The sequence below is a fragment of the Nesoenas mayeri genome (assembly GCF_963082525.1).
Source record: "Nesoenas mayeri genome assembly, chromosome: 3".
NCBI classification, from domain to species: Eukaryota; Metazoa; Chordata; class Aves; order Columbiformes; family Columbidae; genus Nesoenas; species Nesoenas mayeri.
This window is the reverse complement of record NC_137544.1, coordinates 46,439,270-46,580,457: the sequence shown is the minus strand read 5'-3', so window position 1 is coordinate 46,580,457 and position 141,188 is coordinate 46,439,270. Positions and strand designations below refer to the sequence as shown.

Genomic DNA, 141,188 nt, shown 5'->3' with positions numbered 1-141,188 from the left:
CCTTAAAATTTTACAGTCATGGCTTCCCTCATAATCCATCATATTCAGCCCTGATATCCATCTCCAGTCTGCTATTTTTTAGAACAGTCTTCAATCTGTACACGGTAGATGGTTCTTGCATATTAATTCCCAATTTCTATCAACACTTTTACACAGGATGAGATAATGATTTTAAAAAGAGCATGTATGAGCAAGAACAACTTGATTAAAACAGAAAGATATTTTGTTTGTTTATTCAGATCCTCTGCCCAGACTCCCTCCTCCCATGCCATATCAGCAGTTAAATTTTTCCCTTCGACCAGGAAATATGAATTTGATCAGCAAAGTGTCTGTGCTAAAGACTTACTGCAAAACATAGAACAACATTAAGAGCAGTAAAGGGCTCTTCCCCGTCTCACCCACCACCTAGGTGCTCATGACGATGATGAGTGCACCTAGGTTCATCAAATAATTTACCTCCCTGGTTCATTCCCTGGTCCTGGTCCCCTTGTCAGCCATATTGCCCAGGCACCACTTTGTGCTTGGACTCTCCTCTGGAGGAAACCAACTACTTCCCTCCAAGGAGAAGCTGAGGCACAGCTCTTTGGATGGACTGCCCTACAGATGGCAGAGCAAGGATGGGACTATACCAGCTTTGGCTCCTCCTGCCCTACACTATCCCAGGAAGCCTCCTGCCCTCAGACACCCCCTGTGTGCCCCACACCCAACCCCACAGCATGCTGCATACCTTTGGCATAATGCTATAAAAACACCAGTCTTGCAGGCAGCAAAGCAGCCCTCACATTACCTCAGACACTTTGAACTGAAGCCACAGAAATATAATTACGGTCTTAGAGCCACAGGGGCATCGGGCCCAGGTCAAGTGTTAGGCAGCACAAACACAGCCAGTTCACTCCAGAGGCGTGTAATCTTGAGAGGTGTGGATGCATATATAAGGATCACTCCCTGGGGCAGATCCTTTAGCAGTGTAGACTCTTATTTTAAACAAGTTTGGTGTTTTGTTTTGTTTTTTGTTTTGTTTTGGGTTTTTGTTTTGTTTTGTTTTGGGGGGTGGTTGTTGTTGTTATTGTTGGGGTTTGTTTTGTTTTGTTTCTTATTACACATTATTTGAGATGCTGTAGCATCTTTTGAGCATTTCAAATAGCCTGTTCTGGGTTGAAGTTTTCCATACATACTTTTTCAAAGCTACTGCTTGTTATGCTTTCTGTCATGTGTTCCACATAACCAGTATGTGGACTTCCTGAACAGTCTGCAGTGTGCAACATACCACATTTACATCACCTCTTCCCACCGCCTCATCAGTCCCATTACTGCATCCTTAGTTATAGTAGAGAAGAGCTTCTTCTCCTCCCTTCATTAGAGCATTGTTCAGATCCAAACCAATTTCAGCTCCTGTACAAAGTGATTTGTCACACTGGGGTAACTAAACACCTCTTGTACCTACCTACCGACCCAGAAGTGAAAAGTCTGAGCATGCGTCCTTGAAGGGACATGTGCTTGGGACACGGCTGTTGTATGATTTTCTGCCGTGCTGGTGACGGGGGGGATGTGCGTGTGATTTTTACAGGAAATCTTCTCCGAGGCCCTGGGACTGACAGTGGCTCTGAGCTCCTCCTGGGACATGGCCCTCAGAAGTGGCCAGGAGGCACACACCCTCTTGTGCCAGAGCCTGCCATCTAATGGCCAGGCTTCGGATTCACAGGTGAATCAAGTTTTACCTTTCTGCCTCCACCTTTCTAGATCCCAGAGATATAGAAGTCTGTTTAAAGTACCTTAGGTCACATCTTGTCAGGGCAGATGTATTCCTACTGGCTTACTTCGAATTGGTTTGTCATACATCTTAATAACAGGGTTAATACCTCACCTAAAAGCACCCTTTGTTATAGTTACTCTACTCTGTCTTACTGTGTCAGCCTAAGTAATTCCTTTTGGTTTTTGGCAAATTCACACCATTTAAATATTTGCAGGCTTCAGCTGTATCTTTCACTCAGCCATTATTTAGCATAATCTTTCCTTTTGTAAATTAATTCCTGTGTTCCCCTCTGTTTCCCTCTGACATCTCTCCAGCAAAAATGTGTCCAGACCTGGACACAACGTTCCCAATTCTAGTCCCATTAACAAAATCTCAAAAAGCAGGTCTGCTGCCTTGTTGCTTTGTTCCATAATACACTTGCAAACACAACCACTGCACAGAGCTTTTTCTGAGCCACTGTAACACCACAAACTTGTCATACTTGTTGTCCACTGCCATACCTACATGTATTTGTTTTTTTCAGCCCTACTGCCTTCCCACTACAATATATTAATTTCAGGTTATTAAATGTATTTGTTTGCATTTGGCAGTTTATTGAAGCTCTGAGCAACTGCTCATGAGATGAAATGGTTTCAAGCTTCTGGCTTTCTTGCGCTTCAAACAGCATGCAATTGGAAATACTACAGTCATTAGTCCTTCAAAACATGTTTTCCCGAGTCCTAACACAGATACACAGTGTTGCTCTGTAGCCAAACCTTTAATACAGTGAATCCAAGCAGCTTCTGGCTTCTTATTCCAAAGGACCCTTTTTTGTTTTGCAAAACCAAAAAGCCCCACTGTCATAGAAATCGTTGCAATTATTCATTATGTTAAAGTTAGCTTTAGCACCTCTATTAATTGGGAAATAAATCCAATACAGACACTTCAGACTGAGAGTAGATGCATTTGAATTACAAGGTTATCTCCTGGATAATCTGGAAACTTAGTGAATAATGGTTTTAGCTGCACCAGAAGCACAGTCCTAATATAACCAGTTAAAATCTTCACGAATAGCAGTGTTGAGCTTGATCTATGCCAGGCCTGTACCAGATGCTCATCACCATTTCACTTTTTTTCCTGATAGTCTCAACTAAGGAATTTAATCACTGTAATAGATTAATTTTCGTATCTTGCTGGCATCATAAATACCTTCTGAGCAACTCCACTTTTTCCCTTTTTGTATCTATGAATCAGATTATCATTCTGTATTAATGGCACTGTGAGGAGATAAATTTCAGTTAACACATACCACAGACAATCACTTCTCTTTAGTTGTACCTCTAGCTCTTGTTTGCATAGGAAAACACACAATCTAACAAAAGCAACAAAAACAGCACCTTAGTTTGGTACAAAAACACTTGATCATATACTGATACACTTTCTAAAACCTGGTTTCAAAGGAGGAACACATTCTGTCATTTGATTACTTGGAGATTATTTGAATTAACTGAAACTTTTTCTATTCTGCAATTTGAAGACCATTAACAAACTGAGAAACTGAATCCTATGTGCTGATTATGAAGTAAGAAAAATAATAATAAAACAATTATTGTAAAATCCCTCAGTCGATTGTGCTTTTATTTTTTTTCCTTTAATTAGTCAGAAAAACTCATTCGTACCATCTGGCCACTGGGTGGCACCTCTACATAGATGCCAGATGTTCCCCAACAAACCACATTGCTTGTGATAACCAATCCATGCGTTCCACAGCCAAGTGTTGACATTACATCAGCTGCACACATGCAATCACGTTTGTGAGACAGCTAAAGTTTATTACTAAAATTGACTTTGCAGAATATTATTGAAATTTTCCAGTGTAATGTTTTTACTACAAATTTTTGAGAGAAAATGAAGCTGTATAAAATAATCCGTCAATGGAAACCTAATTCTTTGAATATGTGTAAGTACTGACAACTTCTGAGAGCATCTGACATTTAATTGGCAGATTTGACAGAAGAGAGCACAAAGAGAGCAACCTTTGTTGCTTTGTATTAATAGAAAATAAATAATGTCTGACATTGCAGTAGCATCCCTGAGCCCAAGCAAAGTAAAATTCCAGTTTGCGTGGGCAATGAACAAGTATACACCAGTAACATCCTTGCCCCCAAAGATTACCTGTAACTGTGCTGCACTGGAGTACTGCACTGACTGCAGAGCTAATCTTTACATTTATATTCTAGTTTAGCTTTAAAGCATTGTATGAACAATAGTCATCACATTGACTTAACCTAACAAAGGTAATATCTCATTTTATTCAGTAAGAAGTTTAAAGAGCCTGACGAAGCTGTTTGACTGAGGAGACGGAAAGCCAGCATCACTCATTTCTTTAAACACATGATGCTTTTCTTCCTTTGTTCATATTGACTCACCATGACTTGATGAACAGAAAAACCATGTTACCACATAATTTTGCTACTTTCTGTAGCTACATTGAGAGATATGAAAGTACTTCTGAACATACGGACTCACACTTGCAACATTTTTCCCTCTGCTCTTTTATGCCGAGTATTAGCATTAGCTTCAAAGTGATAGTCAGAAAAAAAAATAGGAAAGTTTGTGCTCACTGCTCTTTAAAGTTTGTTGTGAGCATCTAACAATCTGCCTTAGACTAAAGTTTCACTTTGAAAAAGTCCAGTTCTTTTGGGCATCTAAATACAGTGCGACTCCAGCAGCAAATAGGAAAGTCTTTAATTCTTAGAAAAAAGTTGCTGCCCACAAGAAGGGATGAAACAGGTTCACATTGCACCCAAACAGGCCTCTCAGGTTCCCACCAGCCAAATGCGAGAAAGCCCATACAGGACGGGTACAGAGGCAGCAGGGAGGACGTAGGAGCTAAACACACCTGAACATGAGCCCTCATGGCAGGGCCGCATCTTGCCATACAGAAGCAATCACAGCACCAAACTGCGGCTGGGAAACGCAGCTTCCAGCAAGGACCCGTTCAGCATGAGACCCTAGAAGATGACACAACCTTTCAGCCCAGTGCTCTGGCTGTTCCCTGCTCCAGCCTCTCCTGCACCCATCAGGACAGCGAGGAGCCCCCCAGCTGGGTCCCGGGAGCTGAGGGACACTCGGGGGAGCGAACCCACAGCAGGAATGAGGAAAGAGCCAAATCAATGAGATATGCACAGGATTTGTGAGGTTTGGCTGGTGCTGCGGGAACTCATCGATTTACCCATTCGGCAAAATCTCCATAAACCGCACTCTGCAATTACAGTAAAGGAACTCACCTAAAATGAGTTGATTTCATGAGCTGAATTAACTCACTGTCCGGAACAAAGACAAGCAACTAGTGTGGTACCAGCCATTTTACATTTGTGTCAATTACGGTAAGCCTAATTGAAAATCAGGCTTTTGGCAACAAGCACTGAGCCACCTTTTGCCTAGAAAATAATACAGTGGCTTATATTCAATGGTGATTTGTGATTACAAATTGCATTAATATAAGAGTTTATTATGTCATTTCTGAGTGTCAAAAATCTAAATACCTAGTAAACCTATAAAACAGTTCCAAACATGCTACATAAAAAAAGCAATTTTATTTTTTTTTTTAAAGTGGCATTATAGAGGCATCAGTTAAGAATGTAGATTTGGAAATTAAGTTTTGAAAATTTGCCATTAAAATTTTACTGAGCTTTAAGTAGAAAGGAAGAACAATTTATTACAACAGTTGAATAAGTGGTTTTGATGCCAGGAATGGAAAACTGAATTTCAAATACATATTCAGTAAGAAGTAATACAATAACATGAAGTTCGATAAGTCAGCTCATGTAACGTGAGACATTTTGTTGCTTCCAGACTTAATAATGGACTGTTAATTTCAGGTTTCAAATAATGATAACTTCATTGCAAAATATATTAATATGAATATTCTCATTTTCCTGAAAACACACACCTGAAGAAATTTTAATATAAATCCTAACATTTTACTATTTTGGTTTAAGAAACCACTCTTTTCTCCCATTAAAATTCTTGGCATAATTCTACATGGAACAACTGAGTGAAGTTTGGATTGTATCTTAAAGTAATAGGAGGACAATATTCAATCACAATTTATAAATGTGTTTGACAGGCCAGCAAACAATTTTCATGTTATATGTGTATTTACTGTTATATTTCTGAGAAGAAGAAAAAAAACAAACCACAAACACTAAAAATGCTTTAAACCAGACATATTTCAAGATATAACTTAGAAAAATATATTTTCCTCCTTCCTATGGCTTTTCAAGTCATGAGTCCAGCAGAAAAAATAGTTCAGGGAAATCTTGGGAATCATCGAGACAGGAGAACAATGGAGAAGATGAAAAGGCGACTCACAAGTAATGTGTATCGACTGCAGTCACCAATGCAACATAAAAAAAGGTTTTGTCACAAACTCCAGCACAGCACCACCATGAGATACCATTTCACAGTGGATCCTGTAGCCCTACAGATTATCATCAGCGCTCTTCAGTCTTATATTCTTTTGAGAGCAATTAATACAGATATTTAAATTGTCAAAAGGTACACATCAAATTAAACACATGGATGTGGATGGGCTTTCTTCATACCTCCACAGAGGACAAGCTTTCTGCCAGCTCAGACAGACATCATAGCACCAATTTACACTATGAATGGCTTCTTTGAAGTCATATTGGCTTTCCAGGAAGGACTAACTCACAGAGTGAGTAGCAGCAGACTTCAGGATTCCTCCTGGAGAGGAGCTCGCTGCAAGGCAGCCTACCTGCACCTCTGCATCTGAACTCCACGGAGCCAGAAGATCACAGGCTTCACTTTCAGAGCTCGTTTTGCTTCACCTTTTGAGGTATAACAAGTTGTCTCCTGAGAGTATTTTGGGCCTTTGTCAAGCCCATTTAGCACTTCTCTCTTTCACCTCCTTCTCTTTTCCACATTTATCAAAAGCGATCTTGCAGGCAGTGAGGGAAGGTAAAAGAAGGGATGTAACAAACAGAAGAGAGGGAGAAATTAAAAATGAAAATGGGAGGATCCTGGGAAAGGAGGTGCAGGCAAACTAGAGAGAATATTTTTTAACTGAGATGCTGACAGCCCGGTTAATTTTGTGTAAGGTCTTGTTATTTAAAATGATGAGCATTTTGTTACAATTCAGTACACTTCCTTAATATTGCATCCATTTTGCTCATTAACAGCTCTCTCCTGGATTACTAAACTACAAGGCCTTCAACTACTGCTCATGAACAGCTCACCCTCCAGCCTCAGTGCTTGATCATCCTAGGATGCTTAAATACCTCCTGAACAGGAAACACCTTCAAGTTAATTATATTAAATGTCTGGGATGGAGCCTGCCAAGCGGTTCTGAACACAGGAAAGCAGGCAGAGACTCCTTGTAATGAGTAAAACCAATGTGCTTCTGTAATGAGATAATTATATTTAAAAAAAAATCGTGAGAAAAAAACTAAGGAAGTTTCTAACTCTGAGGAAGCCAGTTAAGACAAACTCTTTATTTCTATCTCTTGCGCTGATCTGTGGCCACACCTCTATACAAGAAATACATTTATCTTGTCTCTTAGATTTGACAAACATATAGCCAGAGCAGAGGTGGCTTATCTCAATGCACATGCACTTCTGAGTGAAAACAAGTTTGGTCTGTCCACCAGAAGAATTAACTTTCGATGACTGCAGCTCTCCTGATTGGGTCAAGTCTGTTATTAATGAAAGCTCCCCCTCCATGTGACAAGCAAATTTAGATACAGCCCTCCTTATCTTTGATTAAAGATGTCATCTATAAAATTATAAGATTACTACAGTTGTGTTTGAAGTTGAATTAATAAGAAAAACTTAAGGGAGTGAACTTGCTCTTACTAGCCCGCAGCTATAGCAGCACATAGTCCCACCACGTCTACCTGACCTGGTCTATACCTTGCAGGAGTAGCCTCCATGGCGTTCGCTGAAGGAGTAATTTTCATGTCTCAGTAAGTGTCATGCTTCAGGTCTTTGTCATCAAGAAATTAATTATTTTGGTATGGCGCAAAGTGACAAACTATATTGTTCAAGCGTGCACGCATACTATTTCAGGGATTCTGAGGCTTTATGTACTTTCAGTATGTGATCTCCTAAAGCTTCTAGTTTTAAAAACATCAGGTGCCCATTAAAAAAAAGAAAAAAGAAAAAAGAAAAAAAAAGAAACAAACAAAACCACGAAGAAACAAAAGAACCACATACCAAGTTTTCTGGTGTTCCTTTGGAACCAAAAGAGTTCATACCATCCTACTATCTCAGCAGGTTAGGTGGCTCAGTTTGGATCTGCGTCTTACGCAAAATGTCTAATTGACAGTTGAATACAAAGAGTAATTAAGTAAACATCTCGAATCACACAAAATAATTCTACTACAGTTTCAATCACACTTTAATTTTAAAAGAGTTCACACATTAAACTTTATCCTAAAGCATCATTTGCTACAAATGTATTATGAGTCTTGGACTTTATACATGAAATGCAAGTCATTCTGGAGCCAGTTCAAAGACTGACTTAAGTCATCTAGGACGTCCTATTTACAATAGCTTACTACGGAGTCATCTGCCAGCAGCTCTGTAGTTACCTGCTAAAACCTTCTATTTTAATTTCTACATTTGCCTACTTTCAACCCTCTAAGGGCTTGAACCAGTTTAACAAGGCATTTGTCTTGTCATTTGTGATCCAGACAGGGCAACTCCTTCATAAGGGACAAAGCAACTAGAACCTCCCACAGATAAATCCTCAGGATTTGGGGGCAAAACACTTTTGGTACTGGGTTTTACGCTGCAGAGTATTTTGTCTTGACAATTTTTCAAAGTATATCATAAACCCCTCCTTTTGTAAAAAACCTTCTCCCAACTAAAGTAGCCACAGTTTCCTTTTCAAAACCCTAAGTAATCTCTAAAACAGAGCAAGAGTAAACAACTAAAGTAATTTATGCTCTGTTACTAGCATCAGTTATGCAAGGGAAAAGAAAGAACATGGTCCTGTTTTTGTTGCATTATATATGTCATGAAACAAGTGACAATTTCAAAATATTTGGGTTCAGGCTCCAAACCCAGACCTTCAAGCATTCTAAAAGACTCTTCCGAGCTGCTGTGTGCAGTCCACGCACATTTGAAAAGACAGTTAACCTGGCAGCAGATCTTTAGAGCTGCAAAGTTTCTTCCTGCAATGATACACTCTGAAATCTCTGTCAATCCAATATCATGCAGAATAGTATTTTTTTCTGCCTTCGTATGAGATAATACTCACCTCAACGAAGCCAAGAATCAGGAAGAGGCAACTAAGGATGACAAATAATTCCTAAAGGTTTCAAGTTTATTTTCATGATAGATCATTTTATTAGTTCAAATGCTGTAAATTGCTAAATTATAGATGTAAAACTACAATGGAATGATTTTGCTGAAGCACGATAAAGAAATGACCTTACTAAAAGACTTTATCTGAACTACGTTTCCATCAGAAGGCAGCACTGTAGCCTGGTCTGTAAGTCTGCTGATTACAAATCTTTCACGTAAAAAAGTAAATGAAACATACCCTTTCCTACCAATGTTTCCATTAATTTATGTGGGAAAACAGGAGCTACAGAAACAAGAGGACACTGAGGTCTTGGTTTCACTAATTAAAGCTAGTTCAACATAATTTTAGTAACTCGGGTCTCACTAATTAACATGTGAGATAACACTTTTAGGAACTTCAGAACAACAGTGTAACTGTGCAACAACTGTAAGCAAGACCCTATAATTGCCCAGCAATGATCTCTGGGGTAAGTCCAGTGGTATAAAATAACTTAGACAAGTATGCCTAATAGTCTTCTCCCTTAAAGATGTGTTACAAGACTCATGAAAATGAGGCAATAAAACTAATCAAGCTTTACAAATTTCAACACAAAACCCCAGAATTAATAACTTTAATTTTACACACCCATCTGAGTATGAAACCAGCTTGTTCATTAAAAATTTATTTTCTTACCACATTAAGTCGGTTTAATTTAAGTATTATCCCAAATCCCTTTTTATCCTCTCAGTATTATGTTTGATCAGAAGTCACAAAATGTGTTAAAATGCAAGGTCAGTCTCCTAAAATAAAAGGTACAGCCGAGGTATAACAAATATAGCCAAACACCTGTCTATGTTATGCATAATACAAATTAATAAAAGTAGTCTGTGTCAGTGATGCAGAAGAAAAGATGGCAGTCCTCAACTAGTAGAGAAATACAGAAAGGACCAAAACAACCTGATTATGTTGCACTCTGTACTGGTTTTAGCTTAATTCTATGTCCTTAGTCATTCTTTTTTAATGCTCTACTAAGCAAATACTCAAGAGTTGGCTCAAAAAGTAGTTTTGCTATAGAAACCTTGGCAGACACTTAGAAAACTATTTCTGTTAAAAGGCTCTGGTTGTCCCTAGTGACAAAGTGCGCAGTTTTCATTAAATGAAAGCTCCAGTTGTCCTTTGGTTTTGCAAGCTGTACACAGTGGTATGTCTGCACCTCACTCTGTACACAACTACAAGACAACAAGCACCCTGAAAATCCTGAGCAGACTGAACCATAGACCACAATAACACAAGACGCAAGATGACTGAAGGGTTTTGTTTTACAGCTAACTTCTGAAACTAGAACCACCTCTTTTCCTCAGCCCTCACCTTCATTATAAAATTGTAATTTGGGCTAGATTAAAGGACAGTGGAGTAGCATGAAAGGAGGTGTGGAAAGCTAACCAAAATAAGCACTTTTGTAAAGACACTTAGGGAGACAAAAGATTATTGAGCAGATGAAAATAATGAGACTGTTCCAGGCATATGAGACATAGAAAAATCAGAATGAAAGAAGTAAAACACTCCTGAAAATTTGAGATGAGAAGGGTACTTAAAGGAAAGGAAAAAGAAAGAAGGGTAAGGACTTTTTAAACAATTAATAAAAAGTCTCCTCAAGCCATTTTTTAAACCATGCATTTCTTACTCTTGAAGGAAATGGGAAGTAGCTTTACGAAAAGTGAATTTGCATAAACATTAAAGAATTGTTGGTACTGATTCAAGCTTTTGCAATTTATTTTCTGATGCATACATGCTATGTAGGCACTGTGTAAAAGCTCAGACCCAAATATTAAGCAATACAATGTAATCAACAGGTAAATCATATGTAAACACAAAAAAGAGGGCATAAGAAGTAAAATCTGGCATTATTGTCACTGCAATTATGCTGGGAATCTTCAGAGTATCACTGTGGTAGGTCCCACCAATAAGTGGGAAGAGAGGAGACACAATTATGCTGAAACATCTGCAATTATCATAACAGTTTCAGAATAGCAGCTGCTTCACCAGCTTTATCACCACCAAGACCCAACATCTGACAGGGAAGACTTGTGGCAGGAGGCATCAACACCGGGTAACAGCAGGTATGAACATCAAAGCCAACTGATAGGATGCGAGCAAGCTCCTGGGAGCCATCCAAGATACACAGAACATATGTACCTCTGTGGTCTTTCAAATCAAGATCATGGGACAATAGTAACAGTCGCCCAAACCTGATGGCATTTCTAGTAACCTCCAGGATAAGAGATGTATCAATGATAGCACTTCATTACTAGCTAAGTAATGAGGCAGGACAGCAGGGAATGTCAAACTGTTGTTTGTTGCCCAGAAAGGTGGTAGATGCCCCATCCCTGGAGACATTCAAGGCCAGGCTGAATGGGGCTCTGAGCAACCTGATCTAGTTGGAGATGTCCCTGCTCATTGCAGGGGTTTGGACTAGATGAGCTTTCAACGTCCCTTCCAACCCAAACTATTCAATGATTCTATGATTATGGTAAGATATGTTCAGTTCTTTACTTGGACATGGATTAACAAACTTGACTAGAAAAGTTCAACAAATCTTCCCCCCTCAAACAGAGTCTACAAGAAACAAAGAAAAATTAAACAAGAAAAAGTTAGAGAGTGAAACAATGTTAGATGTGCAAACCTGTGTTTCATTAAAGCATTAACAAGACCATGTTTAATTTATTTTGTAAATAAAGTGAGGAAAATTTTCCTCTAATTTGCAACAGAGTAAATACAGGACAAAAATAGTATTTCCTAGGCAATCTTATTAAGCTCTGAAGTCTAGGATTTATTTTTTTCTTACTGTAAGCTTACTAACTACAAATGTTTTGATATGTAAAAATTATCCAGGACTTTTCTAAACCTGAGCTGCACCATTTGACCTCATGTCCACCCCAGGCAATTCGTTTCAAGAGCTGTCAAAAGGCAATGTCATTTATTCTTCCTTTTCAAAAAATCAGCCTTAAATTTCCTTGAATAATTTGGGGATTCTTTCATTAAAGATTCTGTGTGGGTTTTAAACATATAAACCAACATTGTTTATCATGTTTATAAAGAAGAGATTCATATATTTTCACCTTTTCTTGGGTAACTTGAGTTATTTCATACAGACCTTTCTGATCTTCAGGTCACAGCTATTTTACTCTTCTCAGTATGTACGTGCATAAAACTCATCACATGTATAACTATCGCAGTTCTTCCACCACCTTTCAGTTCAGTTATGCCTTTAGTAAGACAATCCACAAACTGATGTAATAAATATCTCCGTGGGCAACAAGTAACTAACTATGGATAAGCACCTAAGAGCATGTACTGAGTTTGGTTGAGATGGAGTTGATTTTCTTCATAGCATCCTATGTGGTCCTGTGATTTAAGATTTGTGACCAAAATCAGTGCTGATAACACATCGATGCCTTAGCTACTGCTGAACAATGCTTGTACAGTGCCAAGGCTTCATCCATTTCTCACGTTGTGCCCCCAGCAAGTAGGCTGGGAGGGAACAGCTGACTCAAACTGACCAAAGAGATATTCCATACCACGTAACGTCATGACTAGGCATAAAAACTGTGTGCATGTGTGCTGGGATGTGTCTTTCCAAAGTCGTCGCTGCTCAAGGACTGGCTGGGCACTGGTCTGCTGGTGGGAGTTGGTGAGTGATTGATTGTGCATCTTTTTTTTATCCTTCTTCGCTTGTTGAACTATCCTTATCTTGACCCATGAGATTTTCTTGCTTTCGCTTTTCCAATTATCTCCCTTATCCCCCTATCTCCCTGGCAGAGAATGAGCAAGGGACTGGTGGGTCAACCCATCATGAATACTCAGACCTGGTGAGCTTTTTGTAGCTGTGCCTATGCATTTGATGTCCTTTGTATGTAGCTTAACGTTCTTGGTATCAATTTCATACAGGGCAGAGCATGCCCAAAATCTCAGTTTCCTCATGAGCATCTGAGCCCAAGCTGCCTTATCTGTAGAGAGAGTGGTCGCAGAAGGTGCTTGTGGACAATCTATCTTTAGGAAACCTAAATAACACATTAAAAAAAAAAATCCTTTCCTCTGACTGTCCACAGGCACACACATGAATAATTACAAAGGAATAATCAGTTAACTCAAAGGTGGGAAGTATTACAGAAATAAGACTTGAAGGACTGTTTGGCTGAATATACCATCAAATCTGGATGCCCTGAGAAAATGTGTAGTATTTTTTGAATGTGGAACTGTAAAACTGTCCTTTGGAATGCTTAAATTAGATAAATACAGTTTTTAACCATGTTGGAGGTGCTACTCCTGAGCCTGAGCAGCCTTGGTTAGTTTGACAAATCAGTTATCCAGATGTCACTTGTTTATAGGCACAGACACTGTTCCCAAGGCTGTTTGCTGAACTACCTTCAACAATGGCTGTCTCTTTGATGCAGTGCTATGTTGCTACTCCATCACATCTTAGACCTTAGCTCTGGGGAATCTTTTCACTTGCAGGATGCTCATCTACAGGTAATCACTTCATCTTGAGAGGATGAGCTGGGAACAGGATCTCCAACACTTGTGAATTCAGTCACTGTCTTACAAGTATCTTCTCGGCCCAGGGACTGCTCCTGGGTGGATGCAGGGCTGAAAGGTTCCTCATCAGGCCATCCAAAACACTCTGCACCTCTAGACTGTCTCAAAAATAATATTTTCTTTCCAAGACTCACACACATTGTCAAAGGCAGAGAATATTTACACCCATTACATCCTTCTAGATTCCTGCAAATGGCAAAGAGTCACAGAGAAAGGCAACACCCTTCCTCCAGAGTGATAGCCTTGGTGTCAAAGGCAGCAGGGACATCACAGGAACTGAATGCCATCAGCAACGCAGTTTCAAGTCCTGGAGCATTAGTCAGTGTCACCTGCTGCTCAGATGCTCTGACATGTCCTGGGTTCTCTGTCAAACATAAGCTGGAACCCCGGCTTGTGCCAGCACTAGTACTGGATGCCACAGTGGTAACAAGGATCAGGCGACAAAATGCCACAGGGAGGATCAGTGTCTGAACTGCTTTTTTATTGTCATTTGCCTGGGATCCAGCCCTGGGAGAGAAGTAGAAGGCACCAGCAGTACCACAGCACCCGTTCCGCACCCAGGCACTTTGGAAGCAGGTCACCAGCATTAAGAAGTTCCATGAGCACCACTGGAAAATATTCATGCTTCCAGTCTTGGGAGATGCCTGCTACTCCTCCACATGCCCCAATGACTGCTTTGTTTGTTCACATGGCCTTTGGTTCCGTGAAATCTGTGACAAGGGACGTAAACCAGTGGAACCGGGCTTATAAAAAATATTGAAAACTGAAGTTAAAAGCTCCCCAAGAACAAGAAGGTAGCACTAAGGCTGAGAAGTGACTGAAACACATGGAGACATTTAGGCCTCTATTCCTCTGATATGACGCAAAAGTGACAGCAGCATATCTACAGATGCCTACAGATACCACTAGATTAGAAAGTTCTTATGTTTGAGCACAGTAATCACACACACATTCACACCTGAACACAGATGAGGACTATTGCTCAAAATCAAACCAGTCAATTTAGAATACACATGCAGAGAAACAAAAGGTTCTGCCCAACCCTTCTTCTGAGGAGCAGGTTATGAAGACTGTTTCTTTTAGACCAGTTTCTATAATCTCCTGTAAAAACCTGATCCTAAAGTTCAAAAACCAAGATAATCAAAAGACTCTCTAAAGTTTCAGTGTTCACAGGCTAAAATTACAAGGAAAGGAGCAAGGGCAACGCAGGGAAGATATAAGAAATGCTAAATCAAGTCTGTCCACATTTCAGCAACCACTTAGATTATATTAAATTTCATAACATTCAATATCCTTTCTTTCACAACTGTTTGCCCTGACACTCTTTACATTATAAAATAAAGTTTAAGAAGTAATTCAGTGTGGGAATTTTTTAGTTTTATGAGGGGCATCCAGACCATCATATAAAGTGAGAGGTTTTTTAAAGCAACGTGATATACTAACACTACCGACAATACTACAATTTACTGAGAGAGACAAATATGCCCACAGAGAGTTCAAAAGGAAAGCTGGATGTCGTAGTGCCTCAGAAGTCTGGAAAACATGACTGAGAGGTAAAGTCAACCTCATGTGTTCTTCCCACAAACTGAGGAAGATGCTACTTGGAAGAGGTTTCAAAATTATTTTCCAAGGTAGAAATGACTCAGCCACTAGATGGAATATCTCATCATGAAACGACAAAATCTACCTTTGGAGAATCACACCCTGATTGCTTTTGAAATGAAAAAAGCAAGCACATGTATTTCACGCACACCGTGGCCTGCTGCTGTGAACATGTGGCTGGTCACGCCTGCTTCATTAGATGACATGAACATCTAATTTGTCATCAACAGCCAAATTTATTTATAATCATCTTCAAGTGTAATGGACATCCTGCTAGTAGGAAAACACATTCAATAAAGCAAAATGTATATGTTAGAATGAAAACAAGTATTATGTGTAGTATATAAAATTAATATCATTTATATCTAATCTAATTTATATCTAATAAATCTACTCTACACACCTATGCTGCAATATAGGCTGTAAATCAGTGAGTCCTCTGAAAGCAGATAAAAATATATTTCAGAATTATGAGAGAAACAGATGGACAGCCTGGCAAATATTATGTCCAGAGGAAGAACTGAAGAAATTGCACTTTGATAGAGAAATCCATCTGTCTCAGTTACAGAGAGACACAATCAGGACATAGATGTTAAACTCTATCAACTCTTACGTTCTGTGGAACAAAGTCAGAACTGATACCTCCCGCTGTGGGAAGAAATTAATACACGCTAATAGCTCATTGTTTTGGCAGCTCTCCCAGGGTAATGACTGGAGGGTTGAACTTCAACTGGAAAAGCCTATCCAATCCGTCATTAGAAGAGAAGGAATTCCATGGACCATAATAAAGAACAGTAGCAACACAGAATTTCTGGACTTTGATAAATCTTATGAACCACAAATAATCAAATTATCAAAACACGGAGTCTTCAGAGCATAAAGGACTTGCTTTAAGGTGGATTCAGGAAAAGCACTACTTCTGCAGAAAACAGCACAGGGGAGTGTGGGGAAAACATTTAACAGAATTACACCAAGGAAATATGCCAAAGGTTGGCAAATAACTCTGATCTAACTTAGAAGAGATTAGACTTGTCCAAACAGGTACAGAGAGGTTCCTTTTAAAACAAAACAAAACTGTAGAATACAGTGAGTTAGTCACAACTGTAGTGCTATTAAGGAAGGATTAGTAAAATCACCAAAAAAATGAAAACAATACCAAAGAAAACAACAGCTAAATAAACCAAGGATGACAAACTAGACAAAGTAAATAGGTGGCCACCAGTGAGAAATTATTCAGATACCTTTCCAACAGTAGTGAAAAACCTCTCATGGACTAATTGTATTTCATACTTTTAAAAGAAACTTGCCAGAATATTAAAATATAAATACCTATCACAAAAATTCAGTTTAATCAGGCCACACTATATCATCAGAAATACTGTTGTGCTCAATATTTGAACTTGCTAGAGCTCATTTAGACAAAGAATTTGTGAATTTAAAGTTGCCGAGTGTTTGCCAGATACTCCCTGTTCAATTCCTCCTCAGCTGTCACAGTGAGCACCCCTGTAACATGTAAACGTCACTCAAATACCTCTGTGTAAGCCCTGAACAATTATTATTGTTCTTCTGATGCTGCCCCACTGGTTTAGCAGCTAGTGGGACATTCTTGCAGTGCCTGATGGCTCCTGCCAGGCTCACACACAGACTCCGAGCACTGCATTCCAAAGTGGGAAGAAGATATAGCTCCTTTAAACAAGGTTCGTTTGGGATGTAGAGCATTCACATAAATACTCCAGATCTGAATTACTACACCATTTCACATACTAGTAAATATTCATAATTGTGGTAAATTTTTGCTTCTGTTTTCAAATTAGAAGTCTTAGTATCACATTGTATTTAGTATTTACAGAAAAAAGAGAGACCTTTAGCATAACAAAAAACACTGCTGCCAAAAAATCACGTAATGAAGTATGTGCTGATTTTCTAGGGGTATTTTTAATTTATAAGACATTCCTAGCACACTAGCACACACGTAAAAGTTGTTCGGAATAAGACTCTTACTTGTTTTGAACTTAAGTTTATAAAAATTAAACATTTTCTAAACTATGTTTTTATCCAAACATAGTATGCTTGTGCTAAGAAATACTTATTGAAAGTCAAGATAAGAAGTCAGGTTTCCTGACAGAAAAAGCTGCGTTTAGGCTTCAGATTTTTTTTATTCATTTTATTACGTGTATCAAGACGGCAGAGAGTACTGTTGTATATCTACTCATTTTTTTCCTTTCAGAGTGAATTGTAGTGAAAACATTAAATCCCTCCCATAGAATTTAGCTTACTCATAAATTTATCTCATATAAAACACTAAAAATCCTGCGTTAAAACTATTAGTTCTACCTTACCTCAAAGGCTGTATATAGTAAAGATTTCTATTTGTCCCAAGCAAGGAAGATACAATCTAGATTTTATTAAAGAGCTGGTTAGTTCAACTGCTGGTCGTTCGAAGCCACAGATGCGTGGCCTAAGATAGTGCAAACAATAAGACAGTCTCACAGGAATAATAGTACAACTCTGGCTGCCTTTGGATTCTTGCTCTACTAACAGAGAGGACAGAAACCTCCATAATTCAGTTTTGTTAGAACTTTGAAACATGAGCATTTTCCTGAAAACATCAGAAGATTTCATCCCAAATACAGAAGAGTCTACCTGATGCCCTGGCTATGCTCAGTTTTTCACAAATGTGACGGGAAGAGAGAATCACAGAATGTTAGGGATTGGAAGGGACCTCGAAAGATCATGAGGTCCAATCCCCCTGCTGGAGCAGGAACACCTGGATTAGGTTGCACAGGAACGTGTCCAGGTGGGTCTTCAATGTCTCCAGAGGAGACTCCACAACCCCCCTGGGCAACCTGTTCCAGTGCTCTGTTACCCTCACTGTGAAGAAGTTTCTTCTCATATTCAAGTGGACTCTCCTATGTTCCAGTCTGCACCCATTGCCCCTTGTCCTATCATTGGTTGTCACCAAGAAGAGCCTGGCTCCATCCTCCTGATGCTCACCCTTTATATATTTATAAACATTAATGAGGTCACTCCTCAGTCTCCTCCAAGCTAAAGAGACCCAGCTCCCTCAGCCCTTCCTCACATGGGAGATGCTCCACTCCCTTAATCAACAGGTATTGAGCTGTTCACTGGGAACCAGGCACGTGAATAGACTTACCACCTGCAGGACTGTCACTGATACTGTATTTAAAATACACCTCAGTGGAATGTTTACATGCCTCTCAGCCTCTTTCTTAATTCTTCACCTCATACACACCATTTAAATTACACAAGGACTATAAAGCCTGATGAGTTAAACTGAAATTGCAAATGATATGTATTCATTCAGAGCTTTTGAAAGGTGCCAACTTTTTTTTGGTCTTTAGTGCTGTTGTTTACTATTTGCATATAGAAGCCATAGTCAAAATCAGACTACATTATTCTAGACATTTGATAAACACACAATCCAAGCCACAGCAGCCTGGGAGAAATTACTCAGTAAACTAACAACATAGACAAAAGGTGTGAGAAAAAGTTTTCTTATTACCTAAACTGAAGATAGATAAGGTTGCCTCCCATTGAATAAGGAATCCAGCCTTGAATCAGAAGAATCCCACAAGATTAACTCAGAATATGTCTACAGGATGGGTTGAGGCAGATGTACGTGTTCAATGTGCCCAAGTTTAAATCAGCCAGGTAAAAAGCAGTTCTAGTTCACAAGCCATGGCACTATGTTAATTAGGTGCTGTGTCTGCACATTTGTCCTTTCAGGCTGAGTATGTGAGCTTATTCTCAGTGCTGTAAAAACCCAATCAATCAGCCCAATTGATCAATACTGTAAGCTATCTGTGTCTATGCTAGCTACACTAGCCCATCTATGGCACTTCCAAACAGAATATACCTTGCTCCTCAACAACTTCTAAGCCAGGAAGACCGAACACTCATAAATCTATACCTCTTCTCGTGACCTACTCTGCACAGGTAAGAATCCAGAGCTAACACCAAAGGCAACATGAGGGTTGCCATTTCAGCAATCCCACTAAATTATCTACAGTGTAAACTGTCAAACATATTTAGAGAAGACAAACTTGACAATTTTTTCCTCTTTGCCAAGCACACAAATATTCTTCAAATAGAAAGAACGTAAGGTAGATATCCTTTCATTTCCATTCTTATTTTCTCCCCTACTGCTTCAGCTTTTGCACATAGCTAAGGGAGGACAAAAAGGGGCTTCATCAGGGGACAACAGATGAGTTCCAGCGTATATCTACAGGTGTCATCTCTACACCATGGAGCATGAATTATTTGTACTTTATCTGCAAATTGGTAATCACGGGTGAATCATCAAAACACTCTCCTTAAAGACAGAGATGGCACTATAATGTTACAGACTCCTATTAGTAATCATACAGTTTGGGTTTATGCCAAACGTGCTTGCACTGTCCCAAAATTCTAAATATATGTTCTGCCACAAGAATTACTGGTTACTCGCTAAATGATTCATAAATGGCACAGGATCTCCAGCCAAGGGTAAGAAAACATGTCAGCACGGGTAATCACAGAGTACCTCCCAGGCTGTTGTGGAATGTCCACTGTGAAATCCCAACTGATGGTTTCAAGGAACTAAAATTATGGAAACCAAACCAAATAGATCAGTAAAGCCTCTGGAAGTTAAAGAATAAGAAACTATAGACTTCCCCTAAAAAATGCACGGGTTCACAATGGCACCTGGCATTACCTTGTACTTCTCAGTGCCAAGTCTCTGCGAGTCCTTAGTTTTCACATTATTCTACTATGAGACATCATCAGCAGTGTGCCCTTCTGACAATGAAGGCTACCTGTACATCTCCAGTACAAGAAAAGCGTACAAAATTGCACGAGCACAGAAGAGGCCCACCGAGATTGTTAGGTGCTTTGGCTACCTAAAAGGAGCCAGCCTCTCCTCAGAAGTGCACAGCGATGGACCAAGAGGAGAAGGATACAAGTTGCAGCATGAGAAATTCTGATTAGACCTGAGAACAAATTTTCAGTCTTCACAGAGAAGTTGTGGATTATCTGTCCATGTAGATATTCAACCCTTGACTAGGCAAAGACCTGAGCAACCCACTCCAAATTTGGGATGGGATCTAACATCGCATGGGATCTAACATCGCATGGAATCTAACATCACAGTTGGCTCTGCTTGAAGTGGGGAACTTGCTGAAATGAGCTCCAGAGGTTTCTTGCAACTTATTATAAATGAACCTATTTTGTAAGTATGATATATTGAGGACAGCATTCTGCTAGTTTAATGCCAGGAAAAAAACATATAATCTCCTTACTTCCTAAAAAGCAGCCTCTCCTCACAAGTCCACTGGTATTAGAGGTTCTCTTCTGCTTTCTTAGCATTAATTAGAAGTCATCTGTGACTCTACATGAGCCCTGAGAGACTGTGTTGTGGTACCTGCTCCTGGCCACAGAAGAAGGTACAAATGGAAAATGGCATCAGACAGCATTCCTGACCTACAGCCTTGCCTCAACAGCAGCACCACAGCTGCAGCACCAGCGACAGTCCAAAAGACTCAAGAGACAATATAATAGTAGCTTACAAAGATGAAACAGCAACTATAAAAAATTGGTTAAAGGATGCACTGCTTGCCTACTGTTCTTAAAGCATTTACAAAGTAAGACTAACAGCAGAAGAAGTGCTGTAGCCAACATAAGGTATTCTTAAAGAGGAAAAACAGACTTTTTTTTGTCAAAATAGCAGTTGTGCTTCTGGTGTTGGGCTCTGCCTGAAACATGGGATTTGGGGAATTTATCAAGCATGCCTGATTTCCAGAATTTAATAGTGCAGGACATTCTTTTAAAACTTAGTTTGACTGACTTTATAACTGTAATTTCTAAGTGAATAAAGAATTAATTTAGCAAAAACGACTATTTTGTCCAACTAATATTATTTCATTTTCATTTCAGAATTTCCAAGTACAGTTCCAAAGTGAGGCTGACAAAAATTACAACACTTTTGCACACATGGAAATGAAAAATATAGACAAGATGATAATTTTTCTTTAAATGAATACTGTCCTTTTTTGTAGAGCGCACCAATAGAGAGAACTAATTGATAAGTCTTTGCCCGTCTTTCCCTTCTTGTTTTCAAGGAGCACTGAACAATGAAATACTGATGATAGATTGTATCAGCTCACGGTATGTAGCTGCATAAACAATCGTGTGTGAGAAGTAAAACCGTACAGCAGAAAGTTTGCTAGGTGTAAGAAGTGACTGACGTAAGAGTAGTATATACCAAGATACACTGTTATCAGCCACATTACATGCACACAAACCACTCATGACTTTTCTGTCTGTTTTGAAAGCTGGAGAAGGGACTTCTTTTCCCTCACACAGAAACCTCTGACTATAGAACAGCTCCTTGTGTTATTATTCTGTTTTAAAATGCAAGCTGCTAAAGAAAGAATTGCCTAGTGTAAACAGTTCCCCATCTTCCCCGTTATAAGATTCCATTTCAAGCAGCCTTTAACTTTCCTAAGCATTGCCATTTTGGCAGAAGTTCTGCAAATGAGACCCTAGGTCAAGTAGTGTCCTCTCCCCTTTCTCCTGCTCCCCCTGATCTCTCTCCCTAATCATCTGTGAAAGGTTTGTTTTCCACAACCTTCCCATGACTTGCTCAGCTTTCCCTAGGAAACACAGCAGAATTAGGGATCAACCCCAGTTCCCTAATGAAACTTAAAAACTGATAACCACAATCAACTTAGTAATACAGAAATTCTGCAGAATATTAGTCTTTAAAAGCAGATTGCTCATGAACAAAGAAGGTGCCTTAAAGTTGCACATACAAAATCAGAACGTAGTTTTTGAAGCTAGTGGCTGTTTGACTTTGCACTGTAGCATCTCCTGCATGTGGATTCCCCCTTATCAGGTAAGATGGATGGAATTCAGCTGTCAAAATTCAGATGTTGGAGGCATCACCTTCAGGCGGCTTTTAAAGTCAATGGGAAAAAGCTAGCACTTCTAAGATGCAATTCATTTAGCCTGCTTTAGACACTCACCTTTGGGTGAAATGAATTGCACACTAGACATGCCTATTTGCCTTCCTTGATTATAATGTAAATAACTAGTTCAGATGTAGATATCTGAAATTAGAGGATATGGGCCCCATCTTGTATATGCAGTACATGAAACTCATTATATTCACCATTTCAACAACAGATTGAATTTATATCTAGAAGTGTAGTCCTGCCTATGCCCTAAGGCCATCACAGACACAATAACACATCCTTCTTGTGTTTGTTCCATGCAAGCAGGAACACACTAGAGAACGAAGGCTGAACTGCTTGATGCAAATCTCAAGAGGATGAAAAGTAATGGAAAGATGGGACAGAGAATTGTAGAAACAAGGGAACATGACAAGGAGAAAAGGAAGTAGGTATTCAATATTTAATATTGGTTTTAGTGCTTCATGCATTATTAAGTGCCAACTGTATGTACCTGCATTCAATTGGAATTTTTTGTTTGTTCACCTTCCTGGGTGGTTTCCACAATGGGGTTTTATTTCTCAAAAATGTCTCAGAACACTTTTATATTTGTACTTGTCTCCATTTCAAAGTGTGGGTCTGACAGACTAAAACCAAAGGTGTCAAGACTGGCACCTAGTTCGAGAAGGCTACAACCTGCTTTTTCACAACAGTCTTTGTTTTAGTAGACATTTAACTATTCAGGACAGAACTCTTATCACCTCAATGGTAGTCAGTACTACTATGGAGCAAGTTCACCTGAATACAGTAGGGTACACCATCCCTCCAAAATAAACACTCAACAAAGATGGAAGCACCCAAACAAATAAGGAAAATTGTTTGATTTGTGAATGGCAGGAGTCCATTGGTTCATTTTATTTTTCAAGATCAATGTTTCTACATTTAAGGGAAAACATATGAACAAAGAAAGTCAGTAATTCTTCTGTACCACAGAAGTCAGGAATGAGATCCCAACCAAGATCTAACCTTCCACTGACATCCAAGCAGGCTGATCAGGAAAGCACCAGCAGTCTTACCAGTTCAGATGGTTTAGACTGTCATTTGATTTTTAAAACAACAAAGTAAAAAGGAGAGAGCTCTTCTACACACTGGTGTTTCCACAGCCACCAAGCCTGTGAAATCAGCACCACAGAAACACCAGGTGATGTTAAACTCATGCAGGAGAGACAGACTACTCCTTTCACGGCACAGATGTCATTATGTAGGTTTTCACGGAACAATATTCTTTACTTCTTATGAATACAGAGTAAGTGAATGTTTTAGCATGCCATCCCTCTTACCTTACTATCTTTCTAGAAACATATTTTTTTAATAAGCACTGACTTCCTCATTAGGTCACAGTACAGATAAAAATTTGAGAAAAAAAAAAGTTCTGCATTTAATAATTTGATCATAATAGTTTAAGAGGACTTCTTTCCTCTATAAAACAAAGTTAAACTAATAAATCTTTGCTATTAAGGCACTAAGCTTACATTACAGAGTACCAAGAATTATATGGCAAACATAATTACTCTTTTTAATTTCCAGCTCTCGTGAAGTAAGTGCAACCAGGAACACCTGTAGACATCCACATTCAGTCTGACAAAGAACAGAGGTGAACGATTCCACTTTTTCTTTCAACCGGACAACTCACAAATGTAAAGTTACACATATAAAGTACACTGAGTTGAGGGCTCGTATTTTACTATTTAACACAGCTGATTGTATGATATTGTGTTCTTATCAATCAAGCTACTAATGTTCTGTGTTATTACAAGCTCTGTTATTCACAGGGTGAATCATTTGTTCTTCATCTTTGTGCAAAATGGGATGCTACATGCGGGCTGCAAAGCATGGTTTCTTCACCTCTCCTAATACAGAAGTCAAAGAGGAGTAACTCAAAGAATATCAAAGTAGGGAAGAGGTAACAGATTTTGGTCTCAACACCATGTTCTCCTCTCATAACACAACATTTCTTCACATTCAATCTATCTCCTGTACATGTGTGTTCCTCTACGAGATAAGGTCTAAGTAATACACATTCTAAGTCTCCTTGGACGTAGCCTACTAACCTTCCCTTCACTTATTTTTATGCTATTACTGAACCCTAATTCACATTTGTCTTCCTGCCAAATCATTGTACAATAACAGTCATATAGGCTTATTTTCCTTCATGTATTTAGTATGTTGGTGAAGATGACCTGAGTTAAATTTAATTAGGGAAGAGGAAAGAGTAAAAATAAGGGTGTTGCTGATGGCAGCTGCCCTAGCATTTCAACATCAAGTTCAACACCAAACTATCACTGTTTCTTGAAGCTGTAGAAGTAACATGCAGTAAAAATGTCCTACTCTTTCCAACGACACATTTTGGGCAAGAATCTAGCTACTGACATTTATGTGTTAGCCAACTCATAACCAGACTGAAGTAACTTGTCTGGTCTTGACCATCAAATACCAAAAACTCCAGACACATTGTGAGAAAGACTGCTAAACAATCACACCCCAAAGATATACAATTTGTTTTGTCCTCCTGTACCAAACTTCCTGCTTCAAAATTCAAATCCAAGTCATTATCTTCATTTTTAAATTTGCCCTTGGGTGGAAATCATTCAAGATCCAAGAGAGGACTTCCAAGAGATCAAGTAAAAATCAGTTTATTAATAGTGTGTGGTTTCCTACAGCACAGAGGCAACTATAATTCTTTTTCATTCTTCTCTTTCACTGCACCTTCTTCTGTGTAGAGTCTCCAATTTGTAGTTATTATCTTCAGGAAAGAAATTCTACAAGCTTTTGCTGGAAAAAGAGACCAGAGGAGTTCATCTGGCTTCCCTGATTTAACCCTGGACATCCATGAAGTCAAACTCCATCAAGGCATGAGAATGCACACTTGTAGCCTCAAGTCTAAAGGAGTTGGGCTGCTTGTTTGTTTTTTATGGTAAGATTTTTTCATGCCATATTGGCTACTACTCTTCAAGATAAGTAACTAACAGCAAGGAAAAGTACTGACTACCTGAAAACATAACATAAGAATAGCAAAACAGCTCATCAGATAATTTTAAAGTTGGAATCTCATATAAATAGGTGTCTTCAAACTGCCAGCTGTCATGTTAGTTATGTGAAAAAACATCTCTCTCGTAGCAAAAACCATGGTCAGTTATTAAGCATCCCAAATTTTCAAAATCATCACTGTTTAAATAAGGCTTTTATTTGGCCTATACAGCATTCTTGCAACCATGCATTACAGCCTACCATTCACGTAATAAAACTAAAATACTTCAAACAAAGTATTTTGAAAAACATAATAAAAATGCATTGAGTATATTAAAGTCTTTGTTTAGGTAATTTTTTAAAAAACGAGGGTGGTAGGAAGCTACACAAACAAGAGAAGTTTGTGCTCTCTGAAGACAACTGACTACAGTTAATGATGGTGACATACACGTTTATTTCCACATGTCACATTTCCACATTCCAACCTGTTATCAACAGTCAAAGGATTAGTTCCCTGGCCAAAAAGCAAAAAATCCAGTATTTTGTAACAGGAGTTACAAACCTATAATTTCAGAAGCCTTGCAATTATTAGACTTCATTTATAGTCACAGAACGCGATAACAACATTACGCAGCAAATAATCCTCCATTTTTTTCAGATACAACAACTGAACCCCAAATCTCACAAAGCACTTCTGTTTTGGTTTCACACTGTAGGTCTCGCAAGGTATTTGGAAGAAAAAGGACCTCACACCAAAATTAAAGACTTGTCCCACTTTTCTTGCCATTCATTTGGCCAGATCTAGATAAGGTGTTGATAAACTGAGGCAAGCATAGTCGCCCCAAGTAGTTGAGCATAGGGCCCCAAGATGCTCAGGGGCTGAAGCACTTGCCTTGAGAGGAAAGCCCAGGGGAGCAGGGCTGGTTCAGCCCAGGGAAGAGGTGACCACAGAAAGGACCCAGCATTTGCCTGCCAATACACATGCGAGGATCACCAAGAAAAGCCAAGAGGCTCTTCAGTGGTGTATGTCAGGAGCAGAAGAGGCCATAAATTGAAAGAAGAGATGTTCCAACCTTGTACAAGGAGACACTTTCTCACATAAAGGCAGTGAAGCAGTTTGCCCACAGAAGTTACGCACTTTCAGCTCTTGGAAGATTTCAAAACTCAACTCGACACAGTCCTCAGCAACCTGTGTCTGATCTCAGAGCCAGCCATGCTTGGGTCTCCTTTCCAATCTGAACTACACTACAATCCTCTTCTTTTGGAAGGCAGAAGAAGATCTGTTCCTGGTTGAGGTCACCTGCAGCACCACTCTGAGCTTGGCCGCTCAACAGCACTGTGAAGTACATAATTTCCCAGTTTGAAAGTTCTCAGAAGCAGACTTCATTATTTTTTCCTATACATATGTAAACATATGCTCACTTTTTTTTCTTTTATGAAGGATGCTGGTGTTAAAAGTTTTCAATAACACATTTCAATACCAAATGCAAGTATCATTAGCCTATAGTTAGTCAAGTCTGCATATCCACATGATGACTACTTTTAGGCAAGTACTAGCATTTTCTGTATAACTTTTTTATATATATAAACACACAGAACCCCCCCTTCTGTAACTTACAGATTACTCGGTCTGAAGCAAACACCTCAGAGTCCAATAACTTACAATATGTTTTTTTAAAATCCAGATACCACTGACATCTCCTTGCTTGGGTCTTGCTGTTCAAATATGAGCAGCATTAACCAAACCAGTTCCTGACGGAGCCCCAAGTTCACTGTACCCTGCTGTGAATTACTTTCATGTCAAAAGGCTCTACTGCTCGCCAACCCCACCAATCTCACTGAGCTTCCCCATGCTTCGGCCACAGGCTGTCAGCTGCCCCCAGGGAATGCCTGTGTCCTCAAGAACTTACAAGCCAGCGTGCATTAGACGGTCACCACTTATGGGACACCTCGAACCACGCTGGGCAGCAACAGCTACTACAGTACTACTACAGTACTGCAGAAAAGCAGTGCCAAGCCCTTCTCTCCCTCCTTTACTACGTCCAGGAAAAGCGTGCACAAAGCAAGTAAAAGCTATTCATGCACGCCAGCCACACTTCAGGAGGCTGTTTGGGGCACGAAGCCTCGCTCTGCTCCGGGCACAGGGTGACTGTTAGTTATTCGCACAGGCGCTGCTGTTTGTCAACACCGCTCAGGCGCCGCTCTCCCACAATGGGGCAAACGCTGGACCCGAAGGCGGCTGCGGGACACCCGATTCCCGCCTCGGAAGTCAAAAAAAGCCCTGGACTCCAGCCGTGCCTTGCCCGCCGGCCCCCGGCACTGCGGGTCCCCCCGGTCCCCCCGCTGCCCGCTCTCCCGCCCCCCGCAGCCGCCCCCGGGGAGGAGGCGCGGAGTCGCGCTTACCGCGGGTCCGGAGAGCCGGGGGGTGAGGCGGGCGGGGTCCGAGCGGCAGCGGCACCGCAGCCGCCCCCACGGGGGTGCTGCTCCTTCTTCTTCGGGCGCCAGTGGGGGAACGCGGAGCGCCTCTTGGGCGCGGCGGCGGAGGGGCAGCGGCGTGGAGGGGCGGCCGCCCCTTCGGGCTCCGAGTCCTCCGACTCGCTGAAGCCGAAGAAGCGCTGGAAGCGGCCGCGCCGCGCCATGCCAGGCTCCGTACCGCCGCGGTGGGCGGCGGGGTTGTGCGCGGCGGCGGTGCCCTCCCGCCGGCAGCCGGGGCAGGAGCGGCAGCGGGGTGAGGGCGGCGCGGGCGGCGGGAGCTGCTCGCAGCGCGGCGCTGCCTGCGGTTTCGGACTCTCCGCGGGCATGGAGGGGGCGGCGGTCGCAGCCGCCGGCCTCAGTGTATGCGTTTAATAAGGCGATTCCTTCCCTCCCTCCCTCCCTGCCCACCGCCGGCCGCGTCGGTCCCTCCCCGCCGAAGGAACCGCGCCGCAGCAGACTCCCCGCCGGTGGCACAGGAAGGGAGCGGCCCGCGTGTGATCCGTGCCCAGGGTGCGCATTAGGGGTCATTATCTTGTTGTTGTTTCTCCTAACCCTCAGGTGTGCCCTGCGCCTCGGACACTCGTGTAAAGTCGCGGGGAAAGGCTGCGCTCCCTCCCGCATCGCACCGCGCAGGGGCAGCATCGGGGGCTCCGCATCCGCCCCCCAGCCCGACCGTACCGGCTTCCCCGCCCGGGGAGCCGAGGGGGCTCCTCAGGATCCAGCACAGCCCAAACCCTGCAGCGCTGCTTTTTGTCCCGGTGTCCGCGACATTAATTAATTAGCTGCTTATCCCTCTCCCTGGGAATAAATTGGCTTTAACCGTCCTGCTGGTTCGTTATTCCGCCAAGTAGGGCCGGGGAAGTGATTTCGTGGGGAGCCGTTCCCGCGGCACGGCTGGGGCAGGGACGAGCCTCTCTGCCGGCTTGCGACGGGGAGGATCGAATCAGGTCATATCGTGAGCAGCTCCTGGCAGGACGTGGTGATCCCCTGCGTCCCTCACTGCTTTTAGGAATCTTCTCTTAAACGACCCCGAGGTTTTCTCCAGCTTTCTTCACGAGACTTGCTGTTCTGCACTGCAGGATACCGCCTCTCCTAAATTGTCATTTGTCTGGTATAAGGAGTTTTTTAGGGTTTTGTTTGTTCTGATTTTGCTTGCTACTGATGGGACACGGAGGTTATAATTGTCTGCTAAAAACGCTAACATGATAAAAATGTCCGTGTGCTGGAAATCTTTAAATTCACTATTAAAAAATTGTCATAATCAGCCAATAATTGACGAACCATACATCAAGATGGACATAAATTTATGCTGGGGTCTTTATGGCAGGAGGACAAGGACATGAGCAAGGCAGAGGAGGAGAAAATACAGAATAGGTTTGGCTGAGTAGGTCAGCCCTACCTATACTACTGTCTTACCCAAAGAAGTATGTATGGCGGGCAATTTGAGTTATTTCCTGAGTTGTGTATAATTTACTTGGCTAGTGATTAACTAAACAGATTAACCTATGAGGAAAGTTATTTTTTCCCAGAATTAAAATAGGTGATGAGTACTATATTAAATGTGTGATGACAAAATTGGGCAGAACCAGAAAGGTAGACAGTTGTACCCTCAGGAAGTGCATAAGGGATTAAGAAAAAAATGTCAGTTTCAGTAATTTATATAAGCATGGAAATCATAAAATCACAGAATACTTGAGGTGGGAATGGACCTCTGGAGGTTGCTTATGACAGCCTGCCTTGCTCAAGCAGGGTCAGCAAGAGTTGGTTACTCAGGACCGTGTCCAGTTGGGTTTCAAGTACTTCCAAGGACAGAGACAGGAGACCTAAAGGAGATAGGAGACCCCAAGATGAAAGGTAGTATGCTGTCCTTGATGGATGGTTAGGATGAAAGTAGGAGGTCCTGTTTCCTGTATATGGATAAGATTTTTGGACACTGACTCTATACTTTTAAGATGCAAATAGCTACACCTCTTCTCTTATTTTAGCCTAAAATTATTCCTTTCTATTTCCTTGACTAAAGATCCACAGCTGGAATAACTATGGTACTTTATGACATCCACTGTTGAAGAAGCCAGATAAATATATTACCAAGTATTTGTACTACATTTCCAGTTAGGTCTCAGTTGTAATTAGGATTCTGTTGTGCTGAAGTAAAGGTGAATATATTGGTGTTGGTGAGCCACTTCAGCTAAACCGCACTGGAGAGAAAGGAATCTGGGCCACTGCGGTCCCAGTTTCTCCTTCCTCTGCCACTGTGCCCACTGGATACCCACAGTTCTCAGCAGGCCAGATGGCCAAGGGTATGTTCAGCAGACCTGTGCTGCTTCATTCCACACCCACACAAAGACAGACGTGTATGGCCAGAAAACATACAGTTTAAATCACAGAACAGAAAAAAAAAAAGAGAAGTGCAAGGCGCACATCTCTTTAAACCCTTTTAGATTATCTCAGCAGGGTCTGAATCAGCATTGGCATCATAGACTATCTAGAAAATGCGTAGAATTAAGTACCTCTCTGGAGCAACAAATATTGGAAATAAGCATGTAGCATCAGCTTTGAGGTGTCCAACGTTTCTGCCTCAGTGCTAGTATACGCCACAATATGAAGGTAGGTAAAGGGGGTTTGGTTGGTGGAATTTGTTCCTATTTTGACCATATCAGAATAATACATGATCTTGATCCAAACAGATTTGTGGAGGCTCAGTACTTGTAGTAGTACTTGTTCCTAGGCATATTTAGAAGATTTGGACCTCTTCTTTCAGGAAAGGCATTTTTAAGACCATTAGTTAAGACAGAAATTCATAGCCATTTAGGAAAGTTTAAGTGATGGTCATGTTTACATCATCAGTCCTAACACATGTCACAGAACAAGTCAGTCTAGCTTTTATCTGAACCAACACAGTTTTGCAACTGTTCATAGTAATTCATATCATAGAAAGATATGCAACAAACTATCCTTCTCCTGTTTAGTTTCATTCCAACATGGTGAAGGTGATCGGCTGTCTAGATTAGACTTCGTCATATTCAATATCCACCTAGCCTGACTGCATACTGTATGTGAGATTTACAAAAATCGCAGAAGCATACTAATTTTGGAATTATGATGAAAATCAGACACATACAAACTCAAAATCTGCAAAGCTATTACAGAAACTAAATAACACACAAGTTGAGAAAACACGATTTATTCAAATAATTGTTCCTCCCTTTTTATTGTTTCAATACAGAAACACTGTTCTAATATAAAACTGCCAATATATGACAGACACAATATTCGTGAAAACAAAACAAAACAAACAAAAAAAACCCAACCCCACAACAATCTAAAGCCCATAAGTAAATTACAGAAAAATAGGAATGGACTATCCTCAACTTTCTTGTCAAATATTTTATATTAATTTCCAATACAATAGAGGTCTGACATTTTTTCTAGAAACAGTAAATTGAAGTTAACAATTGAGATCCAGCTAATTTACTGTCAGAGTACAGGAAAAGTGGTTTGGATTCCCACACTTTGGTGCTGGTGACAAAAGAGCAATAAAGTATTTGGGGGCCTAAATCCTGCCTGTGTCCCACATAAAACATGGAAGACCCAAACTGTGATCCTGAAATCCCGCATTCATTTGACACCTAACCCTACAGGCACCTAAATTCCAGAGGTGCCTCCCTGTTTGTCTGGAATGTGCCTCAGGTTGTTAGGGATTCACCTCTCCACATGCCCAGAACTGCCTCAGTCTTCACAGGACTGAGTGCTGGGTGCCTGGTTCTTGCCTAAGTCTGACAAGGAGCTAAAACACAGGTATTGCTTAGCCTAAATCTCCACTGGGACTCCCTGTGGTTGGCATATTTACATCCTGTTTAACACATATAATAATACCAGGCTCTGTACAAAATGCTGCTCTGGCTTCCAATTTTTTCCAGGAATTCAAAGGCATGATGTAGAAATAGGAGTGGAAATGGTGGCCTTAATTCAGGAATATCTGACCTACAAGAAGATGTTCTACCTCACAGTCATATTGCCACTAAAGCTGTTTTTTTCTGGCCCAACAAAACTAGAGGTTCCCTGGCTATGCCTGAAAGGAGGAGTGAGTCCCAATCCATGCCTTGAAATAAAAAGCATAAATACATATCCTCAGTAAATTATCAAACATGGCAGGATGTGGGTAATCATTCTTGGTGGTTAAAGACAGTCTGGAATAAAAAAGGGAAAATGCAATGAAATATGACCAGGGAAAGTCAAGGCTAAGGCTAAGTTAGTTCAAGAACATGCCAGCAAGAATTGCAGCTGCAGCAATAGGTAGGAAGCCAGAGAAGCCAAGAGACCCTTAAAACAAATACCAGGGCAAACCCCATGAAGGTCAGTGAATCTATGTCACAGGGAAGGGCTTTGGAAAAAGCATGCAGGGACCGAATGAGACTACGACTAAGGAATCTGGAAGCAAGAGCCAAGGATTTCATCTTCAACCAAGAAGTAAATTTGGAAGCCATGAAGAATTTGTGGGATTGCCTTACCTACCTGGCAGGTGGGGCAAAACATCAGTCAGGCTCAAATGGCAATCTTCACTTAGTCAATGTTACTGGCACGCCAGTTGCCATGACTTACTCTGGTCTATCAGGCAACCATATGGCTGGATTGCCTCAGGAGACACACGGGTGAGCACGCAGATGCTGAAGCTGGAGTAGATGGAGGCACTTCAGGCTCTGAGGGACATTTTGGAGTGAGGATGAATTCCCATAACCTCATGCTCTGAATTTCTTCTTACTCGTACACACTGCACATTTACTTCAGGCAGCACTTCAGCTTTGTGTGTTGGATGCTTTTGGTCTCATTTTGCGGTGTCTTGTTCTCATCATGGTCTGATTTGGGATCTTTGGCATTTAACACCATCCATGAGCTGGTACTTCTGTGGAAATCATACAATGCCCATCTCTTAGGTGCTAGTTATTGATCAGATTAAGTCAAAAATGCATATGACCCTTGTCAGGGTCAAGATTTCACCTTCATTCTTCTGATAGCTTTGGCTTGATTTCTAATCCCATTATATATGGATAGTTCTGCCGAATCCGTTGATACTCTAGGTAAGATTTTTATTGCTTAAACTGAGTAGTCCACAGCAGATAGGAGTGGATGGATTTAGTAACAGGAAATTAGCATATAAATAATTCAATTCAATATTAGTATGTTTTCTTATTGTTGCTGTAAAATGCAAACAACTTATCTGAGAGTTTGAGTAGCCTATATATTCACATAGATGGAAGGTGTCGTGTAGACCTCCCCGCTGCTACACACCTCCTGTCAGCTACTTAGAGAAAAATCCTGCAACCCATCGTTGAGCCTTTAAAGAGGCTTTAGAATTAGAATCCTACAGCTCAAGGGAAGGAAACAAAACAAGTCAGTATGTAGTTCATGGGGTTCTATAACTTCAGTGCTTACCATTAGAAGTGTCCCACAACATGGCCAAGGTGTAGCATGTGATCTTTAACTATAACATGGAGTTCTACAGTGTTATCTACAGCTATCCTATTTCTTTTAATGTAGAAGTGAACTACTTCTGTATTAGTTACTACCTCTACATAATACTCCCATTGTGATGCTCACAGAGAGAGTGCTTTATTTGAGATTAACGCCAACTAGGTGCAGCCCATGAGTACAGGCAGATAGCCAAATAGATTTCAGTTATGAAATGTTCAGGAGTTCCCAGCGTAGGACATCACTTTCATTCTTGCTTATGCAACTGTGGTAGTAGTTTTCTTTCCCTCTCCAATCAGTTTGCAGAAAAATGCTGTCCCATAGAAAACATTTCTTTCAGGGGTTTCCTTTTCTAATACCTGCTAAGCACTTTTCTCGTTCCGTTAATGACAATCCAATGTTACTTTTCTCTTAATTGTAATTACCTTTCATTGAAGTGCAGTGTCAGTACAAAACCAGGATAACACATATATCCCACTTCAGTCTTGTTCTTAGTATCCAAGTATTATGTTCTTCTGACCCCCTGTAAAAGATCCATTTTTTCTTGGTGCACTTTTCATCTCCTGGTTTCTTCAAAGCTTCCAATCATTTGACTTTTCAATCTGTGTAAAGAGTTTGCATGAAGATTCTGTGCCTGGTCTCAAGCTGAACATTCAAGTCTCTAAAACACTGTATGTATGCTATGTTTTCATATCAGCTCCTTTAATGTTAACATTTGTTCACTTTGCATTTGTTTCATGTATGAGTTTTCTCAATAAGTAGTTTTTTCCTTCCTGGAGCTGTAACAGGGGAAGATAAAACAGCTATGAGAAAACAGACTCTCTAACTAGACTGAAACAAATGCTGTGGAGGCTGCTGAGAGGAAAGAACCTTCCACATTGTGGCAAGTTTTCTTTCTCATCTCAGTGATTCTGTAGACTGAGAGAAATTGAGTGGGAGATCGTGCTGCCCTTATGCATCTGGGGCTCAGGCTCCTCTGGAGTTTGATTTAAAAAAATAAAATTAAAAAAGCGTTAGTTCTAGCACTCTCTTCTCCAGTAGTCACAGTGTCACAATTTAAAGGTGAGAACAGAAATGAATGCAATTAAAATATACCAAAATTAACATAATAATGAGGCATTAGGAATTTAATACTAACAAATTGCTTATTTACTGCTTAATTTCAAGATGTGCTTATGTTTTCCTGAGTAGGTGTAGCTCTGCTGATATGTGTATATTCCCAGGTTAATATTTCGTGGCTTTGTTTCTCTTGCTTTCTAGTGTTCCACTAGTATTGCTATAATTTTATGTAGTATTGCTATACTTTTATGGTTGCCCAGAAGCTAAGCTATAGCTCATGTTCTTATTTTGCATCCTGATCTGTATTTTAATTATTCTCTAGGTTGAAATGAATTTGGAAACCTGTCACCTTAGAGAACAATTTTTAATTTAAGTTTGACTAAATCAGCATTTCCATTCTATTCTATTTTCATCATATTCTTGTAGAAATCTGTCAGCCAGCATTGCTTGAGTTAGGATATGATCATTCTCTTTTAGTTTTTAATAAATTTAAAAGTAATTATTTAAAAGAGATTTCAATTGTATTACTAAATCAGTAGCCCTGGAAATTAAATACATAATTATCGGTTATTTATTATTATTTATACTAACAGATGAGCTGGGAAACGTACAAGCATGCAGGAAGGCAGGTCTCTGTCTTCAGCAGTTTACACCCTAAAACCATAATGCTGAAGACTGAAGCATAAGTACAGCTGATTAATTTGCTATGGGATGTGAGTGTCCTGTGACAAATCGAAGAGCTATCCAGTCTTCTGGTTAAATGCTAAAGAATCTGCAATTAAATATTAAGCTGACCAGATGTAATTAAAAGCATAACTGTTCCTGTATATCTGCAGATAACACAGGAGCGTTACTCAGAAATTGAAACTGTTCATAGTTATGTTTACCAGTCACTTCTTCCTCCTGTGTCCTGTACATTACAGAGTCCTTTCGTCTGCCTGAAGACCCTGTGAAATCCATCAGTCGGCACCACTCTGTGCAGTCATCAGCTCTGTCTGCTTCTCAGGTGGATCTAAACCTCACACTGTCCCATGAAAAGTTACCCAGAATAAGAGGTTATGAAACAGCCTGATGAAGCAAACCAGTTATCAGGAGTCCCAGGGAGTAGAAGCATGAAGTGGCAGAGCTGTTCGTCAGGATTTGCTTTTCCCATGATTGCAATCCCTGAGAATAAGGATGTAATATTTAAAACGAGCCCAAAGAGTGACTGTGAAAATGCAGGTCAGTGAATTTCTCCCATCAATAAACAATAATTAGGGAGTTATCTACTACCTGGTCTACATAAAAGTAGATGAAAGAGAATGAGTCTTCATAACCATGCCCTTCCCAAGAGGTTATCAAGGAAACAATATACTTATGAGTTGAGAGAAGAAAAGGGCTGTCATAGACCAACAGAAAGAGTAAGAATAATCAATATGAGATGAAACAAGCAATGGACTTCCTTAAACATGTCTGGTAAAATTATAAGATAAAATATTTATTGATGAGCTATGATATGTAACAAGACAGTAAAATTTATGTGGGATAGAAAGTTTTGGGGGATAGCTAAAAATAAAAGAGTTCATGGGGAATTTCAGGGGTATCGAACAAAAACCTCCAACTGGCTGGAACCAGCACCATAAGGATGAAGTAATGGGTAACAGCGGCTAAGACTCCTTTCTCCAGGGGCCAGACCACCCACCTGCAAGTCGGGCCTGCTGTCAAGAAGCTAAGCCCTGATGTGGGACACTGCAGAAGGACCGACGGCGTCTTTGGGCCATTACTATCTATTTCTGTCTTTGCATTATTACTATCTATTTCTACTTACCCATCTGGCCACAAGTGTTGCTGCCAAAAGAGACCTTGAGCAGATCAAAGACGACTGCTGTGCTCTAAGCTGTGGAAAAGGGGCCAAGGTTGTGTTCCTTTTTGATCTTACCGGTCAAGTGGCTCAGCAGGAAAGGATGTATCTTGCAGATCAAAGCCAGTGTGGCTGGTGTCACAAGCAGGGCCTTTGGCTTTTATGCTCATAGACCATCTTCTGAGAGCAAGGACTGGTGGAGAGTGATGCCACCTGCATGAGAAAGAGAGGCAAGAGCATCTTTCCCAATAGTCTTGCCAATCTATTGAGAAAGGCTTTAAAGCAGGTACATCAGGGTATGGAGATCAAAGCCTAAAAAGAAGTGGAGAAACAGGTTGAATTTAGGATGCTAATGGATGTGAGGAAAGTACATGGTAAAGACCTGGACTTCAGGACAGTGGACTTCAGCTTGGTCAGGAAACAGGTAGGCAGGAGTCTCTGGTGAGCCAAGAAAGAAAAAAAATCCCATTACAGCTGATCTTCAGATAAAATCCACTTGAAGCACAAGAATGGTCTGTTGTGGTTGTACAAGAAGATGGGCAGATATGGCAGGAGGCCAGGTTGGCTGAAGAGGAAATTTCTAGCTGAGCGCAGACACAGAAAGGACGTATGCAGCAAGTGTAAGCAGGGAATGGCTACCAAGAAATCTAGCAGCATCACCCAGGCATGCAAGAGTTGAATTAGGAAAGCCACACAGAGCGAAGGTTGAAACCTCCAAAGAATTTGGAGGGCAACATGAAGGACTCTTACAGGCAAGCAGCCTCAAAAGAAAGATGACAGAAAACGTAAGCTCGCTGCTAAATAGTGCAGGTAAGCTAGAAAGAACCCAGTGAAAAAACAATGTGGAAAAGCCTGAAGTACTTAATGCCCTCTTTGCCTTGTATTTTACTGGCAAGGCCAGGTCTTTGTACCTAGTAGCGAACTGGGGGAAAAGAGGTATTACCCATTGCACAAGAGGATCAAGTTAGGGAGAATTTAAGTAATTCTGGACATGGGACCAGATGAGGTGCATCCACAAAAGTTGAGATGGCTGATGTCTTCTTCATCTTTGAAAGGCTGTGGCAGTTGAGGGAATTTGCCAGTTGCTGGTAAAAGGCAAATGTTACATCAATATTTTAAAAAAAGAGGAAGGAAGACCTACAACCTGGGCAGCTCCTGGGAAAACTAAGGAACAAGTCCTTCCCATTTGAGGCACATGAAGGACAGAGGTTGACTGGAACCAGCCAGCAGTGATTTATCAAGGTTAAATCATCCTTGACCAACCTGATTGCCTTCTATGATGAAATGGCTGCCTCTGTGGATGAAAGGAGAGTTACAGATGTAGCTTATCTGAAGCAAGACTTTCAACATAGTCCTTTATAGTATGCTGGTACCTAAACCAAGGAGATGTGGACTGGATGAGTAGATTGAGGTGACTGAAAAACTGGTTGGACTGCTGGGCTCAGAGAGTAGTGGTTAATGGTTCAAGGTTGTATTTGGTTTGCATGGCAAGGTTTTGGTGGTGGGGGGTGCTACAGGGGTGGCTTCTGTGAGAAGCTGCTAGAAGCTTCCACCATGTCCCATAGAGGCAGTTCCAGCCAGCTCCAAGATGGACCCACCGCTAGCCAAAGCTAAGCCCTTCAGCAGTGGCGGTAGTGCCTCTGTGATAACATATTTAAGAAGCGGAAAAGAACTCGCACAACACTAGCAGCAGTCAGAAGAGAGGAGTGAGAGAGACAATATGTGAGACAAATAGCTCTGCAGACATCAAGGTCAGTGAAGGAGGAGGGGGAGAAGGTGCTTCAGGTGCCAGTGCAGAGATTACCCTGCAGCCTATGATGAAGTACGTGATGAGGCTGTCTGTTCTCTGGCAGCCCATGGAGGTCCACGATGGAGCAGATACATACCTTCAGCCTGTGGAGGACCCCATGGCAAAGCAGATGGATGCCCAAAGGAGGCTGTGACCTGGAAAGCCCATCCTGGAGCAAGCTCCTGGCAGGACCTGTGTCCCCATGGAGACAGGAGCCCAGGCTGGAGCAGGTTTACTGTCAGGACTTGTCACCTCATGGAGGACCCATGCTGGAACAGTCTGTTCCTGAAGGACTGCACCCCATGGAAGGGACCCACACTGGACCAGTTCATGAAGAGTTGCAGCCTGCGGGAAGGACTCACATTGGAGAAGTTTGTGAAGAACTGTCTCCCATGGGAGGGACAGCACACTGGAACAGGGGAAGAGTGAGAGGAATCCTCCCCCTGAGGAAGGAGAGGCAGAGACATATGATGAAGTGACTGCAACCCCCATTTTCCAACCGCCTGTGCTGCTGGGTGGGAGAAGGAATAAAGTTGAGCCTGGTAAGAAGGGAGGGGTGGTGGGAAGATGTTTTAAGATTTAGTTTTTATTTCTCATTATCCTACTCTGATTTGATTGGCAATAATTTTCCCCAAGTCTATTTTGCATGTGATGGTAATTGGTGAGTGATCTCTCCCTGTCCTTATCTTGATAAGCTTTTCGTTGTATTTTCTCTTCCCTCTCCAGCTGAGGAGGGAAGTGATAGAGCTGCTTTGGTGGGCACCTGGTGTCCAGCCAGGGTCAACCCACCACAGAAGTATAACTTGAAGCTGGTTACTAGTGGCATTCCTCTGGCATCAATACTAGGGCCAGGGCCATTTAGCATTTTTTCTCATTGACCTGGATAATGAGCTGGAACACACATTATCTGGGTTTTTGGATGACACAAACTGTGGGGTGGAGTGGTTGATATGCTGGAGGGTGGGGCTGCGATTCACATGGATCCCAGCAAACAAGAGGAATGATCCAGTGGAAAAATCACGAAGTTCAACAGGGGCCAATGCAAACTCTGGTGCAGCAATGAAGGCCAAGCACGTACAGGGCTATGTTAGACACAGTGTGGCCAGCAAGTCAAGGGAAGGGGTTGTTTTCCCCTCACTCAGCACTGGTGAGGCCACTCGTAATTATACTTATGGAATCAAGTAGACTTTAGGATTTTTACTTTTTTCCCCATCAACACTAACATCCATCTTCCTATTTTATATGCATTGCACACTTACCTTTTTCCTGAGAAATCAGAGTGATTTAACAACCAGCTCATATAACAAATGTTCTACAAATACAACGAAGAGAGAAAACAGAAGAAATCACATCCAATATTGATTTTAAATTCCCTAAAGTCTTTGTAAATTTAAGCTTCCTTAACACTTCATTAATGGAGAAACAAAGATATCTCAGAGCTTCAGAACTGGGGTTATCAAGACTTTATTACTATGAAACGATCAAATTGAATTTGGAATCACTGAGAAAAATTATTTCCCTGGATTAAATTGCTAAAGGTCATCCAGTCATACCACAAAAACATTTTTGTCTGAAATAGAGAAATGCTCTGTTTTATTACAAATTGGAAGCATTTCTTTTCAGAAAGCTAAAAAAGAAACCATGGTCTAGGTCAGATGTTAATAGATAGACAGGTTTACTGAGAATAGAAAATTACTTTTCTGAAGCCTTGGTGACGTGTGGGCAAGGAACCTGGCCTGATGTACTTACATCACACTTCACACTGGTTTATCTATAGACCCCTATGATATTTGATACGTTAGTGCAGTATTATGTCAGGTTTCAGAAGTTAGCCCATAGGTTAGGTTGTAATGAGTATCTGTGGGGACTGTGTCTAACTCAGATGCTTGAAATTATGCAACATAACATACAAATGAATTAAATTTCATTGAAAGGGTTTTAATAAAATGCTGTACAACAAGAAGGCTTCTTACCAAAGTAAAAAAGATCAGTTGTTGATAATCTGCAGTTAATGCTAGTTTCAGTTCTGGGAGTTCCTGAGTACTGGGTGACACATGCGTGCTTAGTGTCTTCTTGTACTGAGGACTGGACGGCCCTTGTCTCAAAAGCTGACATCTCAACAACATTAACAGGAAGTTTCTGTTCAGATTGAGGGTGAAACTTCGTCTTGCCTAAAAATAAACAACCTAAAGCCCGTTCCAATAGCCAAACAGCACGGGATTATTATATTATCCTCCTTGTATTTTTGTTTTACTTCCTGGCCATGTGATGATTCAGCACTAAGTTAGTGTTGATCCTCAGTCATAAATGGCTAAATTTATGTATCACACATAGATGGAGCCAATCCTGTCACATACTAAGATAGTACTGACAAAACCATTAGCCTTTCAGTATTTCCAACAGAAAAAGAAAAAAAAAAAGGAAATCATCATCATCCTGCTGCCTTTGGAATACCAGGCACTCCTCCTTGATAAGTGACAATATGTGGCAGAGTAAATATTACTTAGTTAACATGCGGAAGGATGGAAATCTAGCTAAGTGAACAAATGGGTGTTGGCACTATTAATGTATTAAAAAAGAAAGCTTATGATCTGATTTAGGTTCATAAGAAATCTCGATCCATACATACCACGTAATTCTTAAAAATTGTATTGCCCTACTCCTCCCTAAGATCAAGATATCTTAATGGGTCTATGATAAAGTAGCAAACACAAGAAATTTTGTTCAAGGTAAATAATAAGCAGCAGACTTAGAGCTAGGAGTTCCTAATGTCCAGTCTCTTGTTTTAGCAACAACAAAAAAAATCTTTTTTAGTCTGAAAGATGACTTAGGAATCTTACGTTAGAATTAGAATAGGAAATCAGCCAAGTAAAGAGAGTTTACTGTGAGTGAAAACTAGGACAGCTGTCAGTATACTTCAGTTATTTAGACAAGCAAGAGTTTAAAAACAGTATAGAATATTTCCAAACCTATTCACGTGTTATAGAAGGCAAATATTAGTAGGTGAAGAAAGCATGAAAAGAGAAATATATCCAGTTAAGAGTGATTTTTTGCTTCCACAAACATATACATTTAAATTGGATCTGGAAAACATAAAGTGCCATCAGATGTGGTACTTGTGTCTTGTAATATTTCCAGACGGGTTTCAGATGAATGAATCAGCTTCTCATGTGATTAATCAAATTAATTCTTCACTGGGAGTAGTGTACTATTTAGCTAGATATAAATAGCAGTATTATGTGTTTCATTTGCCTCTTACTCACTGTTGCATGTTAAAAGGTGTACATTAATGATTCTCACAATCTGTTTTTGCTTACATACACAATAGACAACAGCTTAAGGAATTAAAACAAAATATGTTTTGCTTTCTATTGAAAGCTGTTAGGGAAACAAAGGGAAAATATTCATAGTAATTGCTGATCAGTTCCTAATAAAGCAATACTGGAGTAAGTTAAGTTTCACATATCCTTGTGTGTTTTGCCATTGATTCACTGGAGTAAGGATTTTACATAATGAGGACCCAGGCCTGAATAAAAGGAATTTTTTGTCTACCTGCCAGGGTTCTTTGTTATACATATGAGTGAGCCTTTTTTTTATGTTTAATGTAGGTGCCATAAAATACCAGTTATATGAAAGCAGCATTAAATTCATTCCATGTGATTAAAAAAATCAATTGTCCTAGTTATAGCAAAATATACAGGGAAATACTTCAGGTAACTTTTCAGCAACCAGGTATTGACATTATTTGCCTTCATCAACATGATCTAACTTTGTAGCTACTCCTACTTTGAGAAGGAGTGTTGGCCTAGAGATCAGGAAGGGACTCCAAAGGTCCCTTCCAATCTAAATTACACGGTGATTCTGTTTACTAATCTTCATCTCCACTACCATTACACAAAAACCTAACTGCCCACAAATATGTAAACCCTCTGTTCCATTTATCTTATTTCTGTTAGAATTAATGCATCTTTAATTATAATCTTGTTCTTTACAAGCATCTTCACATTCCATATGTACTCACCAACAGGTGTTTTGATTTGGGTGCTATTAGCCAATGACGCACTGTGTGTTGTCTGATGATGGCGTTCAAGATGGGGAATATTGCTTGAGGATCTTTGGAATTAGAAATATCTTTCTTGAGCTCTTCCCCTTCCCATTTAGACTCCATTCTGCTGAGTGATGGTGCAACTTAAAGCATTAGATAACAATGTGGAAAACAATATGCCAAAGGAAGTAATTACTTTTTTATTATGACTGTTTTGACATTATTTGTAATTTCTGGATTAATTATTTATAGTAATATTAATATCAAAGTTGGTATTCACTTCAGGTTTGATTTATTTGTTCAGTCGTTACACTGTATCTCATGTGTTTACCTACAACTAAATTCATCTCACTAGTAGTAGTACCTCATTTACCTACAAAACTTTGGTTTTCATAATCTCACACAGATTTTACAATGTATTTTACTGATGGTAACCACATCAGCAGTTTGATGGGATGTTTAAATAGGAAGATACTCCAAATAGCAAGTTATCTCACTTATAACTTACTGTGTTTTATTCTCTACTTAGCATCTTGTATCTGGATTCAGCAAAAGACTTGGGCACTCAGTGGTGCTCCATTTCCAGCGTATGGAGTGGAATCTCTATGCCTGAGTCAGGTGCCTATGTTCCTTATATTATACATGAGGGAATAATGCAAAAGTAGATGTTTAATCTGTTTAGTAGTTGTCATTAGTAATCCACAGAATGCTGATTACACAGTCTAGCTGGGCAATGTTGTACTGCAAGACCTGTAGCAGTAGAGGTTAAGTAAGATCTCCAGAGGCAAGCACAGGCAGAATGGGTCACATCCTCAGTGTACACACACTGTTAGTATTATTGCTAATAGCAGTGCTGGCAGACTTCTTCCTGACCAGCAGGAAATATGAGTGCGTGCAGTTGTGCCAGTGGATGTTTCTGGGCCATTTTCTTTTCCATACAAGCTGGCATTAGTTTTAGTGATGCTGCTAAAACGATCGGTCGAACCATTCACCTTTTCCTATAGAAGTGCCCTGAGGACTCATGGGTGGAAAGGGCAAAGAATAAACATGTGGTTCTCCTTGATTTCCTGTAGCGAAATCCATATGTGCAAAGCTTTCTGAAAGCTTGTGTATCTTGTAACCAGGGCAAACTACTTATTTTTGCAGTGGTGCTGGCACCTCACAGCAGCTCCACTAGTCAATGCATCCTCACCAGACTGGTTTCAACAGACCCGTGACATCATTACAGGGGTTCCTTGCACAAATCTGTAAAGAAGCCCGTAGCAATGATCACTGCTTGTGGGATGAATGCCTTTTTAATTGTGGGATCAGTTCTGCACAGATCTCCATGGATGTGTCCTTCTGTATCCAGATGTTTCCGCCATTCCAGGCCTGCAAGACAGTAATTTCCACACCATCCATGCTGGTTAAACTGCTGTGAGTGCACAGGGAACACGTCTGCAGGAAGCCCTCTCCTTCCATCACCACAGCATTAGCATGCCCTTTAGAGGTGCTGCCCAACACGTGCACCGAACACAAGTGTGTGTTGCCTATATTTGGGAGTATAAGGGAAGCGATCACTTCAGAGTGTAAAGCCCTTGCAATAAGGCATGTGCTTTGTGCCATCTTTCCCGATGCTTTGGGGTGTATCATACCAAATGTGAAGTTTAATCCAGGTTTACACCAGTTTAGCTGGGTTATTTTTCCAAGTGAATGTGTCACAAAAGCCTTGGAGAGCAAATAGGGAAAGTTTCACTGTGTATGTCCCAAATCACAGAAGTGTCATGGCTAAACTTTTTGCATGTAGGGCATGAATAAAAAAAAAAAAAAGGTACTTTTTTCTAATAATAATAATTGGGGTCATGTTCAAAATGTTATGTTTTATTAAAAACAGGTTTTCATTACAAGTTTACTTCAACTAGAAGAAATAAAACAATTTCTTCAGACTTCTCTAATATTTCAGATGACTGAAAAAAAAACCCTAAAACTGCACAAATCATATGGCTGAGTCAGCAAGATGCATATTCATAAAAACGCTAGTCTTTGGATAAAACCCACAAAAGTCAATAATGGGAATTCTTGAATTCCTCGACACCTTCAGCAGCAGTGGCCACTGCATGACATCTGGTGGCCACAAGGGAGCACAGCAAGAACATCACACCCTTGAAACTGCAGTGTGGTGTGCCATCCATATCCGGTAAAAACACGTTTTATCGGGTTTTGTTCGAACGTATACTACCGTAATATGTGTTGTAATACACTTGCTACAGTTGTACGCCTTGCCACAGAAGAACCCAGCTTTGACACTGCTAGTGTGTGACACATACTAGCAAGGAAGATGTGACACAGATCTTCCTTGGAATGAAGTTGTTCCGTCCCACCTGAAAAGTTCTGTCCTTCTTGCTCACTCCTACAGTTGCTGGACATCGAGACTGGGAATTTGCAGAGTGACAGAATTGCAGGAGATTTTCTTTAAAATGCAGAGATGGAATTCACTGCGAACTTGCATCCATCGGCCCGATAAAAACTGATCCTGAATGATGCTTTGGTATGTAAGAGATGTCCCTGGTGGCAGCACATTCTCCTCACCCTCCTGTGATCACGGTATACAATTATCGTGTATAAAATCTACTACATAAAGAACAGGAAAAGAGAACACTGGGGTCAGAGACCGGAGAACTGCAGTGGCTGCATTGTGCTCACAACCCTCAGAAGGCCGTTTAACCCCATCAGCACCCAGAGTTTCTGCCTCCAGCTCCGCGGGCAGAGCGGGCTGTCGCAGGAGCGGGCCCGGGCCCAGCTGCAGCCCCGCGGCCCCCGCCTACCGGCCCCGGCGCTGCAGCCCAGCAGAGGCCATGGCCTTCCCGCAGGGAGACCCTGCGAAACCGGCCCCTGCCCGCCAGTGCCGGGGCAGCCACTGGTCCCAGCGGTGTCGCGGCGGGCAACGCCCCGCTCCCGGCCGCCCTTGGGCCGCGCTCCGCCCCCGCCACACCCAGAAACGCCAGACCCGCCCCTCTCCTCTCTTGGGCCGCCCCCTCTCAGCCACCACCCCCCGCCCCACTTCCGCCTTCCGGCGCCGGTTAGGGGCGGGGATGACGCCAGCGCCTGCTGGCCAGGAGCCGGGCGGAAGCCGTGCGGCGGACAGCGCGTGCGCGAAGGGGTGGGGCAGGGGCGGGGTCATGGCGAGGGCGGGGCCGTGGTTCAGTTCCTGCCTGGCGCACCGCCTCACTCCGCGCGCGGCAGGTGGCGCGGGTCGCAGCTGAGGTAATGGGGACCTTCTCTCTCGCCAACCCGTTCTCACCCCCTCCAGCCGGGGCTGCGCGGCGCGGGTCCCCCTCCCCCGGGACACCGCTCACCCCAGGCGGGTTGGGGCCGGGGTGGGGCCGCTGCGGCCCGCCCCCCGGCCTTGCCGTTGCCCGGGGAGAGCATGCCGGGGCTGCCGCTGTAGCGCTTCTCGGTCCGGCCCCGTGAGGCGGGAGTGCCGCCGCGCCGAGCGCTGCCGATTCCCCTCCGGGAGACAGACCGACCGACGGACCTCGCGGGGCCTGGCCGGGCCGCTGCTGCGGGCGCAGAGGGCGGCCGCCGCCCCGAGCCTGCTGGCCGGGCGACCCCGGGTGTCAGCGCAGCGGTGGGCGATGCCGGGGCCCGTCCTGGGGCCTCGGTGACCCCCTCGGGCCGGCCCGCGGCCCCGCCGGCGGGAGAACTGCTCGCTTCGTCGTCCCCTCCTCTGCCCGTCCTCCGGCTCGTTTGCGGCCAGCGGGTCTGCTGGCTGCCCGGGGGCGCCCGCCCGCGATGAACCCGGGGCCTCAGGGGGGTGCGGGAGCTGCGGAGTGACCGCAAGGCGGTAACGGGAAAGGTCTCTTTACCTGTACGGTTGGAGCGTGATGCAGGCTTAGAAAATGCTCATTTACTCGTCATCCACTGTGTGTTTGTAGTTGAGAAAGAGTTGACTTGGAGGCCTTAACTCATCCCATTCATTGTACAAACTGATGCATTTAAGTGTTGATCATGCTTGTGGGAGTGTATTATAGTTATGGGAGAGCCTTTAGCAAGATGTATTTTATTTGCAGTCATGCTCACTTGTTTCTTTTGGGTGGAATGGGTTACAGTTCAGGCTGAAGAAATGAAGTGATCTACATGTGCTTCCCTATCCATTGGAAGAATGACAGATGACAAAGATGTACTTCGAGATGTGTGGTTTGGACGAATACCAACGTGTTTCACTCTGTATCAGGATGAGATAACTGAAAGGGAAGCTGAACCTTACTATGTGAGTATAAAAAAGGTGGTCACAGATAGTCCAGTGCCATAGTTATGTTTGTTTCCTTCATTCTCATCATGTGTACTACTGCATGTTGTGAGAAAAAACAAAACAAAACCAAAAACAAACAACTCTTTTCTTCATATTCTTGGTACTTTCTGAAAGTAAGTGACTTATGACCATGCTGCGTCATTAGTTTCTCTTCACAGCAGGTTCAAAGCTTTACGCTTGTTTCACCAGTGAGATAAAATTATCACAGATAATTAAGAACTTTTAAAAATTATGAAAAGTAATAAGGTAAAAGGAGAAGGCTCTGTGTGTACTCATGGTGAGCTTGTATGTTATTGGATAATGACCAGAAGGAGAGCTCTTGTATGTTACCGTACTACAGAAATAACTTCAGTCAGAGCTTTGTGTAATCTTAAACACTGAGATAAATCACCCGTGTAACACAAATTCCCAATTAACACTGGTTCCAGTATTTCTACTAATTTTTCTTTCTTAAATGCTAGCAGCCACGGAAGATCTAGTTCAGATATAGGAAAAGTAGCTATAATGTCTTAACAGTACAGTGCCTGGACTGGATTGCTAGCTGATGATAAAAACAAGGGTGAGGTGGATGTATTTGACTTGTAAACTGGAAGGACCTTCTATAATAATGTGGTATTTCTTTAGTGTGCTCAGCAGTCTTTCTCCTTTCAGCACCTAATAGAAATTTGATTGATAGAGAATGTTACCTGATTCAGTAAAACTTAAATTGAAAATGTAACAAGTATGTGGGAGGAAAATCTTGTACTATGAGTTTTTGCTTGATTCTGAAATCCTTAGGTCTTGTCATATCACATTCTACTCCCTTTGATAATATTACTGGATATATATATTTTTTTTCTTCTGTGTTTAATAGCATCTTTATGTCATCAGTTTTTGATTTACATGTGTGCCCAGTGGGTTTTTGAAACCTAGTAAAGCATTAGTGCTTTTTGTTCAGGGATAGTAGTGCTTATTCTGGGCTTTAGTTTTACCACTGGTAAAGCAGAAGCACCTTTACTTCATGCAGCTGACCTGTTGCCAAATATGTTTGAGCTGTCTAGAAGTCTCAGACTTTAAATTCTGTATATTTTTAATACAAATATGATTTTAAGTATATACATATAGATTGTATGAGAGTTACATGAAAGGTCTCTGTTGACATGCGGTCTCGATCTGTTTAACATCAGCATGGAAAATCTGAAACCATGTTACCTTCTTGGTGTGGCCAACTTTCTAAGCCAAGGAGATAGATTTAAGCTGGTAGGGCTTCTTTTACTTACTCTGCTTAAAGTGCGCACAAAAAATCATGAGTCTTAGTTCTCTGGTTGTTCTATTGATCTTGTTATTCACAGAATCACGGAATGTTAGGGATTGGAAGGGACCTCTAAAGATCTAGTCCAATCCCCCTGCCAGAGCAGGAACACCTAGATGAGGTTACCCATTCATAGATCACAATTCTAAAATTTTAGCTTCTTCCTTTTTCAGGTCATGTTGCAGCTGATAATATAGCTTTGTCTCTTGAAGGGACCAAGTATTTATAATAGTAAAAGGTAGAATAGTGGCCAAGGTTTTAAATCATGGGTTAGTTCTCGTGGTTTCAGAGTTCATCTACATTAATGTTTTTTGTTTGGATGTGTGTTTTTGAAGCAAGTCTTCATCCTTTCCATTTACTGTGTCCAGGTTTGCATCACACAGCAGTCTCACAGCCCACAAGCTGAATCATTTTCATGTGAAGCTGATGCAGATGACGAGCCTCTGCTGCTAATGGGCATTTAGTTTATGGGATCAAACTAAAGCTAAATTGAAGTAAAAAAATTCAACATTCCCAAAACTGAATTTAAAAAGTTTATGTAGTGAACAGTCACAGCCCTTTACACCAGCTGTTCAGCTTTGTACCTTTCCTTTTATCACACCTCAATACTTGTTAATATAGATATTACCTCTTTATTCAAGAGTGCCTTCCACAAATGGGAGGGTTTCATAGGAATGAAATAGTGGCATTGGTATGATAAGAGGGGAATAAAGCTTCTGTTTGAAGAACTTTCTTTGTGAAGATGAGGGCATACACCTGGAGGGTGAAGGGTTAGAAAAACAACCCAGAATCTGTGTGATGGATTTCAGTTTGTTGTGAATGGTGTGGCAGGGGACCCTTGTCTGTTAGATGTATTAGCACAGCACAGGACTGATGTGTGTGTGCGTCACATTATGGCACTGCATGGGGGTAGCAGAGCTAATTTAAAATGAGTTTGTCTATCTTTTGGAAAGAGTAGTGATATCAAGACTAAGCAGCTCAGGTAAAACACTGTCCTATTTCTTCCTGTAGTCAAGCCAGATACGTTTCTGCAGAGTTAGGCTGAAGTTCCTTTGGATTGTTTCCTACAGATGCTTGTGTTTGCAGTGGAAATGTAATAAGGAACAGCTAGGTTGAACTACCTTTCTTGCTGAACAATTTGGTTTTTCCCTAGTCCTAAAATTGTCATGATTTTTATTTTAAAATGGTATACTGTCTGTCTCTTGGTGCAAAAAACGGCTAGAAATAGAATGTGTACAGGAAGCAGACTACTCATTGGCTGAGATTTGTCAGGTGTGAAGAACAAAATTATATCAGAAGGCATTCATAGAATGATACTCTCCCCAAGGGGCTAGCCTTTACTGGGCTGCTCTTCAAGCCTCCCCAATGTCAAAATGGTTGTTTTATTAAGATGTATATAATAGTGAGCAAGGTGAAGCCATTCCATGTTAAGATGCTTTGTTTCTTCACCCTGGATGCATGGGTGATCAGACCAGCCCAATTCCTGTTAAATCTAGAATTTCTCTGTTTTATAATTTGTCTTGCATGAAAAACGTTGTTTTGCTCTGCAACAAAACCCATGGAGAGGTAGCTGGAGAGGTACTGTTTTTACACAAAGGTGCATTGCAAACATTCACTTAGGCATTAGGAATTCCTTGCATTTCATTAAACCTCTACAAAAAAAGCATTCCTGCTCATCGTGCTTAAATACTGGAGCAGTACACAGTATGCAAAAGGACAGTGTTGTGGTTTGTATAGTTCTGGGGATGGCATGATCTAGCCTGCTGGGATTTATTCTGCCTGGTAATGTATTTGGAGATTTACTTTTGTTTTCTTAATTTAATGAGGCAAACGCCTAATCTTATATGTTTGCTCCTCCCTGCATCAGTTTCATATAGCTGTTTTGGTTGAAGTTGAACATATGTAAATCATATGCATATTTTTCACAATTTCTTTCAAAGCTCAGGCTAGAAATAATATCAAAAGCAGTTATTATTGTTGTGTCTCATTGTTAACCAAAGAACTAGTACCTGTTTATTCTAAAAGGATTAAATAATTACATTGGCTATGACCATTGACTTAAGAATCTAGATGTGAATATGAATTTTACGGTTTTTTAATGTTCTCAAATGGTATTTTTTTTAGTTTTTAATACTGAGTGATTATTTTCTCTTCATTACTGTTGCAATGGTCAGTCTGATCCCAACAGGCTATGAACATCTACTTGGCTTTACACCATGTACTCTGGTTACTTTGAGGGAGTTTGTGCCAATTTTTTGTTTTTATACCAAGTGGGGGAGAACTTACACAACTGGTTGCTGGAGGGGAAGGCACCCAGCCTCACATTTCAGGAATCCTGACTTGGTCTTGACACTTAAAAGCAATTCACCCACTGACTGCTTTAGACTTCTCTTGAATCTTCTTGCAAATCTGTCCTTTCCAGCTCAACTGGAAGTGAGATTTTTTTCATTTAGGTTCCTTTGTTATGCAGTATAGTGATCAGCCAGCATTATATTCCTCTGCCATTGATCAGTGGGCAGTATGGCAGTAACTGCCTGACAATTTGAATCAGAACTGGGATTCTCTTCTTTTTAATTCCTCATGTGTTATATCATGCACTTTATGTGTTGGTTTAACTGTAATTGAGTTAATTTTCTTAATTCAGTTAGAATCTATTCTCCTTCATAGCTAGTGTGGTCTTTTGTTTAGGTTTACTGTGAGAACAGTGAGATAACACTAATTTGTTGCTGAGACAGAGTTAATATTTTTTTCCAGTAGCCTTCCAGTGTTTGGGATTTGGTATGAGAAGAATGTAAAAACTCACTGATATCTTGGCTCTTGTCGGGGAAACCAAGGACTTCTTTGTCCCTCCAGCTGCACGTACAAATTGGTATGATGGGGGCACATGCAGGACAGCACTGAGACTGACATCCATGTTGATCAATGAAATATGTCTTACCATTAGTGTCATGCTCAGTATATAATGAGAGTCAGATTTTCCCCTTCCCCCCAAAAAAAAGTCAGAAGTGAGAGAGGGGCTGTCATGGTCTTAGTTGCTAGCTGGGCTTGAACCATGACACTTTCTTATTAGTTGTTTTCTCTCATACACTATTTAAATGTATAAGTATTGAATCTGTGCTAAATATGCACTCAGTTTATTTATTATAAACTTTGATACTACCTTATGTGCATGTTTGCTTGTGTGGTATTGTAGGTCGTTTCATTTATGATGGGCATTCTGTCTTTTAGCATATTATGTGGTAAGTTATCAGTCTGACATTCAGTTGTTACATTACTTAAAATGTTGGATGTGTTTGATTTTTCATAGCATATAACCTTTAGCACAAAGTCTGCTGATACCTTATTTGTCAAAAAAACCAAAAAAGGCAATTGAGCAAATCTGACTTAGTGGAATGAGTTTAACTTGGATAAATAAGTCTCGTCATATGATCATGTGGGGTTTTTTTTCTTAATTAGGTATTACAGCCCTAACGCAAGAATTAACTTTATCACTGAATCATGGCTGTTGATTCCCAGCATCCAGCAGGATTTCTGTAGGGTAACCAAAGGGTGAAAGGGTGTTGTGTCACTGGCCTGCATGGACTGGTTTAGGAGTCAGTAGCAGAAGCGTTTGTAGGGCAGGTGTCATTCTGGTGAACATGGCTTTGCCTGAAGGGAAGGCTCCTTGCCATGTGGCTGAAGTGTTGGAGAAGCTTCTGAGTGTGTAATGGTCTAGACCAGGGGTGTCAAACTCGTTTTCACTGGGAGTAACTACTCCTTCATTTATACAGTCAGAAAATTACATTTGGCCCTTTCAAGGCAACCACGAGGCTGATGTGGTCCCCAGCGAAAATGAGTTTGACACCCCTGGTCTAGAAGGTGAACTTCTGTGTAGAAGTCTGATTTTTCATATAGGGGCTGCTATGAAACAACATGATTCTGTGCTGAGTTTACCTAAAGCCCAGCATATAGTTAAATACATTAAGGTGTGTGGTGTTTTTTTGTTTGGTTGTTCTTTTTTTTTTTTTTGTCTTTTTTAAAAAATATTTTTAGTACTTTTCCTCTGAAAATAAGTAATAGCATTTTAAAATTACAGAACTTTTGGAGTAAAAATGTTTGTGTCAACCTGTATCTTTCACTGAGTGTAGACAACTGGTAGAGAAGGGATATTAAAAAGGGCAAAAAAAATGAAAATGTCTTTAAACTATGATTTTAAAGGTCTCACTTGACAGATTTAGTATATTTGTAAATCTCTGGGATAACTAAAGCTAGAATAGTGATAGAATTGGATTCTTTTGTGTCTCCCATGAAAGGGGAAGACTGTAGCAAGGTAGAATCATAGAATATCCTGAGTTGGAAGGGACCCACAAGGATCATTGAGTCCAGCTCCTGTCCCTGCATATGACAACCCCACAAGAAGAGGCAGGAAGGCTAACAAAAGAGTTCAGCAGGTGCTGCAAATGCTCAGCATCTCTGAAAAACAGACAGTCCCTTTTAACCTGATTAACTGTTAAGTTTTGTACACCAAAGAGGCCTGTTGGGAGTGCTGGCCACAGTCTGTTGAATTCAGTTAAATGTTGTTTGGTTATTATATGTGTCTTGAATTATGTTGAAATTGACAATTTGACAAATTGTCCATAAGACAAACTGAAGTAAAATACTTTACAGAGGAAGTTAGTGATGCAGTTTAAAAGGTTATGTCAAATACTGTTGCAATCAATAATGCTTTAATATATACCAGGCATGAGACTTAAAAAAAAAAAAAAGGGGGGGGGTGAGGGAGCGGGTTGCAAATAAAAATAACACAGCATTCTGTTTAAAAAAATAGATAGTATACTAGAAAGCTGTAAGAAGGTGTCATGTTTCATCTGATAAAATACTGGGGATTTTCTGTCTGATTTTATTTGCTGGGCAAAGGTTAAATAGTGGAAGAATCATCATAGTAGCCTTAACTAAGACATTGAATTGGCAAACCCAGTGCAAAGAAAACTGAAATTGCCAGCTATTAGAAATACAAAACATACTTGGAAAGCAAACCATTAACCAGCTAGATTTCACTCTTAAAAATGGAAATTCCTACAACTTTTTTTTTTAAATAAAGCTGAAACACAGTTGCTCATTATATTCAATAAGAAGTTAGAACACATTCCTATCTGCTCATGTGAAAAAGGTTAAAAACTTCATTCTTTGGCCTGCTTAAATACAGAAAAGGAGAAATTAAATTACACTCTTCTCCCTCTGACCATATTAAAAGAATCAATAACTCAATTTTAATTGTTCGGGGGTTGGGGTTTTTTCTGTGTGTGTACTAGTATATTGGATACTGCTATTCTGCATCTTCTGAGTACATAATTGTATAGCCTTTCATTGACCATTAATAAATAAATTGTCTAAAAGACATCTTACCTTAAAGTGGAGGAGGGAAGGGTGCTAATTGAATTTTCATTATGAAAATGCATGCCTTGTTACAGATTTTTACTAATTTAATACATTTTATGCATAATTAAAGCTTCTATAATTTTTTCTTTCAGTTGCTTTTGCCAAGGATAAGCTACTTGACACTAGTAACAGACAAAGTGAAGAAACACTTTCAGAAAGTTATGAGACAAGAGGAAGTTACTGAAATATGGTTTGAATATGAAGGTACACCACTGAAATGGTGAGTTTATTTATAATAACTTTGTACCTTTACTTAATTTATGCTGTAAAGAGTTAGCAAGTGTCAGTACAGAATAAAATAGAACTTGTTAATAATATTTCTTATTCTAATTATTTACTTTGCACTGTGAGGTCACAGCACTTGCAGTCAGTGCAGTTTCATGCCTGGTTGGGATGTGGTGTATCTCTTTCCACCTGCAGCTTTTCTGTTTTCCAGTGAGATTTTGGAGGAAGTATGAAACAGAGTTTTGACTTCATGGTCTGCAGCAATCAGGCGAGGCTCCTGTGGGAGGATGAAGATCTCCAGGTCTAGCGCTACAAGGACCTGGGGCCTCCCACTGAGATTGTTTGGGCAGGGGAAGATGGTCTGCTTGCCTGCGGGAGGTGTGTGCTAGGGGAAGGTCTGTGTCACCAAGTTGAGGAGCTGCAGGAAGAGTGCACCATCAGCAACTACAAAAGGAAACAGATGCAATTTTGTCCAAGACCCTGCAGCTGCAGGAGTCTAAACCTAGAACTACCTTGAAGGAGATGCAGGCAGCATCTGTAATTATTGAATTGGAAAATGGTTGAAGATATGGAAGGGCTGGGAGCTTATGGCAGCTGGCAACAGGAGGAAAGTTCCTGTTCCACCTGCAGTTCTGTAACTACAGGATAGGTTTGGTGCTCTGACTGCAGGTGAGGGACTGAATGTTCTTCCAGTGATGCATCTGAGGTGGCTGAGCCTAAACTGTGCAGGGGCACCAGGAGGAAGTGGCAAGTTAAGTCAAATGTCTGTGTTCTGCTTACTCTCCTTTATCAGCCTCTCCAGGATCTTGACCTCTGCCATTTCATGGTCACTACAGACAAAGCTGCCATTGATTATCACATACATAACTGTTTTATTAGTAATTAGCAGATTCAGCTGTGGGTCAGCTCTGGTCCATCCCAATACCTGTATGGAGGAATCTTTATTACTTGTGTTGTACCATGTTGCTTTTCCAGCAGATGTCAGAGATGAACAAGAACCAGGATCGGTGACACAGAAACTTCTTGAGTTGTTTAGGGAATACTTTTATCTACTTCCTTGCCTGGATTGCATGATCTGTAACAAACTCACCATGATCTTGCCCTTACTAGTCTCTCCTCTGATCCTGAGCCACAAGATCTCAGCCAACCTGTTGTTTGTCCTGTTAAGTTTCATACATCTGAGCTGCTCCCTCATGTGGAAGACAACCCCCTTCCCTCATCTACCCTGCCTGCCTTTTCCAAGCAACTTATGTCCGTCCATCCACAACAGCATTCTAGTTGTGCAAGCAGTGTCACCATATTTCAGGTAGCCCAGCATTGTGAGAGTTATGTTACTGCATGTGGAGCTCTAGCTTTTCCAGCTTGTTTCCCAAGCTATGTGCATTTATGTACATACACTTGTGGTAGACTCTTTTCTACCTTCTTTTATTATTTTGAGATCTCCTGTAAGGCTGTCACCTTTCCCCACTTGCTTTCCACTGATGTCCATTAATTTCTTCTTGTCTGTGGTTTGTTATTCACACCCATATTTATGGTCTAAAGCTGTCCTCACTAGGCTGGGGGACTCCATCTCTGCCTAGCAGTCCTTCATCCCCAAAGAGTGTCCTGTGGCTGTAAAGGCCAAGCCCTTGTCATGCCAGCTGCACTACTAGTTATTGACCTGCGGTTATTGACCAACGTTGACACCTCTCTGAGCCTTTCTCCTTCAGTGGCAAAATTGTGGAGATGCTGCCTTGCCCCTGGAGCTATGTAGTCAGTCTTCACACTGTCAGCAGTTAAAATTTGTGTCCATGTGGATGAACAGCAAGGGCTAATAATCCAAACACAGGACAAACCTTGCCAGTCTGTCTGCAACTTCTTAGCAAGCAGCGAACCTCTGCATGTAGCAAGTGAGTTTGGCAGATGGGGGAGGACTCTGTCCCCTGTAGGAGGGAGTCTCTTACCACTGTCACTTCTTCCCCTGGATGTGGATGGGCTATTCAGGTTGCTTTGATCCTTTCTCAGAATTTGCAGCCAACCTTGTTGGCCATTGAGGCACTGACTGTAGGTGGAGGAGCAGCCTGCTTTCTCTTCCCAGAGGTGACAAGACTCTGGTCTTCCCCGTCTTCAGAGTCTTCAGTCACCACTGCAGTGACTGCAGACACTGTCTGGACGACACCCTCTAGGTGGTTGCCATCCTCTTGGAGCACTTGCATGTGTCCTTGAGCAGAGTTTCTGTCCCCTTTCTGTGGATTGTGCTCCAGCATAGTTGCATAGGTGTCTTTATTACCAACTGGATGGATGCTTGACCTTTCCTAATCAGGAATCAGTGGAAGACAAAAGGTCAGAGCACCATTTGATCAGGCATAGCTGACATTTTATTTGAAAGTGCCAGAGATTGCTTAAAAGATCTAAGAAAAATTTTTTTCTTACTGAATACTAAAGGAAATGGTGAGACTATTTCCCAATGCAGCCACAATTTCCCTCAATGAGGCATTTGTTCATAGAAATAACTAAACACCAGATTTTGACCACTTGATACACTTAGTGCCCCAAACAGTTCTGGAGCATAGGATTTTTTTTGTCCTGGATTTATCGGTTCATGTTACATGTCCTACTGAATTACCACAGTAAATTATTCTGGTCTGAAAATGACCTACCAACTTATACTGTCCCTTTCTGTCCTGGGTCCAGAAAGAAATTGTTAGAAGAATAGTAACTAATTTTCCTTACTGTCCATCTGTCACTTTCAAAAGCATTTTAAGTACTTAATGTGGTGTTTTCCAGGACTTCTCTTGTACTCTGAAACCACCTTCTGTATAATAACAAAAGCAGTAATAAATTTACAATGGCTGGAAGTCCAGATGCTGATGCACTTCTATAGATTGAAGACTTTCCAGAACCGGTCATTATTCTAGCAGCTTGTTAAAAAAAAAAACAAAAAAACAAACAAAAAACAAACAAACAAAAAAAAAGCTTTATGGTGTCTTGGACATTTTCTCTTTGACATTTTTCCCATTAGTTCCTTTGAGAAAGTTCTGCAGAGTCTGCCTGTCCTTGGCTCCCACTGTAGTTGAGACTAGTTTGATTTCAACCACCCAATAATATTTTTCCAAAATGATACATTTCTGGCCTGGATGTTTCCCTTTGCTGTTGTTTGGTTTGTTTTGGGGGAGGGGAGGGTGAGGAGGCACAAATCTTGAAAGGATCTCTTGGATTTTTGAATTTTATTTTTTTTTAATTCCTCTGATTACTGTAGATTCTAGAGAACATTTGTGTATTTCTCTAATTGGAACGCCTATTTTTCAAATAGAAGTTCAGAAACAGCATTGCAGCAGTACCACTGGAAACAAGATCTTTAATGAGGGAATACTGGCTCATAGCACCAGGTAGATACATGCTTAAGAATGGAGTGAGGGGATGTTCATGAGGTTGGGGGTGGTTTTATGCCCTGTACAGATTAACAAGTCCTCTTCTTTTCTTCTCAACATTTTTCTTTATGTCTCCCTTAATTCTCTGTCCTACTTAAGAAACCAGGTGTTTATGTTGAAGGAAATAAATATGGTGAATAGCTTTAGTGTTGTTATATGGAGTGCTATTGTTTCCAGACTCTTAAAAATGCTTGTAACTGTATCTCAAAAAGAAGTGAAGAACAGCATTATGCACAGGCATCACTTAAGGCTTCTGTTTGCTTCAGATTAAATGTCAGTGTGTGAGAACTGGAATTTGAAACAGGACATATCTTATGTCAGAATCGGTTCACTCCTGTTATGGACTTTACTCTTAATGGAAGGCTGCACTTCTGAATAGAAAACAATTTCTCTCATGGTTGGTGGTCTTCATTAATCTGATGTGTTCTGCTATAGAACAAAATGAAGTTATGGCTGGCCTCTTTCAAAATAAAAACTATGAATCATGCAAAGCACAAGGATTTTATTTCGGAAAGCTTGAGTACACGAAATTCATTTTGTAATCTAAACTGGATAGAAAATATAGAGGTAGGCCAAGAACTGGTGCTTTTTTCTTTTTTTTTTTTTTGTAGCTATCTGCTTTACTGTATAAATTGAAAATGACTGAAAGTCATTGTTCATCTCATTATCGAAGGAAATCTGATTTTTGTTACTTGGCTCACCTGGAGAACCGCTCATTCATGGAACTCTTGCTGAATCCCTGTCGATGTGCTCAAGACACGATTAGCAGTTCATAGTAAAGTCTTGGTGCTAAAAACTTGAGCTTTAGAAATGAATTGGGATAAATCTGGATATGCCTTATCTGTTTTCTTTTTTCCCTTTGTCAGGAAAACACAGTTCTAGATACTTTCTTGATATTTCCCCCTAGTCTTTCTTTTAAGAAGTTCATAAAAATCACAGAATCACAGAATGTTAGGAATTGGAAGGGACCTTGAAAGATTATCTAGTCCAATCCCCCCACTGGAGCAGGAACACCTAGATGAAGTTACACAGGAATGTGTCCAGGTGGGTTTTGAATGTCTCCAGAGAAGGAGACTCCACAACCTCCCTGGGCAGCCTGTTCCAGTGTTCTGTCACCCTCACTGTGAAGAAGATTCTTCTCAAATTTAAGTGGAACCTCTTGTCTTCCAGTTTGAACCCATTACCTCTTGTCCTACCATTGGTTGTCACTAAGAAGAGCCTGGCTCCATCCTTGTGACATTCACCCTTTGTATATTTGTAAACATGAATAACATGTCACCCCTCAGTCTCCTCTTCTCCAAGCTAAAGAGCCCCAGCTCCCTCAGCCTTTCCTCGTAAGGGAGATGCTCCACTCCCTTAATCATATTTTTTGCCCTACGCTGGACCCTCTCCAGCAGTTCCCTGTCCTTCTGGAACTGAGGGGAACCAGAACTGGACACAACATTCCAGATGTGGTCTCACCAGGGCGGAGTAGAGGGGAAGGAGAACCTCTCTCAACCTACTGACCACCCCTGTTATAATACACCCCAGGATGCCATTGGCCTTTTTGGCCACAAGGGTACAGTGCTGGCTCATGGTCATCCTGCTGTCCACCAGGACCCCCAGATCCCTTTCCCTTACACTGCTCAAGTTACAAGTTCAAGAATTGTAGTACTATTTTGTTTTGGTTTTTGTTTTGCTGTCGTGGTGGCTTTGCCTTAGCTTTGGGGTTAGCTCATCCGTAGAGGGTGCTAAAGCACTGTGGAGTGAGCATTTAGCAGGTCAGGAAATTGGCTTAGCACAGATGCTTTTAGAGTAATGCCCTTGGTTATCGTTACCCAGACTCTCAAAACTTATATGTGTTTGGCTCTGCATCCTGTGATCAGTCCTATTTAATTCAGTGAAGCTGCTGAGTTTGCAGTTAAGTGTGTGTTCATCTGTTTGTAGGATGAAAAGCTAGTATGGCTCTTTTAGTTAAGACTTTTGAAAAATAGAAGGATAGAGCTTGGTATGCTGAATTAAAAAAAAAACAAAAAACAAACCAATCTTGCCAATGTCTGCTTGTGAGGAAAATTGCAGAAGGACTTTTTTGGAATGTTGGTGGTGGAAGTTTTATGTGTGTGATACATATTCCTTGTATTTCTGGTGCCTGTTTCTTCTAATGAATTTAAAAGCACAAAGCTATTAGAAGTGAATATTTGGAGGAAGCAGCTTTTTTGTATAACTCCTTTAATCCAGAATACTGCTGAAACACAAAACTCTTGTTAATCTTTTTCTTTTTTTTTCTCTCTTTCTATTCTTCTTAATTTAATAGTAAAGATAGAGAATTCTTTTTGATTATCCTCTTTCAGCCCTTCTACAGATGTGTTTTTGCTTTACTACTTATTGTCTGCAATGACATCAGGCATGTGGGAGAGGGAAGAGATATGAAAGCTTAATGTGGTATAAAGCCAGGGCATTTAAGTGTGAAAGCATGTTGACTTTTCTGTCAGACCAGCTAGTCCCACCATTATCAATTTTTTAACTGAAATTACCTTTTTGAATGATTCCACAGGGCTGCTGTAGACCACTTATGCTGTTGTGAAACTAGTGGTGTTTTGTGGGCACAGCTTGGAGACCACTGTTTAGATACTGAATGTGTAAATTCCAGACTTCATTGTACCAGAAATTGTCAGTCATTTATGCTTGACTCTACAGCTTTTCTGAATAAGCAATAATGGATATTAATTGGTGGGGTCAAACAGGTATCTTAACTGCTGTATGTAGAATTAAATGTACAGCTTTTATGTTCATTTAATATCTCTTAATTTTTAGGCATTACCCAATTGGTTTGCTGTTTGATCTTCATGCATCAAATACAGCCCTTCCTTGGAGCATCACAGTTCATTTCAAGGTAAAACTTAAATACACATTTGGTTAAAATCAAGCATAAAGTTACATGAAATTTGGAGGCTAGGAAGAAATTTCACAATTGTTTTATAAATAAATGGATTGTGTGACCTTTTTGAAGTGGAGAATGTTCCTTCTTCAAGGATCATCGAAAGTTTTCTGTAAATCTGCAGGTATTTTCCATGAGATTGTATGTGCTTTCAAATTACCTTCATTTGAAAATTATTCTATTATAATCTGAAAGCCCCAAATTGTTTTTCAAGATAAGTTATGAGACTGTCAGTGCAATTGGGTGGATATAATAGAAAAGCTTTCTATGTTGTTTTTAATTCGGTCAGCTTGAGTTGACTGAAGATTGGGAAGACTAAGTACTCATCCACACAAGCATGGATGTCAGATACTGCAACAATCCTTGAACTCAGGGAATGCTGTTGTACTTCAACAGCTGTTGTCCTCTTTAGAGACCTGAGTGAAATGAGTTTGGTCTTGTGACAGTTTAGTCATAGGAAAGACATTATTTTGATTACACATTGTAAAACCATTAGTTATGACTTCATAGCACTACTGATCTTTGCTCAGAAGAGTATTTGTGCAGGGTTAGCTTTGGTGCAGGGTTCTTTCATGCTCTGAAATGTGTTGAGAAGGTAATACTAGCTGTGTTTTGAAGTCAAAATCAGAAGTAAATATCAGGGTATTTAACTTTGAAATTTCAATTTCTCCATTTAAAAGAAACAGTGCAATAGGAAAACTGATGAAAAGGAACATGCTGGGTTACTATAGGCTTGACTTTAGTGTGTGATATTTGAGAAGAAATTAAAAGCAAACTGAGAAGCAGTTGTGTTGAACATTTTCATTGAAACAGTTCTTCTCTTGAAGGTCTTTTAGAAAAGGTCTTGCTAACAGAAGTAGTCTGATATTTTTTGGAGTATACACCTAACACAGCCTAAGACTGTATGATTATTTTTACATATTGAAACTTTTAAAATGACTGACTGAATTAATTTGAAAATGAGGACGTTTTTGAAACCATTATAATTGGTACACTCTGATATATGTCAGAGAGAGCTGTGGTGAAAAAATTTCGCAAGTGTTTTGAAGAAGCTGTAAGGCATCTATTTTCATAAATCATTATTTAATTGTTACACATTCTGAGCTCTGGAAGATTAGCAGTGGCAATGTGTAGATGTTGCTACCTCAAAGCAGACCCATCTTGAGAAATAAGTTGCAGCGCCACGGTGCTTTTCAATTTCATGTATGAATGTGAACTGACTTAATGTCCTTACATTGGTACTTGCCAAAGGATGAGCTATTTGAAGTTTATCTCAAAGGTGTACATTGAAGATCAGAAATAATTTACTGCTAGGGCAGTATTATTTGAAAATATGTTGTAATTTAATTTTTAAAAATACAACACCTTGAATTAAGCACCTGCTTAATCTCTTTCTGGTTTTGATGTAATCTGAAAGTTTATTTAAATAAACCCCTCTTAATCCTTAAAGTCAAAACATAACTGAAATCACAGAATGGTTGGGGTTGGAAGGGACCTTCGGAGATCATCTAGTCCAACCTACCTGCTAAAGCAGGTACACCTGCTTTATCAAAGTATGTCAAAATATTGAAGACATTTTCACGTGTTACAGTTTCTTACAGATAAATAGTCTAGGTGTGGGATTCCTACCTGGACCGTTCTTTTCATTTGCGTGTAGTTATTCTTCAAAGAGCCATAACTTTTATTTGGCTTCATTAAGCAGTATTAGATTTTTCTGGGGTTTGACTTTTGCTGTCGTGGCTTTCCTCTTTCTTTTACCAAAGCATGCAGTCAACAACAGATAGCTCTAGAACATCTGTAAAGACTGTTTGAAGTTAGAAACCTGGAAAAAAGTTTATTTGTGGTCAGCAGAAGTTTAAAAGTTGGCAGAAACTTGTGATTTACCTCCTCTGTGATTCATGCAGACCAAGTAATAAACACCATTTGCATTAAAGGAACAGTTTATTCATTTGTACTTCTGGTATGCAATAAAATAACATGCATTTATATATCTAGTAAAGCTGAAATACAGTTGCCTTAAATAGTTGTAGAAGGACAAGGTTGAGCAGAGTACTAAGGTCTGAGAATTGTGAGAAGCCGTAGTCTGGGAAGTTGCTTTTGTTACGCAGGTGTGGCCTTATGGGAAGGAGGAAACCTTTGTCCCATCCTGTCAAACTCACCTTACACAGCTCTGCAGCACGCTTAGCACTATCCATGTTCTCAGCATGGTAACCAGCTCTCCAGGTTTTGGGCAAGAGATAGGAGGTGGTGAACTGCTCTAGAAATAGTAGTAGGAAGAGGAACTAAGGTGTGCCAGGGGAAAGGCCTCTGCTTCTGCTGAAGCCCTTATCTGCTGGACCCAACCTCTCCATCCGTGACCTGCTATAGAGGAGAGACTGCATCTGTTTTTGTATAACTGTCAGCTCAAAATTGCGCCAGGCAAAGTGAAAAGGCATTGCTTTTCCTTGTAGAATATGGATATATTGTGGAACTTCTAGGAGACATTGTGGAAGCTGGAAGTATAGATGAGGGGTTTTAAAATTAATCTGTTTTGAAAAAAAGACTGCTGATAGTAACTAAACATAAATATATGGATGTTTCCCTTGCTGTTGGATGTGTTCCTTATGGTTTTTAATGCCATATAATTGATACAATGTTTGACAAACATTGCCTAATGCAATCAGACTATCACAGTATAAACTGATGTTTTGTGAACTGGAACTGATAGATAAATATGTGTGGAACGGAGTTATGAAACCAGACTGTTGAAATTACCTGTGATGTTTTTGAAACAGTTTTATGTGAGAGGGCATTTAGTGCTCGTGTTTGTACAGATGATACCTACTTCTTTATGACCAAGTGCTGCAAGTGCCTTACTGGTATGTGAAACAGAACTAGTACTACTCGAGCTTTCTAAGACGATCAGAGTGAATCTTTAATAACTTTTCTTTCAAAGATACAGAACATGGATGGAGTAAGACATCACCAATAAGAGTACTTGAATTAAAGCAGCATATGGGATCTGTTAAAACTTTCTGCAAATCTCATAGCTGTGTAACCAAGGGTGGCTACCAGCTTGTTTACAGTTGTCTCTTTCTCCAAGCAACTGAATGAAGTTATTTACCTTTCACAGAATTACAGAATGTTAGGAGTTGGAAGGGACCTTGAAAGATCATCTATTCCAATCCCCCTGCTGGAGCGGGAACGCCTAGATGAGGTTACACAGGAAGGCGTCCAGCTGGGTTTTGAATGTCTCCAGAGAACGAGACTCCACAATCCCCCTGGGCAGCCTGTTCCAATGTTCTGTTACCCTCACTGAAGTTTCTTCTCAAATTTAAGTGGAACCTCTTGTGTTCCAGTTTGAATCCATTGCCCCTTGTGTTTGCTCGCTATTTCTTCAAGTAGAAAGAAGGCAAGTAGAATTTAAAACAAATCCTGTGCATACATGTTCTATATTCAAGTAGACAACTTATTCTGTGCCCTAGCTTATAAATCAGTGGGGATGCCATACTTTCTGTTGGTAGTCTCATGTAGGTGAAACTGTTTCATATGCTTCTTGTAGGCACAGCAGTGTTGTTTTCTAGGTTATTGCTTTCATGAGTAGGTTTTGTAGCTTGTGCTCACAGTACTGCATAGATATGTGTCAGTGTTTTTCTTCTAAAGAAAAGAGTAGACAGCACTGAGGTTGTAGGAGTGCTTTCCCGTCTTCCACAGTGTTATTCCCTAGAAGCTGGGAAAATTAATCCTGTCACACCTTTGTACTAGCATGGCTAGGTTATTTCTACTAGTTTAGCTAGCTCTGACCAGTTTTGAATATCTCCTTCCTATTCTGCAGACCACGCTGTGTATGTTTTCTGAAACACATCCCCAGGGAGTAACATTCCCTATAATTTGAAGTTCATTTGAAGTTAGTCAGCAGGGAGATGCCTACCTATAGAAAGAGGAATATCCAAAAAAAGACCCTGCAGTTCAATATTTAGACATATGTGTGACAGAAGAGTTGTAACAAACTTGTTGTTTTCATGAACATAACTAAAACTTCAACTTTTATTGTGAAAATCAGTTTCTAGGTTCCCATATTACTCAGAATTAGGTACATCCCACTATTTCATCTTTTTTTTTGAGCCTTGCCAGTGTCTCGCTTTGAATTCTTGTATATAAAGAGCTTTTTTGATCTTGAAGTATGCTATTTCTGACTGCTATTTTCTTCTGGATTGATTACCAGATTTTACTTTTTTATTTGAGCAAGTAAGTGAAACTTCTAAAAGTATTTTACAAGCCTATACAGATGTCAGTTGGCAAGTAACAATCCCAGCAATGTTTTCCATTCATCTTGAGCCCAATTATACTCAGACACTCAGCTTTGTTGTAGGAGGAAAGGGAGTGAGGTCTGTCCTAGAAGGAGAACTTTCCTTTCTGTTCTGTCCTCTTTCATGTCTTTATACTTGGCCATCCTCATATGAGAAACAAGCTTTATCTCTGTCCTTAAATTTCTAGGCAGTTCTACATAGATCAGTCCTAAGTAACAATAGCACTCCCTTTGGGAGTTCAACACCAAACTGTGGATACTTCAGTGGAAAAGATCTTAGCAATCTTCTCTTCCATTTATACTCCTGTTTTTGGAAGATGCTCATCCTTGTGATCTGCAGTTTCCAGAGTGTGGCTTCACTGTCGTAAGGAGGAACCGCTGTATGAAATTCCATTATTTAATTTCCAGTTCTTTTCAACAACCTTATGAGGAGGGGACTGCCGTTCTTGTCCTCAGAATTTCCTTTAGGGAGGGCAATCCCCAGCTCCCTTTTGTGTTGCTAACTACTAGTGGTTCTTGAATATTTAGAGTTTCTCTAGTTTGAAGCAGTCTTCACTATTTTTCCTGGTTTTATGTGGAGGAGGGAAGGTATGGGTTTTTCCAGCATTGTATTGTTCTTACTGTGACATGTTAACTATGTTGTAAAACCCTTTGAAAAATATGCCATTATAGGTACTTGTATTTCCAAAATTATTTTTACAGCCCCTCACAAAAGCTTTTTTGAAAAGCCAATTTGTAATGGGTTAAGAGGAAAAATCCTCTTGTGGAATAACAGATGAGAATTAAAGTATAAAAATAAGTGGCAAGCCCATGTTAAAAAGGGCAGTACTGATGGTGCTGCTCTGGTTTGGTTCTGGGAGTTTGTGCCATTCAGCATAATCATAAGCCACTGTGAAAACAAGATGAATAAGGAGGGGATGAAACATGGCAGGTTTTTAAACTTTTGAAAACTAAAGACAACTAACTTGTGACAGTGAATGCTTGTATTGTGAAATGGCAAATGATATTAAGTGTTAGAAAAATTAGAAGAACAACCCTAACTGTATACCTCTACAGTGCTGAACTTCTAGTGAGCTGATTTCCAGATTCTTTTTTTTTTCGTACCTGGACAAGATTTACTACTATATTTCCTTAAAAAATGAGTTAGTAAATGATAGCTACCTTTCCGGAGGGGAAGAAAGTTACCCAAGGAGTGGCAATGCTGAATGCAATGCACCAGCTCCAACCAAAGAAAAGGGGGATAGAATCAAGCAAGGCCCATGAGCTAGTAGTAGGCACGTGTATTAGGTAAAGTTGGAGTTCACGAGGATTTCCAATATATTTGAGAAAAATGTTTTTAAATGGCATGTATGCTGTAGTTCATGCGTGCTATAGTGGATTATGATACTTGGAGGAAGCATTTTTGATGGCTTGCATAGAAATGGGTGCTAAGGTGCCACTGAGAGCCAGTAAGAGTTGAGTGCTTGTCACTTAATTCTCCCACTTTTCTCCCGTTCATTGCCAGAGAATTGAACATGTGCTTGAAAACATGATAAAAGTAAATTCCTGAATTTTGATTTTAAGGGCCTAAATACATCCACTGATGTATTTAAATGTATTTATTAAGTTTAGGTCGGGTGATTTGGAGTAATTTGTGGTTTTACGGAAAATTGTTCAACTTTTGTTTTTCAGTGCAAAACCTTTCTTGTCAGCAGACTGAGAGAATGGTTGTTACCTTCTTCCACAAGCAGAGGATTCCAGTGTGCCTCTTTCCTATTAATATAAGCCTAATAAAATTATCATTTCTTCATCTTCTAAGGTGTGTGATACATTTACTTCTCTTGATCTGTCTTTTTTTCTTTGTAGAATTTTCCAGAAAAGGATATTCTACACTGCCATTCTAAGGATGTGATTGAAGCTCATTTTATGGCTTGTATAAAAGAAGCAGATGCTTTAAAGCACAAAAGTCAAGTCATCAATGAGATGCAAAAAAAGGATCATAAGCAACTGTGGATGGGATTACAGAATGGTAAATCTGATGCATCAAGTATTAATTATATTTAGGTATAGCATGCTAATAAATAATTTTCTTCAAGTTTTAGTCATGTACAGGGTATAAAGTATAATTTCAGATTTTTAGTCTAATGTCATAGAAAAGATCCATTGTTTTTTAAGAAGTCACCATTGTTTTAAAAAAGTCACCTTTTATGTGATAATCCAAATGTGGCTTGAAGAAACTAAATTGGGTCATGACCCTGTTTTAGCAAACTAAACTAACAACAAAACAAAATAGGTAAATATTGTGTCCTGTACTTTTGTGCCACTAATGGTCTTTATTTAGGAAACACCTGAAGTACAAGTATTGTTCAGTATTAACTGTCTCGGACTAGTCAGTAAAAAAGGTTGTCTCCTCTAGTTTATGTTAAGGATTGTCACTGATAAACAATACAGGTAAACTTTTTAAAAGTCTCCCAGTAGAGTAATAATCTTTTCCTTCTGCCATTTTTTTTTTTATTGCTGATATTGCCATGGCTTTCACAAAGATTTCTGTATAGATAAGTGTTGACTTGAAAAAGTCAGGAAAATAATTCAGAACAGGATATTCTAAAATAATTAATATTCTTACTTTGCACAGATGGCATGACTTTGTAGTGCAGTGCAAAATATAACTTTTGGTTTTAGTGTCTCATCTTTCTTATTATGGTTCTTAGAGGCCCATAAGTCAAAAAGGTTTGGAAGTGTTTTAGAAACTGCTATGTGAAATGGGTGGTAATGCAACTTTCAATGCATCTTCCTCATCTCCTGAAGCTGTCATTATATTATTACTGGTAAATTTATTTTATGGAAGCTGTAAGAATGAGGATGTTTATTCTGTGTTGAGATACAAAATATTGAACACTTTGAATTAACATCTTCTCATAGGTTTATAGGAAAAATTAAAAGAAACAGGAGAAGCCTTGAATGCAAAAAGACCTGAGGCATGTGTTTGCTTTAGACAGTGAGGTTCCAAATTAGTTTGGGTTTAATGTGTGTGTGTAATGACTGTGTGGGTTTCCTATTTTTTTTATTTTTTAGTGGTACTGCCTTTCATATTAAAGGTATTCTTGTAATAATTTTGAAGGTTGAATGCTTATTAGAAACTCTGGTTTCTATTTTTTTAATTAGGGGAGAGTTAGAAATTGATGTATTATCTTAATTTGCCATTTGAGTGGTAAGATCTTGAGGGATGCAGTACATACCTGCAAAGTTTACGAGGTAAGAAATTGCACTTTATCTGGTTCCATTCAGAGATTCTGTTTTGTATAATATTAGTCAGCAGACTGACTGTAATATATTCACTTTTGTGAGTTAGCAGTAAAGAGTTCTGATCCACTAGAAGCCAGAATCTGTATAAATACAGATGCTTACATTGTTATTATACAACTCAGTTTAAACTGCAGTTTTAATAATTCTTTGAAAAAAAGTATTCTGCTGTAGCAGGATGTGTCTTGCAAGCAGTTTAGTTCAAGAGAAGAGGAAAATGCTGTGCCAGCGTAATTTTGATTCCTCTTTCAAGAATTATTAGCTTTATTGCAGAAAGAAGTCCTGTCCCTTAGTCCCTGTGCTCAAGTATCCCAGCAGCACACTTTATGCACTCTTTTTATTAATGTTTTCTAAAATTAAAGCAAAAATACCTCTTAACATGAGTTATCTTTGCATCATAACTCATTATACACATAATAATGGCAGAAAAGTTGACTACATAATGAAATGGCATAAGTTAAGGTTCTTTTCTTAACCAGAAGTTCTAGAACCTCGATACCCTCGATATGCAGGGTAATAGAACAGATACGTTGTGTGTTCTTTTCATGCTCATCTTAGGGTCTATTTTTAGTTGATTATTTGTTGAAGAGTATCTTCAGTAGGGAAACCAGAATTTTACTGCTTTGCTTTACAGAGTTAAGAACAGAGGTTGCCTAGCAAGGTTGATTTCAAGGAGGTTTTGCTGTACTTAATGAGAAATTGCACCTGTGGAATCTGACACCTAAATGAGAAGTTTAAACAATCTTTTGAATACTTTCAAATGCTAATTTTAATTTCTCAGCTCTTCATAAAAGAGAAACAAGAAAAGCTTGTGAAACCAAGAAAACTCTTTTTAAGCATGTTGTATCTTTCAGTGTGTTTTTATAGGCTTTCGTTTGAGATGTAATAATTTTAAACCTCTTTGTGAAACAGAATGAATGACCACAAAAAAGAAAAGAAAGTAGCATTTGTGATAACTGCCTTGTAAGTGATAATACATCTGCAGGCTTTTTTTTCTGTGAAACTTCAAACAATTTTCTTCAGTTCTTAAATATAGGAAGTGTTATTTGTTTAATGAGTGATAGCAATACTTACAGGATGTGTATTAAACTTATGATTTTGGAAAACAAAATCCAGTTTTGCTTGTTTGGAGAAATGTAACTACCAGTTGCAAGTGTGATTTATTGTCAATGTTTATGCGGAGAAGGAAGTACTTGAACAGGTAGTGTGAGAAACTTTCCAGTTGCCTGTAATGGCTTTTAGGGGAAGAGCTGTAACAGTGAATTTGTGGCAAAATCTTGTGCTGGTAACAGCTGGTAGGTGTTCATAACCACCTTTACATCCCTCCTCCCACTATTTCTGCTTTTGTGTTAATCTGCTACCAAGTCAGGAAGGTAAACATGCTTTTCTGTCTGTTGCTTGTGCTGTGGTTTTTCTTGTTCTTCAGGCTTCATTTAGCCAGCTTTTGTCCATAAACCAGATATTTCTTAGCTAGACCACTTGTTTGGAATGGGTACATTGATGTTGCCCTGATTTTGACCAGTGTTGTGGATGTCTGACTGTGGTAGGGAGGTGATACAGTCAGGCTATACAGCTATACTGACCTCTGTTCCCTTGTACAAATTGTTAAAATACTGTGATCAGAATTGATGGAAAGTGTTACTACTGTTGTTGCTTTAATAGTATTATGGCCATTTTTATCATGGGTAAAAAGGATTTTCAAGTGGGTATTTTTTTCTTCTTGCCTTTTGTATGGAAGAATAAAGACTTTCAGCTTGGAAACATTAAAACTGTGGGCCTAGTGATGACTCAGGATCAAACAAATGAAATCTCAACTGGTTTTAAGGAGAGAGCTGTATTTTTTGCATGGTTCAAAGACTTAATATCTATAACTTCAGTATATAATGGTTCTGATAAAGGAAGAGGGTTTGGATTCAATACAGCTGCTTTGCATCAGTTGTGGAGAGACATAAGCAACTATGCCATGAAATTTTCACAGGCATCCTTTATAACTGGTGAAGACTAGACTTAGTATTTCTGATATGAATGGAGGAAATAAACAGTAAAAAGCCATAGCCATTTTTAAGGCTTCTTTATGTATTATAAAATATAATGAAGTCATTATTTTACTGAAAATATTATGGAAAAAGAATGTAATGCTCATTATTATGAGAGGGCTTACCAAAAGTTCAGTGGCCATATTGAATTGTTCTTATTAAAGGAGAAAAATCCTGCAGACATTCAGAGTATGCAATGTTTTATATTTTAATGCATGTCATCTTTCTTGTCTTACTGACAGAATCAGGCCTGTGTTTTCTTGTATTTCTTTCTAAATCATATATATTCCATTTCTGGGGTTTTGAGGGTCAGAAGTAATTATTTTTTTTTTCTGGGTTATGACGTTCCTGTTTAGAAATGTTTGAACTGCCAAAAAGAAATAGTGTAACACATTATCAGCATCTCTTCTGTGCTGTGTGCACATGGCCCACTCAGGTTTGCTATGCATGTTTCCTGCTCGTTGTAGAGAACTGCTGGAAGCACCTCTGTTCTTTTCCACAATCCGAGATTATGAATGTGCTTTGGTAGCTGAACAAATCTCTGTAGTCTCAACTGGTCATTTGAAACATAAATTAGGCAATATGTACTTTAAAAAATTTCAGGAATTTAAAAGGAGAATGAATGAATGAGCCAACTTTTTTTTTTTTTAATCACAAAGCCATCTTTTTGTCTTCTTCCCTATATCCCTAACAAAATCTCTAGAGATCTGATGAAGTGTGAAGAAAGACTAAACAGTTCTTTTGAGCTTTGAAAATGTATGTAATTGGTTTAAAATTATTAGATTTAAGAAAAAAAGAAGTCATTGCCTTCCTGGAGTTAAGATAGCATGGCATACACCAGACGTTGTGGTTGCTGATAGTATGGAACCAGGGGGGTGCGGTACAGATTCAAACAGCTCCGCACAGCCAGCCCAGCACTGTTCTGTTGCTGGGCTGGGCTCAGACAGGCTGGGCCTGCAGGATGAACCAGATGCACCAGAGCAGACCTTCCCAGGGAGTGTTTTTTTGGTGGTGGTGGTGGTTTTTGTTTGGGGTTTGTTTGTGGTTTTTCTTCTGATCATGGACTGTGACCTAGACTCCAGTGCGAGTTCTGAAATGTTTACTGGCTTGTCACCCTTTCTGCACAAATGACTAAACTCATGCTCCACCCGTGTGGGTGCAGCATCATGACTCTAAACTGCTGTCCCCCCAAACTGGCTATTACCCTATTACTCTTCTGTGCTGGCCTGATGCCCACCTGCATGGCAGCCCTTTGTCACAGCGCAAAGGTGGGGCTTGGTGGCAGCCCAGATTCCCTCTGTAGCTTTCTTTTGCAGAGCTGCTGCATTGTTGAGGCCGGGGAGAATACGTGGTTCTCCCAGAAGAGCATGAACTTTGTGAAGGCAGAAAAGGGAGCAAAGCAAAAGGCAACCCAGCGCCCACAATGCTTCTTTATACTGAAGTCTCTACTGTGAGAGGATGTTGACCAGAGTTAGGCAGACAGGGACAGACAGAGCAGCTTTCTAGTGTTTTTACCATCTCATGTTAGATGTCCATGTGTCTAATGAAAACAGCTGAACACTGAGGGAGGAAGCTTGGAGGTCTCTACATCTTTGACATGGGTAATCTGCCAACCATGTAATCCATTCATATAAATTCAAACTTTCCAATATATATACCTGTTGCAGTTTCAAGAGCTTTGTGTTTTGTCTTCACTTTGACTTTCTTCCTCCTGGAATGACACCATTTCTTCAGAAATACAGCCGCCTTCCAGATTTGCTACTGAAACAGGTGTGCCTTTCATCTTCAACCCAAATCACAAATATGCTGGTTCTGTACATTCACTGCTTCTATCTTCAGAAGTTTTTTCGGATGTTTGCTAGACTTAGATTCAGATTGAGAGAATCTTTGACTGTATTTCTCTAAATGTATTTTACTTAGGTGTAAGTGATGCAGAACTTTTTTTTTTCTGCCTCCTGCTTTCCTTCCTCCCTTCCCCCTCAAAATGTCATTTCCTGAAAGACATGTAAGGTCTAACTAAATTTCAAAGTAAAAAACAGACTTAATTTTTAAGATTAACTTTCTTCAGTTGTTGAGCATTTTTTGATTTGCAGTTTGAAGTGTTTCTAAGTTGCTTTCTGCTAGTAAACTCCTGAATTTGACAGATGCATTAATATAAAGGTTCTTTAACTTTTTAGAAAAGCTGTATTTTAGAAAAAGTGTAGTACAGAGAAAGCAAAGTAGGTTAGCAAGTTATACAGATATATGCTTCTCTACTCTGTTATCATGTATATAAATGGAGCATAATGGAGCAAAGAGGGCATTAAAATATCCAGGCTTTCTAGACTTGGAGCAAAGAGCTGGAGGATGGGTAGAGTTGTCAGGTGTTCTTTTCCCTTTGACTTACCTAGGGAAGTCTGTAACAAGCCCTGCTGCTCTGTTCTTACACAACCTGTGGGTTCTGTGTTTCAAAAATGGATTACATGTTTTTGTTTAATAGTCATCAGAGCTTTCTTTGTAGCCTAAGTGACATTAGCAACAGAGATCTCCTGCTTTTAGGCTACACAGAAAGCTTATATTTGGTAGGATATATGTGTTTGCATATTTGAATACAGAAAAGTAGTCCATCTTGATGATTGCCTTCCCCTGAACCTTTTCCAGATAAATTGATGACCTAGAAATGAAGGGAGGTGGTGTTAAGGAAATAGTGTACTTAAAGTGAAACTTCGTTTTGTGATTACATTTGATAAGAGAAAAGAGTGTTGGTAAGGTATAGCTTGCTTGTGTATATTCACAGGAAACAGGGGGGAAAGGCCTTTTTGGATCTGATAATCTGAAGTATGAAATGCTGATTTGTCATACAGTTTTCACAATGTCCTGTTAACCTGCAAAATTAAAGCAATATACTTTTATTTCTTTATTGTCAAACTACTACTTTGCTATAAAAACTAATGAATAAATTACAGTGTAGAAGTAAATGTGTTGTTAATACATTGATCTCAAACCTAACTGTACAGCATAAGGAGGGGGATCCTCCACTTTTTCTTGGGTTGCATCTGTAGCTCAATTTATAGTATGGCTTATGAGTTAATACTTTTTTAACCTAGAATTTAGAGCTAACTACATAAGCAAGTTTTTCGTAATTGTCCTCTGCTCTTGGAAGTTTGTTATAGTGCATATAGGCAAGCTGAGTTGAGTTGATTTAATTAATTTACCCAGTAATAGTACTAAAAAGGGAGTGACAGACCTAGGTAGCCAACTCTGAGGCCCATACCACGTACATGACTATTGTTAGTACTTGAGCTAGTTAGCACAATGTTTACTTCTGTAGTGATTCCATGTCTTACTTAGTGTGGACAGGCCAAGTAAAGCCTATTTGGCTTTTACTTTCAAATGTTATGTTTTTTACTGCTTTCGTGTGCTATTATATAACAGCATGCCTCCTGAATGCAAATTTGGAGCGTATATAAGATCAATGGGCACATGATGCAGTCAAGATATTTCAGGTAATGACTGTTGTGTACTTACAAGGTGCAATTATGACTACTTCAGATATGTAATTTCATGTTGAATGTTGTTACTTTGTTATCTGTGACATGAAGAATATTTCCACATGTTTATGTAGCTAGCTTCTGTCACATTAAGTCAAAAGAGTTCTAAGGTCCTATCTCTCTGTATCCGATGGTTACTCTAGTCTGAAAAGACTAGTGAACTTGTCTGCCTTCTTCAGTGGTGGATTTGTATTATATGCCATGATCTGTCAAAATAACAAAGTATAACCTATGCTTCTAATAGCAAGAATATTTAAACTGTGGGTGGTGGCAATGTGTAAAATAGGAAAGAAAACAAAAATCTTAATGTTTTAATGATGCCATCCCAGTATTTCAAACTGTGTTCTCAAAAGGCTGTCACTGAGCTGTAGTAGTCAGCAGGAGTCAAATATGTATCAGAGTCTTGATAATCATAATTATCTGTGGTTTTATTGTACAAGAATAAGAACAATGAGTTTATATGACCTGAAGTCATTTAGAGACAGGTCTTTAAATAGCTAAGTGTAAGTAACCAGCTGTAAATACTGTTTCTGAACAGCATGGTACAGTTAGTTTTGAAGTGTCAACAAAGCTGCTTCATGCTTGAGGTATACTGCAAAAAATTGAACTTTTTATAAAACTGGATAAAATTACTCCCCAGTCAGCAGAACTACGTATGCTTGTAGAATCTTAGTCTTCTTGGAGACAATGTGGAAGTAGAATTGATATTTTAGGAGACTCCTTTCTGGCTCTACCAGCCAAACAAAGTGCTTGTTAAGAGCACGAGTCAGTAGAAAATATACTTGCTTTAATGTTAAGAAAATACACTTTGTGTCCTTGAGTTGCAGCCATCACTCTCTGTACAGTACAGTTTATTATGGGTATGTGATGGGTTAAACCCTTAGTGAGTTTGTTTATGATTAAAAGAAAACACTGATGGACAGGAGGGCAGATCTGCCATGCAGAGGGGTGGTGAGGAGCTGGAGCAGTTGTCAAGCAGGAGCCTCCTGGAGCTGACAGACACAAGTGCAAAGTCCTGCACCAGGGACAGGAATAACCCAACATGTTGGGGACAGGCTCAGGACTGACTGGGAAGCAGCTTTGTGGAAGTGGGTAATGGTGAACAACAAGCTGAATGGAAAGTCTGTCATGTGGTGTTGTAGAGATGAAGATTAACCAGGGGGCTGCTTGAGCCCTTGCGACCCCCAGAATCAACCAGGTGGTGAGTAATTCTTCCTTTAGCTCGGCACTCACAAAGGTGTGCTGGGAATGCTGTGTCCTCTTTGGGACCCCAGGACAAAAGGAATGTGGACAAACAGAAAAGAGTCTAGCTGAAGAGAGTGGCAAAACTGCCTCGTTTAGCCTGAACACGAGGGTGCCGAAGATGGATCTAGCAGGTGCTTTCTACCACCTAAAAAGGAAGCCTTATAGAGCAGATGGAGTCAGACTCTGCTCACACATACCTCCATTGACAGGGGAATTGGGCAATTACAAAAAACAACAACAACAAAATCCCCTCAAAAAATGGTTAAAAGTTGTGGCAGAAGGAAATTATTAGGGCAGGGGAAGTGAAAGTGTTTGAGTGGAAACCTGTGGAGAAGGTCAAAACTTGAAGGCAATGCCTTGAGCAAACTTGTTTAACTTTATGTAGACAGCTCTTTGTTTTCCAGGGCCGGAGCTTTTATTCTGAAGTTTGCTCTTCAAAGGCACATCCCATCTTATGTATCAGAACCATAGGAAGACTTCACTTGGAGAGTCTTTGGCCTCTTAGTTAATGCTATGGTTGATTCTACCCAAGTACTTCTAGCTGTGCATAGTTTCTGTGGTTCATACAGTTATTAGACAGTGGTGAACCACTGAGAGTAGACAAAAGGGTTTATTTTTTAAAATTAAGGATTGGACACATTTTTATGCAAGCTGCAAATTGGTATTGCTTCCATAGAGCTAGAGATACAATTCCATTCCAATAATTTTGTCTTTAAATTTATATAATTAGATGGCTTTAAGAAGAAACCATGAGTAGTCAAGACAAAAAAAATCTTGTGTATATGCTGCCCTGAGGGCTATACCTGTTTGTTCACTTTTTTGACTTTCTAAAAAGATATTAGAAGATAAAAACCATTAATTACTATTTCCTTTTTTAATTTAAACAATCTTGAGTTTCAAAGAATGACTGTAAGACACTAGCACAAAATAAACTAATTTTTCGGGTTGTCTGAACAGCATTGTCCCCAGGTCTCAGCCTGAGAAAGAAGCCCAGCCTTGAAAATTTCAGCCTGGACTAATCCTTAGTTGAAACTGCGTAGTATAAAAAGGTTCAGCAGTTACTGTCTATTAACAACAAGCTGCTAACAGCTAACTACAAGCTACATCTTTTTAATGTAACAGTTATAAATGTTTTAATTTCAGTGGTTGCTAAAGGATCTCCAGTCTTGCTTAATGGAGGAAACAACAATTCTTCAAGTGTTTCCCTGTAACAGTCTTTCTTTAAGCTGTTTTAAAGGACTCTTTAAAAACATGAACAAGTTCAGTGATAGGTTTCTGAACATTAAATGCATAATATGGCATGCTCTTTTTGTTAATTTATGTTTGAGGTTTAATTTGGTGCTTGCTTAATTTGTGTGCTGAGATTATTGTTACGAATGACATTGAGTCCGTGTAATTTTGCCAAGTCTTGCTATTTCTATATATTTAAATACGTGTTTTCAAAGCTGTTTTTAGATTCTGTTCATCTCTGTAGTACTGAAGGCTAATAATATCTGTCTGATGTTAGGACCTGCAGTGACTGCATTTCTAATAAATGAATATAAATATAAGTGCCTTAGCTGATAGTTATGGTGGGTTTTTTTAACTGGATTTCTCCTCCATTGTTTGGTTAGGAACTTCCTGATCTTTGACATAAAATGCAGGGAGAAAAGGTTTTATATTTCACTTTATGTAAAGTTATATAGCAACTATCCCTGCTTATTTAAGAAGTAAGTTTAATAGAGTAATCTGAAACTTTTATACTGTCACTAATCTGGCTTCTGTTTTAATCTTGTTGCCATTAATTTTAATATTGTAATTCAGATATGAACATCTGCCTTTTGCAAGCAATAGGTTTTGCTAATACAGAAACTCTTTTAACACATTGGTCAAGCACTTTCTTAAAAACAGATGGATTGTGGAAAACAAAAGTAATCAGATTTGACTGTTACGGGAGTTTAAATATCACGTAGACTGCATAAGCTTTTCACGAGGGAGGGAAATGAGCCTGTAAAGTGCTTTTGCTGATGGGTACAGAACTCTACTTACTGGCTTGATGAAAATGCAGTTTTGTTTTGATTGTCAAATTTCCGGCCAGCACCTTCTGTCTTTAAGTCCTGTCTAGCCACAGCACTAATTAGTTCTTATAGCTTGTTGTCGAATTAATAGCTTACTTAAGTCTGTTTTGCATAAATAGGAGACACTGACACACAAAAATGAGCAAATGATGAGTTCATTTGCTTATCTTTTCAGGAGGATTGGAGGGGAGTGTTGGACGATGTTCTTTTTGTTTTTGTTTTTTTCTGTTTTAAGCTTTGAGTCTTAAGGGTTCTGCAAAATTAGGTGGGATTATTTATTTATTTATTTATTTATTTAGGCGCTTTAGAATTCTGGCATGTAGCCAATGCTCCTGGTATATATACCAGTGCAAACTAGATAGCCTTTTCCTGCTACCTGCTTTTAAAAAATTGTGTTAATTTTCTTACATCCAACTCAGTTTCCTGTAGTAAAAATGTTGTATCCATGCAAAGATGCTTGGAGGACAGCAGTGTAAGATTATGAGGATGAATTAGCTTCAGGCAGTCTGTAGATGTCTTCAGACAGTGCTGTACATGTGGTGGAGATGTGTCTTAAGATGTCTGACTCCATTATGTCTGGCTAATTTACTAGAAAGTTAATTCCCAGAGGTATCAGGTGGATTGACAGAACATACTTGATTACAAAATGCAACAAGTTCATCATTCAACTGTTGCAGATTTATTGCTGTTAAATTTAGAAACTACAGAAACTATTAGAAATTTAAATGTCTTGATAGAACAATAGGTTGTCTTGAATGTTGGCTGTGTTTAGAGAATAATCTGAGAAGTATAAATCTGTAAATTTACCTGCCTTAAATAAGATTACTTATATGATTTCTGACAGGTGAGGAAGCTGGAATGTAGAACTGTATGTCACTACTGTTTAACTCTTTTTGTCCTTCAAAGGTTCACTTGTGTGCCACGTATGCCACAAGGGACAATACAATTAAGCTCCTGCCATAAGTCTGTTACTTGTTCAGAATTTCTTATTCTTCCATATATGTTGCTCATCCCTGTATAACTTTGAAGACAATAAGCTGTTTACCTAACTTTCCTAGTTACTGTAATATGAGCATTAAACAAGTAAATGAAATTAATGTTAGTTTTATTTTTGAGACAGGATGTCTCCAAATATGTAGATTCCTTATTTAAGAGTCTGCTGAAGCTCACTAGCTTAAGTAGATCTCGATTGTTTTGTTTTGTGTATCATCACCATAGTTAGTAGTTTTATCAACTGAGTTTATAGTCAGAAGTGGTAATTGAAGCATAAATTGATTAATGGCCATTATAGGTTGTATGTTCACACCATCTGTAGTGAAAACTGCAAGCTGTTCTCAACGCTGTCTTCAGGGATGAAGGAAGCACGCTAAGTCTTCACCTTCCCCTGACAGAGCTGGTGAGAAGGATGCAGCCGTTCTTCATGTCAGACATTGCAGGAGTAAACCTCTGACTCTGTAGGCTGGGCTTCCCAAATCCAGCCTTGCTGGAGTAGAGTTGACTCCAGGGTTGTCATTGTTACTGCCACCTGCTGAGCTTCCCAGCTGGTGAGCTGTGGCGTGGGTAGCACCCTACTATGGGGTAGTCCAGGCAGCTCCTTGTCTCGGACAGGTGCCTGCGTGGTGGTGCTGGCTGCAGCACAGGTAAGTGCTTGTCAAGAGGCCCTTGCTGCTAATGGGGAAACAAGGGTGTGGAAGTGCTTTCTGAGATAAGTATCAGGAAATGCTCCTGCGGAATACCTGGCAGGAGTTTATGGCTTCTTGGAAATTCCTGCCTTGTGTGACAGTCAGTCAGGACAAGCAGTGTGCTGCAAACCCTGCAATATATATTAACTATGTCTTTTAGTGCACTGACAGACATCTGTGCTGGATGCTGGAGTGAAGCAAATCTCAGACTGTTCTGCAATTGCTTTAATTGTTATCAGCAGCTTTGGAATAGGGAAGAACCTTTTTTCAGCTAATAGATTTCTGAATTTTATCTTCAGGGGGGCTGAATTCTGTCACAGTTACACCACCAGGCCTCCTGAGACTTGGCTGAATATTGTGCCGAGGAGGGAAAATTGGAGACTCTCTGTTCTTTCTGCAGAGATGTCCACTGATTTTGATGTCTTGCGGAGTTTGGGCCTACAAGGAAATTTACCCCTTGCTCGTCTTCTTGAGCTGCCTTCTCCAGTAAGGCTATAGCAGCAGCTTTATTCATCTTAGGTCTTCGTGTTCCTGTCACTTTTGGTATTATTGTTTGCTTGATTTAAATAACTGATTTGAGTTTATAAAAGCCCTTACTGCTCTAGATCTATGCTGTCCTTGATACATTTTGAGCGCAATAAACTATTCAGTTCTTGTAATGTCTAAATACGATCAAATGGTGTGCTGCCTCAGGCTACTTTACTAAACCTAGTTACTTGGATAATATTAATAAAAATATGTTTCAAACATAAACTTTTATTTTCAGGTTGTGTCATGGAACTGGAAGTGTGTTTTCTGACTATGGTCATACATTGTTGCAGGTTATTTTAAGATTTATATATCCAAATATAAACCCCTCAAGAAGTTTTTTCCACTGCTTTAGTTTCTTGGTACCTTACACCTATTGTTCATCTGTAGTTAAGAACAATTAGATGTTTATAACAAACTATGAGACAGTGTGGGCCTGTAGCAGCAGCGTGGAGAAGCAGACACTGTTGGCTGAGGTAATGAAATCCATAACTTGTGGCACAGTATTTCCCTATCAGTGGGAGATATGTTGTGAATTCAAGTTGCTTTCTCTTTCAGTTTGATAAGTTGCCACATCATTGTTTTCATAGGAGAATGCACAAGACTTACCTTTGCCTTCAGGCTGAATAGGGAGGAGAAATGTTGTGAAAATAAGTTCATACAGGTCAAACTTCTGTAAGAAAAGTTTACTTGTTGTTCCAAATCATGTCTCGTTTATCTCTTTTAGCTGAAAAAGAATATATGTTATCAATTTTAACAAAAATCTCATTTTACCTTCACAGATAAATTTGAGCAGTTTTGGGCAATAAATCGAAAACTCATGGAGTACCCTCCAGAAGACAGTGGATTCCGATACATCCCATTTAGAATTTATCAGGTAGGAGACAATGAAATAAAAACAATTTTACCAAACACGTATCATAATCTGTTTTCTGCATTATATGTTTCCTTTTCCAACATTATGGTAAAGCCTTGTACGTTCATCTTTGCTGGACCATTGAGATGTGTCAGTCAACAAAGACAAAACAGACTGTATTTATTCTTATAAGTAATTACCATTCATTATGTTGTGTGGAATACTTGAGAATGTGCTAAGGTTGGTATAGACTGGTTTTTTTTTTTTAAAAAAAAAAAAGCTAGTTCTGTCATTAAAAAAAACCCCTGCCAACTATGAAGACTGTTTTGGATGCATAATACCCTCTGAAAGGTCTAAGTCAAACATTTCAGGAACAACACTTCTCCCTCAACCACTGTGTCAGCTTCTTTTCTTGTTGGCGTTATAAGGTGAAAGTAATGGCATAGGTCTTGCATCTAGTTCTTCCTTTGTCTTCTAATTATATACTCTACAATCCAAAACTACCTTTGAATATTTTCTTTTTTAATACACCAGTGCTCTATTTTTAGTTTATCTGAAGACATATTCCTTGGAATACTTGCGTTTTTTTGACATCCCCCTAGTTATAGCATTATGGTCACAATGAAATTTGGAATTAAATATAGTTAAAAGCTTATTCAGAATTCGTTCTCTGTAAATAAAACAGTTCTGCGCAGTTTCATCTCTGAAACATATTCATCTATTTACATGTAAGTTTTACACCTGTAACTATAAAAAAATATTGAATAATCTGATGCTACTTTAGAATGGGTTTTAATGACAATACAAACCTATACAATCTCGCAATGGGATTGAAGTAACATTTAAGCTTAGATATAAGAGACATTTATTGTCATAGTGAAACCTTGGATTCAGAATGGAAGTCAGTTATTTTGTCAGAGATCATAGCAGATGGGAAGGTTTGTATAAGTATCAAAAAATACTTATCAGGAAAAGTAGTTTACTCAAAGCATTTTGTTTGATTGGTAACTAAGTTGCTTGTTTGCTGATAGGTGTCTTTTTTTAAATCTTTTTGTAGAAATCATGTAAATGGGTTTGCAAAATGGAGGTTTTGTTGTCTGAATAAGGTACGGACCTTTAGGTCATGAGGAAAACTTTGTATGATATCACATGATTTCATATTAGCAAAGGCCATTGTTGTTTTGTTTGTTATGTAAATTCAATAATACCTATCCCTTTACCCGGCAGTATTTATTTTGATTCTCATTATATTTTCCATTGGAAACCTTTACTTGCTGTAGTTCAAACCCAAAATACCTAAGAATAGAAGACCAAACACAAATAAAGATGGTACTGAGGCAGCCTTTAAGAGGGTTGGTGTATATTATTTTCAGCTCTTAATATTTCTAATTTTCAGTAATGTTCCTCTTTTCTAAAAAGTGGATGCAGGTGTTTCTGGCTTTTTTGTTTTGTTTATTGGTTTGTGTACTGATTACTGCTAATCATAAAAGTCTATGTATTTAAAAGAATTTTCAGAAAGCGTTAGGAAGGGTAAGGTGATAATTTGATTCTGAGCAAAGAGTTATTTCCTATAGTTTTATTTTATTTTTGCAGTGTTTAGTGACAGACTTGCATATACTGAAGTAACTGATTGAAAAGTATTAAGAGGCATTTAACACCACCCCAATTAGATTTAATTTCCATTAGTGCTGGTAGAAGTCAGCTTTGCATCGTAATTGGTTGCTTGAATATCCCTGCATAAGTACTTGAAAGCAAATTTAACCTGGGTTCATATTACAGTGGACTTTTATTCCCCATGTGTTTTCACACAGTGTTTCTGTAGATACTTAAGGATATACAGGTGGGTAACAGGAAATTATGAGGCATTGCCTTTGGTGGGGGAGAGTTCCTCCTCTCAGTCTTCATATCTTCCATTACCCCAAAATTATTAGAAGGAAATTCTGTGAACTGCCTAGATTGTGTTTTGGCATTATGAAGTGGATGAAATTATTTTCCTTCAAAGAAATGTGTTAGATTATTATATCAACTAAGGAAAATTAGTCTTAGCAACAATTAAATGTAACTGGGAAAAATTGCTACAGAAAAGCTGCACACAATAAAGTGATCTGGCGTGCTTTTCACTGAAGGCCGGATATTTTCAAAACTCAAAGGCTCTTTCAATGGTAAAGCTTGTCTATTAAAATACATTTCTAAAGAATAATATGAATCATACTTTGTGTGGTATCCAAATCTGATGGTGTGTGGGGGAGAAAGAGGTGGCAAAAATACGAATGTCATACTTGGGTAAGTCAGAACTAAACTAACCACAGGTAATTTTACAAGCCCTTGTCCAGCACCTCTTCTTTTAAGTGTAGCAGCTAAGATTGGACCAGAATCTTGGCATCTATTGTAGAAAATGAAGAAAAAGACTCAGTATCACTAAGGATCCACTCATTTGCAATTTTAAATGTTAGCTAAGAGATCCCGGAGATTCTGTTACCAGTGGTCATAGCCTAAACTGTGCCATATGGAACATGAACCAGATGAACTTCCACGTAGGTGGAAACTTTTTCCTACCAGAGATAGTTTAAAAATAGTGATTATACTTTTTGTGACACTTACTTGTGTCAAAAAAAGGTGCCCCACTTCATCACTTCAGAGATTTAAGCTGCTGTGTCTTCAGTTGACAGATGCATGAAAACTTTTTTGCCTTTTTGTCCTATAGTACTGTTAAATAGAGTGCTCTTTTCACTTGTTCTGTAACAGCAAGAGAGAAACAAATAGTAATGTTTTGAGTATATTATGCATTTAAGAGTGTTGCTTTTCTTGTACAGTATAGAGCTAGTTTGGTTTGATGACCTTTTCCCCCATGTTTATAAGATCAGCTGGTTTTGCACATTCTGATTAAACAAACTACGTGGCTGATAGATGGCAGGAAGTTTTCATCAGTCTTTGGCTCCAGATGCTGCGATGGGGCACGTTAGTCAGGCACCAGGGAGGAGTCTCTACGTGCTGATAGAGACCACCCTGTTGAAGTGCTGTCTGCTGTCTTAGCTGCAGATGGGAGCACCTGAGTCTCAGTTGTTCTGCACTTTAGTTTGCACTTACCCCTGAGTTTTGGTGTCTTGCCCTTTCCCCATGTCGTGCTCACCCACTTGCTCTTGCTTGCACTCGCCCTGTCAGTCTTCCTCCTTTCCTCTGCAGTCTGCCCTATAAACATATAGGGTTTAAACCTGTAAATTGCATTTTGTTCTTGAGAATAAAATTTTAAAAGTATGTGAAAGAAAATCATAGAATAGTTTGGGCTGGAAGGGACCTTTCAAGGTCATCTAGTCCAACCTCCAGGGACAGGGACATCTTCCACTAGATCAGGTTGCTCAGAGCCTTGTCCAGCCTGGCCTGGGATGTCTCCAGGGATGGGGCATCGACCACCTCTCTGGGCAACCTGGGCCAGTGTTTTACCACCCTCATTGTAAAAAACTTCTTCCTCATGTCTAGCCTGAATCTCCACTCCTTTTTTTTAAAACCATTACCCCTTGTCCTATTGTGACAGGCCATGCTAAAAAGTCTGTCCCCAAAATACATTAAAACTATTCATGACAAGTTCTGAGCTTTTCTAGAGTCTCACATGGCTCAAGGCAGGCTGGCTGTTGTGTGCTTGCCAGCCCAGGAAGGGCAGTTTGTTTGCTTATTCTTTTATTTGGGTACTGGGACGTGCCATGATACTGGAATGAGTGCTTCCTTTAGCCTCCATTTTCGAAAGATTTCAATTAGGTTATTAATTTTACTACCTAATTACAAAGTAGTCCTTAGCTTTGAACAGGTTTTTCCTATCGTAAGTCCCTGAAGATGTTGTGATTAAATCATACAGTTACAAATTATGTTTTTCTGCCTTCGTAACATGAGTGAAATGCTCCATACTTAATAATCCATCAGTTAAATCCAGCACTTTGCTCTTTCTCTTGAAGTTGCAGTACTGAGATGTTGAAATAGATTTAAATGTATACCATGACCTGTTCTCTAAAAATAGCAAGGTGGGAGGGGGAAATGAAATATTCTAAGACATTATTAATATCTGGCTTAATAAGTGAATCAGAAGCATGGCCCTTTTCCAAGCAATGGAAGACTGTTTTATTTGTATTTCTACCTTAATTGGCAGAGCTCAGATAATCAGTTGCAAAACCCACTACAAGCATGCAAATCAGCATCACAATTTGTCCTGTGTTATGACAGCTACTTAACTGATCAAAACAGATTGTTTGGAAAGATATTAGGCCTACCTATAAAGTTTTCAAGTAATAATGAATCCATCTTTTTATGCCAGTAGATTAAACTATTGTTTTGTGTGAAAAGTTGCTATTGCATTTCAAAGCTGAATTTGTCTGACTTCAAGTCCAGTTTCTAGATTTTGTTTTGCTTTATGTCACTTTAAAGTCATCTGACTTTCTAACCTCCAAGTTCACTTACTTTGTGTTTTCAGCAGCTTCAGTTTCCTTTGGTGAGCTGAATCAATTGATCTCTTTAAGTTTCTTGTCATGAGGCTTGCTCACCACTCCTGAAGTTGTTTTATTTAGTCATCTTTTCAAACACCAGCTGATATTTTTATAATCCTCAAGATTAGTATTAAAGTTAGGGAGATGCAGAGGCCAAAAGTAAAAGTCTATTTCTGTAGGATTTTTAGATCAAAAATTCTTCAAGCACTGGTGCGATAGAAGTGACATTAGCTGCTACTTGAAACTGCAAATCTGAATTTTTTTGTGGAAGAAGAAATGCAATGTGTTGTCAAGCAAAAGAATGAGAAAATATAAGTGCTGTTGGCCTGAAGAGGGCAACACAACACAGCAAGTTTCAGGATCTTGTTGGCTAGTGCAACATGCTCTTGGGTAGACCTGTGCCTAATACCTTATTTAACTTTTTTCTTGTGTATTAAAAATTACATTTTCATAAAGGACAAGTGGAAAAGAGATCAATTTATTTCTTAAAAACTTCCTTTTACAAAAAGGAATTTTGGGTGGATAGGAAAATAATGTGAAATAATGGTTGACTTGTGTAACAGAGCTGTGCTCAGCTGAATTTCTGTGGTGAAAAGAAAAAACACAGACTCTATTTCATCTTGAGTACATAAAATGACTTATTCTAATAAGTCTTCAGTAGTGAAGAAACATTAGCAAACTTTTACCAGTTTTAAATTATTTCAAAATCAAAGCTCTATGAATAAGAAAGTTTAAAAGCTTTGCTCGGTGAATATTTTTCCTTGTGCCTCATTACTGAAAACAAACAAACAAAAGCCACACAAACAAGCAAACAACCACAACCCCCCCCAATTTTTATCAAGTATTTTATATGGACAGCATGATCCTTAAGTTGCTATGAGTTCTTGTTTTCTAAACTTGATTTCTTAGTTCTGTGCTGAAATAGCAATTTGACAAGTTGTCACCTTGAGTTGAAGCTCATTGTCACCACAGTTTAGGTTCCATAATTGCATAAGCTTTTCTAGTCTATCTAAGTGCAAATTGAAACGGGCTATCACAAACCAACACTGTTAAAGATGGCTTTTTTTGTATATTTTTTTAATTAAGATATGTCTATACAGTTCTTTTAAAAGACTTAAGGAATCCACATGCAAGATCAGTGTTGTGCCTTTAAGCATCTCAGTATAGGATGGGGGCTGTCAATCAGAGTTTAAAAGAAAATTCTGAGATTATAAAATGTATTTGTTGTCAGAGATGTAATTAAGTTCACGTAAATATACCCAAGTTACCTGTAAAACTGTCAATCTGCTGAGTTCAAAGCTATTGTAAAAGTTGCGTAGTGCTCATGGAAGGAGGCACAGAAGAGATGGGACTATAAAACCTTGATCTGGGTCTCTTTGTTGAGCTGTGGTTGAACTGTTACCAAGCTTAGTAGTTTTACGCTGGCTCAGGCTTGGCAATAGGAGCTACAGTAATTCTTCCGAGTTTAACATAGATGTAGCTTGTATACAAAAAATAAAGGAGTTTTGCTTGTATGAAAAAATAGTTTAAGGTTCTGAATTACATTATAACTAGTTTAAAGCAATTTAGGCATAGACTGGATTCTGCATATTGGGAAAACTGGGAATATTTTGTTTTAAAACCTTTTCTGTCTTCTCAGATACTCTTAATCTTAGAAGGATTCTAGGTGTAGCAAAGAACAGTAGCATCTCAGTAGTTAATAAATTACCTTTGTGTAAACAGTTATATAGTGTGTGGGGGGGGGGGGGTATTAGCAAAAGATAAGTCAGAATACATTGAATTATTATGATAAAATTAACACTTTTGGTGGAAAAAAGAAATTGTCTGTTCCTAATTTGAAAATGCCTTAATCTTACCAAATGTTTTATGTACTGCCTAATCACTAAATGATATTTTTAGCAAATTATTATTGTATAAAACTCTAATTTGTATTTTTTCTGAATTGTCTTATGATAATGAACTTGGATATAAATAAGTTTATGTAAATGTTCATGCTACAAATTTGAATTTAAACCATGAGGTTTGAATTCTTGTGGCTCTATTTCCCTAAGCTGTTTTATTAAGCTAATAATCCTGTATATGTATATATTGTCCTAAATTTGTTATGAAAGTTAATGTATGCATGCAATTAAAACAAAATAATTGCACTTTTCACCTCAAACCTGAGTGTTAATTCTTGAGGATATGAACATGTTGAGACTGCTGGGATGAAGACGATGAATGGAGCAGTAATACAGTTGAATTACATCTCTGTAGGGTTACTGTTAGATCTCGTAATTTAAATGCAGCACTCTTTAGGATATCACTGCCCTTTTTTATCATTAGAGCTCTGATCACTTTACTTCTGTGTTTTACTTAGTTTAGTCAACCCAAACTGATTTGCCACTTTCACTACATACTGTGTTATGTAGTCAGACTCTTATTTTGTAGCAAGAGGGATTTTTGCTACCTGAAACTTGCAATCCAGAGCTGTATTCCTCTGAGATTGGCTCTTGTACTCTGATGGAATAGCACAAAACCCCCCTGGCTGGTGAACTGCTTTGCACTGAGAAAAAGGGGAAAAGCAGATATGGAATTTTTCTTCAGAGGGATAAGAATGTCATCTTTGAGGGCTATTTCTGTGGTTGTGCAGCATACACAGTGCCTATTGCTTAGAAATTAAACTAGAGCAAAGCATAGCCTGTGAAGGTGATGACACAAAAAGTAACTCTGTGTAGATGAGAGTCACAGTAGTATCTGTTTTGGTTTGTCCATATCAGTATGCCATTTTATTTTTCCTTTACAGTTTTTGAGGCAAATAAAGCAGGTAAACTTTTGCCCAAATTTGAAGACTAAAAAATACAGAAAGTGTTCAATTTTTTTGAAAGTAAGACGACTTTATTTGCACTTTCCAGAAGACTGAAAGCAAATTGTACACAGGTAAGTATGGAATAGAACAAACTTATGAGAAAGTGGGATATGACACCATATTCTAGGCATATATTATTAATTGATAAACAAATTTCTGAAATTTTGTTACCCTAGACTATAGGAGTTTCTTCTACTTAATCATGATTGTAGAAAACTAAGGAGCATTATTGATTTTAGTGCTTTTAAGTAGACTGAAAACATTGTATGAGGTGGTGTGCTATTCATTGCTCTTAAGCAAACAATGTGATGTTTGCTTTTGTGGATGCAAAGCCATATCTTAAGTTTCTTGCTTCATAGGTAGTCAGTACTCAATTGCTTACTTTTATGTGAAGCTTAGGTCTGCATAGGTGCCTAGGACACTGCAGCTGTGAAAAGAACTATAAATCTGTTTTCACTGACTCTTCAGATACCTTGAGATTTTACCAATTACAAATACAAAACCTTTTCTGGGAAGGAAATTTAATACTTGAAGACCATGCTTATGTTGTGGCCTCAAGTTGTGCCAGGAAAGGTTCAGATAGGATATTAGGAAAAATTTCTTCACGGAAAGGGTTGTGAAGCAGTGGAAGAGGTTGCCCAGGGAATTGGGTACCACCATCTATCCTCCACCATCCCTGAAGGTGTTTAAAAGATGTACAGATGAGGTTCTTGGGGACATGGTTTAGTGCCAGAGTTAGGTTATGGTTAGACTTCATGATCTTAAGGGTCTCTTCCAACCAAAATGATTCTAGGATTCTATTTCTGGCCTTATGACTGTTGCCTGCTGTCAGTTCTGTGTGTTGTCACTCTCAAGTGTTGACTTCCTTCTGCTTGTAGGATCTATACAATTCACTTGAGGTTAAATAATACAAATTCAGTTGTTCAGAGAATATAGCGATACTTTCCCTGCAAAAGCAAATTCAATGGATCATTTGAAAGAGCAGGCTACAAGCAGAATGTGGTTCAGCCATGCTTGTTAGGCATTTTGAAATGAAAGTGGTGGTGAGTGGTACTTCTGCAACTTTTGGGGTGGAGCTTCTGGCAATATACACACTTGCTAAAAATGTTCCACAAGGTATAATAGGACATTTGCTTTGGATGATTGTTCTAGGTTGTCCTAAAAACCTTTGATTTCTTGGTACATTCCACCTTCCGATTTCAGTGCCTAGAACTCTTATTTGTTTTCCTTAGACCCTTCCTGCTGGATCATTACCACCTTTCAAACATTTGTTCCCTTTTTTCTTGCAACACAGACACTGGGTAGCTATCACAGTATTACAGATTTACTATTTGCCTGTCAGAAATGTTGTATCACAGATGACACCCAGTAGAATGCCTATTTAGAGAAGCAGTTTGAGTTTTTTAGATTGTTATGAAGCAAAATTGCTGCCTGTAGGTAAGATATTTTTTATTACAGCATGTAACCCTTTAATTCTAAAGGTTTTTAGCTCTTTCTGACAAAGGTCACTTAGTTGGATGTATCTGGTAGATATCTGCAAATGAAGAGTTTTTTAGGGTTTTTCATTTACTTGGTTACTGGTGGGCTTCTGAGAGATCTTTATTTCTCTCTCCTTCTTTTTCTGTGAGAGATCTTATTCAACAGATTCCCAGAGTGGAGAGAGTATGTTCTTAGTGTCTTTGTGTTACTACTATATATTATTAAAGCTCCAAGCAAGTCTTTAAATCAAAAGGACTAGACTGTACAAGCTCTTACAGATGGTCTTTTTCACTGCTTATAAGAACAATACCATATTTTAGACAATCCTAAATACTTAAGGTTTTCCTAAGTCAATATTCAAGATGCTGTGTTGCCAGAGTCTTGTCCATAACTGCATGCATCCTGAACTGAAGCTTTGCTGTGTATTTTTGCTGTATTGTGGGCTTTGTCTTTTGATATTGACTGGGGAGAATCCTCTAGGAGAATTCTTTGTCTGGCGAAAGAACCCGAAGCACTGGCCACTTCAAGACAGCTTTTTTAAACCAAATATTCTGTTAAGAATTGTGTCCAATTTGGTCAGGATACAAGCAAGTATTGATTAGGGCTGAGTCTCCTTCAACTCTGGCAATATTAGTAGCCATCTTGCAGACTTAGGGAGATTCTTCGCATATTTGTTAATTTTCCTCACGTGATGGAAACCAAAATAACATGGCTTTTGTGGTGCTTGAGCCTTCCTTTAATGAGGGACTTTAGAACCATTCTCCAAGTGATCACGTTCTGTAAGGAATACTGCTTGGAGTCACAGCATAATGAGCATTTTAAGGGTATTCTTTAATATACCTTGAAGAATGGATGTAAATTCTCAACCCATCATCTGTCTAACTGTTTTCTCACAGAAACCTTGAAGAAATATGAAATTCTTGGTTGAGAACTGAGGGAAGGGTAAACTTGGTCATTGCATGGCTGATTAGACAGTCTGCAGAAGAAAGACTTTCTGTGGGCATAAACCACATTTTGAAGAAGAGGAGTTACTTTTAAATGATTCGTACTTTCTAACAGCAGTGGAATTTATCAACCAGTTGCAGACTTGCTCAGAAACAGCAGTATGAAAGTACCCTACTTTTAAAGGGATGTGGTTATGTCATGGCCTTTCTTAATTTAAAGGGTCTGCAACTACTGTTACACACAGTAGACTGAAGTGTACGCAGTGGGACTGAGGTGCTACAACAAGAACTTTTTACAAAACAGTGAAATCCACTTCAGATGAAAGAGTACGATCTCTGAACATCTCATAAAGGTGAAGATTCTCCTGGATAACCTTTGGATTCAAAGAATACAGGGAGTTCAGCAGTGGGACCTATACAAGGAAGACTGACCAGTGTCCTGGGCTGCTTTAGAAGGAGTGTTGCTAGCAGGTGGAGGCAGGTGATCCTTCCCCTCTGCTCAGCACTGGAGTGCTGGGTCCAGTTCTGGGCTACCCAGACATGGAGCATTTGGAGAGAGTCCAACGGAGGGCCACTAGGATTTTTAAGGGACTGGTCCATCTGATCTGAGGTGAAAAAAACTGTGAGAGAGCTGGAACTGTTCAGCCTAGAGAATAAAAGGCTCAGGCAGGAATCTCATCAATGTGTATAAATATTGGAAGTGAGAGTACATAGAAGAAGAAGCCAGGCACTTTCCAGTGGTGCCCAGTAACAGGACCAGAGATAATGGGCACAAAATGAAACACAGAAAGGTCCATCTGAAGGTTCGGAAGTACTTTTATACTATGAGAGTCATCAAGCCCTGCACAGATTGTCTAGAGAGATTGTGGAGTCCTCATCTTGGAGATAGTCACACGCTGCTTGCGCATTAGTATCTGTGTATAGGCAGCCCTGCTCGAGCATGGGATTTTAACCAGGTGTCCTCCAGTTGTTTCTTCTAGCCTTAGCCATTGTGATTCAGAATCAACATGCTAGCATGCCAAAAAGCCATTTGAAAAACCCAAAAGATGTTCTGTCAAGCCACAGAAGCTGAAGTTGTTCCTTAGGAACCATTGTTCTTGTTAATTCTGTGACAGGCTCCTGCTTGATACTGCAAAGTTAAAACCTAGCATTCTAAAAGGATCTGAGAGAAGTCAGTGCCTTTTTTTCTCCTTTATGCCCTTACACAGTGTGATGTGAATATTTTTGACGTGGGCACAAAATCAATGTGGGCAGCAGGATGCATCTTTAGAAATAGTTTCAGAAACTGAAGCAGTGTCTTCTATTCTGAAGTGTTACAATTAAGCCAAACCACTACATTTTTAATCACTTGAATTTGGCAAAGGATGTGTTCGAACTAGGCATATCTTATTCAGATGAGTAGAATGTGTGCTAGGACTTTAACTTTGAGATGTTTTACATTGTTGTAATAATTCATTTTTTGCTATTACATAAAGCTTTTTCTGAAAGTTTGTAAGGAAGCATGTTGCCAGTTTATGGAAAAGGGTAGTATTTAAAAAGGTTCTAAAAGGTTTAAAAGGTTCTTTAATCTTTTTAAAGATGAGGAAATAATGGCCCTCAACAACATGCATGGGAGAATTAACTGAAATAGCTGCCATATTTCTATGTAGGTGTGTAATAATGATAAATTATTGTTAATTGTGGAGGAAGTTAGGATAGAACTGCAGTTGCTTCATACAGTGTGCTCTGCTCAATGACAGGCTCCAAGGAAGACAGGAGTTTGTTGCCCAGGCACGATTAGGAGAATAGTCCTTAACCATTCATGACCAAAAATTGTTCAATATTATTGTCTAGACAATAGAATAAGCCCTACTACATAAAGTTTTAACCTTATTCCAGATGTGTTTACAATTCTAGCTGTGGCTTTAATTTGACAACAGTCTTGACTAAGATACTAGTTAATTCTGGCATTAAGTATTACTTGCATTAATTCTTGACATAACATTGACCACATAACAGACCATAACAAGTTAAAGCTTCCATCAAGGGAACCCATCATATAATTGCTCTTACTTTTAAAACGGTGATCATTAATGTTCAAAAACTAAAGGATTTCCAGCTTGTGAAATACTGTTAAGAGTGCTTTCAAGAATAACGAAATTTTTGCTTTATCAGGTATGTGTACAGGTTGTAATTCTGACCACAAGTTTGTATTTTCCTGATCATGTAAAGTATGCAAGTGTAAGAAAATCAGTTTGAGTTAATTTGATACACACTTCTATAAGAGAAAAATGACCCACTGAGTAAGATTGTGTGTCCTTCATGTTATGCAATGTATGTTAACGGTGTGTTATTTTCATATTTTATCCCTCCATGTTATTTCAAATCTTAGGAGTAAGAAGTTTTAAAGATGTATCCAAATACACATTTGTCATGACCATGTTAAAGCGTATGTACACGCATTCATAGAATTATCTTCAGCTTCAGTCTAGTGACATACTTCTGCATTACTAATTTATGTGACTGGTATTAGTGTGAAATAAATGTATAAGGCTTTGCCTCTTTGTTTCATCATTTTGTTGTTGTTGTTGCGTGACTCTTAAAAATACCAGGAAGTATAAAGTTCTTGTTTATCACCATAAAGACTTTTAACTTTATGAGGAAACCAAAGCTTCCTTCTCACCACAGAGCTACAGAAATTCTAACACAAACTCAAGAAAAAGTGAAAGGATACATTTTTTTTCTATAGGTTAATAATCATCATAATAGGTTATAATATTGTAATTTTTACATAGGTTATAATATTGTAATTTTTACAGCCACTGAAAATATGTAATTTATTAGAGCAATTTAAAATGTATTATGGGAAAAACAAGCCATTTGATATATTCTGTATCTTGATTTTCCAGGTAGTTCTGCAACCCACATCACATTCTATCAGAGAGTCAATTTTTCTGGTAATTCTAGACAGGTGTGTTGAGCATGGTTATGCTCCTTTTTGACTTACAGTTTTTAGTTATATATTGAACATATAAAACCATTACTTAGTTCTTTTATTTAAAAAAGTTCATTAGGTCTGTTTTGTAATGTGACATACCTTATTCTCTGAACAGTGTTGTGATGTTGCAGGTAAACAGTTCAAAATTCTGAATGCTAACAACAGCAGAGAAAATCATAACTGGAGCATCTGTTATGCAGAGTTGGCAGAGACTAAAGAAATAATAGAAAATAGGCTTTTAATTTTCTAGGACCGGAACAACATTCCGAACAACTTGGAGAATAAGTGAAATAGAAAAATCATCAAACATATACAATAAAGTGATGAGGTGTCTGGGTGGTTTGTGCGCAGGTACACTATACTACAACTCCGTAGCGAAAATGAAGTTACCTTGGTGTTGTGTTTTGGCATTTAAAAAATGGATTTCAAGTTATGCTGTAACTTGAATCTGTATTCGTAGAGTATACAAGTGTATTTTTTCTTAGCACATTTTGAAAATATTGTTTCAAGGTTATCCTGACAGAAGCACAAAGTGATCGCTTATAAAATAGTCAATAAAGAGAGTATAACAATGTTTTAAAATATTTTTGAAGCAAAATATAGAGACTCCGTCTGACACACAAATCTTTCAGAACTTACTTATTTAGAGGCATAACCTGGAAGATGTGCGAGGAAATAGTAGCAGTTGTGAATAGGGATTTTTTTTAAAGTTTAAAAACACAAGTTAAAAATAAGATCGGACCATAGGAGAACAGATCAATTTAGTAAGTAATGCAGTGTCTCCCAAGTTGTTTTTTTAATTTGAGATTAAAAATGAAAGTGAAAGGGAGAATTTGAAGTTTAACATAGCAAGTTTATGCCTAGACTAGTGTTTCCTTCACTGCATGCTTGACTAGCTCTTTTTGTAAGCTTTTATTAATTGAATAATGGAATAGAAATCACAAGCATCATTTAAGCAGTATTGATATTTCTAGCTGTGTGATCATCTTTACTCTGTTGTAGAGTTAATTAGGATGTATCACAGAAGATTCTTCTGTCATCCTATCATAAGCTTATGATGCCTTGATAGCTGGAACATAAATTAATAATTCCAAGTATTAAATGGGTTGTATGAGCAAGAAATATGCAGGAAAATGCAGAAAAAGACTGCCATAGATATTGGCCAGCTACTTATACAGAAATCTTTTGCAGTGTTTAATTTAACTTATAAAATTGATTTCATCTGCTTGAGTTACGTTGACCATGGCAAAAGCAAATGGTTGGGGTTTAGTTTTGCTTTTGTTAAGAAAGGGCATGATTGGAGGTAAGAAACTTAAAACAGCAGCACCGAATGGTGGGGGAAGAATCAGAAGTCTATGTGTGTACAATTTTGCTTATAAAGCATTTTATTATGTGCTATGATCACAAACTTATGCAGCCTGCAGGCATCCCAGTAATGCAGCATAATGAACATGAGTTGGATGAAACATGCTCCTAGATTTCTTCACTGTCTAATTACCTGTTTGTTTTCTAGATGATGACAGTCAATATTTGCTCTGTTATTCAAATGTTCTTCTCCTACATCACTAATGTTATTTGTTGCATAGGCTGCCTTACTGGCTTGTTTTGGCCATCTAATGTTAGCTTTTTACATATGCAAAAGCTCTCTGGTATTTTTTTATTCATTGGTGATTTTGTTTTTAAGCCAGTCAAATGTTTCTATTGGCCTTATTCTGCAGGTATCAGGATATATTAAATGAGCTTAAGAGCCAGGTAGCCCATCTTAATATGTGACTGGTTTCTCAGTGGAAGTCAAAATATGCAGCAGTTGAAGGAACTGCAGATAACATTATTAAAATCCTAAAACTTGGGACAAGAGGTAGGGCAAGTTCAGGGCGGTCAGCCTTAGACTAGGTCCTCCAGACTTGCTTTTTATACGCACCCAGAAATACTTCTTTCCCATTCTGACACAAATTCTTGTGCTTGTTGATGATTTTTTAGTCTTAGCTGCCGCTTCCATTTAATCTTTTGGTCTGATAACCTGCCTGTCTAGTTTCCAGTGAGTGGAGTCTTTTTAATTTAAAAAAAAAAAATAAAAAACCCAACATTGTTTGTGCCTTGTTCACAATGAAGTACTTGGTGATTCTAGTCTAATATTAAGCAAAAAGAAGCCAAAGATACACACCCAGAAGTATCAGCCAAAAAAACTGCATTTCAGCACCAGTGTAAGAGCAGGATTTCAGATGGGGCTTTGCAGTTTCTTGCTTTCAGACAGACGCGGTATTGTGATGGTTCCGGGACTACAGCAATTTGTCATCTTTTCAATTAGTCACTTTTTCATTGTGCATTGAGATTTTAAATTGAAAACATTTTTACAAAGCAGAAGACATGTTAGAAAATGTATGGAAAATGTACTTTTGAGCAAGTGTTTAATAAAATGTATATAATTTTATTTTCAGGGAATCGTTACTTTTCCTGTACTTTTCTTTTTATATAATAATTTAGATCATTATGCAAACTCTTATTATTACTTTTAGAGCTTCTTGGTAGAGTTTAAATCAGTTTAAACAAAATTAGAAATCTAGATCATGAGAGTTTATTTTAGTGTAAAGTGGTTCATTACAAAACAGCACAGACCACGAATTTGACAAGTTACTGAAAATATAAGGGTGTATGTAGGGAAGTCTCAAATTTTATGGGTTTAGGTTGTCACCTTATGCACATGTAAGAATTGTAAAAAAATATTGGTTTTTATTTCATGGGTTCAATGTATATGATAACTTTTTTGAATACTGTTGGAGTGGCAGCAAAGTGTTTAGGCAGAAAATCCAAGTCCCTTAGTCTGGAAGGAAATACTGGTAACTCTGTGATTTCCATCCCTGGCCCCCCACCAGGTTAAAACCCAGCAGTTCACAAGTTGTTTTTCATTTGGGGATGCATCCTGTATAAAATATCTGACTAATTAGATTGTGGATTTCATGCAGTGTTTGATGTTCCATTGATGCTGAAAAGGACCAGGCAAGCTGACTACTCTTTTTTGGCAGGATGATAGGGAAAAAAGAAGTTATAATTGCTGGCATAATATGTAACTATAGCTTGTCTCCGATCCTGTGAGACTTTATGCCGCCTTGAAGAGCCTCTTGAAACTTTTCCTCACCTATAATTCTTCTCAGTGCCAATGTACCCGAATAGGTAATTTTAATCTATTTTTTTTCTCACTGTAGTGTGTTTTTTGTTTTCCCACTGCCACTTTCCTATCACTGTGATTGTTTAAACTTCCTTTAATAAGAGTAAAGTCTTCATTTGTTCTGCAAAGCACAAGATTTCTGATGCTGTGTAGTAGTGCAGAAGGTTGAGAAATTTCAGTTGCAGTAAATAAGTCTAACTTTCTAGAAATATATTGAATTAGTTGAATTTTTGCTTTGATAAAAATTTGATTTTTGATACTAAATGGTGGACATGATCAGTGGAAACAGACTGCAGATTTTGGGCCAGGTGATGGTCTTAATATGCTTGTATACTTGAAGGCTTTTCTTTGCAGTTGGCAGATCCGTCCTCAGCTGTTACTGATTGTCTCTCACCTGTTGTATCCTGCAAATGCATCCAGCATCTTTTGAACAGCTCGCAGCTGTAATACATCTGGGCTAGACTGCAAAATAAAATAAATTTAAAAGCACTATGTTCTGCTGAAGCTAATCTTAGTAGGAAAAAAAGGATGGATACTGTACAAGTACGTGCTTTAGGCCTGATGTAGATTATTAAAATCATTGTCAGTTAACAGTTACGCAGTGAGGTCTTTGTGGGTTAGATTACAGATAGTACTGTTTTGCGTGATTGATTAAGCAAATATTGTACAAAACAACATTATGTAAGTAATTACTCATGTTGGCTATTCCTGCATATGTTATGGAGTAGAAAGCTGTAGTCAAGTTGGGCTTATATTACTAGCTACCACACTTCAAAAGGGGTGATGATAAGATTTTTCTAAAATGATTTATGCTTCTGTATGACTAAGATACTTTGAAAAGTTATGCTATAAACATTCTAGGTTGTAGAATGGGACTTTCCTTTTGACTCTTTTAATGTATAAAGTGTCTGCTGCATGGGAGGGAAGAAGTGTAAGCATGTTGGGTTAATACTCTGCCTGTAGGATTGTATTTGTGAACCACAATCTTTGTATAAACAATGTGCAGTTACTTTTATTGTTTTAACATTGATGCAGACCAGTGATTTTTATTTACATTACCACATCTGTATTGCTCAACACTTATAAAATTGAATTCATTTTCTCTGATGTTTCATGGTAGCAGCTGAGGGTACTGCTTTGTAGCAACTATGTGGGAGATTTTAGAAAATACGTCTTTGGCTTTTTCCTCTTCATGTTCAATTATGATAACTAGGAAAAGACTGGGTTGTAATTTATTAGTAATGAGAAACTGCAATATGTACTTGGACGTTCTTATCTTAAAAGTCCATTGTTGATGACCACCTTTGCCTGCATCCTTCTTCTGGTGTTTATTTCCTCTTCTGCCACTTCATAGGGTAAGCACTTGGGAGCTGTGATTAGACTTCTGAATAATTTATTATTTTTTAAAAAATAAACTCGATAGAAAACCCTTTTGGCTATAACAGTGTTTTAGGGTTTTTGTCTTCTCCAGTGGATCTGTCTGAGGGGGATCCTGCTGGCCATGTGCCTCCCATCATTTTTCAAATGTTCAGACATTTCATTAGCACTGTTTGTATCCAAATTCTGCTACCCTGAGGACACATGGAATTGACTACAGCAGCTAGTCAGCTCCTTCTGACCAGTCCTCATAAGAAAAACTGGGAAAAGACTATTTTTCCAGTTTCGGAGACTGTTGGCAAGAAGTAGCAAGTGTCTGCATCAACAGTCCTGCCCTGCCCTGGAGTCACTCTGAGGTAATGTATGTCTCTTAGGAAAAGACTCCTTACCCTGCTATTTCAGAGAGCCAAATGACAATTAACTTGTCATAGTTCATCTGCTGCTTGTGGCTTTTAATGTATGTAGGTGACAGCGACCACATTGTAACTTCCTTTCAAAATTGATTTTTAACTATCAAATTTTTTATTGCACTTGGTGTTTATTTTTTTTTCCCAAAAACCTCCACCAGGGAAAAAAAAAATAATTCCTGATGTTGAGTTGTGTTGGTTTGTTTCTGGTTTTTAATTACCATAGTAGGACAGGAACCACTCTCTGAGCAGTAGGCGACTACACTTGGAAGGGCCAATAGCTTGTATTGCTTTTTCCAATTAAGATAGGATGTGATGAAAGCGTAATTTACTGGAGCCCAGTCACCCGTAATGCAGGCCACACCAGCTGCTTTCTGGTGGTAGCTGCTAACAGAAATTTGTCAGCAACAATTCAGAGCTGGATTAAAATTTGAGGGTTGGTTGAATATGAGGGTTTTAACTTCTGCTTTCTGGCCCAGGCACCCAGTTTAGGAGATCAGGTTAAAACCTTTTTCTGTCGTTTCAGTATCAGATGCTCACTGACCCTGAGGTTGCTTATACAGATACTCAAAGAAGGGGATTTACCTTAATATAATGACAGTTCTTCAATGAGCGCATCTACAGATCCCATAAGCTACTTGCTTCTTCTGCAGCATTGGGAGTTCTATTGCCTACATTGTGGACAGTCCTTGGCAGCACTTACTGCCACTTTATTTGCTTTTTTTTTCATCTCCAGAAGAAATTATGATGATGTGTACACAAGATCTAACAGGACCTATAGTTGAAAGAATTCTGCAGCAAAGTGGGTCAAGTATGTTCTTGACATCTAATTCCTTAAGTAGGCAGAGGATTCTAGGTTACCTGTCAAAGCACACCACTTCTTTAATCAGACTCTTTCTTGCAGCTGAAACAGTTTTAATTTTCCAACATAAAATCTACTGGAAAAAAATTTGCCTGGCCTGAGCTGTAAGGGTACTTGTTTGGCATTAGGAGTGCTTAATGTGTTTCTAAAAGGAGGAAGATAGACTACTGCAGAAAGTATTGCATATTTGTTACAGTATTGCTTTGACTTGGCAAAACAGATAGGCGTATGTTGAGCTCTTAAGTTTGTGCTCACTGCTTGTTTTACTTAATTTAAGAATATATTGAAATGTTTTCTTCAAGCGGACTCATTCCCATAACAGGTTTGGGGTTTTTGTTTTTGTTTTGTTTTGTTTTCAAATTAAAAAAACCCAACACTTTTATATCCATGACACAAAAACAAAACTACCATGGAAATGCCAGACATTTCTTCTTCTTCAAGCTCTTGTTCTGTCCTATCTTCTGCCTGTATCAAGTAGTAATACTACATATTTGCATGGTCCTTAAACTTGTTGTTTTTGCTGATTTTGTTATTAAAACAGGCAACAACAGAGAGACCTTTTATACAGAAGCTATTTCGACCAATTGCTTCAGGAGGACAGTTGCATACTTTGGGAGATCTGCTAAAAGATGTGTGTCCTAGTGCAATCGCCCCTGAAGGTACTGTAGAAATAACTTCTGTCCAATAAGATAACTTTTTCTGTTGATTTATTGTTTGTTTGTCTTTTAATATGGGGATTTTGGAGGCAGAACTATGTAACAGAGGTTCAGATTTCACTCCTTCCTGCCCCTTTTGGGTGCCTGTTGTACATCACCTGCAGCATTTGGAGGGGGTAAGATTGAGTCCTTGGGCACTACTGAAAAAGTAATCTCTGAAAGTTTTATTTTAAAATTTTTGTACTCCTTTACCACCGTGCTGTTCTTAATAAAAACATTCATATGTTATTTTCTACATTTAAAAAAAATTTCTTGAAGTACAAAGAAGTTTTATTTTAAGTTACCTGTAATTTTATATTACATAAACTTTTCATATGTGAAACTCCAAAATTGATAGCAATCGAATATGTTTTCAGAACACTTTTTTCCCTGTTGAAGCCCAACCTTTTAAAAAAATACCAGAAAAGGAAGAGATTGCTCTAAATATGTGATAGTTCATGCATGATAATTTAGTAGTATTGTGTGACAAGAGACCAACTAGTTCATGTAACATTAGACTATTTTGTACAATAGTGTTTGTTGGTCAGCATTTATTCAGAAACTAAGGATTTGTGGATGTTATTTTAGTCTCAGTGGTTAGAACTATTGGAACTTGGATATACTTTTTAGACGGGATAAATATAACAGTTACATACTCTGTAAATTAAGATCAAAATTATTTCATGTGAAATGTTTTTCATCTTGTTCTTGTTGTCTTACCAGTGTATGTAAATGGATAACTTTTTTTTTCCTCCAGTCAATAAATCGCAATTTGTTTTGTGAAGTGTCTGATATTCTAGAGAAGGTGTTGGCACAGAGTTTGCTGGTGTAGTGTCAGCACCTTTTGATGGTAAAGCACTAAATTTGAAATCACTGTGAAAATCTATAAGATGATATTGTACATAGAAGTTGTGTAATTCAGAAGCAAATTGTTATCATGGATATTTTTAAGTATGGTGATACTGGAAATCAACTGAAATATCAAACAATGTTTTAACCTCTCTTTAATACTTGTTAACACATGGAACCAATTTCTAAAAATAGCAAAATGTAAGAAAAATATGGAATGTTGCTAGCCATGTGTCCATTTTTTCCTAAAGCTACTATGAATTTTAGAGCATAATTTTAGGTAATGCTTTCAAATAACTGTCCAAAAGATAAAGCAACATACAAATAGATACTTGAACGTTAGCACAAGCAAGTTTAATCCTTTTAAGTGTGAGGAGCCTACAGATGCTAGTGAAAAGGAGCAAAGTGATGCATTTTTACTTGGAAGGCAGTCAAGAGCACAAATTAAATGAAGGAAACTCAAAAATACTGTTTACTCAATGGAGGCAAAAAATTATTATTTGGAAGAAACCAAAATAGGTACTATCCTTACACTTAGGAGTGATTTGAAATTTCACAGAAGGGTTTCCTTGTGTTGGAATATACTTGTCCCTGTATAAATCTGCTTAAATTTGGCCTAGTTTTAATCCTTAAGATTCTACTGAATAACCTGCAAACTTAGTTTAATAAATTAAATAAATTTGATTCCTCACATGGGTATGAACCATCTAGGATTCAGCAGAATTTCTTCTGTAATGCAGCTTTATATTGTTATGTTGTTCAGTTGTTCTTCTTCTATTTGGAGTGTTCTCCCCTTGTGCTGGTGGGTAACAGAAGGAAAGCTGTCTGAGCTAAATGCAGAAAATAACATCATTTCTTGAGGAGGTGTGCGAGTATATTGATACATAGAGTCCATGACCAAACAAGTAATGTGGGATAAAATGGCAGATCTGAGAGTCATGAAATGGCATGGGAAGAGTGACTGTAAACAATGAGGCAGGATGAGAGAGATTGCAGCAAAAGCCAAAAACTGACATAATAAATGTGAACACCTGAACAAAGTGGGATGGAAGATTATAAAAGGATGAGAGAGAAAAAGAAGCATATTGCCTATGGATCATACACTGAGACTGTCCAAGGCATCCATGGAAGAATGGGAGTACAAGTTCTGCTGGTGAAGTATTTTGGATAGTCTGGAGACTGATTTGGAGAAACACATCCCTGGAGGTGTTTAAAAGACACGTAGAAGAGGTTCTGAGGGACATGGTTTGGAGGTGGACTTGACAATGTTAGGTTACTGGTTGGACTTAATGATCTTAGAGGTCTTTTCCAACCCGAATGATTGTATGATTCTATTATCTATATTGTTTTTCTGAACAAAGGAGAAAAGAGTAGTATATCATCAAAGACATGCTTAAAGACATAATAGACATTGATGAAGTAAGTTGTTTTCAACTTTAACTCTTGTTTTCAAAAATAATTTAGATATTTTTCCAAGATTGTTTTTTTAACCCCCCCCCTTTAGTGAATGAAGGCATCAGTGACATTAGTTGCATACTTTTGTCAGTGCAACACAATCAATATGAGCTTCTCTTTCTTTCTGTTTTTCTCCATCTGCTGAACTTTTTTCTTTTCCCTTTTTCCTCTATGATTTTTTCTTTTCCAATGACTTTTCATTCAACTGGAAGCATCATGGTAATTGTGATGATTGCTTGTCTGTGGTGACATCCGTAACCGAGCTTTGTGCCGTGGGAACACAACAAATACATGATTTTCAGACCCAGCATTTGTATCCATCGATGTGAGCTGTTCCTGCTGCCAGATACTTAGGGACCACCAGAAGGAGAGGGAGGGAAGGGTTTCAAGAACCACCCACAGTGCCTATATGCCTTTGCTTTAGGAAACATGGATATAATTAAGTCTGTCTTTTAACTGTGCTGAGAAAAAATATTTCAATGAAAAATGTATTTATATGTACGTGTATTTAATATATATGTTGATTAGTAGCTGTTTAAAACAGAATGTAAAAAATGTTGTCAGAAGTAGAACAGGTTGAATAGTGTCATTAAACTGATAGTGAAAACAGTCTTTGGAAAAATACTGTGTCAATATTACTTTGGACTGTTATGGACTGTGGGTAGCTGCTTAGATACTGTGTTTTATTTAAATTAGCTTATGAAACTATTTATTCAGGGCTTTTATTGTTTGACGTGCTTTAAAAAATAAAGAACTGAGAAGCCATTGTAGTTCCTAAAACTTGTGGCAATTACATTAATTATCTTGATTGTAAAGGATACCCTGTTCCTCTAGAACAATAAGGAGAGTGGCTACCTTTGTTAGTAGCAAACGTCTTTAAGAATAATAAAATGTTCACAGGATCATAGGATAGTTGGGGTTGGAAAGGACTTCAGAGAAGATGCTCTTTTTTCACTTTACAGTGCTCCTACTACAGTAGTGTACAGTAGTTTCTACCAGAAAACTAGGTTAGAACTGAACTAATATAACCCTCTCTAATTTTTCTGTCTAAATGAGTATTTACACAACAAATGTGTTAAATTGCTTATTTTCTCATGCACTGAGTAGTTTTTCTTTTTCCTTGGTGTGTTATTTAGCTGCTTCACAGGCAGTAGTTGTGGTTATGTGGCAACAGAAATAGCAAGACCAAGCCATCACAGAAGGTGCATCACCTTGCATTTAATATTGATGCATTTAATTTCTTTCAGGGTTTTTTTATCCTTTGTTCTGCTCCTCCTGTGTTGATGTGAAGCTTGGGAATCAGTGAAATCCTATTTGTCATGCTTAATAAATATTAAAATTAATATTCTCCATCGCAAACTAATCCAGTAATCACTTGCTGTGTATTGCAGCCTACTATGATCTCTCTTTAAGGCATGTAACTGTTTATATTTTAGTTATTGCAATAATAAATTGTAATTTATCACTTACCCAGCAGTTCATAAATGAAAGACCTCAGTCTGAAGTTTTACTATAAGTAAACCTATACTGTGTATTAGTACATTTTTTATTTACTGTATTTTGACAATTAGTGTCTATTTAAATGTCTCTGAAGGCTACATACAATTAGAATTGAACTTGGGAGTTCTATGGTTATATAGATAATGCTTAGCTTGCTGTTCATGGACTACTATTCCTGACTTCATGGGGTTATTGGGAATCCTGACTGTAATATGTGCAATTTCATTTTCAGTCTTTCAAAGAAAAGCTTTGCAAGTTCTGCAATTTGAGCACACTAAACTGTGTTTGGCTCTCAGTTGTGCTCATACCCTGTTGGGGGGCTGTGCTTGGTTTTGGTTTTGTATTTGTTTCTCCCTAGTTGTTCATACTTAAAACCAAGGCAAGCTGGTCATCTAGGTTTTGGGCAATGCTTAATTATTTCTGACCTTGATCCCAGCATCATCAAAGAGTGGCACTTCAGTTCTTTTTTCAACTTGTGTTGACCCATCTTACATTATTTCATGTCAATGGCTCTACATCTGTTTCTTTTTCCTGCCTCGTGTCCCTCTATTCTAATCATACAGAACTCTTGCTGTCCTTTGTTACTCTTTAAATATCTGGCTTTGCATCCCTTAAAATTGACTCTACTACTTCTTTGACTAAGCTCAGCACAATTTGTATAAATATTTTTGTAGTTTTTCAAACCTTAGCTGATTGCCTAGTATAAATAGATCTAGATCATAAGGGAAGTAGTTAGTCATTGTCACTTCTGCTTCCTTTCCTTTTTTGCCCCCCCTTCTTGTTCCCCCCCTACCTTGTGGTGTTCCATTGTCTATACTTCACTCTCCTTGAGTTTTCCAACAATTTTTTTACCATTGAATATGAAGATCTAAAATATTAAGATACGTAGGGACCATGTCTGTCTATCAACTTTCTTCCATTTCCCAGTTTAGATCTCTTGGTTTTCTTTCTTCTCCAAGACTAAGATCCTGGTTGCTCAAGGAGATCTGGAATTAAATTGTCCAGTGTCCCCCTTTTCACGTACACTCCTGAAATTGTGCAAAGATCCTTTCCAGCCAACAGTCTGAAGTCTGAGTTTTACTTGTCATAGACTGTGCATCATCTAGTTTTGAATCTAAGCTCATGACAGATGTCTTTTTTATTATAATATAAAACATCCATTCATGAGGACTCCATGGTTAGAATAAGATTATTCTGATTATTCATGCTACAGCTTGTAAACTCTTTGTCTGATCTTTTTTTTCCTATGCTTATGGATGCCACTTGCACAGACAAAAGTTGATCCTTTAATTGGATCGTTCTTGTGTGGTAAAGTGGAATTGTCAGCAGTAGTTCTAGTTCTGGAAAATTAGGCAGTTGTTATTCCTATTCCTCTTTGTGAGAAGATTTCTTGTATTATGGAGGAACAGACGAAGATGAAGCTTGATATTGCCTGTGGTCCCTTTACTGCATAGTTATATTTTGTATATAGGTAAGGAAGAGAAGATGTAAGACCATGTTGTTGCCTGCAAATATAGCATAACGTCATGTAGGTGATATGGTAGAACACATTACTTACGGGTATTCTTCCTGAAACTGCTGAATCACAAAATTATCTGTGCCTGAAGGAAAGGGCACTATGGCTATTTTTGCCTACTGTCTGATAACCTCTGTCTTACTGAGATTAGCTAAATTAGGCTACCTGATTACAGCAATGATGTCATTTATGACTGGTAAATAAAATTGTTATCTGTTGCTGCTAGAGGGATTATGCTACATTTCCTTGCTGTTTCATGCATCTGATGATAGGTGCTCCTGTTGCTAATTAAGGGGTCTGTGTTTCCAGCAGTAGTGATATCAGTTCTGAACTTCAGAGTTTTATCAAATTTGAAAAAAAAATGTGAATAATTCACAGCAATTAAAAAAAAAAAGCTTAGTAGACATTTATGAAGTTCCTGTAAGAGAACTTCCTAATATTGTAAACAGTTCATTTAGAAATGGTGACTCATCTTATTAGAAGGGGCTGAAAACAGTATGATCTTGCATAACTACAGATCAACAACTGCAAGAGGAAACAGTGAGTTCTACAGAATGCTTTGAAGAGGCAAAGGGTTAAAATGATAGAAAACAGAGTTATTCTGGCGGGAAGGAAAGACTTCTTTCCTCTTCTACACCAGAAATTTAAGACATTGTGCATAATGTAAAGATAAAAATTGTATAATGCAGAAGGAAATGCTTTTCTTCCACTGGTATCATGTCTAAACAGTTCTGGATACAATTTTAATTTGCCAGTGCTGTTGAAGTCTTCATAAAACTTGTTTTGATTTTTGTCTCATGCTTCCTTGAAGACCCAAATGGTAAACATTTGGACATAATGACGCAAACAGTAGGCTATCCATCAGTCCCAGTTTTCACAGCATTGTTGTTCATTCAGAAAAGCTGTGTGAACTGACCTCTTTCTACATCAGTGTCATTAGTTCTTTCAGAAATAAAACAAGGATCAAAAAGACTTCCAGGATTTTTCTCTTAAGACTCGCTGTACTGAATGATTTTGTAAAATTAGGGACCAACTGTTTTCAATTAACTCTCATCTTTTTTTAATGTATATTGTATGAGAGACTACATATTAATTGGTTTTGTTCTCCCTCAGTTTTCCAGGCACTGACTTCCAGTAAATTAGTCAAACAGAAAATTTAATTTATATTAGATTTGCAATGTAGGCATCCAATTTTGATGCAAGTGACAAATAAATAGTGCAATAGAAAGAGGTAAATGTATGCAGTGTGAATATCGTTGGATTGACATAAGATATAACTGGGTTTGCTCTGTTTGAGGTCAGAACTAGCTGGACCTGGGGTTTACCGTGGGAGCTGAGAGGAGCCAGTCTTGGCTGCTCCAGTGGTGAGCAGGCTTAGGATGCTTTTGCTCCCCGTGTCAGGCTAGTGGAATACACCTGACTGCTTGTGCTCTCGGCAGGATGGTCTCTGCTGGTCAGTGCTGTGCACGTACAGTGTTGAAATGCTTTTCCAGGCTACCTGAATTTAGAAATACAACTACCCCTCATCAGTTTTAGCCAGTTTATTAGCCACACTTTCATCCCAAATGGATATGGCAGTATTGCAAATGGTTGCACGTCTTGTAGTGTGCAGGCATACTAAAAGATGACTGAAAGCTCACCAGTGATATGATTCTGATCCACTGTCTCCTCTGCTGTAAGAGTCATCATGCAGGTTGGACCTGAACTTCACACCACTGCTTAAGCCATTCTGCCCTCCTTGTGTCCTTGACTCGATGGTGCTCTCCATGTTAGAGGAGGTCACCGTTTACGTCTCCTTTTTGGTGTGAGTCATTGTTTGTGCCTGTTATCTTTTCCTAACCAGGTCATCTGCTTGGATTGTGCTCCTGCATCTGCCTTTCATCTCTCAGACTTCCAACTTCTTTGTTTTATTTTATTTTTTTTTTACACCCACACACACCTGTCTGCCCCAGTTGCATTTTTTTAAAGTTGAAGTGGAAAGATTATTTTTTTTGTGTGTGTGTTAAAATTGCATGCCTTTTGATTTATTAGTTCTTTTTGATCAAAAGGGGTGGAAGTCCAGAGGGTGGCTTGAAACTATAGAATTAATAGTCATGACTACAGAATTAATATAGAATTAATTTGTCCTGGCTACACAGAAAGGTGCAAATAATCTGAGAGTTAGTGTGGCAGCTGTGCTGTTTATATGGCTTCTTATTAGCCTTATTTTCTAAACAAGTTCTTTGTATAATCAGAGGGGGCTTCTGTGTGTGCAGAATATTCTGGCTTACTTGCTTGCAGAAGAAAAGAAAAAAAACCTGGTGGAGATATGGGGCTGTTTGTCATCTTTCTGCATAGAATTTCTCAGGAAACAGCAAGCACAGCTTGATTTGAAGGATTGCTCCAGCTCTACCTCAATCGACTCCACAAGGATTATCTGTTTGGTAGCTTGTGAGCCCTCTGCCCCTTTCCTAGCAGCAGATGGATGAAGTGTAACGAGTCCAAATGCTGGGCCTCAGCACCTGGAGTGCCGTAATGTCAGGTGCAAGTATAAACTGGCAGCCAGGAGGGCAACCTGCATCCTGGGGTGCATCAAACACGGTATGACCAGCTGGCCCAAAGAGGTGATTATCCCACTGTATTTAGCATTAGTACTGCCTGCAGTTCTGGGCCCCACAATTTAAGAAGGATGTGAAGGTCCTTGAATGCATCCAGAGGAGGGCAATGAAGCTGTTGAAGGGGCTGGAAGGCATGGCCTGTGAGGAGCGGCTGAGAAAACTGGGTTTCTGTTGTTTGGAGAGAACGAGGCTGAGGGGCAACCTCATGGCTCTCTGCAGCTTCCTGGGGAGGGGATATGGGAAGGGAGGTGCTGAGCTCTTCTCCCTGAGAGGCAGTGACAAGGCACATCGGAATGGCTCAAAGCTGTGCCTGGGGACATTTAGACTGGACACTGGGAAGCATTTCTTTCCTAAGAGGGTGACCAAACGTTGGAACAGGCTTCCTAGAGAGGTGGTTGATGCCCCGAGCCTGTCAGTGTTTAAGAGGCATTTGGACAATCCCCTTAACAACATGCTTTAATTTTCTGTCAGCCCTGAATTGGTCAGGCAGTTGAACCAGGTGATCATTGGAGGTCCCTTCCAACTGAAATAGTCTAGTCTAGTCTTTCCTCTTCCATCCAGCAACTTTCCTAACATCACAAGAGTAATGTGCTTTTTCTTTGTGACTGGTTTCTGGGCATGCACATACATGCACATTCTGAAGGGCAAAATATAGAAAGAGGTAGAGCAAATAAGGAAATAATCCTGTTTCTCGGACAAGAAATTTGTTCAGCTTCAGCTAAAATTGTTCTGTTGGCCACCCAATAAGTTTTATTAGTATCAGACTCCAGACTATTCTCTTTAAATTTGTCAGAAGGCCAATGACTTTATTCAGGCACAACAAAGTTTAAGTCCATTATTAACAGCAGTAGTATTAAATGGAGAAAGTAAAACCTTCCATAGAGCAAAATAACTTTTTCAAAATTCAGCTTATTCTGTTTGGAAATCACAAGCGAGCACTTCTGAAGTTCTCTGCAGAGGAGAGGTGGGATTTTTCATCCTGGATCAGTCTGCTTCATGGGCTACAGTAGAGCTGCAGTTCATTGGAGCATCAGCGTCCTACCCGCAAATCCCTGATGAAATGCTATGGATCTGAAAATCGAGGCAGTCAAGAAAAGACTGTGGAAAATTACAAGAAATTGGGCAAGTTTTCTGTCAGTAGTCTACCACGCATATGAGTTTTAGGAAAACTGTTGGAATCAAAGCATCTTGATAAAACGTTTTTGTTGTGGTGAGTTTTCCGTTTTTAAAGGATTTTTTTTGTTTGTTTTTAGGAGTAAACCTCAGGTTCTTTATGCACTGTATGGACGTTGCAGTGTGTTCCCATAGAATGTACCCCTTAGACAAAAGATGGGTGAAGGGAGACAAAAAAGAAGAAGAAATTAGAGGCACAGGGTGATGTGACTTGCACCTGGTCACACTGAGGTCAGTAGCAGAGTTAAGAATTGCATTTTTTTGAATCCAGATCTAAATCGGTCTGTCTCACCCCAAAGAGTTCACAGGTGTCACTTGATGTGACTAAGCTATCAAAAACTTCACAGAAAAACAAGCAACAACAACAAAACACCACAGCACAACTTTGTTACAATTGCTCATATCCTTGCTCACAGAAACAAGTATGAGAGCAACAGATAAAGTACACGCTACATAGACCTACAGGATATTTTTTTTTATGGTTAGTTTCATAGAAGATGTGAGAATGCTCCAATTTGTTTGGTTTTTTTCATTAGGGGTCATCATCCTGTTAATGTTCATACGCTGTATAATCACTGCTGCATTTAGTGCTGTAACAGGTGCAAGTGTAACTGGAGATTTTAGTGGTTCTACCAAAGCTTTCATGTCACCACAGTAAACTTCTGTGAGGACTTGCAGTGTGAAGTTCTCAACCAGGACACTGCAGTGCGCAACCAGATTTAGACATTGTGGTGTTAGTGTTTTTATTTATACTAGTAAACAAAAGAGGGCTAGAATTGTTTGTGCTGTATGACTGTTAGCAGTTTTCTGGCATAATCTTGGTCTAGACCAATTACTACTCTCCCAGAAAACCTGAGCACTGTTCATGGCTTAACAGCCTGAGGGCTGCTCTCAGTCAGCAGTATGGAGGGTGAGATAATTTAGCTGAATAGGCATGAGCTGTTCTCTGGCACTTGCCCTGAGGTCCAGAGGGTGGCTTCTGGTCCATTTTATGAGCTCCATCTATACCTTTAAATTAGGTATATGTACTGTATCTTTACAAGGAGTCAAGAGTGCTTCTCTCTTGCACTCTTGTTCTATTCTGCCTTGGTGTGTATAGGTATAACCTAATTTTCTCAGGAAATAAACATCTTATAGGGCTACAAATAAGAGAATGTGCAAAACTAAAGGACCTACAAAAATAGTTAGGAGAAAAGCAGCAACCTTACCACTCAGGTAAAGGAGAATAATCCACTAATAAATGCTATTTGCCATGTCCTGCTCTTCTCTAAGGATTCAGCAGCACTTGTTAACATTAGTTGTGTCTTTGAATACCTCATGCTAATCAGAGACTTTCGATGACTTCACATTCAGTGGATAAATTGTACTTCCTATCTTTTTTGGCACCTGTGACAATTTGGAGGATATTTGTAGGAAAATAGAAGTAAAACTTTTCCTTATGTCAAAGCCAAAGTCTTCTGCAGTGGCTTCGCATGTGCACAGAGGTGCTGTGGTCATTGAGGATTTGAACGCCTCTTGTGCTCCTTGCCCTTCTTCCTGACGGTATCATCACCGCACTCACTGTGGCAAAACACAGCCGGTGTTTATGCTTTGGGAGATTTCACTAAGTCCAGTATCTTAACGAAAACTGTTACTCACTGGCAATTTAAGCAACAAAGTCACATGTATGGACCAGATACACAAATAGGTGCCATTCTGCCACTTGTGATGTTGGCATCGGTATCCTCAGATGGAAGAGTGGTCACAGGTCTCTTTAAAATTGCAAACAAATGCAGCAAAATTAGCTGTAACTCATTTCAGAGCTATGTGCCTGCAGCTAATGATTCCTAGTACCATTACTAACTAATTAATGATACTAACTTTGCGAATTCTGCTTGCAAATGCTATATGTACAAGTTCTAAGTTTTATGGATCTACTTTTCTGCTTTAAAGTGGGAAAATACTTCCTGAACTCTAAAATAAAAAAAAATAAAGTTAGTAGTCAAACTCTTTAAAGATTATATGATAATCTATCAGCTTTGAAGATCCCTTCATATTTTGGAATGGAAAAATGAAATTAAAGTTTGGATGAAAATTTACTTCTAATCTTAACTCTCAACAGGTAGTTGTTTTGTGGATTATTTTTTAAGTTACTGCACGGTGTAAAGCACCCTTCTGCTATTCCATTACTCCTTTATCCATCCTTCCTTGAATTTTTCAATACTAAATTCTTAAATTTTATTGTGGTAGAGATCTCTAAATACTTCTAACTACTAGCTATTCAAAGGAACTTACCATATGTGTGCAGAAACATGTATTTCATGTGTGCAAACTGTATTGCCTACTCGTTAAAGAATATATTTTTCATTGAGTAAGGGCCCGGAAGAAGGTGATGTAAGTATTTTAGCAAGGGTTTGTATTTCTCTGATAAACAGCACTCCCCTTCTGTTTGTGATCACAGGATGAAAGCTCTCTAAGCTTGTATATGTACATTTTTACTGCTACATCATGTAGTGTGCTCTTAAGATTGAGATCTCATTCCCCAGGAAGCATTTCTGTCTGAGATTAATTGCCCTTTTAAAATCGGTGTTTGATGTATTCCTTTGGCTATATCCTGACTCACTTTAACCCTCTTTGACCTGACCCCACTGACTATTACCGCCATGGCTGAAGCAGAAATCCTTCAGCTTGATGTATGTGGTACAGACCTGAGCCTGTGGTTTTTCACAGAGATGGATTCAATTAGCCCAGTTTTTGCTGATCAGCTCAGCAGAGGTTGAAGAATTTGTCAGACATGGAACAAAACTGTCTGTGCTTTGGGGGTTAATTGAATAGCTCATCTCCATTTGCATGTTTAGTTTGCTCATGGAGTTTGCTTTGTTAAGTAACACAATAACATTGCTGGAAGCAGCATTTTAAAAAGGCAAAACCAGTTTATTTTTCTCCAGTTAAACGGAGAAAGATACAAAACAAGAAATAGCAACCATTAAGCCTTTGATCTGTATATATTGCTTATCATTTTTCGGGCAAATGTTTTTAAGTTGTAGTTATGTCTGAATGTCCACTTTTGAATTTGATTTATGAAACTGGACAGATAAACTAGTGATTAGCATTATCGATGGATAAAAACAAGTAAACTTGCTGGTCTTTTCTGTTTTGACAGTGGTTTTGCAGCAACAGTAAGCTGTCTTTGTTTTGCCTTGCTAGGAATAGTTCATCATTTGATTAGCTGAAAAGTTCGTTATAAAAGATGGACGGCCATTAGAATCAAAGAATATTTGCGGGCATGATGTGAATTATAGTAACTTGAAAATGAAGTAAAGTAGAGGTTGAAAGTTCAAGAATGCCATTAAAAAACTTTAAAAGTGTATGAATGTGCATGTGCATAGGGAATATGTAATATGATTGTGTGGAGAATTTGCTATTTAATTGTTTGGCATAACAGTACTTTGAAAACAATATAAAAGTTCTCACAAACTATTAGTAACAAGAGGTCTTTTACAGCAAATTGATTTGCTTTATACCAATCTTCATAGAGAAGAACCTTTATCAAATGTTTTTATGTTTTTCAAGAACTATATTGATTACATTTAACTCCCTAGCTGTATACAGAGGTAGCCTTCATTTCTGAAAGTGTGTTTTATACAGTTTAGAGGGAAAGGAAACCTCAATTCTAATGAATAACTGATGCGTGAAAGGGTTAACTTATTGTAAGTCAAGATGCTTGCTGTTTAAAAAAGCTACACAACTCTTAAAAGTGATTTAGCTCTCTCTCAACAATGGCAAACGCATCATGGAGAGCTGGGCTCAATTTGTCATGCATTCTAGAGCTTACCTTTTAATGCACACCTTGCCTGGTCCTTGTATACAAAAGTGCATTGTCTGCTTGCTTGTTACGTGGAACAGCAGCATGATTTGCGTTGAACTTTGCTGCTTGGTTCACATGGGTGTAGCCAAACTTAAAGGTGTTGCAGAAAATTGTTTTATAAGCTTCAGTTGCTAACCCCAGTGTTTCATAAGCTAACACAGGCTTATTGCCAGTTCAGAGCTGAGACGAGGGCATTGATGCTGGGGAAGAAGGGTATAAGAATATTTCCTGGGAGTTTCACCTTATAAAATTTCTTTGTAATTCCTGCTGAAGCTGAGTGTCTGATGGGAAGCACCTCAGACTCAGTGCCTATAAGGTTGTCTTAAACCTTTTAACTGTTAAAATGTTAGATGTTTAAGAAAAGTGTTTTAGCATTCTGTCATAAATTAGTTTGGGACCTATTACAACAACCTCGTTAAAAATATTCTGTTATATATAAGAATAACAATAAAATTAAATTTTAAAAAAAAGTTTAAGTAAAGCACTCATTTCCATGCTCTGCTTTTCTGTTGAGCTGCATGAACTCTTCTACAGAAGGAAAAAAATACCCTTGATTGTCTCAGATGCCATTACTGTCAGTATCAACTGTTTTAAACTGTATGGAGAATTGTTAAAAATAGTCTGCTCAGGCAACCTGGACTTGCTGGTGTTTGAGGCAAATTTGCTTTTTCTTAAAATGTTTTCAATGGAATAGGAAAAAGTTTTCTAGTTTGTGTACATATCTTCTGGCAACTATGAGATTAGAAATGTAACCCAACTTCTCATAAACTTCTCCAAAGTGTAATAAACTTTCACTTGTGGTGATGAGTTTAATCTGCATTTTTTGTTATGTTTCAGAAATGTCGCTATCTAACCTGAGGATAGACTTGAGGTAGAAGATACCAGGAAATAATGAGAGAGAAAAAATTGCATGGAGAAGAAAAGGATGAGTAGGAGTGACGCCAAGTATTTTATTTGATCTCAAATTTAATGATACTTAATGTAGATTATAATGTTGCGTATTAGTCTGCTTCCATTTTGAGGGTAGAAAAAGCTCAGGCTCTGCTGGAATATAATCCAGGGAAGCTAATAATACTAAGAACTGTGACAGAGAAACATTTTTCCTCTCCTTAAGTCACAAATGTGTAAAAGCAGGTCGGAGATCTTTATGCCACAAAAAGATCATGTTGAGATCAAACAACTGGCCTGTGTCAGAACCACGTAAAGAAGTACAGCAGTAATTAAAGCCATATCAGTGAATATGGACTTTATGACACTGTCACAATGGAGGAATACTTGAGATATCTTGCCTGGAGTTATGCTTTGGTACTCAAGTACTCTGCAACAACAGACTTCACTGGGGTTGATATAAGTGTAGTTCTGTCATGGAATTTTTGACTAAGAAGCAGTAGCTCTTATGAAAGGCTCTGGTAAGGTGGCTGGTAAGGAGCTGTAAGGTTGAAATTAAGACATGTAATGACAAAACACTCCAGGATGGAGTGAGGCTTAGGTTTTGAACTGTTTATTTTGGAGAAGAATCTTTTTAAAAAAAATCAAAATAATGACTTATCTTTAAGGGGTCATTCAGTAAACGTGTTAAAATTAGCATTCCTTTAAAAAGATAATTTTAAGCAAAATACAAAGTTGTGGATTTTATTTACTGTTAGTTGTCTTCAAGCCCAGGAACTTGCCATAGTTAAAAGCTGTCTGGGATGTTTGCGTGGATATCAATATCCAGAGCTGAGAACATACATTTAAGAGCACTATGACCTTCAGTTTGAGCAATTGAACTCCTGTTACTACCAGCCGTTAAAAGGAGAGACGTTCCCATGTTGTTGCCAGTTAACCAGATCTACCTGTTTGTATATTTATATTTATATTTGGCAGTTAGGTTGTATCAAGGAACTGAAGTTCTTATTCTCCAAACCAAATCTTGGGTCTAGAACAGTGTTTATTCCAGATACAGAATAATTTTGAGGAACATGATGACTTGTTTTGACTGGTGTATTGACTCTATTTCCATGTGCAAGTTCTTTACCTGAAATCAGCATGAGTGGCTTTCCCAGGGCTGGCAGGTTACATGGGCAGGAATGAAAAGTCAATCCTGTGCTTTTGTGTCATGTATCAACCTCTAAAATCTTGAGGTTAGAGAAACCTTTTGTTGTGATTAGCCTATTTTGTGCTCTTGGTCAAAGGGTACTGAACAGCAGATCTTGCTGATTGCAATCCAATATATCAGAAGGGAATAAGGATTTGAGTAGTTTATTTATGATTGAAGTCAGGTGAAAACGATGTTAAGATTGCTATGGAAAATAGGTCACTTCTGGCAATGGAGCTTGCTACTGTGACTAACACGGTCCTTTTTGCAATAGGGTGGAATTCACAGAAAAGTAAGGAAAGTGTGGGCTGTAATAGTGTGAAGCTTCTGAAAACACATACTAAGAATTTATTCCTGTTTGTAAAAATTTAACTAAAAGAAAAAAATCCTGCTCAGTAGAATGTGTAGTAACCTTAGGCCTTGAAGCTATCATTTCTTAAATATAAAATATTTTGTGTAAGTAAAGAGATCTCAAGTGTTCACTGTCTGAAGTACTTGTGCCGAGTTCCTTCGAAGAGCAAGTGATCATTTGACCAAGAGATGTGACGAAGCTCAATTTTTTTTGTATGCACTTCCCATAACATTGCATAGGTATTGAGCACCTGTTAGTACTCAACTGAGTATGTCAAATTTGTTTAAAATACAAGTTTGTTTTTCTATTTTCTATTTGAGATCTTTATATTGACGTCATCATTAGTGTGCAATCTGAACATCTCACCATATTTCTGTACTTCAGTCACTGTTACACACAGACGTGCCAGAAACTGATTGCAGAAATGTTCCAGTTAGATCCAAGTTTATGAATGGAAAGGCCTGAAATATGTTTTAACTTTTTTTTTTAAGATAATTAAGAAAAGCGAAGTAGTAATATTTGGTTTATAGGTGAGTTGAATTCATTCTGTAGCAAAGCCTGTTCACTGAGCAAAGAAATATTTTGCTATAAACTAAAAAACATGGTATCTGGTTAAAGTAAATATTATAATAAGAGATGTGAAAATGTTCATAAATACCCCTTACCTTCCTTTTTTTGAAGTTTATGGATATTTTTTGAGTCCATGTGTGGGGTTTTTCTGTAGCATACACAATGAAAATATTATGAAGCTTGTTTTGTTGTAAATGGTACCCAGTCATTGTCAATGTTCATGTCAGACACTGGAACTGGTTTCCATTTTGGACAGGTTGCTCTTGAAGAGCTAGATGCTGTTCATCAGTTTCAGTGCTAGCAGTAGAAAGATCCCTGTATCAGATTGAACCGTTACTGACAATATTGAGGTTTTGGGTTTTTAGAGATGTTACCCAATTGAAAGTGCAAAAAGTTAAGTATATTAATCAAGTGCTTGCTTGTTTATATTCTGCTGCTGTTGCAGGAGTCACTGGAATTCAGGGCATGAGGCTTGTCTGGGGCTGTCTTGTCTCTATGTATCCTCCAGTATCCAACCTGAGGTGCTTAGAGAGGGGAAGGATGACTTCAGCCACCATCCAGTTCTTTATTATCAGCTGTGGCTGTGGGTTAGAACACAGTCTTTGAATGTGCTTGCTAATGCAGAGTGGTCTTTTGTAAATAATTGCACATAGTTTCATATGTGATCCTCTGTGCTAGACTACAAGTCTAGTTGTCAAGAAGGAAATGTTCACCTTTGCTTGCCTGGGACTTGGTCCCACCCAGCTTTGGCTTTAGGCTTTAAAAATCTGAATTGGCGATATCTGTCAGTAATGAACTTGGTGGTTGCATCTACATGGGAAGCACATTACTGAGAGCACCGTATCTGTAAGTAATTTCCTAAGAGATCCTACGGAGGTAAATGAAAATCTTCCTGGTGAAGATGGTGGTGGGTCTCTTTGGATTGAGAGCTGTCCCAGGCACCAGCTGCCGAGCACACTCTGTGAAGGAGCGCTGAGGCTGCTCCTCAGTACAGGTGCCCAAAGGCCTGTTCTGCCCAGTAACCTGAGGAGCAGGAGAGGTGGGAAGGAAAGCAGTAGCACCACTGCCACGGAAGGAGAACTCTGCTCCTTGTAACACTGACCCAGAATGAGTTTTTCTACAGCGTAGTACAACCTACTGTCAGGAATACTTTTAGTATCATCTAATCCAGAACATATGATGCATCCTGAAGATAAAGAAGCAAATGTTTGTGGCCCACTTCACAGCTGAAAAAGCTGGAAAACTAGTTCTGTTACATTATTCATAAAGCTGCTACAGCATGACACTTCCTTTGGTTATATTTACTCCTTACACTTTTTAGTATCCTTGTCCAATATAGTCCTTGACCTTGTATCGTGCAAGAAGTGCATTACGTGCTCCTAGTTTGGAGCACTGGGTTCTATTCCCCTTTATTGGGTTTTAAAGCCAGTCTCCTAAGTGGTGCAGCCTTGAGTAAGCAGCTGTGGTTTCTGCACTGGCCATTTTGATGACTACAGGCAGGTTCTGGGACCTGCTGTGCAGAGCTTTTGTATATGGAGGATTCTAGCTGAAGTACTCCAGGGACATTTTTTCCAAATCCTGAATATCTTGTATTGTCTATTAGTGAAAGAATTTAAACCAGCTAAATGACCCTGACAGGTGATAGCTGGAGGCTGCAAATCAGAACAGAGGTATTTCATCCTACTAAAGAATTTTAAGTAGTGCATCACAGTTGTAGCCTGGCTAGAGAAGCTAATCTGTGTAGGTAAAAGGGAGTATCTAGCAGCAAGGTTGGTGAGCATTGTGGTGCTAATCTGAGTGGAAAAATGGCTGAAATACGTATTTTTGCCAGAAGTAGTGCATTCTCACTGTTCTGCTCTTAAGTACTTGAATCTGTTTACAGCGTGCTACCATGACATTGCACATCTTCCTACCTTCTCTGAACACTACAGATTTCTCTCTTCTTTGTTCTTTGTCAGTCTCTCACTGATTCTTGAACATTGAGGGGTTTTAGAAGCAGCTTGGGCTTAGCAACAGCAAATATTGTAGTAGTGAGGGCATTCTGCTTAACAAAGGGAGAGTGGACTCAAGCAGCCTCAGGCTGAGAAGGGTTTTGAGCCACGACCTCAAGGAGTCTGCTGAGTTGCAACAGCTGCTCTCTCTTGCTTCCTTCCAGCAGATGTCTATCTGTATAAGCGAGCCCTTTCTCAATACTTTCTTTGGCAGGATCAAGTTGGTTTCCTGATCATGAACACTGAGGTACCTTAATAGGTGATAGAGAACTAGGCCTCTTCTTCCACCCTTCACTTCAGAGCTGCCTGTTCCTCTCCATTTTCTGTACAGAGTTGGAAAACTTCTGACTTGATGTGGTACAATTTATTAGCCTGGGTCAGGTACTTAAAGTGTTGCCTTTGAGTTAGTGTCTAATTAAATCATCTGAAATGTCTCAAAAATATTTTGGTACACAATATGTAAGCATGGTTACCTGCCTTCTGAAGATGGAATATTGTTAAATTTTACCAAAAAGCTTTGTAATCCGTGCATATCACTTGTGGCTAGTGACTTTCAGGGGCTACAGTGCCTTTTATATTCATGGATTTCCATAAGGAATGCAAAGAAAAATCATTTAATCTTGGGACAACCACTCTGATAGGAGATGACTTAATTGATTTTGAGGCTTCTTTTCTCTAAATACTGAAACAGTATTTATTATTTGTGCATCACTTCAGTAATAAAAAAAAATACTCTGATTTTAAGTAAATAGTTACTGTGATCACATATTATAAAAACTTCCTACAAAACATGCATTGCTATGCTTTTATTTTTCTGATATTTCCACTTCATCTTTTTCCTGAGATTAGTTTGCAGCAAGTAAACCATTTTTAGTTGGTATGATAGCTAACATGTAACTCAGTTCTATCATGATTTTAAAAGGAAAAAAAAAGTCAGTAAGGTGACTGGAAAATTTGAACTTCTTGGTTTCAAGGAAATCCTGTTTTAAAGCTATATTACTGAATATTGTAAAATGGGTATTGACAGTAATTATGTTGTTATCAGGTCTGGACTCCCTGCACTACAGATGAACAGAATTATTTGCCCTAATTTTTATAGGCCTGGTCCAATGACTTAGAACAGCATTAATCTTTGAAATTAGGTCAGTTAAATCTTACACCACTCATTTCAATATATGCTGTGTTTAGCAACTTGTACGCTTTTATAGAGGCATTTTGTCAGTATAAAAAGACTTTGTTATCACAGAATATGGTGTGGGGAAGAAGAGAACAGCACGTGGTGTGTCAAGATGCATACAACATAATCCACAGCTCTTCAGATTTATGAACAGCAACAGAAGGAAAAAAATATGTAAATCTATTATATCTACAAACCAGGTGGATGAAGCTTTCATGATAGCTAGCAAATCATCCAGAACCCAAATCACAGTGGTAATGGTGGATATGAATTAGACAGGATTAGGCTAGATGATCTTTCGAGGTCCCTTCCAATCCCTGATATTCTGTGATTGTGTGAGCTGTTGAGAAAGCAAAAATATTTTCCGGTAATCTTTTTTAGTGTATTTGCTGTTGACAACTTTTTGCTACATGAAGCTGAGAAGCAATCTATAGGAGAGACACTCTGTATGTGATTCAAAAGGGGAAGTTACTGAAAACATGAAAGTTGAGGAAAGTTTGGGTAAATGTGACTTAAGTGAGAGTTTAGATCCCTAGTAACAAAAGGAGGGAAGAATGCTGAAGGAAAAACAATGGATTTTGGGAAAGAAGGCTACCGTAATTACAGAATTGGTAGATAAGATCTCTTTAGTCAAGCCTCAAGGGGAAAAGGAGTTAAGGAGAAGTGATGCTTTGTCAAGAGATAATACTAAAGCACAAACAATGCTAATGCAGAGATTTAGACTTTAATTAAACTGTAAATTCTTCACTGACCTCTGAGACTTTCTCACTTTGCTGAGGAACAAAATAAAAGATTTGTGTGAGAAAGGAGCAGGGAATGGGGACGGCCAGATTAACTGGCATTTCATTTTTAAGCAAGAGGCATCAAGTTAGTACACACATGCATACGCATCCAAAAAATGTTCTGTCACACAGTAAAAGATGCATCAAGGAAAGTGTTTATAATTTATAAGCCTTTCCTTCTGTTACAAGAAGACGACACTGAGGTTCCAAAGCTTTTAATCTATTTTTTGTGCGAGCTTTTGCTAAAAAGACAGCTGTGCATAGGTGGCTAGCAGAGCACTGATGTCTCTGCCATCTGTCTGCATATGCATATTAGTTTTTTCTGAAAATTAAGTAATATTGTGGAATGTAAATAAATGTCACCCACTCTGTGGCCAATTCATAGAATACCATAGACAAATTTTAATTTGAAAGGGTTAAATATATCTCTTTGGGAGTTATTATAATATTAAATATATTTAGATGTTCCCTAACTTCTCAGTGTAAAAATTTGGGTTCTGAGATACTTTATTTTGGAGTTTATACCTTTGACAATCTGACTGGCAGTCTTTCAGCCCAATAAATACCTGCTGTGGTTGGAAATACCAGATTATTTTTAAATGATGTGCTGCATTCTTCAGACCTGTCTGCAATAAAACCAGAAACCAGCAATTGCTCATGCTTCATTTAGTGTGATAATGTGTGTACTATGCCATTTAGAGAATCAAGCTTGATGTATTTAATCAAAAATTTGTACAGAATATGATACCATATGTAGATAACATATAACTAATGTATAATGCTTTATTTTAGGCAAACATAGCTGTCTGCTTCTGCAGGCGGAATTATCAGTAGCGTAAAGTCAGCAGCGCATTCAAGGCTGATTGTTCCTTGTCTAATTCAGCCTGTGCTGGCACAGATACCCGGTTACAATACAGATTTCTTCAGGCAGCTGCCAGGTCATTTTGGTTACTGAAGAAAGAAGATTTTTTAATCTATGTTATAAAATAGGAATTATCCTACAACTAGGGTAGCTGAATGAAAGAGCCAGTCATGGTACCTTCACTTGTAGATTCTGCTCTTCTTCCATGCGGCTCTTGGGCAGCATGGTGGTTCCTTCTGTAATATAGACAGTTGAGGTGGGGGGGGAAATGCCAGTTTGACAAGGCTGGGATATTTTTGAGCACTGAATGTGGATTTCACTGTGGTAGGCCCATCTGAGAATGCCAGAGTATAGTATAATAACTGTGAAAGGTCACTGCCTTCCTTTTTTTTTCTTCCCCTAACCATTATTTGAAGCATATTTCAGATGTTCTTCTCATCTCAAGGCTCTGAAATATATATATATATTTTAAGTTCATTTCATGACAGTTATGTCAGTTGCTTTAGCTGGTTCCCATCATTTGAATCAAAGGATCAAAGCACTTGCATCCTCTGGGACAAGTATAAATAAAAAGAATTGAAATATTCTTAGAAAATATTCTTGTCATACTGGGAATCATTTGCTAACTTAGATTTTTCCAAGACATGAAATAAAGTGAGAAAAAGCTGGTGCCAACTCAGCCTTCTGAGTAACTCTGAAATATTGCTAGAAACTTAAGTGAATTATTCTTAGCAAAACAAAATGACTTCAGGAATATTACATGTATTACAAAAATGACATATTACATGTAGTTCAGCTCTTTCAGGAGATCACAGTATTAGGAAAACAACTTTCTTAGCATGTTTTAGGAAGTTCAACATCTTAAGCATGATCTGTGCAAAATTCGTATGGCTTATAGCCAGGCGAGATGGATATGCATTAACTGTGTTGACATCAAGCTGTGATCACTGTAGGGAAAAAAACTTGCAACTAATAAAGAAGAGTGGCACTTTCATTAAGTTTTGGTTTTTAACCCAGATTTTTCTTGGAAATAATTTTGACTCAAAGTTTCTGGTTTAGATGATAGAAATCTCAGCTTTCTCCATACCAATATTTCCTGCTTTTCGTTCTGTTAAATGTTAAACTCTGTAACACCAATTAAGTCTACCGTAAATTAAGTATAAGTAAATGTTTAATCTTTCTGTGAACTTTGAATGGTCTATTAGTGGTTTCTCTTTTTCTTTGAATTAGATGGAGAGCAGAAGACTCAAGTGATGATTCATGGAATTGAGCCAATGCTGGAAACACCCATACAGTGGCTGAGCGAACATATGAGCTACCCAGATAATTTTCTCCACATTAGTATCATTCCCCGACCTACTGATTGAAACTCAGCTATATTGGTATGAGGATCATTCGCAAGCTGGAATTACATGGGCACGTCAACTTCTTCCTTCTGTCACTCTTGACAGAGGCAGCCTGACCAGAAAAGAAAAAACAATGAAAACTGAAACAAAACACAAAGTCCTCACTGCTGCAAGCCAAACAGGAAGAGAGATCGTATCATCAGATAAGGGCAATGGGGCTGATCTTATTTTGCATCACCGCTGCTTTTCTTCACCGCTGTAATTAAATCAGTTGCGATATGAAAGAATTTACAGGACCTCTGCAAGTCTGGTGTTTTCTTGTAAAATATAATGAAGCCGAAACTGTCAGCCGAAGAGCAAATGGAAATATGCCACTTGATTGTATTTCTGATTAACAAATAAACAGGGCTGTTTCCTAAAGCGGTAGTGTTTCGACTTTGAGAGTGGAAACATTGGTTTAATTTTCTAGAAAGTTAGACACTGAGAGATTCAGTTACTAATAGCTTTTTGTAAAAGATCAAATTACTGTAAACCCATCTTTCCTTAATGAGAAGTTCATGTTTACAGTATGCGTATTGGTATGCAAATGGTCTTTTAGCTTTGATAACAAGCAGTGAGAGATTTTAAAGTGAACCCATGAGCATGTTTTGTCATTTAAAAACATGCACAACTTAATAATTTACAAATATTTTCGATTTGTATGCTGTCACTGAATACTCTAGTATGTTTATTATGCAAACCAGTTTTCATAGACTAGCAATGATGTAGGATAATTTGTCTCAGGATTTGTTATGGCATTTCTTTGTGCTCATCTGGTTTTTTTTTGTTGGTTTTTTTTTTCCCCTCCTTGTAAGAATATTTTCTTAGTTTAAAAAGTTTAAAAAAAAGTAAACGGATGTTGCAAATGATTGTATCCTGCTGTTTATTCCCATAGACTAGAAAACAGTTAAATCATTCAAAGACAAACAGATTTATTGCTTTTTAATAATTTTGAATTTTGGAAAGCTGAGGCTTTTCCAAGCTAATACTTCCTTACATCTGAGTTTAGTTTTCTACTGTGGTCCCTGAGCAATCGGTCTGAAATTTGGAAGCTTCTAATCTCATTGCACAGATTTTTCCTTAGTTGAGCAGATGTATTTTTGGATTATTGGATCGCTTTGGTTTCTAAATGTTCATTACCATTGCAGCTGCTACTAGGACTCTTAGAACTTTTTTTGTGTTATGCTGAATTCATCAAACTGTGTGCTATATTGCTTTGGCCAAGGTTTGTGGCTGTTCGTGGCACAAGACTATGTTTATAGTAGACATATTATCAAGTATGTCAAATATTATCAATTATAAAGAAAGCATGGTATTTTTCTTTCAAAAACAGTAACTGTTGAAGTTCCTACTCAAAGTTCTGGCTTGCAAATGTCCCAGTAACTCCCAGTGCTGTTCCCATTCTGCTTAGTTTCCATGCTCCCTTTATCGTGGGATACTTACCTGTATCTGAAAAACAAGAAAATGAAAATCAGTCCAACAAAAACCTCTCTAAGAAGCAAGAGTGGAAGAATCTCCTTGGGTGAAGATAGAATTGAGGCTAAAAAAAGCCCTAAGGGCAGAAAAAGTTAATAGAAAAAATAGTGTTTTACATGTAAATTAGTAAATAGCATTAAGGAAATGGAAGGGAAAAGTTAAGGAAATGAGAGGAAAAAGGTAATAGTGAAATAAATCTATTCTTCGTTCGTGAAGAATTTTTAAAACAAAACTAACCATGCTGATCTGTGTTTATTCAGAATTGAAATATAATATTCTTATAGTGGGATGATTTGACTGAGTTATTCTGATTTCCAGTTCTGTTTGGAATTTTTGTTACAGTGTTGGACTGGCATTTATAAACTTTCTTGGGCAGACACATTTAAATATTCTGGAGAATTTCAAAGTCTTGCCAATGGATAAAGCAAATATTTTGTAGAGTCTTCATATTAATTAAAAAAATCTGTAGGAATAATTTTTCCATTGATCAGGATAAGAGACAGCGCATTTTAAAAACTGTAAAGAGTGTGTTTCCTTTGTTTTAAGTCAGTAAGTCACTGGCTATTTTAATATATTCTGCACCAGCATTTTTAGTACACATCTTTCTCATGGCCCTTATTTGCTAGTAAATCCAACTTTTAAGGCCTAGCATGGAACAAAGAGAGCACTTGGCTTTAAAACATACTCTTCCCTCTTATTTTAACTATTTACACTTTATTAAAAAATAAAACACAGTTTGACTCTGTCTTTATTTGCAGCTAAATAAGGATCTTCGCAATGGAGTGACAAAAACATTTAATTAATACTTCTTAAAGAGCTGGTTGGGTGACATATCCAAGCAAAAGCACATTATCACAGAAATGAAGTGCTGTCTTTGCTTTACCTGATTTAAAACACATTTTTGTAGTTTCTTACTTAGTCTGTGAATAGCAATAGCAACAGAAGGTGTGTTGTGGCTTAATTAGTTTGCTTTGAAATGCTGTAACTTCTGGAAAAAACATTTGGTCTAAATTGGTCAGAATCTAAAATAATGCTCACTAAATTCATTTCAATGCTAAAGAAAAGTGTCAAATACGCACAGACGCTCCTACATTTAGAACTGAAGTGTATCTGGTGAGCAAGTTAAGTCATAGTTTAAAAAAGAGCAAAACACAGATCTTGCTGCTGTTATCGCTGTATTTCATGTCATTTGGCAATGGCTACCTCTATTTTTGAGTGTTCTGTGAAGAAAGTTAATTTTCCAGTGATTTCTTTGATAGCACTGGCTGTCAGCACACAAGGTGAGGTCCTTTCATTCAGAGCTAGAAATTGCTTGGTCCAGTTTTACATTCAGTTCCATGAATTCTTTGGGGGCGGGGGGGGGGAGGGGAAATAGGAGCATACTAAATATAGTAAATTTGTACTAGTAAAAAGTCAGATGACATTGCCACTGCTGGGAAGAATGTGAACTTGACATCTGAAGGGCCGGTAGGAGAGATTTGGGCTGAGCGACTGTGCTGCAGAAATGCAAATGCTGCTGGGTGTGTGTCAATGTGATTGGGAAATCCTGCAGGAACATGATGAAATACTAAATCTTAAGGACAGAGGCACAGGAACAGGCAGTATGAACTAGTCATTAATAAATGTATAGAACGGACAACTATTGAGCTCCTTCAATTTGCTTCTCCACTAAGAGTCTGGGAGCTGTGGAGGCAGCTGATGCAAAGATCAAGTTACAAAAAGGGTGAGAGCTGATTGTCAGTGACTGGGAAAGTCCTTTCAGTTCTGTGCTCCTGTATGTTTTGCTCTGACAGCCAGATAACTCTCAGATGATGAAGACTCTTGATCATCACTTCCAGTATTATTTATATCCGGCATAATAATTATGGCCTCTTTTTTAAAAAAATTTCCTTATATGTTGAATGATGTCTGGATGACAGCTCCTCATTTATGGCACTGACGATAGCTGGTGTGTTTTCACTTTCGATATTTAGGAAAGTCTGCGTCCTGGCTGTATGTGTGTATTAGCACATTCTTAGAAGACTTCCAGGCCTAAAAAATGACTGGTCACTTTAAAGAATTCTTTAAGCGAATTTCACAGCTTGCCAGTGATACCCTACCAAATCAAGGGACTGGGCAAGAAAAGGATAGATTAATCCCTATCATAAGTACTCCAAATTTAATTTTAAACTCTTCAGATAACCTAGATGTTAGTTCGCTTGCAAATTTAGCAGTAGCTAAGTGTATTTATTCAAATGCAACCACATGTAGATGTTAAAACTGATTGCATACTTGTTTAACTCTAATATTGATCTTGATTATCAAGTTATGTCAGGAGGAGAACCACGTTAGTGATGGTGAGGGCTCCCATTGCTCTGGTGCTGCACATGGATGAAATGTGGAGACTGAGTGGGTCTCTGGTGCGTGCTGCCACTTTTTCCAACTTCAGCCTCCAGCAAAACCAAAATTACTTTGTCTTTACTGAGAAAATGTATTTTCTTGACATGGCTAAAATGTATTTCATGGGAAAATAGTTCCAGTCTTTCCCAGTATTTTTGATTCAGAATTTGTGACCGTATTGGAATAATACAGCTTTTGGAAAGTTACTTTAGTAATTGATTTTAGCAGTCCCTGTTTATTTTGACAGGAAAATGATTCCTGGAGTGATTTATTATTATTTATTTATTGTTATTATTATTATTATTATTATTATTATTATTATTATTATTATTATTATTATTTTATTTTCTCCTTTACTTAGGATGAGAAAGGGTATGCACAGAGGTTCTTAGAATATCACATTACATATAGATTTCTGAATTAAAGCAGGTAGGTGTCTTTTCTGTGGTAAAACTTCTGGTTTTGAGACAGGGATGGTGACATTTCAAAATGTCACACTAAACCTGAGTAATATCTCTTGAGACAGAGGAAGAAGATGTGAAGTTTCAAGTGCTCCGAAGTATATTTCAGATTTCCGTACTTTCAAGTTGCACTATCAAATTAGCTTGTGGAAGAAGAATTTAAAATGAGAGAGATGTTTTCTTTCCTTCCCTTGCCTTTCATGTCTCCACGATTCAAGTAATTAAGTCCTTTAACTGTGAAATGAAACACCAGTTTCTCTAAACAGTAGATTAAAAAACACAAAACTTCTTTCAAATACAGCTGTGCAAACAGATACATGAAAAGTTTTGGGTAGTTCAGGCTTTATATGTATAAAATATGTATAAAATAACAAGCAATTATATGATGTTAAAAGGTATGATTTTTCCATGTGATTTTAATAGTATTTATATAGATGAGAAACACTTAGAGAGGCAGTCAAGCATTGTGTTAGGGTTGGAGGAGCTTGACTTTACTGCACTTGAAACTGCCAAAAAATGTGTCATATTAAAACAGCACTTTCCACTGGAGATTTTTAAAGCCTTAATCACAGTATCACAGTATGTTTGGGATTGGAAAGGACCTCGAAAGATCATCTAGTCCAATCCCCCTGCTGGAGCAGGAACGCCTAGGTGAGGTCGCACAGGAACATGTCCAGGTGGGTCTTGAATGTCTCCAGAGAAGGAGACTCCACAACCCCCCTGGGCAGCCTGTTCCAGTGCTCTGTCACCCTTACTGAGAAGAAGTTTTTTCTCAAATTTAAGTGGAACCTCTTGTGTTCCAGTTTACACCCATTACTCCTTGTCCTATCATTGTTTGCCACCGAGAAGAGCCTGGCTCCACCCTCATGGCACTCACTCTTTATATATTTATAAACATTAATAAGGTCACCCACCCCTCAGTCTCCTCCAAACTAAAGAGACCCAGCTCCCTCAGCCTTTCCTCATAAGGGAGGTGCTCCACTCCCTTAATCATCTTTGTTGCCCTACGCTGGACCCTCTCCAGCAGTTCCCTGTCCTTCTGGAACTGAGGGGCCCAGAACTGGACACAATATTCCAGATGTGGTCTCACCAGGGCAGAGTAGAGGGGAAGGAGAACCTCTCTCGATCTACTAACCATGCCCCTTGTAATACACCCCAGGATGCCATTGGCCTTCCTGGCCACAAGGGCACAGTGCTGGCTCATGGTCATCCTGTTGTCCATCAGGACCCACAGGTCCCTTCCCCCTACACTGCTCTCTAATATGTAATTTCCCAATTTATACTGGAACCTGGGGTTGTTCCTGCCCAGATGCAGGACTCTACACTTTTCCTTGTTAAATTTCATCAGGTTGTTCCCCGCCCAACTCTCCAGCCTGTCCAGGTCTCGCTGGATGGCAGCACAGCCTTCTGGCGTGTCAGCCACTCCTCCCAGCTTAGTGTCATCAGCAAACTTGCTGACAGTGCACTCTATTCCCTCGTCTAAATCGTTAATGAATATATTGAACAATATGGGCCCCAGTACTGACCCCTGAGGCACTCCACTAGATCCTGGTCTCCAACTAGACTCCGCACCATTGACTACCACTCTCTGGCTTCTCTCCTTAAGCAAGTTTGCAACCCACCTCACTGCTCTATTGCCTAGACCACACTTCCTCAACTTAGCAACTAGGATGCTGTGGGAGACTGTGTCAAAGGCTTTACTGAAGTCAAGGTAGACCACATCCACCGCTCTGCCATCATCCATCCACCTTGTTACATCCTTGCAGCATTTCCCTAATATAGGTCAAGAGATAACACATTCGTTCCCACAACATATTCATTTTGTTTTATCTAGTTACTAATACACATATTGTCACCTTAGCATTCACAGTAATTGTTAGTATCGTGCAGTGGAAAGGGTAAAGCTGACACATGATACAGTTTGGATTGTCTGGAATTGGGAGGATCACTTGCTAGACTTTGTCAAATATGTTTTGTAAGTTCACATACGTGTCTTAAAGCTACTGGAAGTTAGGTCTGCTTTCAAAGAAAACCAGACTGTGATGGGACAGGGAAAAATCAACAGCGTTGTTCACTAAACCTCTCCCTTCAGTGGGTGTCTGACTGAAAGGCAGGTGGAGGGAGTGCACGTGTAAAAGCTGGTGGTATCTTATTTCATACAGATATTAATATAATTTCTCCTCGTGTACATTGAGATCTTGTTGCTTAAGGTCAGTAGTGTCCCAACTACTCTTAAAAAAAAAAAGACAGTTTGTAATTTATATAGACAGAGGCACTCACAAGTGTTTTAATTGCTACAGAATTAAAGATCAGAATGGAAAATGGCTGAAACTTGCACCTTATATGCTCTTCTAGCTATAATTAAAATCATCTGCACTTCAGAGGTTTGATTTCCATCAGTCATATGTACACATGCCCTCACTGGAGTTTTTCCGCAGTTCAAAATTAACAAAATAAGCTGGTCTTCCTTCATGTTAAAGTTTATCCAAGTCTGTGCAAGGCAAATGGGAGGCAGAGACCAGGCCGTGGGAGCAGGCCTTCGGTCCTGAAGCGCCAACATGTCCCAGGAAGTTACACGGTTTGTTTGCTATTTCCACTGCAATAATTTTATCACAAGTTCTGTCCCTTACTCATAAACCTTTCTTTAATTTGCAGCTTTTCTGTTTTTTAGCTAATCCCTGCCCTCACAGAGCGGAGATGGGGCTGAAGCTGTCCCTGTGTCTGCCTGGCAGACCTGCTCTCGGCAGCTGCTGGGTGAGAGTGACTAAAACCCCATCTCTGGAGCACTCCGTGACCCTTCTCGTGCAGCTTCTTTTCCACATCCGAGGCGTGAGCTCATGTCTGCTGGCTGTTACCACAAACTGGGTAGCTCTGGAAGAAAACAGCAAGAGAAAGGTGCGGAGGAGGGCAGAGGGAAATGAGAAAAATTAGAAAAGCAGTGAAGGTGGGGCTGGAGAGAAAAATACGTTGTGGGGAGTGTAACGATAGAGCTGGATTCTTGATTTCACTGGGTTTCTCATTCACTCATCTGACAGCTCCCACTGTGTGCTTTCCTTTCCGTTCTTTCCATGGCCTGGTGTTGCACCGGCTTTCACCTGCAAAGTGAAATGTCTGGCACCTTTGGTGTCACTGTCAGACATAGCTGCCTTCTCCTAGGAGCCAGCAGTACACTCGAGAGGGTGTGTTTAACTTTGTTGTTTTAGCACGTTGCTTAAGACAACCTTTATTTACAAATTTTGGTGGAGAGTTTCTTCCTCTGCAGCATGTCCTAGGCCTGGGCCGCCCTCAGCTGCGAGGAATTGGGAGGTCTGGCACAAAATAGTGACATGGTTTGCACAGGCACATCTCCTTACTCTTTAATATGTTGTGTTTTGGAAAAGCAAATCATCAGCATTGCTTTTTTATTCAGAGGGTGAATGATGGAGTCACTCGAGGACCTTTGTGTCGTGAAAATTACTGTTTCATAGTTCTGAAGTTTTACTTTGTACTGTTATGAGTGTTTCATACAGAACAGCAGAAAACATTTTCAATGTGTGTAATAAATACCGAACCCAGTTTTGGTCACAAGTCTTTTCTGTTTCATTTTCCAGTCAGAGTAAGATTCCATTATATTGGGTTTAGTTGTAGAAAAATATGTCTATTCATAATCAGGCTACATAGGCAGTAGCCAGAGGATGTGTCACTTTTAATCATCAGCATTTCTGCACTTTGTCTTGACACCTTTCGATAGAAGACACATGAGGACTTCTACCTTTCTGGTGAGGTGTGTTTTCGCTGAACCACCCAGGCAGTTTCTCCATCAGGTTGATTTTATTGTATGTAAATTTATACTTGACAGCTGTTGAGGAAATCACTGGAACAATAGCCATAATGGCAATTTAAAAAAAATCAGCTAATTTATTGCTCGAAAGTCCTTTGCTATGAAATCATAATGTCAGTTTTCAGTTAAATTAGTGATGTCTTCTGGTTGTGCATTTTTTTGATGGTAAAAGGGCACAGTCCTAATGAATCAGTTTATAATTTCCTTGAACTATGTGTGGTTTTAATTAATATAACAATAAGAGGAATTATTTGGTCTTAATTTTATCTCTTACTGAAACTTGAATGCATCCATGGGTTGTGTTGTGACTGGCCTCCTTGGGGAGGTCTATCAGGAGCTGTATCCCCTCTGGCCTCCATACATCATGTTGGGTTCAGTGTCTTTTGGGGACATGTGGGAAGATATTTCAGTTCTCTGAAGCCTACCTACTTGTACTCTTCCCTCCTTCCTTCCCCAAACCAGATGCCACAATTTTCTATAATGCAGCCCTTCCATTTTTTGTTGCAGGCTGTGAACAATGAAGCAGGTGAACTATAGTTACTGGGCATAATGATTAATTCTTCAGCTATCATTTCAGGGGGCTCTGAAATTTAGGTCTTTCAAGTTTCTGAGCCACACCTCTAACAGGGATGTGATCTGGGGTAACCATGTGGGCTTCCAGCAAGATAACACAAGGCGTAAATTAAGTTCTCTTCAAAAATTGGCACTCACGTAAATTGAAGTATCCACAAAGGCTGATACCTACCTTCATTCATACTTGTTTTGCTGTCTCTATGTAGTCAGTTTTCTGTATGCTTTCAAAAAGCAAGCCAAGTTGAGATGGTGTGATGGCATATGGAAGTGTCCTCTTGCACAAGTCCCCTCCCACAGCCTGCGCCCACGTCAGCCCTTGCTTGTGTCACTGAAGGCAATTAACAGTGCTGCAAAACCACATGCGGCTCCTATTCCAAAACGCCATTTGATGATATCAGGAAGCCTGAGAGTTCAAGTAAAAAAAGTTTATTTTTTTGAAAGGGAGTTTATTCTTCATTGTTAGAAGATGCTGAAATAATCAAATGTGTTGAGTGTGCAGCATCAGCAAGTAGATTTTTGCTGCAAGGTATTGTCTGGATGGGATAAAAATGCGTCCTTCATCTTTAAGATATGCTTGAACTGAACCGTAACATATTTAGGTGTTCTGCTTTGATCCTAATGGGTTGTGGGGCGCTACGCTGACATGGATGCAGATACCATCAATAAAGGAGAAGATCTTTAACATCTTAACACACAGGCATGTGCCACAGTTGCCACAAGATAAACAAGGGTGTGAGCTTTTCAGAGCTGCTGGAGATGGGGAACTTTTACCTCCTTTTGTCCTTGGGATAAACAGGTTGCTTGCATCTCCAAGAGCAGCAGGGTGCTTTCTCTGCAGCTGGCTGAGCAGGGAGAACGTGAAGATGAGTACTCTTGTGGATTTGCCAGATGCTCCATGTGTCTCAACCCAGTAGGAATGAATCTGAGTGTTCATCTTTACCTTCTGACTGATTTTGTTCTTTATTTCAGACAGGATTTTCAGAGATTTGAAGTAACCTCAGGACAGGGATCATTTGTAGTAGTATTTTTGCTAACTATTTGAAACAAATCAGTTACTGGGTTTTTTATTTAATTTCACTGTTCAATGACGTGAGTGTCAAGTGTGAATGGTGTGGTCAAAAATTTCTTGAGAATTATTTGAGTTTATTTTGCAATGGCAAATAGGATCACAGGAACAAGAGAATGGGCATGCCTTTGCTGTCTTTCTGCTGAGTGTTTTGGTGGGTCACTGTTTGCGTGGAGCAATGAAGTATCCCTCTGCCATTCAGATCATGCAGTAAGGGTGTTGTACTGGTGGAAACACCTCCTTCCCCAAAGGGCTGACCTAAACCTGAGTCTAGTTCTTCTGAATTCTCTCACTAATACCCTCCCTGAGCACAGCCATGTTGTTGCTGGCTCAGCACAGTCTGCAGCTTTATCTAGATTAATTACCTTGCAGAGATAAAGCATGCTATTTAGTCTAAAGAAATCCTACCTCAACAAATGAAGAACATCTTAAAAGTTTTTCAAACTGGAGGCAGAAGCCAAGTGCTAGGAGGAGCTAGCAGCAACTCCCATGATTTACCAGAAAGAAAGGAGCTCAAATCCTGCACTTTTCATCACTTCACAAGCTTCTCAATGCAGCAGAAAAGTTTCTCAAGGAGTTGTCTGGTGTTCAGATATGGAAGATCTCGCTGCTGCTTATGTTTTAATGTCAGTACCTTGCACTTTGCAAGTGGAGTTTCTCAGCTGGTGCTGTGAAATCTGCTGTCCTTCCCCTGCAGGGATGTGGAAATTCAGCTTCCAGGAGAACTATCATTTCAGTTTTGCTGGGGGAATTAATTGGGAAGTTTGGGAATAGGAGACGAAGCTTAGAAGACTACTTATGGCAGAAGGTCCTTTTTGAAGCCTGATTTAACCCTGCTGTGGAGCAGGCACTAGTCAGAACTGCCGTTACGTGGAACCATCTGCTGACACATTGAGTGAGCTTGTCAGTAATATCTTGGTGATGGTTTGGAGCTCAGGAGTGTCAGGTGCTGTCAGGCTTTGTAGCACACAGCTTAAAGGGCATGTGACTGAATTTGCAAGACAGCCTAGTTTAGTAAATGCTGTACAGCTCGTACAGTTTCTTTATGGGATGGGTCTTTCATAGCATGGTACTCCATTATTAACATGAGAAGTATTGTTTTAATTATCTCAGCTGATGTTCTTCTGAAACTGCTCGGTGGGTAGTTTTAATGGAAGCAGTATGGAAATCATTGCACTGGTAGGTACAATATCTGTTCATCTTATTTGCTTACAAATGTTCCAAGCAATCAAGTATGACACCTTCTTGCAAAGGAGGTAATTCCCACTCGGTGCTTAGGCCTCTAAAGAAGAAAACTTTCATATTGTAACATTAAAGGCAGGCGCTTCGTTTTAATCACTTGCCAAAACAGCTGAAAACAATTATTAATTAATAGGAAACATTGACTTTTAACTTTGCAAGCTCTCCGAAGAAGTGTCTGTGACAACTTGCATCTGGATTTATGGATTATTTGGATACAGTGAAACTGGGCATCGTACTGCAAAGGTTGACTGCTTTAAATTCATTTTAAGTGTACACATAGCGCTCTTAAAATTAATATGTTTATAAACCTAAATTGGTTCTGTTGAATGCCTTTTGTTCTCTTTCTGGCTTCATTTGAAGCAACAACAAAAAGCTGTGCTTGTTTGTGTGTTTAACCAAAATGTTAAATGCAATTAATCTACCAAAAGCACACAAATATTTTTTGAATAATAGAGGCGCCCATTTCACAGTGTCTTTGGTATTTAGCACTATGGTTTGGAGAGTAGAAGGCAACTTTTTCACATCTCATAAATAAAATTTAAAAAATCTTTTGCTTGGCTTGTTTAGTTTGAACAAATGCAGTGCAGCACCCTCAGATTTTCTTGACCGCCTTGATAATGAGGCTGAGGTTAGTATGTATGGTTAGGGGGAGGTGGCATTCCTAGTATTTTAGATCCTGGATCTTATGTTCCCTCCTGGAAAATACTGTGTCTGGTAAATGCATCTCCCAATAAATAAGAAGTGGGGGGGGGGGGGATGAATGTTGCAGTGTGAGACAGAGCTCCTCTTTGATCTGACTTGGAGGGTGATTATGTGGAGATTCATCATGCAGATCTACTGGGTTTGCCTCTTTTGTCAAGCAAAATAATAGAATTCCTTAGACTGTCAGAAATAGAGAATATCCAAAATATTTCAACAAGATCAGACCACAAGAGCTGGTTTGTTATCTTAATTGAGGATCTTGAGACATCCCAGTATCCCAGTTATTTTAACAATGGGAGAGTGGCTGCCTAGCCTTTCTGCTTCTAGCCAGTCCACTGCTCTGTTATTGAGAAATTCATGGGGAATACTGTGACAAGTTTAGTAACTGCAGATTTTTCATCAGTTAAAATGTCTCTTCTAGCAAGCACAAGAGCTTTGCTTTATGCATTTGCTACTAACAGAGACTCTTCAAACAAACAAAAGTGTGTGACCTCATCTTTTATTTAAAATTCTGCTAGTCCTGCTAAACCAGCAACTGGCTCTTTGCTAAGTAATTCAATCTGAGCTCATCTTCTCTGTGTGGGACTCAGTCTGAACGGCTGAGGTTTTGCTGGTCACACCAGTAGCTTCGGTGACGGACAGCCTTGGCATAGAGAGCCAGGTACCAGACTTCATCCATGTCATTTGAAGATAGGTCGCCTGTTTCCCTCGTTAGCATGCTTACTTCTCAATAGTTTATAATGATTGAGAATCTGCTTAGTTGTCCTTTTGATCAAGATGCAACATTTGTAGCCATTCATCAAGCTGTGGAAGACAGAGACAGGTCTATGTAGCCCTGTATTTATGATTAAGAAGAAAATGGTTATGCTCTTGAAAGGTTATGTTGTGCCTTTAGATAATAACCCTTTGCTTTTCCTAGAGTGTTTTACACAAGTTGATCATAGAGAGATTGGACTTGTCCTTGTTTTATCAAATAGTTTGGGCTTAAATGGCTACAGTGATGGTGCCTACAGCTGGTTTCCCTTTCTCTTCTCCACCCCACCCAGCACTGTGTCCCTGTTGGAAAGGGGGTGGATGGTGCAAACGTGTGGATGGAGCAGCTTAAAAGACAGATGTGTAGGAGTGAGGGGCAGTGCTGGTGCATCGATGGAGTGATACCTCTGGTCTTGTTGATAGTGGTCAATAATCTTAATGTCAGTGACCAGCTAAATATCTGGGGATTTTATGGCATGAACTATGGCAACTGCGTTACTTAAATCAATGTTTGTATGTGCTGTAGTCCTACGCATTTATCATGAAATTACTTTTTCTGACAAACAGTGGCTGCTTGCACAAATAACTTCATAATCTCAAAGCAGTTATCTTTCTGCAAGTAGTTAATTGGGTCATTACCAGCTTTTCCTCAAAAGAAGGGGAAAAAATGATGAGTCTAGTACTTTTCAAATGCAGACCGAAAGGAAAGAGTAATTTCTGCAGTGGGTCAGCATTTTATGCACTTCTCTTTTCTTCCACCTGCTGCTTGATATACTACTCAGTCTGGAGACAAATACCTAAACATCCACCCCACCAGGTGTGGCAGAACAGTGAACAGCACTTGTGGCATCTGCAGAACGTTGTAACCATTTGTGACAAAAAGCAGTAGTTTGCCTCTGGTTACTCACTAGTGTGTGAGGTTTCTACTAGCTGAACAATTTTCAGGTTTCTAGGTTGTGTGTGGCAGATGGAAATAATTGCTTTCAGTATGCTCTGGGGTATTGCTGCTTCTCTGTCCCGCCACCCAGGGTTTAGGATATGCCTAGTCAGAGCGCAAAGAGGATCTGGGTTGATTCCTCAGTTTAATTTTTGTGGTTTTCATAATTTCCACAGAAACAATTGAGGGATAAATGTGAATTCCGAATGTCAGCTTCCTGGGAAGGTGCGAATCTGATCTGTGATGGCACTTGTTGAGAATTAATTTGAACTGCTCATACTGCTAATTTTTTGCATGGGTTTTTGTATGGGCTGCAATGATTCGCGGTTTGTCCATCCCACTAAGGTTCCTTTGCACCAGCACTGGTTTGTTCCTTTTTGAGCAATGTCCTTTCCAAAGGCCGTGCCTTGGTGCCTAATCCCAGGGACAACCCCTGTGTAGCAGCAGAAACCTTCCCCAGCTTTTCAGTTTCCTAGGCTCACTTTGGGACTGCAGCATCCTCTGATGCTTCTGCATGTAAGAAGTTCTTTGGGTTTGGTCTGTTCCTCTCCAACACTTTCTGCCAGCTCTGTGAATATAGTGAGATGTTAAAATTTAAAAATTAAAAAATAATACGTGAGGAAATTGTTAGACATGCCAGCTTCAGAAGACAAGTGCTGATTACAGGATAACTTTCTGTGCTGCCCTCTTTGTGACTGCTGTTTTCTGTTACTACGGTAGAATGAAATTTGTGGTGTTTTCAGTGTTATCCTGTGCTTATGGGAAATGGGAACCAGCAGATATCTAGGTATAGAAATCCAGAATTAAACAAGCTATTTGTTCATTTTCTGTGGCTGTCCAGAAGGTAGAATGTGTTGTGCTACTGCAGAGGAGTTTTCACGGTGTTCTCTTAAATTGACAAGCTGTTTATTTTCATTTGCCCATCCTGCTTAAAGTACAAAAGTGACTGCTGAGTCTCCTTTGTGGTTTTCATCTGTATTTGTGGAGAACTTTGCAAATGAAAGCTGAAGGTTTTGCCATCCTTATGGACAATATTGCAAATCCCATTTCCAGAACAGGGAAATGCCTCCCTGTCCACACAGGTGGAGTTAAACAGACGATGAATTTTGCAGTTGTTTTATGTCTCACAGCATAACAGCCATAGTACAAACATCAAGAAAAGAACTTTTTTCATCAAAACTCTCAAGCAATCTTGTGAAGCAAAGCTTCTACTCCTGTTCTAAAGAGAACATTGGTGAGAGGCATAGACTTGCAGCAGTGAATTAGAAGGTTTGGTCTAACTGGTCTTTTTCCTTCTGTAAGATCAGCAGAAAACTGTTTGCCATGGAGTGTTGTTGAAATCTTTAGTTGTTATGAATGAGAGCTAAAAAAAGCAGTAATGCTTGTTCATTTTTTTTAAAATAACAAAAGGCTGATTTGAAGAAAATCAATGGAAAAGAATGCAGGAAGATGCTGATGTGGAAATTTTTAACACCATGCCAAGAAAACCTTTTTATCAACTTTTTTTCTCTAAGGTGTGATTTTGCAAGGTTCTTCCCCATTGCGTACTGATGGCAATGTTTTGCTGCTAAAGCTGGAGGAAATGAGGCTGACAAAAATTTTCTGTGTGAAAACCTGTAGAAGTTGACTTCAAACAGAAAAATATCCGTAAAACATGAATGTGGCAGAGATGTTCCACAGGAATGTTTCAGCTCTCAGGAATATGAACTGCATTGTGAGTATTTCCCCTCTCAGATTTGCATAGATGGAGATATGTTGATTCAAAACAGAAGGATTTTGATGAACAGACATCAGCTTCAGCCATAGCTGAGTAAAGAGGAAAAAAGGTAGGTCACATTCAAAACAACGGAAACTCAACAGTGTAATTATACGCTACAAATGGTCCTACTTCTTCAGTCAGCAAAGGTGGAAAAGTCCTTTGTTAAATGTTATTGGTACACACGAAACTGCGCTCTTCAAGCCAATGCCAACTACTTCTGAAATCACAACTAATAACTGCAAGCTACGCTGCAATTTCTTTCCTGAAATCATGTGTTTTAGCCTGTAAGTGAAACTTCATGGGGTCAAATGCAAAGATTTGGATTTGATAAATGAGCTGGTATATATCTTGTGAACTTTTGTTGCTGCTCTGCCTTTTCAGTGAAGAAATACTGAAAACTTCAGACAAGATGAGTTAGTGAAAGTAATGCAACAACTTAGATAATGTAACTTTCATGATGGCTAAAGGATGGCTCAACATCAATTATACATGATCAGTAATAAGAGTAAGAGAAAATTATAGGCTGACAGTGCTTAGGAGGGGACTCTAAGGATATGTGTAATATATTTCCCTCCTTCCAAAACTTGTCAGACTAGCAACCTGACTACAGGAGAATCATTGTAATTCAGCTTTTGTTTGCAGTATCGGCAGTGGAATCTGGGGCATAAATACATTGCTTTGTATATATCTCAGCCCAGATCTAACACAGAAATAAGTGAATATGGGAGAGTTTGCACTGTTGTCTCTTCTCCTTCTCTTAAACAGGAACAGCTCAGGTTTGATCATGCTGGAAAGCAGACACACTTTAAAACATTACCTTTATTTCATCCCAAATATCCCTTATGACGAAAGGCTGAGGGAGCTGGGGCTCTTTAGCTTGGAGAAGAGGAGACTGAGGGGTGACCTTATTAATGTTTATAAATATATAAAGGGTGAGTATCAGGAGGATGGAGCCAGGCTCTTCTTGGTGACAACCAACGGTAGGACAAGGGGTAATGGGTTCAAACTGGAACACAAGAGGTTCCACTTAAATTTGAGAAGAAACTTCTCAGTGAGGGTGACAGAACACTGGAACAGGCTGCCCAGGGAGGTTGTGGAGTCTCCAGCTCTGGAGACATTCAAAACTCCCCTGGACACATTCCTGTGTAACCTTATCTAGGTGTTCCTGCTCTGGCAGGGGGATTGGACTAGAAGATCTTTTGAGGTCCCTTCCAATCCCAAACATTCTGTGATTCTGTGAACGGAGAGATGAGCACAGGTTTCATTGAGACTAATGCAGGACTGCTCTCAAGCTGCCTCAGAGGAAGCACTTGGGGGAACCCATGGTTGAAGGTTTCAGGCAGGGCATGGGAAGGCACCTCTCATTGCACCCAGCCACCCTCTGGGACAAAAGCAGTAACCATTGCTCTCCGGCCTGTGCCCATGCCTCACTTATGACACTAACATTCCAGTTTCCTTCAATGCAGTCACTGGAAAACATCTGATACAGCTTTGCTTTGTGATGTGTCTGGGGCAGCATTTGTTTCTTATGGTAGGCAGAAATTACAAACAAAAGAGTACTGTGGATCTTGGTCTTACATTATGGAAGAGTACGATAGCCAAGCTGTATACTGGGTGCATTTGGTTCCAGCTCCTGTGAACTAAGGAAGCACACGTGGTGACATGTTTTGCCAAATAAATTAGCATAAGCTGACTCAGGCCAGCCCCAAGTGCGTCACTGTCTGCTTTGGTGGCTCTTTTTGCCCTGCTTGTAAAAAGTCAAGGAATTGGTGTAACCTGAAGAGCCAAATGTTTGAGTTCGTGCCAGCACACACCTGTTAACAGGGCTTTGCCGAGGTCTTTGACCTCTGAAAGGAGATAAGCTGCTCTTGCGGGTTAGGAGATTTGGAACCACGGGGCTGAAATCCAGCACGTTACAACCCAAGCTCTTTACCTTTTCCTTGGTTAATAGGTGCTTGAACTATTTGGAAGGGAGCCAATGAGGTCTGCTGGGCCTGCAGTGGGGCAGTTATGTTAAAAGACCCAGTTTCTAATTAATCCATGGCCTTTGTAACTCTATAAGTGGCTTGCCCAGAGTCATGCCCATGCAGGGTTACACTTGTCCTCTGAGTGTAAGACAGAGTAGATGAGACCTCCAGTTCTTCTAAACACTGGATTTCAGTACAGATCATTAGCATTTAAAAATTATTCATTCAAAATTGCTAGATAATTATCTGTGCGATTATATATTAGGGGGCAGAAGCCAGAGCAGAAGTGACTGGCTGCTGTTTCTCTCTTGGGCTGGAGTTCAGCATTGCCCTGTGCTCTCTTCTGAGACTGTGTTTCAAAGGAAATAGAACTTTGCATGGAGCTGTTCTTGATATGGGTTGTGTTTAGAGGACACAAGAATGAGGGGTAACTCATACACACAATTTAGCCTAATGTTTTTTCTTCTTTCTGCATTTCTGATGGTAGGCACTGGACGTGGGGAAATTACTTTGCTGCACTGGTCTGGAAGCGTTAGTATGGCTTTGACAGGGGTTGCAGGAGATGGTCCTTGCTGCAAATGTGCCTTGGCTTTACTAAGCTACATGATTGGTTTTTATATACTTATGATTCATGACAAGTGTCTTTCAAAGGCAATCTGTGCCCTCTGGTGCTGAAGAATGTCACGTGTGAAAATATGATGACCTGGTAACTCTAATATATGACAGAGCTTTTTGGTGTAGTAGTATCATGGTGAATATGCCTCTTCTGCAACTGAGATGGGGTTTGCTAGCAAAAGACATGATTAACACCATACTTGTACGATCAAATGATCAACAGATTCAAAGCCATGATTAGCAATCCAGTACTGGCAGTGCAGATCACCTCTGAATTGGTGATCATCTGCAATAAATTACAATTCAGTGCAGACCCTTAGTATACCTGATGATTACTTTAACAATTCACCTTTACAGGAGATTTCAGGTACGCCAAATTTTACTCGCTTGAAGAAAATTAATTTTTTAAAAAACCAGGCCGACAAGAAGATTCACACAGGAAGCTTATTTTGTTCATTAATGTAGTATTAATATAGTGTGTTTGTTAGCATGGTATCAATTGAGTTGAGATAAAAGATCTAAGAAACAGAACTTGGGTTGCTTGAGTCCTGTGTGGTGTATGTTTAATGAATTTTCACTTAATCATCCATTAATATGTATGATAAAAATAAGCATGGCAATTGAACAACACAGTACTAAATACTGTTCTGAAAGAAAACCACATTGGGTAAACTAAAACAACTGCATTTCTTACTAATCTACACAATGCATTTCATTTAAAAGGAGAATTTATAGTATTTGAAATATCCTACCACATACTGAAACTTTTAGTATAAACTGCCACTTTCTGACTATCACATATTGAAATACTTGTGGCGCATAGTGAAATTTATGTTACATAGTGTAAAATATATAGTGAAACCAAACTGATGTATAATGAGACACACATGTGCCTGCAATGACTTATCAGTTCCATTATTTTCTAACTAACATCACTTTCACGGTCAAGTTTTTCTGGGTCAGAGGAAGACAATGGTGAAGACCAGGGCTGGTATTACAGTGGAAGGTGTAGACCCAAACTTGCACTTGATAACTCAGCAGAGTTATCTATTGTCCTTTTCTGAGATAAATTCTAAATGCAAAGTCTGCTAATGGTTACAGCGTGTCTCTCTTTCTCTGCCAAAGCTTCATTACAAACATCAACATCACCCCAGCCAGGGAAATACCACCAGCCACAAGTGGAGAGGCCGAGCACCCAATTCTCAGCATTTTTTACCAGTACAGGGCTGCTGCAGAAGTTACCCTGGTGAGTTGTGTGGGGTATTGCAGGAGCACTCAGCCACAGGTTGGGTCATTCAGACTCATGGGAGGGAGCAGCTGGGCACTCACACCTGACCTCCTTCATCCACCAGCACTCCAGACCTCCCATGAAGGCTCTGGGTGGTTGGGCAGCACCAGTGGTGGCTGCAACCTGCAAAAATTCCTTCTCTGCTGCTTAGATTTTTCTTTTCTTACTTGAGCCAGGTCCTGACTATGCAGCCAGGCATCCCTGCTGGGCAGGGCGGGCAGTCCGGCCACTGGGTGTGCCTTGCTGTTGCTGGAGGAAGGCTGTGGTAGCCGGTCCGGTGGCTGGTGGCCACCCAGCAACCTGGGGCGCTCCTCTGTGAGGCTGTCATTTGCAATTCACACTTGCTCTCCAACCTCAGCGATGGTTTAGGCTGAGGATGTAGTATCCTGGGCCATCTGGCTTGGGATGTGGTTTTATCCCTGTCCTGGTAGGCTGACATCTTGCAGATCCCACCCAGTGCAAGGCTGCAGGACTTCTCCAGCCCTGCCCACTCCTGCCCAAGGCTTCCCACTGCACTTGGAGCCCAAAGTGCTGTCTCCAAGAACTATCCAAAAAAAGAAACCAAGATCCCAATACTCCTGAACTAAAAGAAGGAGAAATAAACCACAAATCTCATATCTCCTTGACTGGTCCTAGTCCAAGCTTCATCAGACCTGTTTCTTTTTTGGGTTATCTTTTGCCAGTTTTGCACCAGTGCCAGTGTGACCAAAGCATTTAACACTCGAAAAGTGGGAACAGCAATGAAGTTCAAGTCGAGGTGTGTTTGTCCCACCCCAGCCATTGGGCTACTGGCTTTTTGCTAAACCAAAACAATCTAGGCCATACTGAAACTGAAAGAAGACCTTCCCTACTTCATGGCTGTTGTGCAATCAAGGATGGTTGAAGGCACAAGACAAAACACACCCTGTGTTTGAGGGTAGGATATATTAACCTTTCCACTTGGAATGCCTAATTGCTCAAATATTACCAACATTGTTCAAACTGCCAGATATGTTAGGGAACAGGCAGAACTGGAGGGACAACTCTATATAAGGGGTATGACAAATTTATTGGGTAAATTGTATGGGAGAGCTTAACCCTTCTCTCTGTTCTGTTTTGGGTTTTGGTTTTTTTTTTGTGAGGATAACTGCCAAGTAGATTTGATCATGACTAATTCATGTGAGGAAATAGCACAGAGAAGTTAAACAGCAACAACCAGTTTAATTTCACTTGTAACAATAAGACCTAACTTCAGTTTCAAAAGGACATAAAAGGTATGTTTGCCATTTGCTCTCTATGCTTTAAAAGCTGCAAGGGAGCTTGAAGAGAGATGCACTCTGCATTATTAATGCCACCTCTGTCTTTAGAAAAGGGGGAGGAGACAAACACCATTTATTTCCCATGTCTACCAGGACAAAAGGTCTCTGAAGCATTGTACTTGTCTTTCGTTTTTGTTCTTTCCCATTCCTAGCTTTTAAAAATCATTCTAGAGAGGTATATTAGTTATGTCTGAAGCAGGGCAGAGCATATATGTGCTCCTACATGTCCATGCCAAAACTGACCAAGGTGAAATGATAAAGAAGAAATTGTATTGAAGGGAGAAGGAGAAGTAAGCAGGAAAGGTATCTTAAGTATCTGAGCATCAACTCTAGCAAACAACATATTAGGCATTGAATATTTCACAGGTGGTACAATCACCTGCTACCTCTTTCTTTGACCTATCTTCTTACGTCTCATGAATCAAAGGGTGTGACAATGGTGACAAAGAATAGATGAAGTACTATGTATTTAGACAACATTGTGAAAGATGATCTGTCACCAGGGAAACAGAAATATTTTTGTAATGCTAGGAAAAAAAT

The 141,188-nt window shown here is 39.2% G+C and overlaps 1 protein-coding gene across 3 annotated transcripts; it reads left to right on the top strand.

The window, feature by feature from the left end:
- The first annotated feature begins 45,091 nt into the window (after positions 1-45,091).
- ATG5 (autophagy related 5) lies at positions 45,092-122,450 on the top strand. 3 transcript variants are annotated; one of them, XM_080342409.1, is made up of 8 exons: positions 45,092-45,139; positions 45,985-46,145; positions 52,989-53,116; positions 59,325-59,403; positions 65,582-65,744; positions 78,879-78,973; positions 98,026-98,143; positions 120,158-122,450. In XM_080342409.1, the coding sequence occupies exons 2-8, from the start codon at positions 46,038-46,040 to the stop codon at positions 120,292-120,294; spliced, it is 828 nt and encodes a 275-aa protein (XP_080198535.1). In that variant the 5' UTR covers positions 45,092-45,139; positions 45,985-46,037; the 3' UTR covers positions 120,295-122,450. The 3 variants fall into 3 exon arrangements, with proteins under 3 accessions (XP_080198535.1, XP_080198536.1, XP_080198537.1); XM_080342410.1 differs by having other exon boundaries at positions 45,123-45,139; positions 45,946-46,145; XM_080342411.1 differs by lacking the exons at positions 45,092-45,139; positions 45,985-46,145 and adding an exon at positions 50,263-50,347.
- The last annotated feature ends 18,738 nt before the right edge of the window (positions 122,451-141,188 follow it).

Bases quoted from the DNA above. Each gene is read 5' to 3' on its own strand.
- ATG5 (XM_080342409.1), top strand. From the start codon at position 46,038: ATGACAGATGACAAAGATGTACTTCGAGATGTGTGGTTTGGACGAATA. The intron at 78,974-98,025 runs GTAGGAGACAAT...TTATTAAAACAG, and splicing joins TCCCATTTAGAATTTATCAG to GCAACAACAGAGAGACCTTT. The intron at 98,144-120,157 runs GTACTGTAGAAA...TCTTTGAATTAG, and splicing joins TAGTGCAATCGCCCCTGAAG to ATGGAGAGCAGAAGACTCAA.